The sequence below is a fragment of the Acartia tonsa genome, chromosome 2 (genome assembly GCF_053477335.1).
Source record: "Acartia tonsa isolate MP-2025a chromosome 2, ASM5347733v1, whole genome shotgun sequence".
NCBI classification, from domain to species: domain Eukaryota; kingdom Metazoa; phylum Arthropoda; class Copepoda; order Calanoida; family Acartiidae; genus Acartia; species Acartia tonsa.
In genome coordinates this window covers 61,375,671-61,519,849 of record NC_137261.1, presented here as the reverse complement: position 1 = coordinate 61,519,849, position 144,179 = coordinate 61,375,671, and the positions used below count along the sequence as shown (strand labels likewise).

Below are 144,179 nucleotides of genomic sequence, written 5' to 3'. Positions count from 1 at the left end.
CCATAAGTAGCGAATCACAAAAATAATGGATAAATGTTTATCAGGTTTAAATCTATTTTTTGTAGGGTACACACACTCCAAAAAAAATTTCTTAATCTTCTGGATGCTAAATTAAAAAAAAAATGGGGAGGGTCGATTCAACCCCCACCACCTCAAGTGCCTTTGAGAGGCCTTTAGGACATAGCCACTGGAAAATATAAAGTCTCGTTTTATTTTGACCTGCAGATCAAAAACCACGTAAGTTATACACAGGATTCTCATTGCAAAAAAAATTCCGCTGTCTATACTCCATATCAAATAGGAGCTAACAAAATCAATTTTTGAAGATGATTAAAGTCCCTCAACAGATTATGACATCAAACGATAAAATAACCAATGAGAGGCCAGCATAAATTTTACCATATTGGTCAATTACAGTGTATACTGGCCTCTCATTGGCTATTCTATCGTATGACGTCATAATCTGCAAGGGGACTTTAATCATCTTCTCAATTTGCTCACCAGACAGACACTCAGACAGTGTAAATCATAGAAAAGCTTTGCTACTTCCAAAAAATAAGTAGATATCAACTGACTGTGCATGACTTTAAAGTTTTTGCAATATTGCAAATAATTGTTATTTGCACTTTTCCTGATGGTGGTTTGCATGTAGGGATTAGGTGTGCAAACATCCCACAATTTGCGCGGTGTCCATACAGTCACACTAGAATTAGGGTTGGGCCGGGTACCGGATTCCGAAAATCTGGCTGATTTATAATTCTGGATATCCGGTTCCGGCCGGATAGAACACTGTAATAGTGTCTGACTGATTATGACGTAACAAAAAAAAATTAGCCAATGAGAGGCCGTTATTGACCAATGGTAAAATTTATAGTGGCCTCTCATTGGCTAATTTTTTTTGTTACGTCATAATCAGTCAGACACTATTACTGTGTTCGGCCGGATATCTGTCAAACGTTCGAAATCCGGCAAATGACCGAATATCTGGCTTTAAAAATCAGCCGGATATCTGGTATCCGGCCGTATGTTGAAAATGGCCGGATATCCGGCCCAACCCTAACTAGAAGATTATGTTTTTCAAGTACGAACTAACTTTATAATTCTCTTTGTCTGTCCGCCAATCCGTTCAGTGGGGGAGACATCTGAAATTTTGAATGAAGATTCCTATGATATTTGTGCATCTTATCTTTGCATTGTTTTGTCCATCTGTCTGTCGGTCGTGATTCAAAAGATATAGACGTTACTTTATAACACTCAGAGCAATAGGACAAGTAACATCTGGCAGACAACCAACTCTTTGATTGTACGAACATTTTCTGGAAGGCATAACTGTGCATTTTAATGATTTTTGTCTATTTGGGACCAAGTCATTTTCCCCAATCTAACAAATGAAGTCGCTCTTCTAACAAAGCATTGATAGGATTAATTATCAACAATTAGAACAATTGTGGTGACTGGTATTAAACACAGATCAATGTTCCCTTTCTCCCAGAAAAAAAAAAATAATCAGGAGTTCCATTCTGGCTACATTACACGAACAATGTTTAAACTGTTTAGGTTTGTGGTTAAGTGTGTAATAGTTTACATTTAGAACATGCATAAAACTATGTCATAGATTGCATACAATTCATTATACTAAAACAATATGACGTATCATTTTCCTAGATTTTTTATAAGCCTGTTAGATTTTTGGTAATGTAACGACTCTATAACTGTTTCAACTGTTTATTAGGCTTGTAGTTAAGTGTGTAATAGTTTACATTTAGAACATGCATAAAACTAATACAATGCAACTTTGGCATACAATTCATTATACTAAAACAAAATGACGTATCATTTTCCTAGATTTTTATAATCCTGTTAGAATTTTTTGCTTTTTTTTTGTAGAAATTTTTAAGGAATAAAATGTTTTGGTTGTGTAGCAGCTCTATAACTGTTTCACTATTTATTAGGTTTGTAGTTAAATGTGTAAACATTTACATTTAGAACATATGCAACTATGATATAGATTGCATACAATTCATTATACTAAAACAATTTGACGTATCATTTTCCTAGATTTTTTATAAGCCTGTTAGATTTTTGGTAATGTAACGACTCTATAACTGTTTTACTATTTATTAGGTTTGTAGTTAAATGAGTAATAGTTTACATTTAGAACATGAATAAAACTATGCCATAGATTGTTAATAGATACAAGTATGCCTACAATTCATTAAAGAAGGTGTCTTAACTTTTATTTTTATAACTAGCCGGTGCTTTTAGTAAGTAGTAGATGTAAAATTTTCTAGAGAATTCAGATATGCAATCGTTTTTTTTGTAGACCTCTTATTTTTGAAGTAATTTAAGTTTTTTAAAAAAATAATTAAGTCGGTTTTAAGGTACTAAAACGCAACAAAATAAAAAAAAAATACGAGTATGAACAAAAGTAGTAAGATCTTTAATTTGACACCTTACTTTTTAAATTCTGTTGAGTAATTTTTTTAAAAATCGATTTTTTAAATCTCGGTTTAATCAAAACTTTAAACATAAATATATTCTACCACAGGCATAAAAATATGGGTTCATATATACTTTTAGAATCAGAAAAATATTACAAATCGATTCTAAGCAAAATTGAAATAAAAAGTTTACAAAATAGTAAATAAACTACAATAAAAGAAATTATATGAAACTATTATATTATATTATACAGGCAACCATCTTAAACCTTGTTTTGGGGGTAAAAATGGTAAGGGGGTAAAGAGCAGGTAAATATAGTGTTGCCTGTACAAAATAATATGCTAGGCCATTTTTATTTTAAATTTTTTTTTACATTTTTTCAATTTTGCTTACAATGGATTTGTAACATTTTTCTGATTCTAAAAGTATACACGAACCCATATTTTTTATGCCTGTGGTAGAGTATATATTTTTTAAAAGTTTTGATTAAACCAAGATTTAAAAAATCTATTTTTTTCAATAATTTCTCAACAGAATTTAAAAAGTAAGGTGTCAAACTAAAGATCTTACTATTTTTATTTTTATTTTGGTGCGTTTTAGTACCTTAACAACGACTTAATTTTGTTTTTAAAAAAACTTAAATTACTTTAAAAATAAGAGAACTACAAAAAAAACGATTGCATATCTGAATTCTATGGAAATTTTACATCTACTACTTACTAAAAGCACCGGCTAGCTATAAAAATAAAAGTTAATACACCTTCTTTTGAAATTTGTTGAATTATTACCTATGTTTTTTGTTTGTTGGTATAATGATCAAACGCTTTAATAAGTTCAAATTAACATTAATTGATAAGTTATACCTAAGCTTATTTTCATAAGTGTACTTTTTATACTTAGTTGTGATATATTATTATTATTATTTGGATGTTGCACCAGATTGTCATGTTCTCTAATAAAATGAAACTCGAAGTTGGCTAAGATAATGAGGTGAATATTAGCAACCTACATTGATGACAATTTATCTGTCATAATATCCAAGCATATTCTACATTCATGTATATGTATATATAAAATTGATTTTCATAAATGTACTTTTTGTACTTATTTGTGCTACTCTGGATGGGTTTTACGGCCCTGGCACTGTGAAGGTTGCCGCACTGCAGAGGTCTGGGGCTGTAAAATTCTCACAGGTAACGTAATACTTTATTTTTAGAGCAGAGGTACTCTACAAAAATTTTTGGTATATTTCAAAGTAGAACGTTGTCTGTTCGTCCGTAGGTCTGTCTTAGACTTGATGTAGATAATCTTTCAGCAGTATTTTTCTTAGGTTTGAGACAGCCCCCACAATTAACTATGTTACATTTCCCTTATTTCTCCACTAAAGGCAAGGATCAAAAATAGAAAGCAAAAATATTTAACCTCTTTAAAAAAACATTCATATGTATATACGTTTACAAATGTATAAACAAATGTACGTATTCAATTCTGATTTTTAGTAAATAAGTCTAATGAATAAATTGATGTTCTATTGTTAAGAAATGTCCAAACTTAAAACGTCCTAAAATGAAGAAAAATATCTAAGAATGAATCTATCTATGGATGTTGTCATCCTTGTTAGTATGTAAAACTGTATTTAGTGTATAGACACAATCAGGAAAGGAAGGGACATATAGACTGTAAACTAAACTGGTACCCAAAGTTTTATAATATCGTTCTTTTTTGTTGGCTTAAACACTTAGGTTATTTTTATAGAATTCTAATTGTTTGGTTTCAAACAGCAATAATTTTTATCAACAGGAGGGGGGAATCTATCTATCATCATTAGGGAATTATATAGATTAATAATCCATTGTGTTATCCATTGAGATCCCTGCAAGCATACATAAACTATGTCTAAATTGTAATTGTAATTCTATAAGCAATCCATTAGTAGCATTCCAATAAATATCTAGAGGTGGGTTCTTAATAATCTAGCTATTTCCAGAAGTGATGATAGCTGGCGAGCTATCGAAGAAAAGGCTAGGAGAGGGAGGGATGAGTCAATGACTCCCTCATCTAAATAAATGAAATAATCATCAACCTATTAAAAGCTTCATTGTAAAGGAAAATCATATCAGTCTATGTGTTAGTTAGATCCTGTTACTTTTTTATAAGGATATACGTAAGAAACTGGCCTTAACTCACTAAACAGGGACATACCAAGTAATAGAGTTGCTGTGCTAAAATAGTTAAATCTTATTATAGGCACCATTCTGCGGATAATACAATGAAAAATTATAATAGTTAAACCAGTTTTGTTTTATTTTGATTTTAATATTAGTAGAAAATTGTCTGTTATTTAGCATAGCTGTAACCGGTTCTGATCTAGATTTTAATCGGTTTTGAAGCCATACATGAAAAAATATTCCCTGCTACTTGTATGTAATGCATTTAATGTGCGTTTGAAAGATTTATAATTTTCTGTGAGTAATGTAATGTTAGGTTTTGGTTAATCAAATTTAGTACCACGGTAATAATTGTAAAACTTTAGTCAGGTATAAAGAGATCATACATCTTTAATAAAATTCTTTGCTGGTTTTTTTTTCTTCCAGTAATAAGACTAGTTGGGTTGACTTTTTTAAAAGCAAGTTTTTCTATAATTAGGGTCTCTCCGTCCGTCCGGAACGGATAGCTTTTCGTTAATTTAGTCATGTTAGAATTCTCCTATCGATTTCAAACTTTGCATGGTGATTCCTGTAGTGGTTAGAAAGCGAAGCAACTCTACATATAATTATTACCAGAATGTCCGTACGTCTATTTTAAAATGTTGTTTTTTTTTCATTTTTTTTAACAACAAATTTTTATGTGATCTAATTATCCGATTGATCTGATTTTTGGTTTACTGATTCCTGGGACAACAAATACAATATTATAAGCAAAACAACTCTATATTCAAGTCCTAAAAATGGAATCATGTCCATAAACATTATTCTGTATCAAGCAGTCTTTAAACAAATTTACTTACAATTTTGCTTCTACTTTTATACATTTATTTTCTGATTATTGAGTTCTGACACTATACAAGTGTTGATGTCCGTTTGTCCTACCGTTTCAGAGATTTGCTTTTATGGATGTTGTCATACTTGTATTGTCGTGCTTAAGTATTGTGTTGTAGGTCAGGTTAGGTTTTATTGGGTACAGGGTTGCGCAGTTTTAGGCATTTTCTTTTTTTAGAATTAGGATTACTATAAAGATTAGGTATAATATTAGACTAGTCATAATTCGTGTATCTGTTTTGCTAATATGTTAAATTATTAAGCAATTCATTTGCGTATAATCAAAAGGCCTATCGAGCAACCCTCCCCCTCTTATTTTTAAAATTCATTGAAAATAATGAGGGTTCAGAGTATTTCCATATTTCCAGCTTTCCGGGGATATTAAAATTAAAACCAATTTTGTCATTCCTAGGGGCCGGAGGCCCTGTTAACGAAACTGGTATTAATTTTATAATTTTTATTTAGATATTTGTGAAAAATTGTCTAAAATACGATGCTATACATTTTTTCAGTATGGCCGAGAACCGTTTCCAATCCAGTGGCTATCAATCGATTTGGAAACCATACTGTTATTGTTATCTCTCTCATCGTATTTTAAACAGCTTTCCGCGGATATTCGTAGAAAATACAATGCTACACATAGTTTTTCGTATGGATGTGAATGAACCGGTTCCAATACAGCGGATATTAATCGGTTTCAAAGCCACACTGGAAAAAAAAGGTTCTTACGTCCAGTTTAGATTGGTCAAAATATTTTTTTTGCAACATTGAACACTTAATGCTAGAAGAAAAATCATGCTTATTATACAGCTGTAGTTGGGTATATTATTCAATTAAATTTGTAATTGAAGGACATGCAATCAACAAATGCAAAACCAAGAACCGGCAGCCGCGCGTCAGCCGCAACTAAACCTCTAATTCAAGCCCGTTAGGATGTTTGATTTTTTTTGAAAGAGAGATTGCCATATCTAGGTCAGGTTTAGACTTTCAGGTGATTTTTAAAATTATGAAAGGTTTACAAGCGGTGGTCGAGTCATGTGCAAAACCAACCTTCAAACTAGTATTTTTTTGGTGGTAAAACTCCAAGACAAGGATAATGTATATAAAAAAGAATATTTCTTGTAAAAATGCCCGAAAAGGTGCTTTAGAATATATTTAGGAAGAAAGGGAACATAGAAATGCAAATTATATTGTTACATAAAGTTGCTTTATTGTCATTCAATCATTTGCTTTAAAACTGAATAATTTTATTAAATTTTGATTTGTTGGTTTTACTTTGAACCAATACATTTTTTTACGGAAGGAACAACTTTTTACAAATAGGGGTTCTACAACAGATCTATAGTATAGATGTATATACCTTCAACTGCCTCCCTTCATTTTCAAAGACCTCTTTCGTCTGCTTCTAAATAATTTTCTGCTTCTTAGCTGTGTTAATATAAGCGATACCATTGGTTGATTTTCAATGACCCAATAGGAAAGTTGCACAAGATGCAATGGGGAGATACAGTTATTTAACCCTTTCTCCCTCTAGTGTTTTACTCTAATGGTTCTACATTGTACAATGAATTTTAAGTTTTTCGTATTTTCCCTTAAAATTTTTAATTAAGAAAAATGTACTAGAAAATAAAAAAATGAAGAAACTTCATTTATTTTTTTGTTTGAGTGGCTCTATGTCTGTTACTAGGTAACACTGCGTTTTTGTAATAAACATGCATTTAATTAATTAGATTTATAGGCATAATAAAAACTAATCAAAATTATAATAGTTGTTTATTGCATCATATTTCTTTAATAAGGGTCGTTCCGTCCGTCCGTAACAGTTGATTTAGACAAATTATAATTATTATATAAATTTTAAAATTTGCATGATAATAATTATGACAGTTAGGCACAGTTTATAAATGTTTATCCTATTCATCTGATTTATCAAATTCTAAAAATGAAAGTACGTCCTTTTGTTGTATCCTGTATTTAAGTATTTTGCAATAAATCTGTGTACCGTTTTGTTTAGACTTGCAAATTAATGTCCTGCTTATTAAGTTCTGACATAAAATGATATTCGTTTGTTCTTTCTTCTGATTTTTGAGCTTCGCTTTCATGGAAGTTGTTATCCTTGTTAACACTTATAGAGTAGTTTTGATGTTTTTCATTCCGTTTTTTTCTGATATAGAATTTATTTATTTCTGTCTTAAAATAGGTACACTAAAAATTATCTTAAAATAAATTTTTACAAAAAAATATCAGATTATTGTAATATTGGATTTTTAAATTTAAAAATGTTCTTAAAATTTAAATGAAATAATAATTTAATATTATAATAAATGAAAAATCACAGATAAAATCTTTTAATTAAAATGAATTTTTAGAAGGTATGCATATAAATCATCCCTTCTAAAACAAATTTCTTAAGATTTCGGCCTCCACCCAAAATGTGTTGCAGTTAGGTTAAAAAATAACATTTATAATATTTTTGAGAAGTAAAAAAATAAGACGATGTAAGCGATGGGGTAAAAGGGGTGGCTGAGGTATATTGCTATTTTATCCAGCTTCGAGCCTCCCTTTATTAGAGTGCATAAAATCTGGTATAAGATCAAAGTTATAAATAATCTATTTCTATAGAAATTATTTTGCAAGGCTCTTTTTTAAAAGCGAAGTTTTTCCATAATTAGAGCCGGTCCGTCCTTCAGTCTGTCCGTAACGATATGGGGGAATCTAAATTTTCTTGGCTCCTATACAAGATACACAGATGAAATTTTTAGTGAAAATTCCTATGACATATGCTCATCTAATCTATACATTGTATTGTCCATTTGTATGTTATTTGGGGTGCTAGATCGATTTCTAGATTTTCAAGGTTTGTGATTTTCTCAATTCCTTTTTTATATCTCATTTTGGGTGGTTGCCATCATTTGTAAGAATTTTTTTTTCTGAAGCATATTTAAGTAAAATAATAAAAAAAACTTACAGAATATTACAATATTTATAAAATGTACTTGATCAAACTGATGAAATCAGAAATATGAAAATTGTGCTTGATAAAGAGAAAGTGTTTCTACACAATTTTAATACAAAATAGGTTAATCAATATGATTTTATATTATAGTTTCTATTTTATTTTTAATCTCATAAAATTTTCTTTATTTTACTAACTGAGAGTTTTCCAAATGTTATTACAGAGGTGCTTTGCTCTTAAGCAAAATTGAAGCTATAATTTGTTACAAATAAATAATAAATAAGCCCTAAATTATACTTTCAAATATTTTTTTCCCAACTAATTTATTTTTGCTTCACCATTGATAATATAATTTTGTAAAAAAAATGCTTCAAATGTTTAAATTACAAAGCAATAATTTTTTTCTTCAAAATATTAAATTCGCACCATAAAAATGTACCAAACATTTTTAAACTTAATAATTAATATGTATATAATTAGGTGTAAGCAATTTAATAATATCCTAAAATATTCATATTGTAATTATGTAATTCTAAAAATTATAGTATTTACTTTTGTATAATAATTGCTTATTAATCAAAAAGAAATTGATGAAAACTTTACTTTTGTAATTTAAATTGTCATACAGAATATATAAGAAAATAAACTTTTGAAAGAAAGTACTTTAAAATCTTAAAAAGAAAATAAAGATCAGACTTTTGCAGTACTATCAACTGTTATAACTAGCAATAGAAACATTATTATTTTGTCGAGAAGAAATGTATGCAGATTTTTTACAGTGTAAATGAAAAAAAATGTGTGGTTAATTAATAATATTATAAGTAATAAGATTGTAGATCACAGGATTTATATCAGTATGATTAGCAAATTCTCCAGTCTAGAAAAATTGTCCTTCAAAATTTTGAATCCCAACCAGAATTTGGCCAATTAATTGATATACATTATACATCCCCAATGATGATTCACAATATTACCCCTTCTATTGGATACAATTAGTGGTTGAGACAGTCGAATACGCAAGTAAATGAACAAGCCAATAAAAATTCAAATATAATTATAAAACTTTGGGGTCTCGTGTGATAGGCAGCCCAATGTTCCCTTCCTCCTTTCTGAATTTGCCTAAAGGAGTAGAATCAGGATACGAACACACACACTAATTTTTTAAAATCTTTAAAATGATCCTAAATCTCATGAACTGAGTCCAAAAAGGCTTTTTCCTAATTCTAAATTAATTGTTCCATATTTAAGATAGGATCCAAATTTTCAGGACATTATCACAAGACGGGACAATTTAATGATTAGTACAATATGTTTAGTTGTAAGTTTTAGAGATTTTAATGTTCAAAAACCAGCTTTTTATAATCTTAAGATCTTGTCTCCATATAAAGTATAGGCAGGAAGGTGTTACTCTATATTGGAGACTATACTTATAAATATGCAAAACTGGCTTTAAATTTATCACTTTTTTGCTTTTTAAGGATGATTTTTTTATCAGTAGAAATTCTATACTTATTTTTAACTGAGGATAGAAGAACTTTTTAACTGATTTTTTTAATATTTTTTAATCAAGAGTCATAGTGGTCATCATTGAGAATTGTTAGTTTCTGTTGATCATTATCACTGTTGTGTTGAATGAGTTGAGAAGTTTGTTTATGGTTGTTATGATCATCATGATGATTATGATCATCACCCTCAGAATCACTGTCACCATCTGCACAGCAAGTACTCCAACCTAGGCAAAACAAATATTATTAAACAAGAATGACAATATACATAAGAAGCAACGCTCTTAGATCAGAATGAGAGACTCTTGTAGATTGTTATAATTTAATAAGCAAAATATTAATGTTTAATCATATAGAATTGTTCATAAATTTGTTTCAAATTGCTTAAATATAGTATACAGTAAAAGACCATACTTTCAATTTTAGGATTTTGTTATATAGATGCCGCACTTAAAAAGTTGTATCTTGTCCTAGGAATCATTATTAAAATAATCGGATGAATAAAATAATTCTATCATACAAAAAGTTGTTTTAAAAAAGTTAAAAATCTGAATGTTTTAATGGACGTACGGCCTTTCTGGTAACGTTTATAGAGTTTTCACGCTTCCCACATCGTACCTTTTAACAATTAGTAGCGAAGCTACTATATGAATAGAGTAAGTCCGTTAGTCTGTCCGTGTGACACTCCTTTTTTTACTATTAAATACATAAACTCAAATTAAAACAACGTGCCTTCAGACTACTTTTTTTATGTTTCATAATCTCTGATCATAAATTTAGGTATGTTAAAATTGTCTTATAGATGTCAAACTCTGTGGGTTGAGTTTTGTTACAGTTTGGTGCATTTTAGAAATTTTAATCTATAATCATTTCCAAATAGTTCATTGTCCATTTTATAACATGTTAATTTTAATATGATATAATTATCCTATTACTATTTTTTATGAAAAAATGATTTCTAGAACGATCAGGCCCTGTGTTATCACATACCTAATGGAGATAATCTTGATTTGAGGTGTAGTAGATCCTCAATAGCTGTGCAGATTTATAGTCTAAAGTCTCTCTCCCTACCTGCTATATATCCATCTATACATACATACCTAATGGAGATTATCTTGACTGGAGGTGTACTAGATCCACAATAGCTGTCAGATTTATAGTCTAAAGTCTCCCTCTCTCCATGCTATCTATCCATCTATACATACATACCTAATGGAGATTATCTTGACTGGAGGTGTACTAGATCCACAATAGCTGTCAGATTTATAGTCTAAAGTCTCCCTCTCTCCATGCTATCTATCCATCTATACATACATACCTAATGGAGATAATCTTGACTTGAGGTGTAGTAGATCAACAATAGCTGAGCAGATTTTTAGTCTAATGTTCCCTCCCTCCCTCCCTGCTATCTATCCATCTATACATACATACCTAATGGAGATAATCTTGACTTGAGGTGAAGTAGATCCATAATAGCTGTCAGATTTATAGTCTAATGTCCCCTCCCTCCCTCCCTGCTATCTATCCATCTATACATACATACCCAATGGAGATAATCTTGACTTGAGGTGTAGTAGATCCATAATAGCTGTGGAGATTTATAGTCTAATGTACCATCCCTCCCTCCCTGCTATCTATCCATCTGTACATGCATACCTAATAAAGATAATCTTGACTTGAGGTGTAGTAGATCCACAATAGCTGTACAGATTTATAGTCTAATGTCCCCTCCCTCTCTCCCTGCTATCTATCCATCTATACATGCATACCTAATAAAGATAATCTTGACTTGAGGTGTAGTAGATTCACAATAGCTGTCAGATTCATAGTCTAATGTCCCCTCCCTCCCTGCTATCTATCCATCTATACATACATACCTAATGAAGATAATCTTGACTTGAGGTGTAGTAGATCCACAATAGCTGTGCAGATTTATAGTCTAATGTCCCCTCCCTCCCTCCCTGCTATCTATCTATCTATACATACATACCTAATGGAGATAATCTTGACTTGAGGTGTAGTAGATCCACAATGGCTGTACAGATTGTTATGAAGGCAATGTCGGTATTAGGCCCTGAGAAAAACAATGGATACGTAAATATTAGGGTTGAACCGGATATCCGGTTTGGCCGGATACCGGATATTGAAACTATCAGGATAATAGAAAACTTCACCTTGAATAGATACACAAATAGAAATGTAATTCCTAATAACGACCACGCAAATTGAGAATCATAAAAATCTAACCTTGAATTAATTTTTAAAATTCTATTTTTTTGTTCGTTAGATATAAATAGGATTGGACGAAACATAATGAAACATAATACTTTGCTTTCCCTTAAAATGCCAATCGATCATTGAACCACAACCCCCCTTATTTAAAGACAAATTATTTTCCTATGCTAAACTCCTGCGAGGACTCCTAACCCAGCGGGACCTATGAACAGTTAGGACTTCTTCTAGATAAAGGTTATGCAATCAAAGGGTTATTTGAACATATAATCATACACATTAAGAAAAGTTTAGTTCAGAAATACTCTAAAATTAAGATATCTCTATGTATCCCGTCATCAAAGGCTGCACGAGACTAACCCATCGGGGGCTTATACCTACTGTTACCTAACCCTGCGGGACTACCTAACAACTAATTGAAGACTTATTTAACCTAGCCTAAAATAACAATAAACACTAAAAAATTGCAAAATACTTATGGGGAGTGCGTGAAAGGGGGGTTTGTGAGCTCGACTTGACACTTTAAGTGACACTACCGAATGATATTCTGCGAGATAATACATTAAATAAATTAAGTTTGATACCTATTTCTAAAGTAAACATAGTGGGCTCCGGATTTCGTTCAACCTAAAATAGGAAATTAAATAAACTTAGTGTTAAAAGCGTAGCGTTTCTAGAAGGGTGGTTGGTCCGTCCGTAAGTCTGTTTGTAACATTATTACTTTTGAAAAAGGCATGATGATTACTATAACAATTAGGTACAGTTTAGAAATTTTAGCAACCCTATAATCAATACCAGAATGTCTGTTTGTCCATTTTACACTTGATTTTTATAAATTGATTCATAGGACGATTAGTCACAAGTGTATACGTATTCAAGAAATTATGATTTGATGAATTTCACCTTTATGGATATTGTCATCCTTGTTTAATAGTTATTGTTATAGTAATACGACTGAGGCTATTTTTAGGCTCTGTATATATATAATTTAATTGTATTATATTTTTAGAGCGCAGGTTATTTTGTTTAATTTTATGTGTAAAGGGCAAGGAAAAGACAATGGACGATAAATTGATGCTCTTACAATTCATTGATATGTGAAAAGAATGTGTCAGCTATTTATTTAATAAAAGACCCCAAAGATTTTAAGTTAAATGAAAGTAAAAGTGTTTCTAAAACTTTGAGAACCAGTAAAATATTTATTTCATTGTCCCCACCTTCCCTGGTTAGTTCTAAATTTAGACAGAACAATTGAAAATGTACAATCATTTAAAGGGCAAACAAAAAACAAATGTAGGGCAACGAAATAAGAAAAATCTGTAAAATTTTCTAGAAGTATAGTACAAAATTTTTCGATCAAATAGTAACTAAATCAGAGTGGAGGTTGGGGGGTGGTGACATAAAGCCCTCAATCATATCATAGACAACTGTCTGCATTCGGCCCCTCGGGGCTAACAAAACTGATGTTCATGTTCTTAATTTTATTTTAATATTTGAAAATGTCTGTAATACGATTCTATACATGCTTTTTAGTATGGCTAAGAACCGGTTTTAATCCTTTTGATATTCATCGGTTTCGAAGCCATAGTGTAAAATCCTTTACCTCAGCTACTTTAAAATCCTTTTTTTTCTATAATTCAATGCTATGTATAATTTTTCAGTATGGCTGAGAACCGGTTTTAATCCAGCGGATATTAATCGGTTTCGAAGCCGCCATACTAGAAAATCCTTTACCTGAGCTACTATAGAATCCTTTATTCTGAATGAATATTCGTGACGGCTCAAATTTCCTTCAACCTAAATAAAAATGGAATTAATGCCTTTAGGGGCAAATTGCAATTAAGATATATTGTCCCATTTTTGAGTCGAGCACCTTCCGATTTTTTATTTTTATTCTAGTTTTAAAGAATAAATATAAAATAAAACGTATGGTTTCTCTTGGTACCCTCCCTCAAAATAGTTATAAACCTTCCCATGACCTCTAGGAAGAAACATTGAAAAGGAGAACCATATCAGTTCAGTGGTTATTAAGATTCTCTGTAAGTGTACAGACATAGATCCTTTTACTTTTATACAAGAATACCTCTATTGTAGGTTTCCTCCTATGATTGTTCACATCACTGATTTGTATAGGGGTCTGAAAAAAGTTAAAAGAATATATTTGTAAAGTAATTTAATGATATGATAGCCAATAGGATATTTAGAATTGGAGGGGACATTGGACTGGTAGTTACACTGGTCCTCATAGTTTTATTATCAAAGTCTTTCCTTCCATTAAATCTTGATTTGGTGGCACTAACTAGTAACGAGTCGAACAAACGAATGGCTGCACATGTATAAAATGAAAAAATAACCTGCCTATTCGTACTAAAATATGTACATTTTCTAACCAATAATAAGGTCCTTACACTGTTATAATATTATTATCTTACCTGATAAGTATAAATGGATGCTTTACTCTTAGCCCCTCTAAAAATAAAAAAATCTATTAGTTATGTACATATATTGTATGGACAAATTGGTAAAATAAATAGCTCCAATCTTTAATCTTAACATATCGCTCCTTCCAAGTATGTGGAATACAGCAAGCCCTACAAGGTTGTTGACGAGAAAGGGTTAACCCAGCTTTTTCTTCTTTAATTGAAGGAATTTCCATTATGCCTTCAAAACCGATTAATATCCACTTATAAAAGGATTAGAATCAGTTCTCAGCCATACTGAAAAATTATGTATAACATCGTACAACAGACAAATTTCGACGAATATTAAATTAAGAATAATAAAATTAATACCAGTTTTGTAAGACCAGGCCTTCGGTCTCTTGGGACTAGAAACTCTGGCGATAATCTTATATATTTTTTAATTTATTATCCGCGGAAAGCTGTCTATAATACTCTGCGAAGAATAATGCCCATTAATTATATTTATGACTAATAATAGTAAGTTTATGTCTATAAATAACTAAAAAGTTACTCATTAATCTTTATAAATGTATTTAGATTTTTAGAGGCGTTGCAACTCAATAACTTAATTTGGTAAATTTGGACGTAACTACATTTAAAAAATTCTAAAGAATTATAATTTTTTAAATAATTTTCAATGTTTTAATTACTGTATAAAATTTTAAATCGATAGAATGATTTTAACATGCCTAATATTTATGATTTATGTGGTCTTTTATAGTACGTGTATATTCATAAATTAGTTAGTTCTATATATATATCTTTTTTCTTATTAATTAATCATTATTTTTTCCCGGGCAAAATGTTTTTTTATTAGCCATACAATTCAGGGATATAAAGGGATAAGACAATGGACGATAAATTGATATGCATCTCCAATAATTGTAAACAAAATTAGTTTTCAAACAACCAATCAAAGTTTATAAGCCAAATAATAAGAAAACGCTGTAATTTACAGTCCAATGCAATGTCCCCTCCATTCCTGATACAATTATACTATAATTATATTGTACATGAAGTCTATTTTGAATGGCAGGCGAATTTAGGTTTTGTTTTTGTACTTCTTGTATTCTGTACAACATAAAACAAAAATACACGAAAATTAAAAAAATAAACTTTTTGAAGTAGATTTTTTATGTGGTTATTTTACCCTGCAAGTGATATAGAATTTACGTGGAGTAATTTATGACAGTGAAAAAATTTCGTAAATTTAAGTTGCTACCATTGACATCATTTTTTGGTCAGTTCGTTCATCCAGTAAGAAGGGAGGGGATGGGGAAAACAGGGTGTATGTGGGATGTCTTTATTATAGCCAGCTACAATTTTTAAAATTTATTAGAGTAAACGATAATATGTTATAAGATCCAAGTAACAATAAATCCATGTTTTTGTACTTTTTAAAACTTGAGTACATTCTCTGACTACTGGGTAGCTATCACCCTATATTGTGACACAGTTGTATAATAAATATATTTATTTACCTAATTGGAATTTATAGTTAGCCTTGATGATTAATAAAACATGAATAAATCTCTTTATTTATTACCTAGGGAGGGACAATAAATGTATAAGCTTAGAAGTATATTACAGATAGCTTCTTCCCCCGAAATAGCATGGACCCTGTAGTTAGCAGACAAAATAAAACTGTTGGTAGCTCCGGTGTATGATTTTTATATTTTGGTATGATTTTCAATGAAGGTTTAATATGTTGGCAAATTATATTTATTATATTTTGTTTTGTCAGTTTTAAAGGATCAGTAGATAATTTTCAAATGATTAAAACAATGAAAAAACGAATTTAAGAAAAAGAAGAGAGCATTGTACCTCATGTACTATGTAATTAAGATTTATTTCAATAGACTTTCTTATCTTGTGTAGAGACCTGGAAATTATCAGCTGAAAATGACTAATACAAAATCGGGACAGGTTCTTCCCCATCTGCTTGCTGTTGCCCCCTCTATTCTTATACTTTAATGGGGGGACCATTAATTATGTATAAAGAAAATAATTATACCAGAAACTGTCACTTATACACACTTATTAACAACTATTGGTTGCGCCCCTAGCATTCAGAGCCTCTGTATTTGAAAATTTAAAAAAGTCTAAAACCATCCTTAAATCCATAAGGAAAAAGGATAAGAGGATGAATACTCACCCCAATTTCATTGTAAAATATTACTTCCCCCCTACTAAAATAATTTGTCTGCTATTTATCTAAACCGTCCGCGGCTTTTTGCATCTTAATCATAACCTATTCTATATATGTAAAAAAAAATAAAAAAAATTTTATCTTATTAATTATTATTATTTTTCTGTAATTTATTATGTTTTAAAAAAATTAAAGAAAATATTTAAAATACAATTTGATTTAGAATCTTAAAAAAACAAACAGCCGTGGGCGGTCTTAGTGCAGCAGAAAAGTATGTTTCACCTAGTTTAAAAATAGGAGGGTTCACCTTTTATGATCAAAAATTTATTTTTTTTCAAATTATCCTAAATGTAATATTTAAATCTAATTAACATGATAAAACTTTTAAATGTTTACTAATAAAAAATTAATAGTTTAGCTCTCAGCCACCAGGTTCGCTAGTTGTCTACTTCAAAGACATACATTAAAACTAAGGCTAAATATTAAATAAAAAATTTCATAACTGAATAATCTAAATAAGTGAATAATCTGTAATGCTATCTATGTTCTTTCTCAGACAATACTCGTTTTTACAATATTTTTAACATTTTCAAGTGATGTTATTTACCCCTCAGGGTTTGGCCCTTTAGTGACAAAAATCCAAAACAAGAAAAATACAGGCAAAATAAAAATTTATGAATGCTTTGATATTCTAGTTCTATATCCAAAGCTAGATGGCACTGAAAAACTGATTATTATAATTTACAATCAAATGTTCATATTAAATTTGTAAAAACGTTTATTTATTAAAAAATATAAGTTAGATAGACTGCAATATAAATCTTATAAGCTAATAATGAGTGTTATGATTAAAGTCAGTAGCAAAGTCATGAAAAATTAATAATGATAATTTTATATTCTTTCATTAGGTTTCATCAGAATGGATGATAATTCAAAATATTTCTATATCATCCTATGAAAATTAGATTTATGCTTCAAACAGCAACTATAATTGTCTTGAAATTATATATAATTTTAAGATATTCCCATTTTGAAAAGTGGTGGAATAACATTAAAAATTCAGCGCGGCAATTGCTCAATATAGGCCTCTAGGCCCACTGCCTATTTTAGTCCTTCAAATACCTCGATTTCTCTCTTTTATTATTTTCTCTATGCTTAAATCTTACAATGAAATAGCAAATTTAAGTCTTTTTGACTTTTGAATAATGTTTGATTTAAAAAAAAATGTACATAAAATTTTAGCTTTTTGCCAAAGAAGGTTCGTTAAAAGTTCCAGTTTCTAAATTTTTCCACCAATAATATTAATCTACATAGGGGTAATTCTTTTAAAACTTAGGAGGGGTAAATATTTATCATCCATTGTCTTATCCCTCAAGAATATTATAGAATATCACGAATTAAAATAATGTACTTCTAATCAGGGTGGAGGGGGACATTGGGCTGTTTATTACACTAGTCTTCAAATTTTATACAACGTTTTCTTTTTCGTTGGCTTAACAACTTTGGGGACTTTTATTGAATTTTAATTGGTTAGTTCATTAAGCTGAGTGTCCAAACGTTTCAACCGTTAATTGTAATTTACAGGGGTGTATGTATTTTGTGTATTATCATTGGGGATGTAAATCAATTTTTCGGTCATTGTCTTATCTTTTAGAGCTCTGATTTCTAGTATATATTTGAAATATTTTCAGATATCAATTAGATTTCAATAAATTTTAATGAGCACATGAATTTGGAAGATTAATTTTAAATTCCATGAGATATGTTCTTCATGTTACAAGTATTTAGAAAAAGGATATAAGCTGAACGGGGATATTATGACAGGGAAAAATTTATCGTCAATTTACCTTGTTAATATGGACCTCATTTAATGGTCAAATCGTTCATCCAATAGGAGTGGAGAGGATGGGATGGAAGGGGGGGGGTATCGTTGTTTAAGCCAGTTGCGAGAATCACTTTTATCAGAGTACATGAAAATCTGGTACAACATCCAATATCATCAAAATCGATTATCATATTACAAGTATTTAGAAAGTATATAATGTTTGTAATATTTATATATTTTCCAACCACCAGGGAGTAAGGGGACATTGATTTGAAATTATGCTGGTCCCCATATTCTATTATTAGATAGCTTAAATACTTTGGGGACTTTTACCAAATCTTTGTTTTGGGATGTACCAACCTAAAGTGTCAAAACTTTATCTCAAATCAAATTATTCTACATAATTATGTTCTACATATTATCGCAAATTCAGCTGGAAATTCATGTATATTCATAGTGTTACAGAAAATTTTCCACAAATTTAAATCAATAAAAGTCTAACAAAACTGGTTTAAATCAGATGATTTTTCATTTTAATATCCGCAGAAAGCTGTCTAAAACAATCTTTATTCTTACCTGTAAACATACACCAGAGTGGCAACCACTAATTCACTTGAGTCCCCTTGCTTTATCTAAAATAAAAATAAAATTAGTTATAATTCATATTAAAGGGCATAGGATATACTTTCTAATATAGACCAGATTTATTGGTCAGTTCGGGTCTACAGTAGGAGGGAATGTGGTTAAAGACGTTGATGGGGGTAAGGGGGTATTGTTATTTTAGATACTTTATCAGAGGACCTGAAAATCTGGTGCAACATCCAAGTAAAAATAAATCGATTATGACACATCCATAAAGTTCTTAAAAATTCATGATCATTTCTAAATATAGAGTAGTTTCGCTTTTATATCTTGAAACTAATATTTAGTCGTTATTATGGATGTAGAATATATGTGGATATTAAAATTTTTTGGCCATTTCGTTCATTCATTAGAAGGGAAGAGTATTGGATAAAGGGGGTGGGGGATAGTTATTTTAGCCCACTACAAGTTTTACTTTATTCGAGGTCATGTTTAACTGGTGTAAGATCCAATTAATAATAAATCCATTGTTGTTAAATAACTCAACTATTGCCGCAAAGTTAATTTGAAATAACAATTAATATGTATATGTAACTGCTGGCAGATATAAACAGCATATACATCATTAATCATGAACATTATTTCTGTCTCTCATGCATTATTACATAAAGAGAGAATTACATTAAACAGGGTGTCCAATAAAATCTTAAGTATTGGTTTTCCTCCTAACCATAGAGAAGAAGAAAAACTTGTTTTTTTAACCCTTTTCATTCGGACCCACTTCCTGACTTAATTTGGTCTCATTTGTCATAAAATATGTTTGCTCTTTACCTGGATTAAGTTCAACTCTCACCTAAAGTAGATAGAAAAAACTGAAGGGGGACATTTCAACACCCCCCTCCCCCCCAACCGTTAAGAGTTAAATAATATTCATTAATATAAAATACATAGCGTTTACAAATATGTTTTGTTAAGCCATGACTTTCAGTTTAATTCAAAACTTTTGTCATTATAAGTATTCTAAAGAAAAATTGTGAATGTATGTATATCAGGGAGGCAGGGGACTGTAAATTATCCTGGTACCCAAAGTATTAGAGATATGTTCTTTCATACCTTTGCTTGGGGACTTTATTAAGTGTTCATATTTATCTCTATTTACATTGTAGGGGTAATTTTGTTTATTACAATTTGTGTATATTAAATTTTTGTTCCAAGGTCTCCTACTCCATGATATACACACAATCTTATTCATAATTATACCAACAAATACCAAACTTTGTTCACACTATAACATAATTTATAGAATAGAGATAAGTTTATAAAAATCCCATCAACAATTCTCTTTCCTAGTATGTCTATTTAGAGTTTGGTGTGTATTATAGCAACATGATTAGTTGGGACAATAATACTCTATTATTGTATTTCTATTTTATAGGGTGACATTTTTCGGACGGATACCGGATATCCGGCATTTGAAATCAGCCGGATGTTTGGTATCCGATATCCGGCCAACAAATTATCCGGCCCAATCCTACTTTTAATACCCTTGTCAACACTTAAGATAGTTCATTATCAATAAAAAATAAGATGCTAATTAGTATTGGGCTAATTTTCAGAGTATTAGTATCTCAAGTCTTAAACATTCCTTTATTATTATTTCTATGTAAGGCTATGCAACTCTAATAAATAAGAAAGATTTGGCATGTTTATAGTATATCAACAGTATAAGCAGTTGCAATAGTTATGATATAGAAAATTTTTGAGATTTTACCTTAAAAATAGATGCTTTAAAAAATATAAAAAAATCACTTTTGTCAAAAAATTGTTCTGTTTACTAAAGATTTTGAATGTTTTTATCACATTTACATTACATTTACAATGTTTCTCTTGAGTCTGTGGATTGCAAACTTTTTAGCCGCTGGGTGGCTTAATAGCCAGAGAAAAGGGCTATTGAAAATGATAATTCTGAAATTTGCCATTGCTATTCTGTCCACTACATTGTTTCCATCAAATTTAGTGTTGATATATTTCAGCACTATGTTGAGACCAAGTACTATTGCCATCATCAGTACAAAACCATAAGAAACTGGTGTCTTCAACTTTAATTTTGTTGGAATTCTTTTTACTTTGATTTTGCTAAATAAAGTGTTAGATTTTGACAAGTTTATAGCATTAACCTGGTTATTTGGTTCAGTTTGTTTGATAGAAACATCCTGTTTATCAGGATTTATATCTGTATTATCAACCTTTTCAAAAATTGCAGAAGCCCCATCTTCAGTAAAAGATGTATTTTCAATAGTGTTATCATCAATCTTTTCAGTAGCTTCACTAGTATCATTTTCCGGCTTATTATCAAAATCAAATGAACATTCATTACAGATTGATGAAGTTGATGGCTGATCTCTTTTGATTTTAGAAGCAACAATCCTCTCTCTATTGTTTTCAAATGAACCTTCTATGTCTTTCTTATAATTGTCCTCTTCTGATGCATGTGCAACACTTACTAAATGTAAATCATGTTGATCACAATGTTCAATATCTTTATCAGCTTCCTCTTTATCTCTTTCAGTATTTGTCACTGTAACTACTGGATTGACTGGACTTACTTTAGACTTCTTTGAAACTGATGAATCCTTGCTACACAGAAAAGTATTTATCAACTCTAGGATTAATAACAGAACAGCAAGACCAATAACTAGAGGAAAAGATTGTACCATCTTCATGGAAATAATATTCTTAGTTTTTTCTGATATTGGTACTGAATAGTCAATTAACTCAACTAAAATATTCATATTGCAGGATTGGCTAAGTATTCCTACAAAAGAAAATATCATCATGGGGATTATAGCACAAACAAGTTTAATTTTCAATACGTTCATGCCCAGAAAGACAACAGGAGCCATCTTCAAAACAGTTCTGCACACCATTATCTCAATGATGATTATCAGCCATGGAATTCCCAGATTAAATGTTTGCCTCAGATAACAAACCATTTCTAAGTTGTCATCAACAAAAGAAGCCAGTTTGGTTATAAAGCAATGTATCAAAGTTTCAAGTAGAAACCTGTTTATCAGCACTAATCCATGCGCAATAATAAGTAATTGCGTAAGAAAAGTTAAGATACTTTGTTTGTTTTCTGGTATCGTATAAAAGTACATGAATAGGTAGTAAAGGCTCAACAAGCTGATGAAGAAGAATATACTAAGAACAATCATGCTGAAATAGCTACTACTGACTGGCAGTGAGAAAGTCAAGATCACTGAAATCACTGAAAGTAATTTTATAACCATTTTAAGTTTGGAAAATTGAACTAATTTAATATAACATTACTGCAAAAAAATCACATTCCAATTAAAAAATTTCAAATTTGAAGCTATAAAAGAACTTTTAATTTATTGTACTGTTTTAATGACCGTAAGATATGAATTTATAATTGAGTTCCTCTTTGAATAGAATTACCACAACTAATGATACCAACTATATATAAAATACGTTGTTTAATTCTCTCTTTATAATGCTCTTACAGTAGATTAAAAACTATAAACCTTTTAATGTGATATTAAGTCCAAGTTCTAAGACTTAGTATTTTATTCTCATTATTATTTCTTTTTTTGGAAAATTTTTTATAAAAAAAAATATTTAGCACTGAATATTGTTTGTTTGTGTAGCCATTGTTTCTTAGTGTTTGGACCTAAGTAGTCATGGATATTAATACAGGTTAATTCTATAAAAGATCAATATCCAGAAACAGGAATTTGTATTTATATTTATATATGGTAACAGAAACACCAACCTTTTAATTGCACAACCTTTTATTATGCTTGTTTATATTTTATCTACTCTTTTTATTATTGTTTTATTCAACATACTAGCAAATGAACCATCTTAATGTTATACATGTGATTAAACATTTTGTAGACTAAAATCTTTTCTGAAAAAATTAGATACAGCTAGTTGAAACCAACCAATTAAGCTTTAATAATAGTACCAAAAGTTTAAAACCCGCGAAAATGTCTAATATTTATCCCTTTCTCTAAATTTTCTTCTGAAAAAATTGATTTTTCTTTAACAAAAAGACTAGAATTGTCATATCTTTAGAAAGTAGGAGTTTTAAGAATTATATTATTAAGATAAAATAAATATTAAAATCAATAGATTTATAATCAAAATACAGAGGGGGAATTATTTCAAGGGGTAAGTTTAGTAACACAAAGTGATACACCTAACTACGTTAAAAGTATGTTTATCACTTAAACCTTTTTATATACAAAGGTAGAGGGTGCGTTGGACTGAAAATTATACTGGTACTCAAAGTTTAATAAACACATAATCTGATTAGTTTGTCTGAAAACTTTGGTGACTTTTATTAAATCTTTATTAGTTTGTACAAACAAGCAGTGTACAAACTTTTCTACCAATTAGTTGTTCATTGTCTTATCCCTAAAGATCCCTGATGATATAAATATAAATATTTTCCTCTCCTAATTATCCTTTAATCCCTGGAATCTTGGTGCTCTGTATTCTGTGTAGTCAGCCTTTCATGATACAGTAACACACAGGGGTATTAAGGGATAAGACAATAGCCAATAAATTAATGTACATCACCAATGATGATAAACAAAATTAACCCATCTAAAGATTAAAATAATTTATTAAAAAGTAATGATACTTTCAGTTTTGAAGCAATCAATCAAAATTCAATAAAATTACCCATAAAACGTGTTTATAAAACTTTGGGTACCAGTGTAATTTACCGTCTAATGCCCCCTTCCTTCCTGTACAGTAACACAAGTACTGCAGTACCAGGTGCCCTGTCGTCACAGAATGTACTCAAATTTGAAAAGTACAAAGTAAAACAATTCACAGTTTAGAAGATGATTAAAGTCCCTCCACAGATTATGGCGTCAGATAGAATAGCCAATAAGAGGCCAGTATACACTGTAATTCATCAATGGTAAAATTTATGCTGGCCTCTCATTGGTTTTCTATTGCATGACGTCATAATATGTGGTGGGACTTTAATCATCTTCCCTAATTTACATATTCTAAGAAAATGATAAATAGTTTGTTTTAAAATCTCGTTGATTTTGACACTTTGATCAATAGATATATACAGATTATTTATCCTAAGAATAAATAACTAATGTTATACTTATTACTCCCTATATATAATTATAGAGAAGCTACGCTTTCAAAACAAACACAAAATTGGATAGATAATCCAAACCATCTTTATTGTACTGTACATAATATTACTGCACAAGATCAGATTCTGAATTAGCCTGTCACCCAGTGATGCAGTATCCTCATTTATGCATGGAGAAGAACAGAGAAATGGATATATTATTACTTGGATCTTACACCAGATAATCATGTTCACTAATAAAGTGAAATTGATAGCTGGCTAAAATAACGATCCCCCCATCTACCCCTTTTACCCAATCCCTTACCCAACTGAACTGACCAATACATGAAGTCCATATAAGCAACCTAAATTGACGAAATTTTTTCCCCTGTCATAATATCTACGCATAATTGCATGCTATGTCCAAACACAATTTTTTTAGTCATCTATATAGAAACAGCGTAAAGTGCCTCCAAAACATGACGTCATACAACATAAGTGATTAATAAGACGACAGTGTAAATATTTTACCATTGGACAATTACAATTTAAACTGGCTTATCATTGGTACTTTGTATTGTATGACGTCATTTTTTGGGGCACTTTACGCCGTTTCAAGTTTATAATTCATTTCAACATTTTGTTATTGTAAAAATGTCAATTATGAAAAATTTTCTCAAATTGAAGAAGAGGTTTATTACTTAATAGGAACTTTTGAGGGAAAGTTTAAATTTATATAACAAATAGAGGCTACGTCCCATGAGGCCGTAAGCGGTATTTTAGTATTTCTCTTCGTACCCTCCAAATAAATAGGGATAAACCTTCCAAGGACCTATGAGAAGCTACACTGTAATGGAAAATCATATCGGTGCAGGGGTTTGCTTATAATTATATCCTGTTCATTTTATGTATGGATTTTAAAATTCCGAATGTTTTTCCCCTGTTTTATTGAAAAGGGGTCAAGTGGGAAAATTTTATGTTTTGGTGCAGCAATATCAGGGACGGAGGGGACTTGGGATGTTTATTACACTAGTCCCCAAAATTTTACAGTAATCTTCTATTCGTTGGCTTCAAAACTTTGAGGGCATTATTTTTGATTTGTTGTTTCATTACAATGACTGTACAAACATTTAATTAAACCACTAATTGTAATCTACAGAATGGGAATTTTGTGTATCATCATTGGGAATGTATATTAATTTACCGGACATTGTCTCATCCCTATAGATTCCTGGGCAATATGCTTTGGTAATATTTACTTTTTAGAGTTTTTACTATTGAATCCACTCAAATAATTATTTTGTCCGTCCGTCAGTCTTACAAGTCCATATTATGTTTTAATAATGTAAACTTATCGAAACAACGAAATTACTATATATTTTACCATATATGTCTGTTCCTCTGTCAGTCCGTAACGCTATGAATGACTATTATTGATAGAATGATTTTTACACATTACCCATCCAGTATACAACTAACTTGGTCTGTGGTGCTTCAAAAGACATGTTTATATATATTATATATAAAGGTTTCAAGATTTTTTATCAAGTAATTTTTGAGCCTTTCAACTTATGAATATTAGTATCCTTATTTGTGTTAATTCATCTGAAACTTTACAAAATTTTGCGCAAAATGGTTCAATCCCTTTGAAATTTACATTTACAACCCCTCCCAGCAACTATAAGTTTTAATATTTAACCAAGATAGACATTTTGGGAAAGTAATTTTTTGCCCATTTTACCTTCCAAAAATTTTATATTTAAATTTTTAGTAATATCCTATTAGAAATATTTTTTTAAAATTTTTAAATTTTGCCTGTCTAGCCGCAGCGCTCGGCCCCTTAGCCTAAAACCTAACCTAAAATAGTTGTTTTGTTGTTGGGGGGGGGGGGGGGGGGGACTCTAATTTTCAAATTTGAAATAAATATTTCTAAGAGGAGAATGCCAGATTTTTATGTAACCCCCCCCCCCCCTCCTCCCAAACAATAAAAAAATAACTTACCCAGGCAGTTGTTTTGGAACATCTAGAATTCTTTTCAACAGAGGCAAGAATATTTCCAGCGTCATCCCTGCAATTTATATTATTATTGAATTACTTATCTAAAAACAAGGATGACAACATCCATATAAGCGAAGCACTGAAACGGTAGGACAAACGGACATTAACACTTGTATAGTGTCAGAACTGAATAATCATAATATATATATGTATAAGAGTCAAAGCAAAATTGTAAGTAAATTTGTTCAAAAACTGCTTGATTCAGGATAATGATTATGGACAAGACATACTTACATTTTTAAGACTTGATTACACATTTGCTTCGCTTATAATATTGTACTTTGTTGTCCCAGGAATCAGTATCCAAAAATCAGACCAATCGGATAATTAGGTCACATACAAATTTGTTGTTAAAAAATGTAAAAAAAATCAACATGTTTAAAATGGACGTACGGACATTCTGGTAATGATTATAGAGTTGCTACGCTTTCTAACTCGTACCTAACTATTTCAGGAATCACCATGCAAAATTTGAAATCGATAGCATAATTATAACATGCCTAAATTAACGAAAAAAGCTATTTAAAAAAGTAAAAAAATCATCATGTTTAAAATGAACGTACGGACATTTTGGTAATGATTATAGAGTTGCTACGCTTTCTAAATCGTACCTAACTACTAAAGGAATCACCATGCAAAATTTGAAATCGATAGGACATTTATAACATGTCTAAATTCACGAAAAAAGCTATCCGTGACGCTTTTAAAAACTTAGAACCATAGAAGCACAAGGGGGGGGGGGAGTAAATGGGTGCTTACCGGCCCTGTAATTGAAACCACCCATTTTGTACCCCAAAGAATTTTTAAAAAATACATTAAATTACCCCTTTCAAACTTTTATTAAAACCCAGTATTTCAAGGCCCCCTCAAAATAAAAAGCTTGGACGTCACTGCATTCAATATTTCTATTCAATTCCTATAAAAAATTAGAATTAATATTATTTTAAAAAATAAATGTCCTACCTAAATTCCAAGGCACAAGTTACTAAACTCCCTGAAAAATAAATTGTTATTAAATTTTTTAAACAAAATTTATACAAATCTGTTTAACATAAAAACCAAACATATTCTATTCATAAAATATTTTTATCTTCAGACAAAAGCAGGTATCTTAAGGGATAGGCAAATAAGTTCTTGTTTATCACCTATGATGATAAACAAAATTACCTTTCAATAAAATTTTTAGTTGAATATTTAGTGCGCTGCTAACTTTAACCAATCAATCATGAAATAATAAGGTTTTTGAACGACTAACCCCAATCTGTCCTACTTTGAGAAAGACGATCCCAGTGACGTCATATACGTTTAGGGAAGGGGGGAAGAAAATCTCTTCCCTTTTCTCCCATCTCTTTTGAAGAGATTTTCTTCCCCCCTTCCCTTTTTCTTTCCCGAAACGTATATGACGTCACTGGAATCGTCTTTCTCAAAGTAGGACAGATTGGGGTTCGTCTTTTGAACTAGTAAATAAGAGAACATGATGATAAAATTATATGGTAAAATATATTATAATATTATATATAATTATTCTAGCGGCTACGCCCCTAGAAGCCTCTAGGAGCACTTAAGGTAGGAGAGAAAAAGTCGACCTCATCCCATTTTAAATTTGAGTTTTAAAAGAGTAAAAAAAATATTTTTTTTGTGGGGGGGTCAAGACTCTCTCCCCAAAAATAGTTTAAAACCTTACCAGGACCTATAAAAAGATTCACTGTAAAGGAGAACAATATCGGTTCAGCGGTTAGCGAGATCCTTCGGGACAGACAAAAAACGATTACTACTTTATATAATAGGATATTATTATTATACCATTATAATTTACAGTCCAGTATCATCGCTCCATCCCTGACAAATTCGGTTTGAAAAATGTGACCTGATTTTCTGAAGACATAGAAGCCTCTTGAGTCCAAGATATCACTTTCCACAGAGACGAGGGAGGTTTTTCTTAGCTTCAACATGGTCACCTTGTTCAATACGTAGCTCTTCTAGACAAAATAAGCGTTCAGGCAAGTGTATAGAAATGGATGTAGAATATACGCGGATATTTTTACAGGAGAAAAATGTCGTCAATTTAGGTTGTTAACATGGACATTATTTATTTATCAGTTTGTTCATCCAGTAGGATGTGAGGGGATTGGGTAATATGAGTTGATGTGGAAGAGGGGGAGGGGTGGTTGATTGCTATTTTAGCTATCTACATGATTCACTTTTAGAGTACATAATAATCTGTTGTACAATCCAAGTAGTAAAAAATCCATTTGTATATATGTAATTATTCTAATGAACTTGTGGTTTCCCTCAATATGCCTAACTGAGCTCTAAATCCGCATAGAAAAAAACTTTTATTTCAAGAATAGAAAGAAAGGATGGGGAGATGGGTTTCTTTGTTTGCTAGGCAATTTATTTTATCTTATATAGAAAAGTAACAAGATGCTTGTCTGTATTTTGTGTTTGAAACCAAAGATTCTATATACAGAAAAGTTCCTTTCCCATAATTTCTTTATCTATTTCAGTTGGTTGGTAAAATTCTCCTTTCCTACTTGAGGCCGAAAGCCCGGGCAAATTTATTATTTAAAAAAATGGTCTACAATACAATACTATACATTATTTTTCAGCTTAGAACTAGATTTACCAAGGGGATACTAATCAGTTGTAAAACCATACTTAAAACAGGTTTCCAGGGGCCTATTGAAAAGTTGATAGCTCAAAAATAGTAATTACCCGAAGGCTGGTTCGGTAGATAGGAATGACAGAGAGAGCCTTATCTGGTGGCAGCCCAACCAAGGGGTCATCTTCTTCAACAATGTGCTGAAACAATATTAAACAAATAAACTTTAAAAGTTTTGTTAAATCTAATTCTTGCTCAAACAGTGCCAGTAAAAAAACAATATAGAACTGTGAATCACCTCACCTCTCCAGAGCACCACATCTCAAGACCTAGCCCTGGTGGAGAGTGCATGTTTTATTAAAAATTAAGACGGGTTTGTCTTTTTCAAATAAGATCAAACCATCCTTAAGTACTTAAAATCTTGTTGTCGACAGACCCTTTAATGTTAGTTCATTGAGAACTTTAACCCTTAACGGTCGGGGGGGGGGGGGGGCCCGGGGGCCCCCCCATCCGGTTTTTTCTATCTCATTTTCTGTGTGTGAAAGATAAAGAGCCCAAACTGCTTGACTTTTTAAGTATGGGTATGACACATAACTGAGAGTTGGAATTTTTGAATATCTCCATCCTGGCGGGCACAGGATACCAGCAAACCTGGCAGGGTCATCCAGGTAAAGAACAAAAATTTGTTTTTGACTTAAACAAAGCATGTTATCTTATTAAAATACTAAAATATCCTCTAGTAGTACATCCTCATATTAAATACAGGTGTTCAAGTCAATTTCAGGTTCCAGGTATGATCCTGCAGGTCCTGATCCTCCAGGTCTCCAGAAATCTTTAAAATGCTCCTGTGGCCGCAAATTTTGACTTAGAGACTTCAAATTTTAAACTTAAGCTTTTCTTACATGTCTACATAATGTATTAAAATTTCATAAAGATCCGCCGCCGTTTTCTCGCCGACCGCCGACTGCCGCGGCTGGCAGCTGACAAGTACAGCTGCGGCCGCTGAAACTTATGTTTTGATATTTCAATTATAAAATTTAAATAAAAATAAACATTTTCTGCAAAAAAAAAATTCTTCTAGCTTTAAAAATAAAAAAATTACAGCCGTTTGACATTTTTAAGTAAAAAAGGACCTAAAAACAAAGGTTGTTAAATAAAAGGGTGAAGGAAGCGGAAATTGACCTTGACTTACAAAAGGTCGGAAATTCACCATAACACAGGGGACTTGCACAAAAACTTTTAGCCCTCTAGCTCTAATAGGAACTGAGAAAATGAGGCCCCCCCCCCCCCCCCGACTGATTAAGGTGCGGCAAGGGGCCCGACTGTTAAGGGTTAAAAAATCGACAGAGCTGTCTTATCTCAATGTTTGATGGGTCTGTCATTGTGATTTCAAATTGGCAAGGACTGGGCCAGAAACCTGGCTGTCTCATCCCTTTAAACTCTAACTTTAGCAACAGGAATTTTGTTTAAACCTATAAATTACAAATCTAAATGATGGCTCTCAAAAAAATTTATTGTTAGTTTATACTATCTTCAGAATCTATAGCTCAACTGTAATAGATGCGTCATACTGAACCTAGTAATAGTGTCTAACTTTTTATCTTTGTGACGTAACAAAAATCCATCTCTTTTTTAGGGGTTTCCTTTCCCACCTCCCCTCTCATCCTTTGATTTTTGTTACGTCACAAAGATAAAAAGTCAGACACTATTACTAGGTTCGTCATACTTCTTCAAGCTTTAGATTAACAAATAAAAGTGTTACCTCACTAGCTGGTTTAGCAAAGAATGCTCCCATTTTGTTTTAGTTGTCTGGCTTGTTGAGTTCAGCTTGTGTCTGATAGTCATGTATAGTCCAGTAAGTTTCTTCATATTTTTTCTCCTGTTTGAATTTTACTTTACTTTTGTTTTGACATGATAGAACTTTCTCTTTAACTTGATTTTACAAAGATTCATAGAAAGATAAGGTACAATGTTTTAGGCCTTATGTCCAGCATCCTTTTTCCTAATATGACCTGCTTCCAATTTGTGTACAGCCTTATTGACAACTTTGTGCTTGATGTATATCCCCAATGGTGATAGACAAAATTACGGGTACATGGCAGATTTACCACTAGCAAAAATACCGTGATAGTACTGTCATAAACACAGTGATTTGCTGTCATAAACACAGTTTTAATGTCAAATTCTCTCCTGCACTTTTAGGAGGTATGACAAAAATACAGTTATTGCACTGTCATATTCACAGTTTTGCTGTCAATTATACACCTTCATTTTTACAAAAATACATCTATTAAGGGAGAGGTAGGTTTCGGGTAAAATCCGTAAAGGCGTGTGTTTTTGAGAACAACAGTTGGGTTGCTAACATGAAACTCATTTATTGGTCAGCCAGGGTAAAGAGAAATGGGTGGTATCTATAATTTTTCCCGGTGCAAGTTACATTTCATTGGAGAGCATGAAAATCTGCTGTAAGATCCAAATAATAAAAAAATCAATTTTACAGTTCCTTCTCTTCTTGGTTTTACTAGACTATTCCTGTTAGTATGCCAGGTGTGTGTGGAGTGTGTGTGTGGTGGGTTGTGGCAGCAGCTGCGGTGACGGAACAGCGGTGGCGGGATAGCAAGGCAGTAGCGGGGTGGCGGTGGCGGGATGGCGAGGGGATCAGCTGATGCAGACCGCCAGTGATCAGCCTGATGCATGTCCGCCAGCACCTACAATACAGTCAGGGATATAAGGGATAAGACAATGAACGATAAATTATGATAAACAAACTTTACCCCCTATGTGGATTTTAAGTATGAGTTGTAAACTTTTAACATGGTTTAATAAATCTTAAGTGATAAGACAATGAACAATAAATAGTTGTTCACCCCCACAAATGATACGACAAACCTAACCACTATGTGAATTTAAGTATTGGCTATACAGTTCTAACTAAGTATAGGACAATGAAAGATAAATTTATGTACATTATAGACAAATTTACAATTTCTATTGGTTTCAAAGTTTAGATACTACTTTTTTGTAAAGTCCCATCAAGATTAGAGTCTCCAAACTTTTGAGACTAGTAAAATTTACCAGGAAGGGAGGAGATATTGGGTTGTTTATGACACGAGTCCCCAAAGTTTTATAAAAACGCTTTCTTATTTGTTGGCTTTGGGGTCTTTGAATTTACCTTGGTGGGAATGCCAAAACACACACACAAACAGATCACCAGGAATTCCAAATCCTAGTCCAGCATTCCCTCAACAGATACAGGACACAGGAAATGACATTTTTTAGCTGCAATATATACCGGTAGCTGGTTGACAAATCACTAAAATTTTGCTGTTTTTTTTCTTTATTTCACTACATTGTTTTGATTAATAATCTTTTATTAAACTTTCACTGTGATTAAATGAATTATGAGTTGAACAAAAATGCGGGTAAGATCTATTTGTTTTGTTGTTATGTAATTCTAATTATTTTTCCGACACTACATTTTATTTCAGGTATTGCACTGCTGGCCTGCGTGCAGCACCTCTGGCAGGACGGTACAACTGCAGAAAAATCAGAGTCAACATAAAATAAACTTTTTCCTAATTCACGCCCTACTTCTCTTACTCTGAAAAAAAAACACAAGAATAATTATCTACAAAATTAAACATAATTTACAACAGCACAATAAACATATGTATAAAGTGATAATGTATTAATGTATTAAATAGATGCTTCTTAGTAAGAGGAATATTTAGGGATCTTAAGGGACAAAACAATGGACGATAGATTGCAGTATTTTAGCCTTATGTTGATAAATGCAATTACACAATCTGTAGTTTGAATTATTGGCTGAAAAGTTTGGACTCTGCTAGTTTGACCAAACTAATCAAAATTTAAAAGAAAGTAACCAAAGATTACATGACATCAAATGAGATAATGTGTTTGTAAAACTTTGGGTACCAGTATAATTACATGTCTAATATTCCCTCCTCCATAGAAATATATTGTACTGTAAATACAAAAGTTGGCCCAAAACTTTCATTGAATTTTGATTTGTTGCTAAAAAACTTTTAACTAATTATCTACAGAAGTAGTAAATTTAGTTATCATCAATTGGGATGGTTATGAATTTATCGTCCATTGTAAAATCCCTTAAGGTCTGGATAAATCACTATACAAACACTTTACGACGTTTATTTCAAATAGCAGCCTAGACAGTATTTTTTTAAAATCATTACTTTTTTGTAACCTACAATTTAAAGGTATAGAGGAGCTTTGCAACAAAAAAGTATTGTGATAAAATTAATTTAAAAGTTTTACAGGGCAAGCAGCACAATCACATCGTTGCAAAAACTAACCTGATAATAACCCCCCCCCCCCCACATTTCCGAATATAGAAAATATGAGAAAGTTTTTTTATTTTTTGTCAAGTTAGGATAGGTTAGGTTGGATACTGTGGATTACATCCCCATCATGGGTTGGGGGTAAAAAACAACAACCCAACCCATTTTTTTTAAAGAAAGAAAGGGGTGTTAAAAGTGCTCAACTAGCACTTTGTGGGATTGAAACGGTGTTGCCAAAAATAATTAAGAGAGACTTTGTAATCAACAGTTATATAAATTCCAGAATGAAGGTGTTTACTATTGTATGACTCTATCAGGGATTTAGGGGATAAGAGAATTGTAAAATTTTGTAATCAACAATTATATAAATTCCAGAATGAAGGTGTTTACTATTGTAGGACTCCATCAGGAATTTAGGGGACAAGACAATGGTATCTACAGATATTAGCGTTAAATAATTTCTTTGATAGCTGAACAGATCTATAGTATAGATGTATATACAGACAACTACCTCCCTTCATTTTTTAAAGACCTCTTTCGTCTGCATCTAAATAATTTTCTGCTATTTAGCTGTGTTAATATAAGCGATACCATTGGTTGATTTTCAATGACCCAATAGGAAGGTTGCACAAGACGATTGCGATGGTGAGATCTAGTTATTTAAACCCTTCTCCCTCTAGTGTTTTACTCTAATGATAGCTGGTAAATTTAATTACAATATAGTAGAGGATTTCTTTCAAGTTAATTAAACTCCCATCCCATTGTCTCTTCCCTCCTTATATATCTGCATAAACTTACAACCTTTGCAAATGTAAACCATTTTATTTTTGTTTTATTTTAGGGATCTTAATGGATGATATAATAATTTATAATACATCCCCCTGTTATAATAAACAAAATTGGCAATTACTAGAATCATCATCAACAAATTAAAATACGATGCTAGAAGCAACGAATAAAATAACATGGTTTATTTAAATAAAAGTAAAGGGGGGGGGGGTCGAATCAAACCCTAACCAACTCAAGTGTCCCTAGAGTACTCTGGGGGCGTAGCCGCTAGTAATGTATAATATAAACATAATATCAGGTCATAAATTTCAAAACCTAACCTAATCAATTCGTGGTTATTTGCACTTAAAATGTAAAATGTTTGTTAATTTAGCTAGAGATCTCAATGGATAAGACAATGAACGAGAAATTTTACGTTCCTTTTTACAATAAACAAAATGTCTAGCTCTTTTGCGGTTAGCGATACACTCGATACACACACACACACAAACACACACACACACATCCTGTTAGTTTTAGTTTGTAGGTCAAGGCATTTCCCTTTTTCTTTTAACAGAAAGCTAAGATAATTAAATTTAGAACAATTGCATGATTGAGATTTTTTTTGTTTTAAATATAACACTTTAGACATTTTAACGTAAAATTGCATTTAAGTTTTTATTCTTTTCCACATGTGGAAATGATATTTCATCAAAGGAATTAAAGGGATAAAAAATGTTTGGACATTTCCGGTTGGAAACAACTAATTAAGATTAATTAAAGTACCCAAAGTTTATATTAAAACCTGTGGGTACCAGAATAATCTATAGCCCAATGTCCCCTCAATCCCTGATAAAAAGCATATTGGATGCATAGTATACGTGTTTGGTTTAGGCTTCTGCTAAATATCAATAACAAATATATGGGTAGCTTTGTTTTCAAGAGGTTAATGGTTTTTGCATTTTCTTAAATATGTAATGACAGACAACCAGTCGACCATGAATGTACGCAAGTTTAAAAAGTACAAGGGCAAGTAAGCAATGAAACACTGCTTTTAAACGGGGATATAAAGAGATAAGACAAATTGATGTACATCCACAATGATGATACACTAAATTACCTTTTCTGTACATAAAAATCATTGGTTGAAACGTATGGACAATCAACTCAATAAGAAAATAAGAAAAAGTTTGGGGAATAGTGTAATAAACAGCCCAATGTCCCCTTCCACCTTGGCTTTTAAAGGTTTAATTAATGTAAGGTTTTTAAAGTTGTATAAGCCCAAAGAATGTACAAAATATTGTACAAAATGATCCCCTCAATAAGCTGGTCATCTTGTGCATAACTTTATTCTTTATGTGAATGCACAGAGATAACCTTTTCTAGGTGCATTGCATTGTGTCTGTTTTGGATGTTATTATCACTTAAAATTTAATATAACATTACATTAATGGATATGGAAAATACGGAACACAGTAATAGTGTCTGACTGATTATGACGTAACAAAAAAAATTAGCCAATGAGAGGCCGTTATTGACCAATGGTAAAATTTATAGTGGCCTCTCATTGGCTATTTTTTTTTGTTACGTCATAATCAGTCAGACACTATTACTGTGTTCGAAAATACGTGGATATTATGACAGTAAAAAATTTTCGTCAATTTCAGGTGCTAACATAGAACTCATATATTAGTCAGTTTGTTCATTCAGTAGGAAGGTAGGGAAGGAAAAAAATGTTTAGATGTATTGTAATTTTAGCATGCTGGCGTGACATCTTTATTAGCGTACATGAAAATCTGGTGAAACATCAAAGACTATCTATAATACATATAACATTCTATAAAATAAAGTAGTAATAGATGTTATTTATTAATAGTTAATATTTATTTATCGCATCGTATTATAGACAGCATTCCGCGGACATTAAAAAGAAAAATTGTAAGATTAAACCAGTTTTGTTAGTCTCCATGGACCGAAGGCCCAGACTAGTTATTATCTTTATGGCTGATTTATTTTAATATTCTTATAAAATTTTCTATTATACAATAATACACATGATTTTTCAGTATGGCTGAGAATGGGTTCTAATCCAGCAGATTTTATTCGGTTTCGAAGCCATACTGTGAATTTATTGAACCAGCAATATGAATTAACCTGGCTATACAGGAAATAGAAATTAAAAATCTAAATTGTATATTTGTATCTAAAAATAGAATTAAGTATTTTGTAGTGTTTAACATGCAACATGTTTTATTCCAGTATTATCTGGTAATGTAATATGTATTATACACACTCAATGGAGGTCAGCTGAATTTGAGTTGCCGAATGTGTACACAGTTTCCTCGGTGTTTCCTCATCCTATCTCAATATTTACTACTAGCTAAAAAAGCTTCAAACTTCCAAAAAAATCAAAATTAAAAAAAAAATTATTTTGACTGTATAATGTATAAATCGTTTATACATTCAAATTTAGATTTTTTTTGAAAGTTAGAAGTTTTTTTGGCTAGTAGTAAATATTGAGATATGATGAGGAAACACCGAGGAAATTGTGTGCACAATCGGTAAATTAAAATTCAACTGACCTCAATGGATGTGGATATTATGACAAGGTAAAATTGTTATCAATTTGGATTCTTAACATAGACATTGTTTATTGGTCAGTTCGTTCATTCAAAGGAGGACAGGAGATGGGATAAAGGGGGTGGATGGGGGTAATTTTTATATTAGCCAGCAATACGTTTTACTTAATTAGAGTACATGATAATTAAGTATATTATCCAAGTTATAATAAATCCATTGCACATTCCTTATATCAGTATTTAGACAAAACAAAGAATCAAGAATGGTTCAATAGCCTTATTTACAGATTACATTTAAAAAATGTTTTGATGATTTAAAATGGATAATTATTTATCACAAAACCAATTGTATGATAGCAATATTTCCTATTTTTAAAGTATAAAACATTTTACTTTCATATAAAATTGATCCAACACAGCGCGGCATTTCATACAATGCTGTGCTCTCATTGGTGGAAAGTTGGATCGCCCCGATCTGGCGCATCACTAAAATGATTTAAAGATCCAGCTCTTTTAAAGATTCGAGTATACAGATTTTAATTATATTTTGATTAGCCATTAGTACATTTGAAAATCTCCAAATAAAGTCGCTTTACTTCGATCTATAACAATTAGTTTTTTTTTTTGTATATCCTTAGTAATCTTCCAATAAGACTTGTATTGTGCTGATAATGGATGTATTATTACCTGGATCTTACACCATATTATCAAGTATTCTAGTGAAGTTTAACTTGTAGATTTACAAATAGACAAAAGATCAATCCTCCAATCCACCCACTTTACACAATCTCCTCTACTCCTTCTGGATGAAAGAGCTGACCAATAAGTGTTTTTTTATGTTAGTAAACCTAATTTCTTCCCCTGTCATAATATCCATATATATTCTATATCCATTTGTATACCAATAATTTAACCCAATACATATGATTTAATACGTCATCATTTCCATCAATATTAATAGACACAATCATAATTTACATCCTAAATTACAATAAACAAAATTATCCGTTTACAAATTAATGAGATTTTTTTACTCAATTAGTTTGTAGAAACAAATAAAGATTAATTTGAAGTGTAAAATCCCTCCATATGATATATTTAGTTTGATAAACTTACTATTAGGGTTGGGCCGGATATCCGGTGTGGCCGGATATCCGACCATTTCCAATATCCGGCAGGATACCGGATATTGAAACTATCCAGCCGGATATCCGGCAATATAATCTTTTATATTTTACAACAAAAATCTCTGTTTTATTTTTAGTCTTCAATGGCTTTAATTTTCTTATTATTGAAGCTAGAAGAACAATTTTTTCTGAATATGTTTATGTTTATGTAAATTTTATATTAGAAATCTCAAAACATAAATTTTGGCGGTGGCAGCAGTACTTGGCAGCTGCCAGCCGCAAACCGATGGTTGGCAGGTAAACGGCAACAGATTTTATGAAAGTGTAATATGTCATGAAGATATATAAAAAAGCTTAAGTTTAAAATTTGAAATCTTCAAGTAAAAATTTGTGGTCACAGGAACCGTTTAAAGATATCTGGAGACCTGGAGGTTCAGGACTTGCAGGATTATACCTGGAACCTGAAATCGACTTAAACACCTATATTACATATGAGGATGTACGACTATAGGATAGTTTAGTATTAAATAACATGAAATGCTTTGTTTAGGTAAAAAAATATTTTTACTTTTTACCTAAATGACCTTACCAGATTTGCTGTGCCCGCAATGAAGGAGGTATTAAAAAAATTTCAACTCTCAGTTATGTGTCATACCCATATTTCAAAAGTCACACAGTTATAGCCCTCTACCTTTTATACACAGAAAAATGGATAGGATAAAAATCAGAGGGGGGGGGGGGGAGTCATTCAACGCCACCTCCCCGCCAATCCTCCAACCGTTAGAGAATGATATTACAGATTAGAGTAATAATAGTTAATTAGATTTATTTACTAAGCTTTTTTTGTCTGTAGCAAAGGATCTTGCTAATTGCTGAACTGATATGGTTCTCCTTTAGAGTGAAGCTTCTTATAAGTCCCAGGGTGGTTTTAGGCTGTTTAATTTTTATAAAAAAAGTTGTTGTACGGTTTTAAGTTATTTTTCTGCACTTTCATGTCCCTTCTAATATATATACCTAGATACTAGGGACGCAGACGCTAGTATAATATAAAACACCAGTTGATGAAGAAATTTTTTTTGAGGGAATAGTCCCTTTCGTGGCAACGCCCCTTAAGGAGCAATTATTCGTATTTTCACAGTAGCGTATCTCCTATTTCTAGCCCCTCGCGGGGGACTCTAACCTTGTGGGGCCAATTGCCTTACTGACGTATGAGGGGATGTACAGACAGACCGGAATACGAGTATAGAGTAGCTTCGATACAATTAAATATCAATAATATAACAAAGGTATTTCTAAAAAATACAATATTTATTAAGCAATTAAACTGGTTAGAATAGGCAGATTAATGGGATTATTATTATAGGATATATTTAATATGATATCAATTAAAGGCTTGGACGTCTCGTTTTCTGTACAGGACAGAAAACCACGTGCACAGGAATATGGGACTAAGACTGTCGACAACCTAGCATATAGGTATACAGTCTACCAAGTGCAAGCTGATGGAGAGATGTTCTCACAAGGCCTGCATAAAATCAACTAGCCCCTCAACACAGCAGGATGGAGTATAGTGGCGGTTACAAGTGGAGGTCTGACTCAGCCAGAGAAGTATAGGAATGTGGACAGGGATGGAGATGCATAAACTTGAATGGTGAATACCACACTCGCCTCCTTCTGAGGGAATATGAAATATTCCCTCACAGTTGACCTGCACGCCTGCTTCTGCGGGTTGCTGTTGTACTCGCAGGTTCTTCGATTGCGGCCATAGCCCTCTTTACGATATCAACAGGATTGGGTTCTGAGGAAGTAGGATCTTCTGGAGCTGCTGGAAGCTCTGGAGCAACAGCATTCTGGAGGGCCAACACGCCCTCGCAGGGAGCCGTGGCCACTGGATCTTCAGAGACAGCGCCAGCCTGTGGATTAACAGGCAGATCAATTCCAGATGGAAAGAGCTCACTGATTTGAGCATCGAGCTCTGTGTCACTGTTTTCCTCTGCAGGATCCAGGACCTCGGGATTGCCTTCTCTATCGGTGGGCCTGTACTCATCAGAGCACTCAGAACCGCCATAGTGGGAAACCAGCTCAACTCCATCATCATCTGGCCGGGATACGTCCTCAGCGGGAAGGGATGCCTCTATGGTCGCCACATTCTGCCCAGGTACATTCATAATATTACAACGAGTATTAATATATTTAATTACCCTGTCAGAGTTTTGGTCCAACAATCGACTAGTGGCCTCAATAACAGTGGTCATTCGTGATTTTAACTCAACGGTCGAGTCCTCAGAGACAGTGCGAATTTTTTCGCGCAAAGTTTTGCGGTTCCGCAGTAATTCTGCGGAAATTTCAATAAGGCGCTTGCCATGTTGTATATATGCTTTCTCAACGAATGAAGCATTGCTAGCAATTTTAGATTCCAGGCTTCTCTGGAAGGGGAGAAGAGCTTCCTCCATTGCTTCTTTTACGGTGGAGGATAGGACTTTTTTCCATTCCTCAGCACTCACCCAAAAAGCTTTAGGCTCAATTTTGCTTTCTGCTAATGTCTCTTTCTTTTTAGGGGGTAATGGAGGCGGTTGAGTTTCCACCTTAGCCTTCTTGGCTGCTGGGCCGCCGCTGCCTGTTGGTGTTGGCGGACGTTTTTCTACCACTTTTGGGGCTGATTTTACGGCGACTACCTCTAGTTCAGGTGAGGCACTACGTTTTGGTGGCGATTCCACCCGATTTTTTTGCGGTTCCCCTCCCCTAGGTATCATATTTTGTTCCATTAGAGGCCTGGCCCTAGGCCTGGCTTTATCGGGATATTCGTTGGCCTCTAAATTTTTAGCCTGCCGCAATTTTTCTTGCAATTCAAGGAGTTCCTTTGGAACATCTTTTCCCGCGGTGCGGTAAACGTGGATCGATTTTGAGACACATTGAAGTTCACTGAGGTTTTCAGGGTTGCGTGGCGGTTTTACTCGAGGCTGATACCTGTTCTCGTCAGGTTCATAGTAGGCTTCCTCAGGGCCGCCCTGGGGATAGCCATGATTGCTGTCGTAATAATAGTCCTCTTCATTGTAGAAGGGTGCCTCTTCATATCCTCGACGGTATGAAGAGTGACCGGCCCCATGGGAGTGGTGGAAACCCCTTGAAAAATTCCGCCTGGGATATCCTAAAATAAAAATAATAAACTTAAAATTAAGGGTCATTAATTCCTTATACCGAATAAGGAAATATTTTTACAAAGACGACCTTTAGGGACGACAATCTTATAGGTATATATGTCTGTTTACAGGTCGTCCGTTTTTTTGGAGATTAGTTTTCCCCATTATTTGTAAAATCCCGTAATTCATGTGTTTCACTCGTACCTCCTGCTTTGTACGCGTGAATTTTGGTGCAGGCTAATATATAGATGATAAAAACGACGCATAATAACGACCCTATTCCTGTAAGGATGGCTGCTACTACAAGCACTATATGATACCAAGTACTAGATAGAAAATCAACCACCTTATGATACGTTTGAATAAACCAGGAGTCGGTTATTTTTACTTCAAAATTATTGGAGTCCGCGGCAAGTTGGCTGAGGTATAATTCCTCGGCACTTTCTGAGAAATTAGTTTTTTCTAGGCTTTGCCAAGAATGATAAAGAAATAGGCTAATCAGTTTATCCATAAGATATTGGTTTACATTTAATATTTGCATACCCTGCCCTTGATTCCCAAGGAATTTTCCTTGGTACAAATGTAAGAAAATTGGATTTTCGGAACATTTAGTCGGAGTTAAATGGGTGGTGTTAACCAATCTGCGTTAAAATGGTGATATCCCCATAGTCTTATTATTGATTGAAACCGAGAAATGATCCACAAAATAGGGTAAATTTTCTCCCAAAGAAACATTGATTTTAAGGTTATCGCACTGTATTACCAGATCCAGTTCACCGAGCGCCCTAACTAGTTTTTTACGATGGGTCTGAATACTACTTTTAGACAGAAAGTGGTTCTGTAAACAGCGAGTTTCGGGGACAATTAATTTACTATATTGTTGGTAGGAATAGAAAATCTCTAGTGGTAGCATGTCATCTTTTTCCTTAGCGTTGAAAAGTGGGAAATATGGTTTTACAGAGTTTCTGAACCATACCATTAAGTTATCAATATTAGTTCTGTAATAAGATAATTCGGGAATTAGATTTTCAAAATGTTTTTTATCTTTAAGTTCCAACGCTAGCGTAATTTGGGGATCGATCACTAGATATTTTTGGTCACCTTGTTCTCCTTCAAATGTAAACAATGAAAAATTAAAGATGTCTACCGTTCGCCAAGGAGAAGTGAATTTTTGTGCGTTATCAGATTTATCATCCGAGATAATTCTATCGTAGCCTATTCTAAGATTGTGATCTAGACAATTGTTTCCCACCCAGTGACTGCCCAGGTAACAGCCCGCTTTTGTTTGTAATAATTCAACAGGCTCAGCCTGGACCCCTATTTGTTTTTCCTCAAATGTCCCAGGGATAAAAATGCCGTTAATGGTTACGCCGTGTCCCTCGCAGGCGGGGTCGATGCCGTTAAGGAGGTCGTTAGGGTAAGTAAGCGTCCCGTTTACCAGGAAACGCGTGTATGACATCTGGTGTTCATACACTGAGACTGATTTTCCTTCAAAGTTAAATATTTTAGTTTTGGACATGGTGTAACAGTCTTCATAAGTTACGAGGCTCGGTATCTCCACGAGTGCTGGAGCAGCGAGGTGGATGTGACTATATCTGCCACAATACCAGTAATGAGTACTGGTTCGGAGGTGGCAACGAATTCCAGGTATAATTTTTCTTTCAACCTTTTGAAGTAGGTGAAATTGTTTTTGTTCAATATTGGTAATATTAAGAAACGCAGCGCATTCAGAGATTTTCAAACGCGGGTTTTCGTTTGCTACACATTGAGTCGCATCTATTTGTATTATTTCGGACGCATTTGATTTTGCCAAAATAATAAAAAGCCCCAAGAATCCCAAAATAAATTTACCTCGAGCTCCTGGTGCCTTTGCCAAATGATGCTGCATTTTATTTTTATGCTTCTTGTTTTTCTCTGAAATATGTTAATTAGTTAGTTTTAACATATATATTTTTTTGTTTATTTTCGTTATTATACATACGTAGATTAAGCTATATACATTTGCCACCTTGGTTTTATATAATTATACATTTTATATACATTTTATTTCTTCCTTTTAATTGGGTTATGCAGTCCGATTTGGACATGTATGCGGTTATCCCCCCCTTGTGACCTAGTTTTTCTTTCTTCTTCTAATATATATTTGGGTACTATGCTTTGTTTGTTAACATTAATAACCTTTTCAGGGCTGGATTGTTTGGGTCGTTGTGCGAAGAAAGAAGCCTCGGACGGGACGGTTTCTTCTAAGAAACTATTTTCGACGTGGATGTTAGGACCGGATGACCGATCTGCGCCAGGGGGTTCTTGGTCTTTGGGCTGTGACTCAAATGGTGAGTTTTTTTCCATTATATCCCCTCCCCCATCACAATCCACCTCCCCTTGGGGTAAGTCCTGACTAATTTCAGGGTTTTCTTCTATAAAATCGTCACTATCGTTATCTAGGTAGGTAAAATCGTCGTTTTCCATACCTTTATTATCGTTTATTTCGGTTTGTCCGGTATTATCTATGGTCAGTGTTATTTCCTCAGACGGGACAATTTCCTCAATTGGAAAGACGTTAAAGGAAAGTGTTTCCCCCAATAAATCTACTTTAGAATCTATTTTTCGTATTTTATCTCTACTAACAACTTGGTTAGTTTTTATTGGGTTTGATCCAAAGGGACTGAGTTCAAAAAGGGCCTCTGAGAATTTTTTTGTTACAATAAAAGGACCCCCATAGAAAGATTGCAATTTTTTACTGACCCCTATCTTGACTAGGTTAAAAAAAGCAAAGCATACGTCGTTAACGAAAAGGGGAGATGAAGCCTTTCTAGATTTATTTTGAAACTCTAGATAGATTTTAGATTTTTTGGAAACCTGTGCAATAATTTCTTCCAAATTTTTTAGGTAGTTTAAGTAAGACCTGCAATCAATGTCTTGCCTGTTCTGCAGGATTGGAGAAAAGAAATCGAGATTAAGAGTTGGTTGTCTGCCGAACATAAGGTAATATGGCGTATACCCCGTTCTTCTAGACGTACTAGAGTTAATTACAAAAGTGGTCAAAGCTAATTTTCTTGCCCAGTCTTTACTTTCGAATCGGTCATCAGATCTTAGACCTGCATAAATGCTTTGATTATGCCTTTCACATGGGTTACTATTAGGGTTTCTTGGGGGAATAAGTTTAGTTTCGATACCTAATTCATCCATAACTTTTTTGAAAACTTCCCCAGTAAAATTTGTTCCCCTGTCACTCCTCAATGACCGAAATAAGCCGTAGGTGGGTACCACCTGTTCAAGGATAACTTTCACCGTGCTTTCCACGGTGGCGTCCTTGATGGGGTGGGCGATTATGTACCTAGAGAATAGGTCAACTAGGATAAATATGTAGCGGACATGTTGTCCTTGAAAGTAGTTAGGGGTTAAAGGACCGATAAGGTCTACTGATACCTGGCCAAAAATCTCGTGACTAATGGCTGAATGGGTGATGGGTTGTTTATGTTTAGGTACCTGTCCTATTTTTCTTAGGCAGGTGATACAATTTTTAATGCGTGATTCAACAAACTTATTAATTCCTATAAGGAAGAATCTTTCATTTATCTTGCGTATTGTTTCGTTAACCCCCTTGTGACCTATAATATTATTATGTGCTAATTCAAAAACTTTATTATATAATCCAATGGGTACGACGGGTCTTTCAATGAATGTTCCATTGCTAAGAGGTTGTCTGAATATTAGAAGTCCTTCCATAACGTATAAATGTTCTATTAATTTAAAAAGGACCTCTTTCCGGCCGGTTAGTTCTGCTCTTTCAAAACTCGACAACTTCTTTTTTTCGAATATCCACCTACGAATGTCAGATAATATTTGATCTTTTTGTGTTTCAGATTGCCAGGCATTGTGCACACCGACTTCCGACGCCGCATGTAACTCAAAAATCTGGTCTTGGTAGGGGCAATCCTGTTCATAAGGATCCAAGGTAAATGAGCTAGTACATTTTTCACAATCTGTTTTGCCATTTTTTGTAATGAACTAAGGAAATCGAATCTGTACGCACAATAAAGTTTCTAAATCTTAAATAATGAAGAAAGGTTTTAAGAACAAATACTAGGCATGCTAATTCGCCTTTATAACTTGGATAATTTTTCTCTGCCCCGTTACATTTTTTGGAACATATTCCAATAATTCTTTCTTCCCCCCCCTGTTTTTGGCTGAGAATTCCAGCGAAATAACTTGTAGAAAAATCTACATCTACTATAAAGGGGTTTGGGTTATCCCACTGGGGATAGCCTTTACTTATAGAATTTGAGAACATATTTATGAAATTTTCCCAATCTTTTGATAGGGAATCGGTCCATTCGATAACTTTATCGTTTCTGTGTTCATCTAGGGTACAAGAGTTTTTTGCATAGGATGGGAAATAGGCCCTATAATAATTGGAGAAGCCCAGGAAACGCTGGAGTTCCTTGCCTGTCCTGGGCCTGCTCCAATTTTTAATCTGTTCTAAATATGCGGGGTTCATTTTAAGTCCTTGGGAACTGACTATATGACCTAAATATGTGCATTCGGATGTGAAAAATTTACATTTGGCTAGATTTAACTTAAGTTTTGCTATTTTTAGGACTCCGAAGAGTTTTCTGAGATGCTTCAGATGTTCCTCAACATTCTTTGAGAATATAATAAGATCATCAAGGTAAGAAATTATAAATTCGTACAAGCCAGGGATAAGGGTTAGGACTCTGTCCATCAAATGGCAGAAAACACTTGGCGCGTTACACAGTCCGAACGGCAGTTTCTTGAAAAGATACTGCCGGTTAAGGGCTGTGAACGCTGTCAAGTGTTTACTTTCCTCCGAAATGGCTAGCGCATGGAAGGCGCTAGTCAAGTCGAGGGTGGTAAATACATTGCCAGTGCCTAATTTTTCTAAATTACTAGAAATCAAGGGAAGGGGCCAGTTAATTTTTCGTGTTACACTATTAAGCGCACGAAAATCGATTACGAACCTAAGTTTACCTTCCCCCCCAGCCGTTGGTTTTTTCTTTACCGCAAAGATTGGGGAGGACCACTCGCTGTAGCCCTCCTCAATGACGCCCCCCCTTAACCAATTTTCAATTTGTTCTTTTAATTTGGCTTCGTACAATGGGTTTAATTGAATGTTTCTAGCCTTAGTGGGTTTAGCCCCGGGGATCAAGTCTATTTTATACTGTAAGAGATCGCAGTTACCGATATCGGCATCGTCAACCGAAAATATATCGAAATGATCAAGGCATAATTTTACTACCTTTTCCTTCATCCCTGGGTTATTTTTGATAAGATCACTATTTTCTAAGTTTAATTTTTCTTTAATGAATTTAATTCTTTTAAGAAGTGTAGTTCCTGACAATTCATTTATTTGATTAATATTTTTATTGCAGGAATTTGGGGAATCCGATTCGAATTCAAAGCAATATCCAACTTTAACGTTATTCAATAAGGTAATATTTTCCTGCTAAATTAACAAAATTTACCCAACATTCTCCCTTCTCATTTACATTATAAATACCCTCCATAAGCATCAACCCGTTATGGCTTGTCATTTTAGAATTGTTTGGGGATATATACAGCTTCCTATTTTTTTGGTGGATAGGTATTGTTATTACCGTTGTATTCCCCCCCGGCAAGAATGTTGTTTTCCTTGCTAATTTTACGCATGTTTTATTTTGTTTTAATGTCCCAGTCCCCCCCTGGTTACTCCAATTTATACCTGGGATAAGGGAGTTTTGTTCTGTATGAACATTGTTTGTAGGAATTAAGGGTATGTTTTTACTCTCTTCAACTATGTTAATTGTTGAATTTTCTATTGGAATTTGCTCGCCAGTGGGGAGCTCAAATGAAAACTTATCTAGTAACAAATTAATTCGATTAACTTTAAGAAATTCATATCCTAGATTTATAATTTTAGAGGTCGTTTCAGGGATGTAAAATGTTTCTTCGAATATTTTATCTGATCCATTAAAGCTGAATTTTAAGTTTACGTGTCCTATGATATTTACTGGTTTTAAATCTACAGACAGAGCGCTAAGATTGGCAGGGGTGAATGTGATTTTATTATCATCTAAGATTTCTTTAGAAATAAGGGACCTAAAGTTGTTTCCTGTATCCACTAAAGCGTGTTGCAGGAATTCCCCCCCCACGGGATTAAGAACTTTTAGTTTTGCACAGATAGGCATTATAAAATAAATTATATTTTTAGTCGAAGCCTAAGATGCATATTTTCCAAGATCCCAACCCCAGAGGTTAGACGATGGTAATCCTCACACAGAGATTTCCTGTGTTCCAGGTATAGTTGTCTGTTGAATCTTTTTAAATAATGAAATGTTTTAACAATATGGTTAATTGTTAAAATAATTTTATATAACTTTCTGGGTTTCATTAAGTTTTATTAAGCGCTTTTTAGCTCTAGAAATTTCTTAATAAGCATAAGAATGTTAATAGTTCTAAAGAAACTACTAAATTTTAATACGGGTCCTTATTTATATACTTGGATATATGATAAAAACCTATCGGAGTAAAATTGAACTAAAAAGTTTTCGAAAGTTTGAAAGGCTACAAAGTAGCTTAAAAATAAGTGTTCAGCTTGTAACTAACAAGACATTAAAAACAGACTGAATTATTTTTTTGACTTCTATCTGTATTTATACAAAATATAGTTGTACTAGTTAGTACTTGATTCACAATATTAAATAATATAAAGTTAGCGCTGAATTACAGCTCAAAAAATATTAGATATGACTAATATAATAAAGAGGATCAACCATGACTGATTTATTATTCTGATATTGTTAGTATTTATACTTAATTTTTCCACCTATGGGGTAGAACAAGTTTATGTATTTACTAAAGTATAATTAATGCTGAAGTCAGCCTCAAAAAATAAGAAGTGGTTTGTGGTAACTGCTTTGTTCGTAACTGGCCTTGATTAATAATATACATTCACTTTTATATAGTGGCCTTTTATTCCGCTGGTAATCCTAGCGGAAACTAATAGAACTAGGTTAATTTTATTCTGCTAGTAATCCTAGCGGAAAATAATTTAATCAAAATGTTTAAGATTTTATTAATCACGTTTTAAGTGACTTAAGTTTTTAATTTTTAACTGCTGCTTGATTGCAGCTCAAAAAATCAGAGAGGAAAAGATAATTAAAAATCTTCCTGAACAACTGAATTAGATTTGGATATTCGCTCGTATTTATACAGATTTTCCAGTAGACCCCCCCCCTTTTTATATGGATTCCTATTTATATGGACCGCGGTAGCACTCGAGGCGACATCTTTCGGATACATAATAAATTAAATATAGTTCTATTATTGTCACTGTACAAAATACAATAATATTTACCCATATGAATCCGTTATTATACATAATTGCTGAAGTATTTCAGCTACAAAAATCAGAGGCTAAAAGTGTGCAACTTTCAGATAAAATTGATACTGAGGATTTAGCTCAAAAATCATTGTTTATATACAGATAATTCGCTTAAGGTCCCCTAACGGTTAAAAATTGAACTAGAATGTTTTAGATTCTTATATATATACACTCAAGATATACGATATTTACATTTTAGATAGATCATGCGATATTAAAAATAAATACTACTAAATAGAAAATAGGTATTCACTTGTTGGCTTCTTTATAAAGACTATTGAATTTAAAAAAAAATGGAAATATTAAGTGCATGTGAAATGCTCCTCAGGTTACCTCCCTATTTCCCCCCAACTTCCTGTATCAGCTACATTTGGATAGGGAAAGGAGGGGAAGGAGTTTTTTTTGTGTTGCTTAGTCATACTTAATAATAACAATTTGTTTTATTTTTTCGCGCCAAAGCATTGCCTGGCAAGGGATATTTGATATTAAGGAATTTGCAAGTTTAGCTTGACATGGGATATTTTGTTTATCTTTCATATCAAAATATGAAATTCATTCAGCAAATTTTTATTTTCTGGGATAGGGACAATTAATATCGCATATATCCATTTATTTTTTACATATAATGGACGTGATTTTTAACAATCGCTTGTACATGTTTATCTATTTCAGATTCATCGCTGGCTTCCTGATCCATTTGGTTGATAGTTTTACGCGCATACTGCTCAGGTATTTTATTACTATTACCTGGAGCTTTTCTAGGTGGGGTGAATTTACTCCGTGTTTTACCAAAGCGGGACTCAGGATGTGGGGGCTCCCCAGCCTTCTTTTTGTTGCAATTCTGCACTACATGGCCAGGGATATTACAATGCCAGCATTTAATATTTTTACTCCTCCCATTAAAGGCTCCTATAACGCCCTCGATTTGATCCCAAGCAATAGGATCATCCTCATGATCTACCCAAGAGGGAACCTCGTCAGGTTCTTCGATTAAGTTTTCCTTATACACTGCCGTGTTAGTGGGGGTATTATCTTCGATAATGCTGATTATGGGTTGTTTTTTCGTTTCCGCAGAATTTTTAGGTAGGAACATTTCCATGGCTTGGGAATAGCAAGCCGAAAGGTTTTCCTTGCTAATATGGCCAGACCCATCCCAATTAACGTATCTTTGTCCGAGGTTAATAAGTTTATTTAAGTAAGCGTTGTAATCGTCTAAAAAATGCATACTCTCAACGTAATTGGCCATGTCCATGGCAAGGTTGGTATACAGCAGATTTTTGTTAACGTTAAGATAGAATTCTTTCCACTTCTTTTTAGGTATGAGGCCAGGATTCATGAGTTTAAACACCCTAAGTTTGTTTTCAAAATAGGTGTCAAGGGGTTGATTAGTCTCCTGTTTTAGGTTGTAGAAGTACTGCGAGGCTACTTCTGGATCCGAGAAAGGAGTGACCAGCCTCCTAATCATCAGGTAATAACTTAAGGCAGATAAGGCCTGATTTCTTTCAGGCGTAATTAGGTCTCCTAATCGTTCCCCTCTAGAGTCATAAATTCGCTGGTATAAAATATCCTTAAAAAGGATTGGGTCACAGATTCTGTATGTCTTTGCAACCCTCCACAAATTAGAAAAGAAATTATCAAAGTCGGCCCTGCCGTCCCACCTAGGGGCATCCCTCGCAAAATCGGAATCCCATTTTTGTCCCTTAATAAAGCATTCTTTAATAAAATCATCGTCGGCGGCGCTAGTTGTTGCCGTCGCGGGTGTGCCTGTGCCTGGTGTGTTTCTTGTAGAGGGTCTTGTTGCTACATTGGGTGCAGACCGTGTAGGTCTACGGAGGGGCTCTAACGACTTAATCCTATCAGGGATAAAGGGAAACCTTTCTAATAAGGTTTTTTCGTATTCCGTTAGAGAAGTTTCTCTTACATTCATCCAATTGTCATTATCCGCCGGACCTACAAAGCCTACAATTGAATAGGCCATACAGCCTGGGGCTGTAATTCTATCCTTGGCGACCCATTCGGTCACGTTTATCCTTTGTTGGACCGATAGCCGGTCATAAAAAGTGGCATTAATCGAATCATCACCTATGGTGTTAAAATGAGTCGTGTTAAGACTTTCGTTTAACGTTTTTTCCGCAAACAATGGGCCAAGATTTCCGTCCGCTGGGAGTTTTGATACTCTACGTTTTAGGTCTAAGATGTCGGTATCGGCTAATAATCTGCGATGTGATTCCGTGTCCTTAAACCCTGCCCATTTTGTTTCTATTTCGAGCTTCATAATCTCGGATTCTTGTTTTATTATATCTCTATAATGTGACGAGTATTCGTTTAACTTAACATTTAACGCTTCCGTTATGAGTTCTTTGATTTTTTCAGGGGAAAGCGGGTCTGACTGCGGCTGCGAGGTACCAGGGACGGCCGAAGCCGGCGGAGCCGGCGGAGTTTTGGTTTTATCATCCCCCTTCTTGGCATTATCGGTCATGGTGCTGGAGTGTAGTGTTCGTTAACACTGCTTTGTCTACCACGAACTTTTTTAAGAACTTGGGAATATCCCTTTCTTCCTGTTTTAAGGAGAAAATATGGAAATGTGTGAAATTAAATACTAGTGTGAAAATAAAAGGCGGGTTCCTTTTTATCTTTATTTGGCAGTTTGCCACGAAATAATTATTAGAAATATTCTGTAACAAATTGTTACTATAAACTGTTTCCGTGAATAAACTTAGTTATCAGGAAAATATTAATTTCACTTTGCAATCGAAGCTACTTTACAGTTTAATTTTGTCTGTACGTTAATAATTATCTATACCTTCCCCCCTCAAAAATTGAGTGGTAGACAAGACTGCGCCAAAATGACGTATGAGGGGATGTACAGACAGACCGGAATACGAGTATAGAGTAGCTTCGATACAATTAAATATCAATAATATAACAAAGGTATTTCTAAAAAATACAATATTTATTAAGCAATTAAACTGGTTAGAATAGGCAGATTAATGGGATTATTATTATAGGATATATTTAATATGATATCAATTAAAGGCTTGGACGTCTCGTTTTCTGTACAGGACAGAAAACCACGTGCACAGGAATATGGGACTAAGACTGTCGACAACCTAGCATATAGGTATACAGTCTACCAAGTGCAAGCTGATGGAGAGATGTTCTCACAAGGCCTGCATAAAATCAACTAGCCCCTCAACACAGCAGGATGGAGTATAGTGGCGGTTACAAGTGGAGGTCTGACTCAGCCAGAGAAGTATAGGAATGTGGACAGGGATGGAGATGCATAAACTTGAATGGTGAATACCACATTACCCTGCGGGGAAATCACCTTACCAAATATAACCTAACCTAACCTAAATAAATAGCCACGAAAGGGACTATATCCTTTTTTGATACTTTAATATGTAGTAATTTGGCCGGTTATCCGGCCGGATATCCGGTAATTTGGCCGGATAACCGGATATTTGCCGGATATCCGGCGTTGGCCGGATATCCGGCATTTGAAATTAGCCGGATATCCGGTATCCGGAATCCGACCAAAAAAATATCCGGCCCAACCCTACGTACTATTATTTATTGCATTAACTTATCTTTTACCCTGAATTTGAAATGCAATAAAAACTCTAGATAAACAACCCCTTAGTTAGACTTATAGTTACTCAGTCTAAGAATAATTCAACAAAATATTAAAAAAAGAAGATTTTCTATATTTTGGGTCGGTTCGTCCGTACGTCCGTGAGGGATAGCTCTTTTTTAATTAATTTAGACATGCTGATTTTTTGTATTTATTAATTATCCTAGTCATCTAGTTTTAAAACAATGATTCCTAGGACAACAACGAAGCATCTTTATAATAAAATCCTAAAAAAAGGAAAGTATTTCCCTTTACAATATTGTGACTGATTGAGCATCTAGGTTAATACTCCTGTTGTTGATGCACAACTGAGGTGGCTATTTTTACCACAACATAGAGACGTGATGACAACATCTTTTCCAACTAAACAACAACAAATTACCTATTTACAAGTTGTTGCTATTACCTAGCATAGATTAATATAGAAGTTTAGCAGGTAGATTGACAACAGCTTTCAAACTAAACAACAACAAGTTACCTACTTACAAGTTGTTGTTGTTTTTGCCCAGCATAGATTAATAGAGAAGCTTAGCAGGTAGATTGACAACATCTTTCCAACTAAACAACAACAAATTACCTACTTACAAGTTGTTGTTGTTGTATAGCATAGATTAATATAGAAGTTTAGCAGGTAGATTGACAACAGCTTTCCAACTAAACAACAACAAATCGCCTACTTACAAGTTGTTGTTGTATAGCATAGATTAATATAGTAGATTAGCGGGTAGCTTGACAACATCTTACCAACTAAACAACAACAAATTATCTACTTACAAGTTGTTGCTATTACCTAGCATAGAATAATATAGAAGTTTAGCAGGTATATTGACAACAGCTTTCCAACTAAACAACAACAAATTACCTACTTACAAGTTGTTGTTTTTTAGCACAGATTAATATAGAAGTTTCCAACTAAACAACAACAAATTATCTACTTACAAGTTGTTGTTGTAAAGCATAGATTAATATAGAAGTTTAGCGGGTAGCTTGACAACATTTTACCAACTAAAAACAACAAATCACCTACCTACTAGTTGCTGTTATTGCCTAGCATAGAATAATATAGAAGTTTAGCAGGTAGATTGACAACAGCTTTCCAACTAAACAACAACAAATTACCTATTTACAAGTTGTTGTTGCAAAGCATAGATTAATATAGAAGTTTAGTTTGTTTAATTTCAAGCAATTATTATTATACCAATAAATTTGTAAAATAAGTCATAATTACAAATCGATAAATAGTTTTCAATTTTCAGAAAAAGAATTATAAATATTTGACACAAAGAAACGTTGGAATTACTTAATTCAATCGAATTTTATTTTCTAAAAGTTTGCAGTCAAATTTTGTTTACAAACTTTTCCCTGTATTTATCTCGGAAGCAAACCTAAAAGGTATGCCGTAAAAAACCCACGGATCCTAAAGGATAAGATAATGGATTATGAATAACGTACACACCCAATTATGATAAATAAAATTGCCCCATCTTCAGATAAAAGTGACGAAGACAAAACTGCATAACTTTTGCACCACTTTTGACGTCATATTCTCCATCTCTTTTTTAGAGGTTTTCTTTCTATCATCTTCCTCATTATATGACGTCACAGGAATCAAACGTGATACAAAATATATGCAGTTTGGTCTTCGTCATTAAAGTTATTTGTTTAAAAGTTTGGAAAATGCTAGTTTAGGCCAACTAGTCATGATTCAATAAAAGTATCTAACTTTTTTGGCCAACAGATACGAGAACTTGATATTAAAACTTTGGGTACGAGTATAATTTACAGTCACCTGGGAAAATATCAGCTTATACCAATAACGAAATTAATTCGGTAAAAAATCATGAAACCTATACATGTTTTTCAGCTTTCGTTGGGGGGGCAACACATCGTAAAATTGACGACCTCTCCATTCGCACCCCCCCCCCCTAAATACTATTTTATATTTAATTCGCTTGTTGGTTATACCTTATTCCTGGGAAAATATGCCTGTATTTAAAATCCTGTTGTTTGGCAAGGTTCCTCTATATTGACAGAAATAAACAAAAATACATAAAACGCAGATTTTTTCTTTTTATTTTCAAATTCTAAACAACAATTTTTTTCTATTTTTAGATGCAAAGCTACTCTATATTTTACTGTGTCTCTACGACTTAAGTCTGTTACGCTATTGAGAAATTGGATTTTCTGGACTGCTATCTAAGATAACATATCTATAGTATATTTTCCTTCCTTTTTCAAAGACCTCTTTCGTCTGCTTTCAAATTAATATCTGCTACTTGGCTGTGTAATATAAGCGACACCATTGGTTGATTTTCAATGATCCAATAAAAAGGTTGCACAAGGCCGTTGCGATGGGGAGATACAGATATTCTCCCTCTAGTGTTTTACTCTAATTCTAAGATAGATTGTTGATTTTTCTTGTTAAAATGCCCCTATATATCTAGATGTCACCAGTTTACAGCGTCTGTCGGTTATGTAACAAAAACTATTTTAATTTTTATTCTTACGTTCTTCTTTCACTTTCTTCTCTCTCTGCATTTGAAACCATTGACTATTTGTTCTTTAATTCAATTTATCTTTTTGTAAATCCCATGATTTTTTATGCTTCGTTGTCATCCTTTTTGTTAGAATAAGAGTAATAATACACAAATATACTCACAGCAAAGACATAAAATGGTAAATTAAACAATATCACACATTAATAATAATCAAATCATGCAAGGACAAGAACTTTTGTCTATACAAGCTTGGAAGTTACAAATAAAAAATAATCTGCTAATCTAAAAAAAGTGATGGTCATGAATGGTTTATTTAATGAGATTTTACTGATATAATTTTTCAGACTGTCTTTTGATAAGTATTTTGAGATAAATTATGTCCCATTCCCCTTTCTTTAAAACAAGGTCTAGATGGTTGGGATAATACCACTGTAATACATATATTTTCCTATATGGCTTCGGAACCGATTTATATCCGCTGGATAAGAACCGGTTCTCAGCCATACTGAAAAATCATGTAACGCAATATAAATGTTAGTAGCACTATCCTTCGGACACTCGGGACTAAAAAAACTTGTTTTAATCTTATAATTTTTCATTTTAATATCCGCGGAAAGCTGTCTATATTACGATGCGATAAATAACTAATATTATTCAAATAGTGATGTTTTCTATTAAACATCTATTACAGATGGACAAACGACCAGTGCTTAACTCTATATAAGCTACCACTAGCGGCTACGCCCCTAGCAGCCTCTAGGGGCAGTTAAGTTAGGAGGGGGAAAAGTCGACCTACTCCCAGATTAAATTTGAGTTTCAAAAGAATAAAAAAAAAAATCGGGGGGGGGGAGGGGCGTGAAGACACCCTAACCAAAAATAGGACCTATAAGAAGCTTCACTGTAAAAGAGAACAATATCGGTTCAGCGGTTAGCGAGATCCTTCGGGACAGACAAAAAAAACGCATACTACTTTTTATAATAGGATAGGAAAAATAGTGAAAAGAAATGAGATGGAGTGAAAATGTATTTGTATGTGTCTGCACAGGGATCTAAAGGGATAAAACAATGGCCGATACATTAATGTACATCCGCAATGATGATATACAAAATAATTATTCTGTAGATTTCAATTAGTATTTGAAACGATCCCGACCAATCTAAATTCTATAAAAGTCCCCAAAGTTAATAAGCCAACGAATAAGAATATGTTATCATAAACTTTTAGGGACTAGTAAAATTATTAGATACATGACCCCTCCCTCCCTAACACATAGGTCTATATCCTAACCAATAAATTATTCACAAAGAAGGGGTGATTTTGTTTATCATTTGGGATGTACATCTATTTATCATCCATTGTCTCTTCCCTGGGGTCTATACACAGTCCATTGACAGAATAATGAGCCCCGTAATAAATATGGGCACAATTTCCTTCACTTGCACGGATAACAAAGGGATATGACAATGGACGAGAAACTTATGATATACCCCCATTTATTTATAAACAAAATTACCCCCCGGTATGAAGATGATTAAAGTCCCTCAACCGATTATGACCTCATATGATAAAACAACCATTGAGAAGCCAGAGCTGGATCTTTAAATCATTTCAATAGTGCGCTAAATCGGGGTGCGCACCATTGAAATAATTTAAAGATCCAGCTCAGTATAAATTTTATAATTGGTCAATTACAGTGTATACTGGCCTCTCATTTGGCAATTCTATCGTATGACGTCAAAGTCTGTTGAGGGACTTTAATCATCTTCCCTAGGTATTTCAAATTATTACCCAATGTCCTCTCCCTCCGTGTTCCCTAGAAATAATCTCAAGGCCTATTGTAGATGAACTGAAAATAGTTGCCGAATGTGTACGCAGTTTCCTGGGTGTTTCCTCATCCTAGCTCAATATTTACTACTAGCTAAAAATCTTCAAACTTCCCTTAAAAAAATCAAAATTTGAATGTATAAACGATTTATACATTATACATTATAAATTTGAATTTTTTAAATTTTGATTTTTTTTTGAAGTTTGAAGCTTTTTAGCTAGTAGTAAATATTGAGCTAGGATGAGGAAACACTCAGGAAACTGCGTACACATTCGGCAACTATTTTCAGTTCATCCTATTGTATTATCTTGTAGCACATCTACCATATAAAGTTGGCTTTATATCCGTTGATTTGCTCCAAAATGAAAATTGTTTGCAGTATTTTTTATATTTAAACAAAGTTAAAACAGCTAAGTTCAACGTCTTTATTGTTGGTTACATCTTATTTATCGAGTAAATAACTTAAAGTAAATTTACCAATGAGGGAAGGAGACAATGGGCTGTTTATATTTACACTAGTCCCCAATGTTGTTAATATCTTTGGGAACTTTTGATTTGTTGTCTCACTAAGTTGAATGACCTAACGTTTCAACCACTAATTGTAATCTACAAAAGGAGTAATTTTGTGTATTACCATTGGAGATGTACAATGTACATCAATTTAATAGGCCACTTTCCTGGGTTTATATTCTTAACAATACCAATTTGTTTAATTTGAAAATGCATTGCTACGCCGCTATTAATGGATATAAGTGTCCTTCAATTACATTTACATAAAAACTGTCTAGAAGAGAAAAAGATTTTCGATATATATTTTATTATTGCTATACTGAAAAGAGATCATAGCTACAAGAAGGGAGGGGACAATAGCCTGTAAATTATAATGGTCACAAAAGCTTATAATCGTTTTTTCATGCTTTGGCTTAAAATGGCGGATTTTCATTATATATTCATTTGGTTTTACAAACCCTTAATAAAATAGCTTTTCATAACAATTTAAAATATAGAGGTACAATTATATATATGGTAATTGGGGGTGTAACTTTCCCTTAGGATCCTTGTTTGTATTTGACGTTGTTGCTATTATATATATGATGTAGTAGCTGGATGTTTGATTGTGTGTTTGTGCCGAAAAATCTCGATAACTGCTGGATCGTTTGACTCTCCTTTACAATGAAGCGTATTATATGTCTTTATTTTATGTATTTTGTTGTAATTCAAAAAAAAATTTCTAGAAATTATAGGGCGTAAAATAAATTTTCTCCTTAAACAAGGATGACAACATCCATAAAAGCGAAGCTTTGAAACGGTAAGACAAACGAACATTAATACTTGAAGAGTTTTAGAACTGAATAATTAGAATATAAATGTATAAAAGTAGAAACAAAATTGTAAGTAAATTTGTTGAAAGTAAATACAGGATACTGTAAACTTTATTAAAGCGATGCTTCGCTTTAAACATTGTACTTTGTTGTCCTAGGAATCAGTATTCTAAAAGTCAGATCAATCGGATAATTTTATCACATAATTATTTGTTGTAAAACAGTTTAAAATCAACATGTTTAAAATGGACGTACGGACATTCTTGTAGCGGTTATAGAGTTGCTATGCTTTCTAAATCGTACCTAACTACTACAGGAATCACCATGCAAAGTTTGGCATCGATAAGACAATTCTGACCTATTTAAATTAACGAAAAGAGCTATCTGTCTGTGACGTACGGACTAACGGACCAACCCTAATTATAGAAAAGCTTCGCTTTTAAAAAGACAGTAGGAGTTGAAATCCCGCGCTTCCTTCTCCGGAATAAAAAGTCCCTGTAGGCTAGGGGTGGTGGAAGTACAATTATAATATAAAAATAAATCATCAACATGCAATTTAATGATTTAAGCAGTAAATTCCTTTTATAATAAATTTAGATTATTAGATTTTCAGAGACAATTAATGATTTTTTTTTGTTTTAGTCAATACAAATAACCATCTTTTGTAGGTATAATTTTATGTATGTATAAAGTGTGTTACCTTTTTTTATGTTTTATTATTATTTGGCCACAACTTGGTAAAAAATGCTCGCAAATCAGATCTTTTTTGACTAAAGATACTCAAATGGTTCCTTTACAAGCCCAATCAATCAGTTTTAAGATATCTTTATATTTCAAGAAAAAATTATGAAAATACTAAAAAACAGCAAATTTGGGTGTTACCTTTTATATGCACAGATACCATAAAATCAACAGAAAAAATACTTTTTTTTACTTTTCTGTCATTTTTAAAGTTTGATTCTGTTAAATTGGCTATTCTAGAAGGGATTTATGCATTGAAATATACTGAAACATAATATTGGGCAGAAATTAATGTATTTCAAAGAAAAAAAAATCTGAAAATAAGAAATACGACCTCTACCACTTCAGAGGACAGCTTCCAACCTCCAGTTGACAGGATATAGTTAAATACTTGTTAGCAATAATAATTAGCTCAAAAAGTAAAACAAAAAGTTTTTTTAATATGGCAAAAAAATGATAATCTAAATCTTAATTTTGGGGATGATGATCTAAAGGACGCTCTTGCTGTTGGTGATGATGACCCAGATGGTATCTAAGTACATGAGCGTTATCACAACTCATCTATTGAACTATGGTCCAATTTTTGTAATTGTAGCAGCCTCCAATTAAAAGTTGTAACAAGAAATATAACCAACTTTTAAAAACTACTATATTTACCTTATGAATTGGAGAATTTAAAAACCATGATTGTATGTTTTGGGATTTCTCTTGATTGGAGAATGCTACAAATACAAAAATCAGACCATAGTTTAATAGATAAGTTGTCATAATGCTCATGTATTTGGATACCATCTGGGTCATCATCACCAACAGCAAGAGCGTCTTTAAGATCATCATCCCCAAAATTAAGATTTAGATTATAATTTTTTTGCCATATTAAAAAACTTTTTGTTTTACTTTTTGGGCTAATTATTATTGCTAACAAGTATTTAACTATATCCTGTCAACTGGAGGTTGGCAGCTGTCCTCTAAAGTGATAGAGGTTGAATTTCTTATTTTCAAAATTTCCTTTCTTTGAAATACATTAATTTCTGCCCAATATTATGTTTCAGTATATTTCAATGCATAAATCCCTTCAAGAATAGACAATTTAATAGAACCATACTTTAAAAATGACAGAAAAGTAAAAATAAGTATTTTTTCTGTTGATTTTATGGTATCTGTGCATATAAAAGGTAACACCCGAATTTGCCATTTTTTAGTATTTTCATCAATTTTCCTTGAAATATAAAGATATCTTAAAACTGATTGATTGGGCTTGTAAAGGAACCATTTGAGTATCTTCGGTCAAAAAAGGTCTGATTTGTGAGCATTTTTGACCAAGTTGTGGCCAAATAATAATAAAACATAAAAAAAGGTAACACACTTTAGTTTTAATAAAAGATATTGGAAAAAATCATTTTAAAATCTCTTTTCATAACAGTCATAAAGTCATAACAAATCATAAAAACTTAAGAAATGCTGGTTAACAAGAAAATATAGTGTTGTATTGTGCCTTTGCAATAATGATTCCTAGGATCATTCGGCATAATGTTATTAGCATAAGTTCTCTATAATGATATTTTTAAATGTAAGTATGTCCTTATAAATATAGATATAAGTAATTAGGAATTAGGTGATTTATGAGAATCTTTGTTCAAACTTTTAAATAAAGTTAAAAATTTTATCGTTTTTTAAAATATATCAGTGAATGTTCGTTTATCTCAATTCCTGATTTGACAAGCTACGCTTTTATGTATGTTGTCATCATTTATTAGCAAAGAACTGGAAAATTTTTCGCGAATACTAAAATAAAAATAAAAAATAAAAAAATGATTTGTTTGCCAGAGAATAAGACCCCTCATAATTTTCATTTTTATAACCGCGAAAAACAATCTATATAATACGATGCGATAAATAACTATTTTACGATTAAATTTCATTCTTAGTTACACTTTCAAACTTCAAACCTTTCATTTTAATCATACAAAATATTTTTCCTGATTCTAAACTTTTGGCTATAAAAATCAATAGTATTTGTTTGCTTGTAAATAAAACACTGATGCCCTTTTTTTTGAAGCGAAGCTTTTCTGTAATTAGGGTCGAGACGTTCCTACGTTTATCCGTAACGGTTAGCTCTTTTCGTCAAATAATGATTGTCTTTTCGATTTCAAACTTTGCATGATGATTCCTAATACAGTTAGGTACGAATTATGAAGTGTAGCAATATGTAATAGTTACTTTTACATGATACAGCTATCCAATTCATTAATGTTGTCATTCTTGTTTAAAATTGCGTACATTTTCGGCCAGCAGGGTATATGTCATCCAAATTTTATGAATGCTTATTTATTGTGTTGTAATATACGTCAATCCTTACTGAATTCACAGGGGGGCAGGGAGGGGACATTTAAAAAAAAATTTACTAGTACCACAAAGTTTTGTAATTTTATTTTATTATTTGTTTTGTAAAAAAAACTTAATAACAGTGTTCAAAAATTTTAACAAATTATATTATTCTATAAAAGGGGTAATTTTGTTTGTCAATTGTCTTATCCCTGTAGATCCCTGCTAAAATTCAACTCTATTATTACATCATTCTACTTTTTTTCTGGCTTTGCAATAATTTGACAGCAGGGCGCCACACTTTCCAATCGATATACATTATTACTTGGATGTTGCACCAGATTTTTATGTTTTCTGATAAAGTAATTCTCGCAGCTAGCTAAAATAATAATACACCCATCCAACACTTATGTACCCTATCCCCTTCCCTTCTTCTTGATGATCAAAGTAATTAACAAATGAGGTCCATATAAACTAGCTAATTTGACGACAAATTTTCCCCTGTTAATGTATCCTTTATCCATTCACTTCCACTTAGTAAATCAGAGTGGGAGGGGAGGGATAATGGACTAGAAATTGTAATTTCCCGTAAAGGTATATATACATAATCTCTCATTTGTTAGTCTAAAAACTTTTTTTAAATCTTGGATTTTACAACTTTTCTTTTGGGTTTGTCTTTGTATCTCTAATAGTTGAATTAGGATGGTAGGGCAGGTGCATTTTACGCCCACCGCCCCAAGGACTTTGTTTTCTACTTTTATAGTATTCACATATTTATTGGCTCTGATATAAATTTTTTAAATGACAGGAATACTACATCATCAAGTCCAAAACGGTATATGCGTATATCACATTTAATTTCGATTATGTACAATCTTAATAAACAAAATTACCTTTTTTGTCGATTTAAACACTGTTTGTTAACCCCAATATAAATTTTAAAATCCCCACTATTTTTTAGACAGCAAATTTGAAAACGTATTTTTAAAACTTTGAGGGCCTGTATAACGCATACAAACTCTGACTATTTGGTAACTGTCACCAATTTAAAAAGTAATAAATGTAGCTTATTTCATATTTCATAATTTTAAACGTTTGATTGAACATTTTGATTTGCATGTCGAATATGAAACGATTATAGTCAGGAATTGAGGGGACAGTCGACTGTTTATTATACTAGTCTCCAAAGTTTTATACCAACGCTTTCTTATTCATTGGCTCCAAAACTTTGGGGGCTTTTATTGACTTTTGATTAGTTGGTTCATCAAGTTAAGTATCCAAACGTTTTAACCACATATTGTAAACTTTAGAAGGGATAACTTTGTTTATCATCATTGGATATGAACATCCATTTATCGGCCATTGTCTTATCCCTGTAGATCTCTAATTATATTAAAAGTAGAAACATTATGCATATTTTAAGTTGGATATTATTACAACTTCAAAAATGATCAAGAACATAGTTTTATGACTACTTACAATAGTTTTTAAATTGAAAAATTAAATTATCCTATTTGGCAGTACTCAAAACCTGAGTTGATTTTGGATACTTTTGTTGAATTTTGATTGGTTTGTTTCTAAATAGAAGTTTTATTATACAGAGGGGGTAAATTTGTTTAAAATCATTGAGGAAGTATACTAACATTGTCTTATCCTCTAAGATCCCTGACACAGATATAGTTCTAGCTTAATCATGAATACATTAATAATTGACAGCTGAGACATGTTTCATGACATCTATATAGAACTAAAGTTACAACTTTATCTTTCAATTCCACATCCAGTATTTTACATACTCATTAGGGTGGGAGGGAGGGGACATTGGACTGTAAATTTTACTTGTCCCCAAAGTTCTCTTTCATTACATTAAAATGTTTGAGACTTTCATAAAAATCTTTTAAGACGTTCAAACTTTTTCAATAATAATTTTATTTTCAATAAGTAAATTTGTTTATCACAATTAAGTATGTACATGCAATTTATCATCCATTGTCGTAACCCTTAAGATCTCGGAAATCGATTCATTAGCAACCCTGTAAAATGAGAATTCATGTAAGAGCATTGTTCATGGTTGAAATTTCATTAAGATGCAACAATTAAGTTACTATTTCATGTTACTTGCGGCTACGACTTTAGAGGCCTATTAGATTTTTTGCTATTGGGCGATTTCTCTTGGGAGGGTGGTGTTTACCCTTCCCCGAACTATTTATAAACCTTCCAAGGACAAATTAGAAGCTGAGAGACATATCGGTTGTTGCTTCGCTTCAGAAAAAATGTATTAAAAACACAAAAAAAACTGACATAGGATTATTTACATCAATCCAATATTTATTCGTGTAAGTATTTATTATTAAGGAAAATAAGTAAATAAAATAAAGCATTTTATTTACTTTTTTGCTTGCTTTACCAGTCAATAATTGTACATTATGGAGTCGCCACTTGAGTATTCTTCTCTATGCCAACCTTTGTTTTAGGGTTGGGCCGGATACTTTTTTTGCCGGATATCCGGATGATTTATAATGCCGGATATCTGATTTCGGCCGGATATCTGGCCAACGTCCGATATCCGACAAATTACTGGATATCCGGCAGGATAACCGAATATCCGGAATCCGGATAGTTTCAATATCCGGTATCTGGCCAGATATTGAAAATGGCCGAATATCCGGCCAGACCCTATTGCCAACCTTTATTTACTATTTCTATTTATAGATTATAGTTAATACCAGGGAGGAAGGGGACGTTGGGTTGTTTATTACTACACTAGTTCCCAAAGTTTTATAACAACGGTTTTTTTATTCCTTGTCTTAACAACTTTTGGGGACTTTCATTGAATCTTGATTAGTTGTTTAGTTAAGTTAATTGTCCAAACGTTTATAATCTACAGAAGGCGTAATTTTGTGCATCACCATTGGCTATGTACGTTAATTTATCGGTCATTGTCTTATCCATTTAGATCCCTGAATAAGTACACAATCACAAACAGTTTTCCTTAAACATTAAAATAGGAATTTGGCTTTTAAACACTTGACTCAATAGACCATTACTTTGGTATGTATAACAATTATTTAATGCCATTATAAGTATGGCTTCGAAACCGTTTCATATCCGCTGGATTAGAACCGGTTCTCCGCCATACTAAAAGATCATGTATAGCGTCACAGAAAAAAAATAAGAATCATAAGATTAATTCCAGTTTTGTTATTCCGGGCTTTGGTTCATCGGTTTTAACAAAACTGGTTTAATTATATATCTTTAAGTTTAATATCCGCGGAAAGCTGTTTATAATACGATGTGACAAATTACTTATAACCCACTAAAATACTTTTCCGGGTTTTCCAGGGAAGGATGGGAACTGGAGTGTAGATTATACTGTGTCCAAAGTTTTATAAAACGTTTCTTTATTCGTTGGCTTAAAATTTGTGAACTTCTAAATAATTTTGAAAATATCTACATCAATTAGCCTCAACTGTCTTATCCCTAAGATCCCCTGTTTTTCTGATAATATTATCCAATATCAATTCATTGTTGTTTAGAAAGTTAGACAATACTTATGAATGATTTTTTATGAATGGAAATACAATAAAGTACATAGATAGATTATTTATGCTTTTCACTGCAAGCAAACCCGTAATAATTTAAGAAGCCTGCGACCATTCTAACATTAATACAAAGTATTAAATATGTAATAAATTGTCCAGTTTTATATGGATATAGGTGGATATATTGACAGGGGAAAATTTGTCGTCAATTTAGTTTTTATTGGTCACTTCGTTCATCCAGTAGGATGGGATTGCAAGTTGCAAGTATTACTTTTTCAGAGTACATGGAAATCTGGGGTAACATCCAATTAATACTAAATCGATTAGTTTTATGTTTCTGGGGGATTTAAGTTGTCAAATGCATTGTTAAGTTCAAAGCTACATAAAATGGTTATTTCAATTTAAATTTATGTATGAAATATTTCAGACTTAGATAACTTAAAAGCACATAAAAACTATATAATATTTGAAAATCAAATTAAAAGAAAGCCCCTACAAACGAAATTCTAAAGTAGGTTAAAGTAAAAATAAATCATTTAATTTATTGTTAATTTGTTTTAAAGTCACGTAAAGTGAAAATAAAACCTAGCAACATTTTATAAATAAATAGTTACGTCCAGGGCTCAGCCGCCGCATATAAACTTAAAATTTCAACCCGCTTGTGTTAAAAAAAAGGTTCGAAAAAATTGATTTTCTTTTTAGAAACAGGTTTCGGCATCCAGCTGAATTTTAAAGTTATAATATGACGATTTCACTGAGGCTTATACGCGGTTGACAAGCGGCTGCCGAGCCCTGAGATTTATCACTGGCAAAAGTTAACTTTATTTATGACTTATTTTGTCCAGACTTCAACAAAAAAGTAAAATTTAACAAAATTTATATTTCACTAGACTTTTTTATCATCATACACTTTTTTTGTTTTCAAGACAATAAAAATAGTGTATTTTTTTCTCTCATTCAATGCAGATTTGTTGAATGGGAGGGTGGTTGTATTTTATGGGGGGGGGGGGGAATTGTAATGCATATTAATAGTTGTGTTAGTTGTATAGTAGACACTTGAATGTTGCAACTAATCACAATAGTAAATGTATATTTGGTTGTGTGTGAATGGAATTATCAACTCAAACTGTTCCTTACTTCAGCCTCTGTTCACTATACCAAAATATAAAATAAAGCAATGTAGAAAGGATGGGGGATGGAGGGACCAAAAGGTTGAGACATACTTACTCCCAAACAACCATGGAGAAGGGGTGGGTTGGGGGTAGTATAATAAGTAGGAAGCTTAACAGAGAAAGAGAAGCGGGGGCGGGTAGAGTGCGGATATTATGGTATTAACCCTTTCGGCCGAAAGTTGATTATGGGACGTCGACGGGTCGGGTAAACCCGCGATGGACGGACGGACGGATGGACGGGTGTAAAGGTTGTGGGACAATTACCCCCCCCCCCTCACTTACTTCACCCCGCTTGCCTCACCTCACTACATAATTTTGAAAAGGCATACAAAATTTAATGTATGTTAGTTTGATTATACGATGTTTGTGTGTGTGTTTGTGTTTTTTTAAATAATACTATTGCTTACATTTCGACACACACAAACACAAACACACACAGACACACACAATCATAAACATGAGTTTATTTCTAACAACATATCCCCCCCCCCTCAACCATTAACCCCATGCCCTGTTTCTCAGGGATCTTAAGGGATAAGACAATGGACGATAAATTGATGTACAGTACATACATTCCTAATAAAATAAATTTTTCTAAAGATTAAAATTATTGTTGGAATTTTTTTTAAAAAAAGTACCCAAAGTCTTTACTCCAAATAATGAAAAAGTATGCTTTTAAAACTTTGAGTACCAGTGTAATTTAGAGTCCAATGTCCCCTGCCTCCCTCCCCTCCGTGGAATCTTGTTTTATTAGCACAACTTTTACTACTTTATATTCCCTTGGGAATAATTAGAAAAAGCCGGTATTTATGCTTCCAGTAGTATATATAGGATAATAAATGTATAAGAATAGATGTATAATCCAGACAACAACCTGGCCTTTTTGTAAGCTAACAAATAATCAAATTGTAGGAAATCGGCTGTGCTTATATTCCCTACGCTTGATTTCAAAGATCCAATACAAAATCGGGACAGGGTCCCCGCCCGTTAGGCAGAATTACATATGGCTCATACCCCCTTTATTATTTTAATCTAATTCCAGGATGACCATAAATAATGTGTTTCCCGGTTTTAAAAAAACTACCAGAAAAAGTAAAATAATGCAATAAATCTACGACAGGAGTTTTTTAATATCTTTTTGTACGACAGCGCATTTTGAAGCTCTAAGAATTCAAGAAGTTATATTTTGCTGTAGGGTTAAATGTAAACACTTTTACCTCTTGAAAACAGATATATTGTAAATCTTTTTTATAACTAGAGTCCGTCCGTCCGTAACGGAAAGCTGTTTTGTCAATTTAAACATGTTAGAATTGTGCTATTGCTTTCAAACTTTACATGATGAGTCCTATAACAGTTAGGAAGCGTTTCAAAAACTCAATGTCAATGTCAATTTAAAACATACTGATTCTTAACTTTTTTGGAAAATAATTTTTTATATAATATAATTGTCTTATTCATGACATTTTTGGATTAATGATTCCTAGGATAACATGGTATAATCAAATCATAACAATGAAAGTAAGTTATTTTACTGTATTCTGTATTTAAGCATTTTGCAACAAAAATCTTTTCACAATTTAGTTTAGACTTATCAAGTTCTGACACTCTACAAGAGTTTTCTTTCTTTTATTTTTGTTCTTTTTTCCTACCTTCTGATTGTACTGCTTTGCTTTCATGGATGTTTTCATCCATGTTTGATGTATATTTTGTTGCAAGACAAACAAAACCTTTAATCAAAGCTAATTTGAACTGAAGTGGATTACAGCATTAAAACAAAGTGAGAATATTACAATTTTGTACAGAGTGGGATGGGATATTGAACTGTAAATTATATTAGATCATAATCTTGATTGGGTGATATAAACTAGCAGTGCAGACTTTTGTAAACCAATAAGTGTACCCTAAAGAAGGATAATTATGTTGATCATTATTGGGGGTGTACCAATATTTATTGTACATTTGTCTTAATGTTCCCAGTATTGCTTAGTAAACGATTAATTTCCGCTGGATTAGGAATGGTTCTTAGACATACTGAAAGCTCATGTATAACATCGTATAACAAAAGTTTTTAACAAATATTAAATAAAAATCATAAAAATGATACTAGTTTAATTTTGATCTCCGCGCTAGGCTGTCTATAATAGGATACAAAAAAAACAACTTTTACTTTAACAGACAGGCGAATATTAAGTTGTACAGTAGTACCAAATTTGTCAGGACTATCATCTCACCCCAAAATAGATGTCTATCTAAAATAGCAGCCTGGAAATCATGTTTCGCAGAGACAAACATGATGTTAGATATTTTGAATTATAGAGTAGCCTAACTATTCAAAATGAGTCATAAACGGGAAATGTTTTCAAAGATTATATAAACTTGTACAAGTTTTGTTTAAATGCTGTTATTTTTCACAAAGTTACTAAAAATGTTGATGGATTGATCTTACAAAATAAGCTTTGTTCAGGGAGGAAGGGGACAATAAATGTTAACCCTTTACAGTCGGGCCCCTTGCCGCACCTTAATCAGTCGGGGGGGGGGGGCGTTCAACGCCCCCCCTTATTATCTCAGTTCCTATTAGAGCTAGAGGGCTAAATTTTTTTGTGCAAGTCCCCTGTTCGATAATGAATTTCCGACCTTTTATAAGTCTAAGTCAATTTTCGCTTCCTTCACCCTTTTATTTAACAACCTTTGTTTTTAGGTCCTTTTTTACTTGAAAATTTCAAACGGCTGTAATTTTTTTATTTTTGAAGCTAGAAGAAAATTTTTTTTCCTGAAAATGATTATTTTTATGTAAATTTCACATTAGAAATATCAAAATATAAATTTCAGCGGCCGCAGCTGTACTTGGCAGCTGCCAGCCGCCGCAGTCGGCGGTCGGCGGGAAAACGGCGGCGGATCTTCATGAAATTTTAATACGTTATGTAGACATGTAAGAAAAGCTTAAGTTTAAAATTTGAAGTCTCTAAGTCAAAAATTGCGGCCACAGGAGCCTTTTAAAGATTTCTGGAGACCTGGAGGATCAGGACCTGCAGGATCATACCTGGAACCTGAAAGTGACTTGAACACCTGTATTTCATATAAGGATGTACTACTAGAGGATTTTTTAGTATTTTGGTATGATAAAATGCTTTGTTTTAGTCAAAAAAATATTTTTGCTCTTTACCTGGATGACCCTGCCAGGTTTGCTGGCATCCTGTGCCCGCCAGGATGGAGATATTCAAAAAATTCCAACTCTCAGTTATGTGTCATACCCATACTTAAAAAGTCAAGCAGTTTGGGCTCTTCATCTTTCACACACAGAAAATGAGATAGAAAAAACCGGATGGGGGGGCGTTCAACGCCCCCCCCCCGACCGTTAAGGGTTAATTGTAAGGGATCATTAGAATATAAATTTAATTTGACCCTTTCGGATATATATCCCTTTCATGGCAACGCCTCTAAAGGGGCGTTTCTTCGAATTCTCACAGTAGCCTTTCTTCTATTTCTAGCACCTGCTGGGGGCTCTAACCCTGCGGGGCTAATTGCCTAACCCTGTTGGGCAATCACCTAACCCAATATAACCTAAAATAACCTATCAAGAGCCATTTTGAAAATATGAAGAATCGCCCCTTGAGAGGCGTTGCCACGAAAGGGACTATACCTGACCCTTTCATCAAGAAAATCAATTTATCTTTCGTTGTCTTTTCCCTCAAGATTCTTGTTTTATCTTCTCCACTTATTGATAAAATGATATAATAGCTTAAAATATAATAATAAATCAATTTTTAAAAAAGATAGGAAAATGATGAAGCCTATATCACGTAATCCTGTACTAAGACTGGCTACATTTTGCTGCATTACAAGTACAATCAGGGCTTAGCAGCCGCGACTTGACCGTGCATAAGCCTCAAATTTAAACCCTCTTGTGTTAAAAAAAAGACCCAGAAAAATTTGTTGTCTGTTTAGGAAGCTAGTAAAAGTGGCTGACTCAGATTATGACGTCAAAAAAATCAACCAATGAGAGGCAACTATAAAGTTTACCATTGCTCAATTACAGTGTATACTGGCCTCTCATTGGTGATTTTTTTACGTCATAATCTGAGTCAGCCACTTTTACTAGCATCTGTGTTTAGGAAAAAATTAAGACATCCAGCTGAATTTTAAGGTTATAGAGTTTCTGAGGCTTACAAGCGGCTGAAGCGCAGCTGCCGGGACCTGATTTGTTGTTTGTTTAGCCCATTTCTACTCATCCATTATCGTCGTTGTCACGTGTGGCCAGGTTCAGAAATCTGGCAGCTTCCATTGGTCGGTTCCATAGATCATAGACAGTGAGGTCGGTCCTGTTATTTGGGCAATCAAACAGGTGTGTCGTTGTGTGTGAAGGGTTTAAACAAAGTGGGCATTTGTCCTGTATAGTTGGATTGATCCGGGCCTTGTAACTGTACAGGTAGTTGCTGTATCCAGAGCGCAGCTGGGCTAATGTGGCTCTGGTGCATCTGGGGAGCTCCTTTTCAGATGCATGGATGGGTGGGGGTATGCTGTTTAGGACTTTATTAGGCAGCATTTCATTTATTGATTGTTGGACAGACTTAGTGTGAATTAATTTGAGCTTCCCTTTATACTCTTCCTCATGGATATCAGGTCGGGACATCTGCCTGATTTCAGGTCCAAATCTCGAGGACAGAGTCTGCTTCATCTGACGGGGAGGGGGGGGGAGCAGAGAGGTCGACTTTGTTAGGGTGGCTCGGTTTCTGTGTCGCCAGCAGAAATTGCTTACTAAGCATCTCACAATGTGCTTGGACCTTCATGACCTTTGTTTCAGAATGTAGATGGTCAATATCGGTCATTTTATGGCAGCCAGTGGCAGCTCTAAGAGCGGCATTTTGAGCTGTTTGAAGGCCTTGCCAGGATGTCTTGCTTAGTGAGGGTGTCCAGATATGGCAGCAGTAGTTAAGTTGGGATACACCGATAGCTTTATATGTATTAACTATCACTTCCTTTTCTTTGCCCCAGTCTGAGCCAGTCAGGGCTTTAAGGATGTTCGTCTTGGACTGGACTTTGGTTTTAAGGTCAGAGGCATGCTGCTTGAAAGAAAGTAGGTTATCAAATGTGATCCCTAGAAACTTAGGTTTCTTGACTGTTGGTACCTGTTCTCCGTTAATCTGAACATCTAGATCTAAGTTACACTCATTTGAAGATGTTGTGAAAAGTGTGGCTGAAGATTTTGACGGGGAAATTTCAAGGTTCCTGTTTTTAAACCAGATGTTCAGGGTTGCCAAGTATTGATTTATTTCCTCGACAATCGGTTCTATCTTGGGGCCGGAATTCAGGATGTTGGAATCGTCTGCATATGTTTCTAGTCTGATGTTTCCAGGGGGGGAGGGCATAGATGACATATATAAATTAAACAACATGGGGGAGAGAACTCCACCCTGGGGTACCCCTTGTTTAACTTTCCTGTATGAAGAAGTTGAATTTCTAAATACAACGTAGGTTTGTCTGCCTCTCAGGTATGCACATAAAAACCGTTTTATGTAGTCATTTAGGTTCAGATGTTTAATGTCGTCTAGTAGGATGTTGTGGTCCACCGTGTCAAATGCACGTGACAGGTCAATGGCAACACTTACGGTTCTGTGGACAGGTTTTTTCCTGTTTAGGCCTCTGTTAATGTGGTCCAGAATACTCTGGAGGGCTGTACCAGTAGAGCGACCTTTGCGGAAACCATGCTGGTGATCTGCTAATTCTACTGCCTCAGTGACAGCAGGGAGAATGAGGGCTTCCAGGATTTTAATTGCTGGAGACAGTAAGGATACTGGCCGGTAGCTGGAGCCTTTGTCAGCAGGTTTACCTGGTTTAAGCAAAGGGATGATCTTACCCGTCTTCCAGATGTTGGGAATGACGGATGTTTCCATGCATATGTTAAAGATGTTGGTTAGGTAATTGATGGCGTTTGGACCAATGTTCTTTAACATAATTGGGGACAGGCCATCAGGTCCTATGGCTCTGGAACTCTTGGACTTTTTGATGGCTTCTAACGTCTGGGCAGGTGTAAATGTAACCTTAGAGTCTTTAGGTTTACATTTTAGCTTTCGGAGGGTGCCTCTGAGAGCTTTGACCGGTTTCTTGTCTGAGGAGGGGGTGTATTGAGCATTAAATTTGTTTGCAATAGATTTAGCATCAGTTGTACATTTATCGTTAAAACAAATACCTTGGTTGTCAGGCTGGACTGGATTGTTATTTAAGCTCTTTATTGTCTTCCAGAGCTTCTTGGATCCTGCTTGACAGCTGTCGATGTGTTCCTTCCATTTCTGTTTCCGATGTTCACGGATTGTTTTTGTGATGTTGTTGTTGATTTCAGGAAGTCTTGGGTCATCAGGATTGTTTTTTCTGATGTTGTCTCTATCATCCATGAGTTTATCGGTTGGGAGGGCGTTGAAGATTTTGGGGATCCTGCCTGCAGGTATGTACTTTTTGGCAGCATTTTGTAGGGTATGACGGAAAAAGACCTCAGCTTTGTGTACACTTTTGATTTTTCTTGATTTTTTAAATTTATCTTCAACATATTTTTGAAATTTTGGCCAGTTTGCTTTGGAAAAGTTGATAAAAGTGCCGTTTTTGGAATTAAATTTCTTGAGTTCTGCTTTTAAACTGATGATAATAGGTAGGTGGTCCGAGCTCATTTTGTTTGCTATTCTCCAGTTGGTATATGGTATCAGGTTGGCTGATACAATACTGATGTCAGGTGCTGTGGATGCTAGGTTGGTCACTCTGGTGGGCAGGTCATCATTTATTATGCCGCATGTTTGCCCAGTGATGATGTCGGCAAGAGAGTTGCCTCTGGTGTCATTAGTGGCCTCTGAATGCCAGAGTTGACTGTGAGCGTTGAAGTCACCTAAAACTAGGTAGGATTCACCTAGGCCGTCAAGGAGGTGGTTTAGTGGAGGCTCATAGGGGTGACCGTTCACATTAGCACAGCTGCTTTGTGGGGGAATATAAACATTTCTTATGTACAGAGTATTATTATTCACTCCAGGTATGCTGATGGTTATTGATTCCAGGAACGGGTCCTGTTCCAGGTGAATGGGTGTTGGTTCAACGGAGAATTTTACATCTTTGTGTACTAAAAATGCAAGTCCTCCACCTTTGTTTATACCTCTGTCTTTTCTTACCAGGGTGTGATTTGGTGTTTTGAAAGGTTTAGAGTCTTTCGTGAGCTTAGTTTCCTGAATAGCTGCGATGGGGATGTTGTCCTTTTCCATTTCGTGGAGAAGTTCATCAATTTTGCTGAGTATACCATTGATGTTGTATTGTAGGAAGTTCAGGTTTAAGCTTCGGTTGATAAATGGTTGATGAGTTGGGGGGTTGTTGGGGGGAGGGGGAGGGGGCGGGGGGGTAGATACACGGGGGGGGTTGTGATCTTGAGGGGGGGTTGTCCGTTGGTGTTAGGTGTTTACAGCATGGTCCAAACCAGGTTTTAAATTTGCGTCGTTCTTTAGATGTTTTCAGTTGGGAACATTTAATGTGGATCCATTGTAAACAGTTGGTACATTGAACAGAAGTTGTAGATAGAATTTTTGAACAGATAACACAGTGCCAGATTTTGGGGCCTGGATTTTGTTCAATGCCAGCTCTAAGCAGAAGAAGCCGAATAAGGCCAGCTGGAGTTGCCTTATTCTTTGTCAAACATGTTAAAAACTCGATTCAGCTGAGGGATATTCCTCTTTGTCATAGATGTTAAAAAACCGATGGAAGCATTTGTGACGTAGATGGTGATGGTGACGATGTAGGTAAGGTAGATGGGAGATTGTAAGCGTTTGCTCTTGGCTTCTTCTGCTGCTGCTGATGGTGGTGCTGCTGCTGTTGAAGGTAGATCCGCGGCGTAGACGCGGCAAACATAGGATCCCCGGGACCTGATAAAAATGCTTTACGTCGACTATAAACATAGCTTTAATATAATCAGGTAGTAGAAATCTGATTTTTTAATTATGTACCCCTTACAATTTTTAATATTTTTAATCTATAATACAAAGTAGCTTGATGTCTGTCCGTCTGTCCGTCTGTCTGTCCCTTAAGATCTCGGTAACCACTGAACCGATTGGATTCTACTCTTCAGGGTATATACCTATTGGTCCTGCGGTGGTTTTAAGCTATTTTCTTGGGGGGTGGGACACCCCCAACCCCCCCAAAAACAAAAAAATCCCCCCCCCCATTTTTTTTTTTTTTTTTTTTTACAAATTTACGAATGTTATGAATTTTATGAATTTTACGAATTTTACGAATTTTACGATATTTACGAATTTTACGAATTTTGCGAATTTAATCGCAAAATATTTTCCTGCTGGGTAGGTGCGAAAATTTGTGATCCGTTCTGCTGGGTAAGTAATAGAAGATGTAATTATACCTCTTGGGGCAAAGCCCCTAGAGGCTAGGGGCGAAGCCACTAGTATTGTAAAAAAGAAATTAAAATTCAGGTATTTAACAAATATTTGATGATGTTTTCCAGTATGGCCTCGAAACATCAGCTGGATTAGAACCGGTTCTTAGCCATGGCTGGATCATAATTTTATCCAGCTACAAGGTTCACTTTATTAGAGTACATGATAATTTGGTGTAAGATCCAATGAATGATAAATCCATTGTTAAGTAACAGGAACACCAAACGTTTTGCTGAGTAAAAATATGTTTAGCCTAGAAAAATCCTGTAGTAACCAAAGTCCAGTGTTGATGGTGGTGCAACAACATTAGTATAAACAAGGATGACAACATCCATAAAAGCGAATCTCTGAAACGGAATGACAATCAAACATTAACACTTGTCAGAGTGTCAGAACTGAATAAGCAGAATATATATTTAAGGACTTTATTAGTTTATATATAGGATTTGCTGATAACATTAAACATTTTTGTAGCAGGAATCGGTATTTCAAAAATCAGATGAATAGAAGAATTATATCACATGCAAAATTGTAGTCAAAAAGGTTAAAGATAAAAATGTTTTATATGGACGTATTGACGGTAAACAAAGTCTGTAAAATGTTGTTGGTGCATTATCATAAGTAGAAACATTTATACCAAGTCTTCTTTATTAATAATGAATCCATAAAAACAGACAGTCATGAATGTACGAAAATCGAGCGTATCAGTATAATTTTGTGTCCAATGTCACCATACTCCACAATTTGCTTAAGATGAAGAATGAATGCAGAGATAAGGGACCAGGATTCTTACAAACAATTCTAAATGAAAATTCCCTACAACACACTTCCTTATTCCCCCCTCTTCTTATCCACATATACAACCTAAGTGTAAAAAAATTTGCTTTGAACAAGAAGAAACACAAAATTAAGTTTGCAAAACACCAAGTCAAGTAAGTTTTATAACAGGCAGTGAGGGAACATACATTAGGCTATTAATCACACTAGTACCCAAAGTACTACCATAAAAACCCAAAGTTTTATAACCACTATAAAGTTTTTTTTCTTCGGCTTGAAAACTTTGAGTATTTTTAATAAATATTTATTAGCTCGTTCATTAATTTGAGTGTCCAAAAGTTTTAATGATTGATTTTAATCTACATCAGGTATAATTTTGTTGATCATCATTGAGGAGTAGCATCAATTTATCGTCGATTGTCTTATCCTTTAAGATCCCTGATACCTTTATTGCACTTACACTAATGTAATTAATTCTTTTACTATGCTATCATCAGATCATTCTAAAGGGAGGGAGTAGACAGAGGAATCTAAATTATCATGGTAACCAAAGTTTTATAAACACGCTCACTTATTTTCATGGGGTGCTGCCACTTTTACCACTAGCAAAAATACAACCACTGTGTTTTTGACAATAAGTGGATGTGTTTTTGTCAATTTCCTTTTTACCTGTATTTTTGGTAATATTTTTTATCCACTGTCAAAATTACACCTTTACTACTGTCATAAACACAGTTTTACTGTCATTTTAACACCTATAAAATTCAATAAAGCTGTCAAATTCGCAGTTTTGATGACAAAAATACACCAATTTTTGTCGATATGTAGGTGAATAATTGACAGCAAAACTGTGGATATGACAGTGCAATAACTGTATTTTTGTCATACCCCCCTAAAAATGCAGATGTGAATTTGAAAGTAAAACTGTGTTTATGACATCAAATCACTGTGTTTATGACATCAAATCACTGTGTTTATGACAGTATTATCACTGTATTTTTGCTAGTGGTAAATCTACCATGTACCCATTTTCATGCTTAATACTTTGGGTATTTTCATTATAGTTGGTTCAAATATCAGTGTTTAAACTAACTAATAATTATACTGTACAATAAGGTTAAATTTGTTTAAAATCATTGGTGATAAATTTATAATTCGTTGTCTTATCCCTGCTTTATTATTACTTACTTAAGAATTGGCCTTATGCAGTGTTTTCTTTTATACTGGATTTATTATTGCTTGGATTTTACACCAGATTATCATGTACTCTAATAAAGTGAAACTTGTTGCTGGCTAACTTCTCGCCCTCTCCAAACCCTTTACCCCATCCTTCCCTTCCTACTGGATGAACAAACCGACTTAAAAATGACAGGAAAAATAGCAACCTAAATTGATTACAATTTATCCAAGTATATTCTACATCCATATCTTTTATTTACAACCTCCTATCGTTACCGACATGACAGTCAAACAGAAGGACAGACAAACAATCTTATTAAGTAGCATCGATACTTAAGAGTTAAGATTATTACTCAAGATTGACAAGTAATGAAACAAGGCCAAAAATTATCCCTACTCCTCCTTTTAAAAAATTAATGTTTTAATCTTTTTTTTCAAACTTTTCCAGTTGTCATTTGTATTTTCTGGTGATACCTAAGATTCAAAATGATTTGGGACATTGTTCTATATAAATGTATGTTAAAAATCTTTGATCATATTTGCTGTTATCTAATGTCTCATACCTATATTTTTTTAGACAAAATTAATTGAAAATGATTGCTAAAATCGAAATATATCTTGATATCTTAGAAAAGTGTATTTTTTAAAAAAATAGGTTGAAAAACATACTAACTTTAAAATAGAAACAAAATATAACATAGATTAATGTATTTCCCAAATGATAATAAACATTACAAAATTACTCCTTCTGTAGATTGAAATTGTTGGTTAAAAAGTTTGAATACTTTGAGCCAAAAATCAACCAATCAAGTAAAAGTTTATAATGTTATAAAACGTTGAGTGCCAGTGTAAATTACAGTCCAATGTGCCTTCCCTGTCTGATTAAATGGATTTCCCCAGTGCTTTAACCTTTTGACTTAACCAGTATTACAATGTTCCAATATTCTGTTCAATCCATTTCCCTTAAAAATTAACAAAATTGTTAGGAAAATAAAACATGTATTACAGACAATTTTCCACAAATAACGAAACAAAAATCATAATATCAATGCCAGTTTTGTTAGCCCGGGCCTTTGATGCCAAAAGTTTTATTACCAAGTTATTTTATAATTGTCTAAAAACTTAAACTTAAACTTAAATTTTTGCATTTTATATTTAGGCGGTAATCATTGAACACTTTGTAGTAATATAATTGTTTACAGATTAGTCATAATGCAATAAACCCCAGGTGTTAGTAATACATCCAAAAGGATCTAGAGATGGTACAATGTAAATAAATAAACCCCAGGTGTTAGTAATTAATACACCCACAGGGATCTAGGGATGGTACATTATAAATAAATCCCAAGTGTTAGTTTTACACTCACAGGGATATAGGGATAGGACAATGTAAATAAATAAACCCCTGGTGTTAGTAATACATCTACAGATATCTAGGGATGTGACAATGTAAATAAATAAACCCCAGGTGTTAGTAATACACCCACAGGGATCTAGGGTTGTTACAATGTAAATAAAAAAATCCCAGGTGTTAGTAATACACCCAAAGAGATCTAGGGATTTGACAATATACATAAATAAACCCCAGGTGTTAGTAATACACCCAGAGGGATTTAGGGATGGTACAATGTATATAAATAAGTCCCAAGTGTTAGTTTTACACCCACAGGGATCTAGGGATGGGACAATGTAAATAAATAAACCCCAGTTGTAAGTAATACACCCAGAGGGATTTAGGGATGTGACAATGTAGATAAATAAACCCCAGGTGTTAGTAATACACCCACAGGGATCTAGGGATGGTACAATGTAGATAAACAAACCCCAGGTGTTAGTAATACACCCACAGGGATCTAGGGATGGTACAATATAAATAAATAAACCCCAGGTGTTAGTAATACACCCACAGGGATCTAGGAATGGGACAATATAAATAAATAAACCCCAGGTGTTAGTAATACACCCACAGGGATCTAGGGATGTTACAATGTAGATAAATAAAGCCCTGGAGTTAGTAATACACCCACAGGGATCTAGGAATTGTACAATGTAAATAAATAAACCCCAGGTGTTAGTAATACACCCACAGGGATCTAGGAATGGTACAATGTAAATAAATAAACCCCAGGTGTTAGTAATACACCCACAGGGATCTAGGGATGGTACAATATCAATAAATAAACTCCAGGTGTTAGTAATACACCCACAGGGATCTAGGAATGGTACAATATCAATAAATAAACTCCAGGTGTTAGTAATACACCCACAGGGATCTAGGAATGGTACAATGTAAATAAATAAACCCCAGGTGTTAGTAATACACCCACAGGGATCAAGTAATTGTACAATGTAAATAAATAAACCCCAGGTGTTAGTAATACACCCACAGGGATCTAAGTATTGTACAATATAAATAAATAAACTCCAGGTGTTAGTAATAAACACACAGGGAACTAGGGATGGTACAATATAAATAAATAAACCCCAGGTGTTAGTAATACACCCACAGGGATCTAGGTATGGTACAATATAAATAAATAAACCCCAGGTGTTAGTAATACACCCACAGGGATCTAGGTATGGTACAATATAAATAAATAAACTCCAGGTGTTAGTAATACACCCACAGGGAAATAGGGATGGTACAATATCAATAAATAAACCCCAGGTGTTAGTAATACACCCACAGGGATCTAGGGATGGTACAATGTAGATAAATAAACCCAAGGTGTTAGTAATACACCCACAGGGACCTAGGAATGATACAATTTTAATAAATAAACCCCAGGTGTTCAACTAGTAGGAAAGGAGGGGAAGAGGTAAAGGGGGTGGATGGGAATTATTTTAGCCAGCAGCGAACATCACTTTTTAAGAGTTCATGAAAATCTGATGCAACATTCAAGTAGTAATATATCCATTGTAAGTAATAAATAATACCAAGTAAAAACACAACTAAATACACAGGGAGGCAGGGGTCATTACATTGGTATCTTTTATATCCCTATTATCCTATTCATTACCTCAAAAACATTGAGTCCTTTTATTGAATATTGGTTAGGTCCATACTATTAATGTCTAAACTTGTTTACCAATAACTTTAATCTACAGAAGGGTTAATTTGTTTATCATTATTGGGTATTTAAATAAATTTATCGTTCATTGTCTTATCCCTTTAAATCTCTGCAAATACTATATTTCATGATGATTTCTTTAGTTTAATTGTGCCATTTCATAACACAATTGAGTTACTATAATTAGAGGTACGCATCTCAGAACATATCTCCATTTTACTTTTTTAAAAGAATGATTATAGAATATATTTTTTTAATTACAACCCCCTTTGATATGCTACTAAATTTTGTTTTGGTTTATCGAACAAGATCTTGTGACCGATTAAATGACATTGTTTAGAGAGGATGGTTTTAGCCGATTTTATTTTTATTGTTAAGTCTTTGAAAGGTTTTAGGCTTCTACTTCTGGATGCAACCTCTAATCTTTAACAGGAAAAATGTATATTCAATTAAGCTTGCTAATATGGACCTCATGTATTGTTCAGTTCGTTCATCAAGTTGGATTGGAGAGGATGGGGTAAAGAGTGTGGATGGAGGGTATCGATATTTTAGCCAGCTGTGAGATTCACTTTATTAGAGTAATAGAAAATCTAGTGCAACATCCAAGTAATAATATATCGATTTTGTTATTATCTGTATTTATAAATAAAAGAAAAAATCAAGGATGACGACATTTTGTAAAATAAATATATTTATTTTAGAATAAATTACAATAAATACATAAATATTAAATCAAATAAATTTACATTTAGTTTGAATAGATGAAAATGCCCTTTTTAATAATAAATCAGGTATTTAGATATATATTTGTTAAATCTACAATTTTTAGATAAAATTAATTTTAGATATATTTATATTACAATTTCAATGGAAGATCTTTTTTTTATTTATACAATTGCTTTACCTCTATAAACACTTACAAATATTTTAAATATAATAAAGTAACAGGATGTCTGTTTGTCTGTGTGTTTGCATCGAAGGATCTCGATATCCGCTGAACCGATCAGGTTCTCCTTCACAGGGTAGCTTCTCATAGGTCCCGGAAAGGTTTATAACTATTTTGGGGGAGGGTACCACCACCCTCCAAAGAGTAATCACCCCTAGAAAACATTCCCACCCCATTTTCTTTTTTAAATTAAATTAAAAAACTAAAATACAAAATGAGCAGGGAGGGCACCCTCCCCTCCCCCCAGCAATTTTTTTTCCTTTTTCTTTTAAAATCTAAAATAATAAAATTGGGTTATCAAATTCAACACCCCCTTCTAAAGTGCCCCTAGAGGCCTCTAGGGACGTAGCCGCTAGTTTTAAATAATGTAACTGTAATTTTTTTTTATAATAATATGATATCTTAACCGTTGGATCTAAAACTTTGGGTACTTGTATTTTATTTTTAATTGTTTGGTTCAAATAGTAGTGTCCAAACTTTATTGGGAAGTATATCAATTTATCCCCAATTGCCTTATCCCTTAATATCCCTGATATAAATACTAAATATAAAAGGGGTAGTTTCACGAAGTGCATTTGAACATAATTTAGTGAACCGCATATTTTTTGCTAGTTAACGGGTTAAACTACATTTATATAGCATATATTTGAAAGAAATTCAATTTTCTACCACGTAGTTTTTAAAATATCGAGACTTGAAAATCGTCTTTTTTGATATATGCAATTTAAAAAGACGATTTTCAAGTCTTGATATTTTAAAAACTACATGGTAGAAAATTAAAATTCTTTCAAATATATGCCATACTAGAGTTGGCTCGATATAATTATCTCCCTATTGGCTAGTTTTCTATATGCATTTCTATTTCTCAATAAATCTATTTTCCTCACCCGGCATTACTATCTAAAAGAAAGTAAATATTTAATAATCTAAATGATTTTAAAAAGATTTTTTAAATTATATTTTTTTCTTTACATTACCATCACCAAAGGGTTAATGATGATGATTACAATTTTAGTTTAATATTTGAACACACAAAGTGTCGCCACAATCGAATTCTTTTAAAATAGAGTTTTCTTAAATTTATTATATTATAAATCTAAATTTTCTTTTTTATGATTAGAAATTAAATACATTGATATAAGGTAAATAGCAACATGAAATTGAAAAAAGGAATTTATTTTTAATAAAGTAAAATAATGGGTCTTATCGTTCTGGGCAATGAGAGTTTATTATGGATTATTGGAGCACTATGAGTTTTAAACAAGTATTCCTTGGAAAACTTGAGCTCGTTTATAGACATTTATTTCCAATATAGATCTGACATGGATCTTGAAGCAATTAAGCAGGCCGTTTTGTACATGTTAAAAATTAGAAGATTTCATTAAATAAAAGTTATAAATAAAAGTAAATAAATGTAGTTCAACCAATTAACCAGGAAAAAACATGCGGTTCACTAAATTATGTTAAAATGCACTTCGTGAAACTACCCCTTTGATAAACATACATAGAATGGACGAATACTTTTTGGCAAAAGTCTCGTAGTTCTAAATTAATACACTAACCACGCTATGCTATTGAACTAAAAAAATCGGAGGTTGTCGCTAGAGCAACAAAAAAAACTACAGTCCAATACAGGGATTTAAGAAATATGACAAAAGACGATGCATTAAAGTATAAAATAAACCCTAAAATATTTGCATAACTAAAAAAAATAGTACATGAAATTCAGCATAAAAAATTAGACTCTCTATAAATTGAAATCTATTTAAATGTTTGTAATATCTTGAAAAAAAAGACTGTTTAGCAACCTTCAACTTTTTTCCCTAATGAGCACACGGTATAGCATTAAAGATTGATTCAGACATTTGTTCACAAATCACACATTAAAGTCAAATCCTTTTCTACTTTTGTTTATTTGGATATGCAAAGATAATGCTTTCATTGGTGGATTACTACGTCAATTTTACCTCCTTAGGGCGGGAATTAAAGTAAAAGAGGGAATAAAGGATATGACAGCACGTAACTCTGTCCACAGGGCGACGACCTTATCCTGATTTTGTATTTGGTCTTTGAAATCAGCTACAAAATTACAGAAAGCAATTTGCTAGCAGACTAGACGTAAAGAGTCTTATCCACTTGGGGCAGGTTGACATACTTATACATTTATTGGGCGGGATAAATCTTTAATTGTAAGATATTATCTAGAGAACCAAAAGACATCATCCGCTAGTAATTAAATATGATACTATAACTATAGTTTAAGTAATATCCACCAACACACACTAACTTTGTAAGGAAAGTCTAACTGTTTAATTGGCATGGTGATAAGTTTGGCCTGTTTACTGACCCTCTATTCTTACTAGTATTGTCTCATATTAGACCTAGCAGCAGTAGGTAACATTTTAAGACCCTTACTCGAAGATTTTTTTATCTTTACAATTTTTCTTTGGTTTTATTTTTCACTTTCACTGTAATTATTTAAAATTTTAATCTATGTTTATTATTACTAGTCACAATTAGTTGAAATCTTGATCTTTGAAAATATTTTCAACCTCAAGGGTACTATCAACTCCATCTCCAGGTATGAGTCCTCCATCCTCCCCCTGTTTCTCCATCTCCTGGCGGGCCACGAGCATAGTGAGGACAACAATGACGGCCACCAGGGCCAGGATGGCCAGGATGACGCCGGCCAGGTAGCACACCACCCGACCCTCTTTGCGCTTGGAGGGCACCGCAGCAGGATACTGCTGGCCAGCGAATGGAAGGTGGTGTGGGATGAATCCAGGCTTGGGTCCCCCCGGCTCCATGGTTCCCATCCACCACGGGGCATGGTGGTGGGGGAGAGTAGAGTTGTACAGACCTAGCTCAGGGTCTCCCTAAAATTATTGTATAGTTCATTGACGTGTACAGGGTTTTGTCAGGGGGGAAGGTAACAATAGACGATAAATTGATGTACATCCCCAATTACAATTAACAAAAATAACATTGCAAATTTTAATTAAGATGAAAAGTTTGGATAATTTGTAGTTTGAATAACACAATCAAGATTCATTAATATTATTATATTAAGTTTTTTTAAAGTCAACCAATGAGAAGCTATGTTCATAAAATGTAAAAACTAATTCTAAATTTGACAAAATCAAAAAAATAAATTGGCAGACAAAATTCGTTGTATCCCAAATTTGGCTGGAACATAAAATGCATGGAGGTTGGGGATATCTTCAGATTACTAGTCCCCAAAGTCTTATAATAACGTTTTCTTATTGGTTGGCCTAATAACTTTGGGGACCTATTTTAAATTTTGATTGGTTGGTTCATTACGTTGAGTGTCCAAAGGTTTCAACCACTAATTGTAAACTACATTAAGAAATTTTGTGTATAGCCATTAGGTATGTACATCAATTTATCGGCCATTGTCTTATCCCTTTAGATCCCTGGTATATCTTATTGTAAATTATATTACCACACTTAGTCATCTCATCTGTATGCTTATAAACTTTAAGGACTTGATTGGTTGGTTCAATCTGGTGGTGCACAAACTTTCCAACCAGTATCATTTTATTCAAGAGGTAATTTTGATGTTTGTAATTGGAGCTGTACATAAACTTATTGTCTTATCCCTAAACATTTGTGACAAAATATCATTTAAAAGTTTAGTTGGCAAGGCGCTACCGTAAAATAAATATAGACTCAACTTTGCATTTTATTTAAACATTTCAAAACTTTTCTCCCCACCCAGCCAGTTTGACATAAATAACAAAATATATAAACCTATTCATTTTTATTATTAAATGCTTCATGATAAACTAATGGCTAGAGGGGAAAGTCGACATTCATTTTTTATTTAGTTTTAAAAAAGAAAGGGTAAAAAGGATATTTTTTGAGGCGGGGGTTATTCTATTCTTGGACCAATTACTCTTCGGAGGATGGTGGTACCCTCCCAAAAATATTAATTAGCCTTCCCAGGACCTTTGAGAAGCTACACTGTAAATGAGAACCATATTGGTTAAGCGGTTAGAAGATCTTTGGGTACAGACAGACATCCTGTTAAGTGCGTTTTTAAACCTTTTTACGGTTAAGTTTAGTTTACAGTCCTATGTACCCTTCTTCCTCAAATATTCCTTACTTTTATTTTAATAAAGTGAGGGGTGAAGTATTGTTGCGTTCATATCCCAAGAAAATGATATTAACTTACATAGGAATGTACATTACATCCTGGAGGAGGTGGGGGGTGGGGCAGGGTTGCGTTCATGTCTCCAGAATAATTGTTCAGGGTCCTGTAGGGCATGTAGGCAGCTTGGTGCATACCATCCTAGAATACACAACAAATATTTGATTAAAATTAATGCATTTTCTTTATTATTTTCTGTGTGTGAATAATAGAGTGCTAAAACTGAGTGACTATTTATATATGGGTATGTGGCAAGGTTGTATGCAAGGTTCAGCTATATATACTCAATATACTACATACATATATAAGTTAATAAATATATAACCTGTTTAGATAGTTGTGGCAAGGTCGTATGCAAGGTTGAGCTATACTCCAGACAATCCTTACAGCCGGACATAGCGTGACATTGGGTCTCGGCCTTGAAAAATATAAAAAGGTTTTATTAGTCAAATGCTTGCTATTATAAAATATAGACAGACAAGTATACAGACAGAATAATGGACAGACAGATAGTCAGACAGCTACAAACATGCATATATACAGAAAAACAGATAGACAGGAAAACAAACACAACAACAGACAGACCATCTGATACTTTTATATAAATAATCATGTTCAAACCTGACTTGGACAGAGCAGTGATAAGAACAGGACAACAATGCTGTTCAGATTTCTTTACACATAGACAGACATCTTGTCTTTCTTTACACATAGACAGACATCCTGTGTTTCTTCACACATAGACAGAAATCCTGACTTTCTTTACACATAGACAGACATCCTGTCTTTCTTTACACATAGACAGGCATCCTGTCTTTCTTTACACATAGACAGACATCCTGTGTTTCTTTACACATAGACAGAAATCCTGACTTTCTTTACACATAGACAGACATCCTGTCTTTCTTTACACATAGACAGACATCCTGTCTTTCTTTACACATAGACAGGCATCATGTCTTTCTTTACACATAGACAGACATCCTGTCTTTCTTTACACATAGACAGACATCCTGACTTTCTTTACACATAGACAGGCATCATGTCTTTCTTTACACATAGACAGACATCCTGTCTTTCTTTACACATAGACAGACATCCTGACTTTCTTTACACATAGACAGACATCCTGTCTTTCTTTACACATAGACAGACATCCTGACTTTCTTTACACATAGACAGACATCCTGTCTTTCTTTACACATAGACAGACATCCTGTCTTTCTTTACACATAGACAGACATCCTGTCTTTCTTTACACATAGACAGGCATCATGTCTTTCTTTACACATAGACAGACATCCTGTCTTTCTTTACACATAGACAGACATCCTGACTTTCTTTACACATAGACAGGCATCATGTCTTTCTTTACACATAGACAGACATCCTGTCTTTCTTTACACATAGACAGACATCCTGACTTTCTTTACACATAGACAGACATCCTGTCTTTCTTTACACATAGACAGACATCCTGACTTTCTTTACACATAGACAGACATCCTGTCTTTCTTTACACATAGACAGACATCCTGTCTTTCTTTACACATAGACATACATCCTGTCTTTCTTTACACATAGACAGACATCCTGTCTTTCTTTACACATAGACAGACATCATGTCTTTCTTTACATATAGATAGACATCATGTCTTTCTTTACACATAGATAGACATCCTGTCTTTCTTTACACATAGACAGACATCCTGTCTTTCTTTACACATAGACAGACAGAAATACATACGCATAACCATCATCAGACATCCTGTTACTGATATAAATGATTATGATATAACCTGACTGATGGACAGAGCAGTGATAAGAACAGGACAACAAGGCTGTTCAGATTTCTTCATCTTTTTCTTCTTGGCTTTCTTGCTCATGGTTTCAATACCTCCTGCAAAATTTGGAAAGTCAAAGCTTTAATGGCCTGCACAAGATTTTAAAGAGGTTGGGGGGTTAATTTTGGTTACAATTCTTTGTACAAATAAGTATCCAGAATAAAATCTACTTGGTCCCTATTAATTTATTTTAGATAAGAGTTTCAGGGTTTTGGTATTTTTGATTGATTTGATTGATTTATAGCATAATCTCCCGTTCTTTTATTATGACAACTGAACATCTGCTTCATAACTCACTTTGTCCGTATGCTACCTATGGATGTTGTTATCCTTTTGAATCATTACCTTTAGCGTTGATAGTATTATTATTATTATTATCCTCTTCATTGTTATTATTATTATTATTGTTGAATGTCTCATCTTTTCTGGTCAAACTTGTATACACGTTGTCTGATACACTGAAATATTAATGGATATATGATATTCGTGGATATATTGACAGGTAAAAATATGTCGTCAATTTAGCTTGCTAATATGGATCTTATTTATTGGTCCATTCGTTCGTCCAGTAGTAGGGGAGGGGATGATGGGGGAAATTGGTTTGGATGGTTGGTATCGTTATTTTAGCCTTGATTAAGCCTAGATGTTCAATCAGACGTTTAATTCGATTTAAATTACCTGGTATATGTATTATCATTGGCAGAGGCCACCGGAACGCCATGCATCCTGGCCAGAATCCTAGCCAGTGGCCTGGCACCTGTGCTGGTCTTGTGCCTGCTGCCACCACCATCTGTGCTGTCCTGGCTGGTCTTTCTGCTGCTGCCAGCCTGCACCTGCCCAACACTGCCGCTGTCTCCCTTGGCGCAGCTGCGACAATGAATTGCCTGTCATAAGGGTTGATATCAAGTATCTAATATTATTAAAATTAATAATAAATAGATTAAAAAAATATTCATTTATTCAAAATAAATGCCTTTTTTAATGATTTACTAAAACCTAGAACAAATGATAAAATTGTATATTTTGGTGAAACTACACATGGATCTCGGAATGGCAAATCAGAGTCTGTTGGTTTTATACTATTTTCCCCACAGATAGACACACAAGATTACGACAATTTATAGCCCAATTTAAGAAAATATTTAATAGCCCTTCAAAAACTAAAAAAAATACTGTAAATAGTTGACCCTTCCTGCTGTGTTTGTGGAGAATATCTGTTGTGATGATGTTGATGTTGTTGTTGGCAACAACTGCTGTGCTGATCAACTCCCGTAGATGCTCTGTGGTCTGCTGAGAGAGGAAATAGTTTACAGGTTTAATTAATTCAGTGACGAGGAGGTTATTATGGACCAAAAATTAATCTTTATTGAACTAAAAACTAATTGGTTGGTATAAATATTATTTAAAATTTTCCACCAATAATTTCAAATTTTTATGTACATCACTTTATCGTCCTCACGTCGTCTACTTATCTGGAAATGTTTTTAATACTTAAGCTTAAGTCTGTTGAACAATCCCCCCCCCTCCCCCAAACTCTTTAAAATTAACAGTACCTGTATAATATAGTGCCCTAGCAAAATGGGGATAGATGTCACTGCTTTTGGCCTATCTATTCTATTGACGTTAGGAAATACCTCATACCCCATCTCTTTTCTAGGGTGTTTCTTTCCCCATTCCCTTTCTCTTTCCCTCTACTATGACGTCTAGAATAGTAAGGCCAAAAGCGGTGACATCTATCCCAATTTTTCTAAGGCACTAAATACAGCTACAAATTAACATAATGTAAACAATCCTGGGATTCTATGAGTTGACAGATGATCTGCGGCTACATAATCAGCTGAACAGTCATAACATAACACCTATAGAAATATATTTCTATTAGTGGAAAGATTATCTGCAGCTACATAATCAGCTGAACAGTCATAACATAACACCTATAAAAATATATTTATATTAGTGGAAAGATTATCTGCAGCTACATAATCAGCTGAACAGTCATAACATAACACCTATAGAAATATATTTCTATTAGTGGAAAGATTATCTGCAGCTACATAATCAGCTGAACAGTCATAACATAACACCTATAAAAATATATTTATATTAGTGGAAAGATTATCTGCGGCTACATAATCAGCTGAACAGTCATAACATAACACCTATAAAAATATATTTATATTAGTGGAAAGATTATCTGCAGCTACATAATCAGCTGAACAGTCATAACATAACACCTATAAAAATATATTTATATTAGTGGAAAGATTATCTGCAGCTACATAATCAGCTGAACAGTCATAACATAACACCTATAAAAATATATTTATATTAGTGGAAAGATTATCTGCAGCTACATAATCAGCTGAACAGTCATAACATAACACCTATAAAAATATATTTATATTAGTGGAAAGATTATCTGCAGCTACATAATCAGCTGAACAGTCATAACATAACACCTATAAAAATATATTTATATTAGTGGAAAGATTATCTGCAGCTACATAATCAGCTGAACAGTCATAACATAACACCTATAAAAATATATTTATATTAGTGGAAAGATTATCTGCAGCTACATAATCAGCTGAACAGTCATAACATAACACCTATAAAAATATATTTATATTAGTGGAAAGATTATCTGCAGCTACATAATCAGCTGAACAGTCATAACATAACACCTATAAAAATATATTTCTATTAGTGGAAAGATTATCTGCAGCTACATAATCAGCTGAACAGTCATAACATAACACCTATAAAAATATATTTATATTAGTGGAAAGATTATCTGCAGCTACATAATCAGCTGAACAGTCATAACATAACACCTATAAAAATATATTTATATTAGTGGAAAGATTATCTGCAGCTACATAATCAGCTGAACAGTCATAACATAACACCTATAAAAATATATTTATATTAGTGGAAAGATTATCTGCAGCTACATAATCAGCTGAACAGTCATAACATAACACCTATAAAAATATATTTATATTAGTGGAAAGATTATCTGCGGCTACATAATCTGCTGAAAAACAATAACATAACACATTTAAAAAGTTTATTATATACACTGTTTCACTCCTGTTGGTAAGATTCTAAAGTTATGCCCTAAACATGTGCAATGGGATGATGTTTACTTTGCTACGTGAAATTGAAAGAGTCATAACAATAGAACTTTGAAAAGGTTTAGAATAGATGATCATTGTCTTAGAAAAATCTTCACCCATAAAGGAGACTGGAATCATGTATATACGACAATATTCTATGAACAGCATAGGACCGAAACACAGCCTCCAGTGCAGTGAGGAAAGGTGATAGTTAAAACTGTGGATCAAAATCTTTACCTGGTTATTATTAGCACTCAGCCTCCAGAGCCTCCAGTGGAGGCAGGTGATAGTTGGAACAATGGGACAATATCCTTACCTGGTTATTATGAACAGCACAAGACCGGCACTCAGCCATGAGTGGTGGCAGATGATTATTGGAGCAATGGGGGCAGGTGATAGTTAGAAATGTGGGACAATATCCTTACCTGGTTATTATGAACAGCACAGGACCGGCACTCAGCCTCCAGTGGTGGCAGATGATAGTTGGAACAGTGGGACAATATCCTTACCTGGTTATTATGAACAGCACAGGACCGGCACTCAGCCTCCAGTGGTGGCAGGTGATAGTTGGAACACAATCCTTACCTGAGCTTGATCTTTAAATAATTTCAATGGTGATCTAAACAACCCCGCGCGAAATTTAAGCCAATCACAGCGGCGCATTTAAAAAAATTTAAAAAATGCGCCGCTGTGATTGGCTGAAATTTCGCGCGGGGTGGTTTAGATCACCATTGAAATGATTTAAAGATCAAGCTCTGGTTATTATGAACAGCACAGGACCGGCACTCAGCATCCAGTGGTGGCAGGTGATAGTTGGAACAATGGGACACAATCTTTACCTGGTTATTATGGACAGCACAGGACCTGCACTCAGCCTCCAGTGGTTGCATGTGATAGTTGGAACAATGGGACACAATCTTTACCTGGTTATTATGGACAGCACAGGACCTGCACTCAGCCTCCAGTGGTTGCATGTGATAGTTGGAACAATGGGACACAATCTTTACCTGGTTATTATGGACAGCACAGGACCTGCACTCAGTCTCCAGTGGTGGCAGATGATAGTTGGAGCAGTGGGACAAAATTCTCTTCCTGGAAATAGTTCTGTAGAGCGGGTTCTGTTCATCCTCCAGGCCTCGTCCATGGTCACTGCCGACTATAACATCTATATACAAAATTAAGCAATAATAAAAATTAATCATTTATATACCAAAAGTTGTTCCAAATGAAATTTTAAATAATGCCCTTTAACATATGTGACAAAAGTACATATGAAACATTATAACACAAATATCTTACAAGAAGGAGCAGATAGGATTTTTTTTCAGAACAACCTGTGATTCTAGAACCCGGTATTAGTGTCGGACTGATTATGACGTAACAAAAAAAATTAGCCAATAAGAGGCCACTATGAATTTTACCATTGGTCAATAATGTCCTCTCATTGGCTAATTTTTTTTGTTACGTCATAATCAGTCCGACACTAATACCGGGTTCGTGATTCTACCCTCAAAATGTTATAGTATTAAGGTACCACTCCCCCAACTTCCCCTGGCATAACCCTGAGCACACCACTGTTTCTAAAAGACTAATTTACCTTTAGTCTCCACCTTGATAAGCCCATTATGCTCCTGTTGCAGTGAGGCCTCCTTGGGTTTGGTTAGGTCGAGTAGGGAGCTGGTCACCAGGGAGTCCCACTGGGGCAGCGACGGTCGCCCTCTCTCCTTGGACACCCATTTCAAACTGCCAAACTGTATGTTGGATACGAAATCCATGTTCTTGGATATTTGAGGTAGGGAGCCCTGAAAAACAAGAAGAGTTATTTCTCGCATCGTATTATAAACGGCTTTCTGCGGATATAGAATGTACAATTATAAGATTAAAACTAGTTTATAATTCAGTGCTATACATAGTTTTTTTCGTATGGATGAGAACCGGTTCCTATCCACCGGATTCGAATGAATACGAGAATAGTTATTTCTCGTATCGAATTATAAACGGCTTTCCGCGGATATAGAATGTACAATTATAAGATTAAAACTAGTTTTTTTAGCCCCGAGGTGCCAGAGGCACCGGCTAAAAAAACTGGTTTTAATCTTATGATTGTACATTTCTATATTCGTAGAAAACTGGATATAATACGATGCTATACATAGTATTTTCGTATGGATGAGAACCGGTTCCTATCCACCGGATTCGAATGAATACGAGAAACTAAATTAAAAGTAAAATAATTATTAAAGGATGAGGAAATGGACGAAAAAAGAAAAAAATTGCCCCTATTATAGATTAAAATCATTATTGGAGAAGTTAGACATTGCATTTGTTGTTTATTTGGAAAATAGGCAACTATATCAAAAATAAAATAATTTAAGTTATAAAAGAAAAAAGCTACAATTAACTGCATATTTATATTATGCCAAAATAAAGTCTTGGCTTTACTAAAAAGATGCAAAAGCTGTTTTTTTAAGGAAACAACAGCTTGTTTTTCTCTATTATAAATAAGATAATGTTAAGGTTATATAATCAGATCAGATTTTTTTTGTTTCTCAGTATCTTTAAGTAATCATCATGCAGTATTTGACAGTAAAATTTACCCATACGTGATTCAGCAAATTAATTTCATTTGAAATTGCTGAAAATTTGGATATTAATGTGGCGTAAAACTTGCTTTGTGCTCTAACCGAAGGGAAGTGGATAAGATAAGATAAGTATTATAGCCCCCTCTACTCCTATTCTTTAATTACCTGATGATAGTTTGATTCTCTAGGCTTTTCAGCAGCATTAAATCCCAGGTTATGAAGATTAGGATAGTAGGGTTCATTATGAGCACCACCCAATTCTAATCCTCCAAGTTTTGAGGGCCAGGTTGATAATCCGGACTTGGAGTAGTCATCTCTGAAACATTCAATATATTATTACTTGGATGTTGCACCAGATTTCTATGTACTCTGATAAAGTGATGCTTTTAGCTGGCTAATATAATATATCCCTTTAATCTAACCCCTCCCCTTCTACTGGATAAAAGAACTAACCTATAAATGAGGGTTTTATTAGCAAACTAAGTTGTTGACACAATTCCCTTGTGGATATATCCACATAATTGATTGGTAATTAAATTTTATTAGCAACGTTACTTTATATTCTAATTTGTCCGTCTGTCTGGCTTACCGTAACTCTTTTTAGGAAACGTGATTTACTCCAGAGCGTTTGAAGAAAGAAGTCTTACATTTAGTTTGAAGATTCTCCTTACCCGTGTTCAGTATCCGAGGCTAATATCTACTACTGACCTTAGCTGGGAAGTATGTGTAGATACCGAGACAAGACTGCCTGTTGTACTGACCACTGAGATGCTAGTCACATAGCTGGCATCTAGGGAGATCAGGCCACGCACCGTCATACTAAGGATAGTAATTGATTATCATTTTCATATTTTTCAACACCGCTCCCAGGCGTTTTTCAGTCCTTGGATACTTGAATTATATTGTGTTAAACCTATAGTATTCATTGTTGACTAAAAATAGTTTATTAATAACTTTTAATAAATGTAATTATCATTTATCAATGTTGATATTAAATGTATATGCTGTTTTGTTCCCAAAAAATATTTGAATTTGATATTGTTTAAGTTAGACTAAATTCTTTAAATATGTTATAAATTGAATTTGTAAAATAAGGTAAAACAGATTAAGGCCAAATTCCGTAATAATATAACGTCAATCATATTTGTCCACTATTTTGGAGAAACTACAAGCTGCTACATTAGAGTAAAATACTAGAGGGAGAAAGGGTTAAATAACTGTATCTCCCCATTGCAACCGCCTTGTGCAACCTTTCTATTGGGTCATTAAAAATCAACCAAAGATGTCGCTTATATTAACACAGCTAAGTTGCAGAAAATAGTTTAGAAGCAGACGAACGAGGTCTTTGAAAAAGGAAGGGAGGTAGTTGTCTGTGTATACATCTATACTTTAGATCTGTTGCTGCTTCCAACTATACCTGGGAAGAGATTCGTAATTGCTGGAGAAGCTGCTTGTATTCACATAACAAGTCACAGATGATAAATCCTGCAGGGACAGCTGCGCATGCTCTACCACAGATTCAAAATGGCGGATTTTATCAATGGGAGAAGAGCTGACAATTCTGATTGGAGGATTTATCGGAAGATTCTGGATGCTGATTGGTTGATGTTGCAGGGATGGACTGCTGCTATTGGTTGTATTCGGCTCTCGAATAGGCGTACTCTCCTTTGATTGGTTCAGAGGAGTTGATCGAGTGCTTACTTCAGTAATAAAACCTTAATAAGTTATTTTCTATTAAAATCATGAATACAGATAATTTTACCCACTTACTCTAAACAGAAATTAATCATTTATACATCTAAAAATTATTTTACCAAGCTCTGATATCTTTATATAAAAGTAACAGGATGTCTATCTTTGTGTTTGTGCCAAAAGATCTTGATAGCTGCTTGACTGTTATGGTTCTCCTTTACAGTGAAGCTCATAATAGGTCCAGAAAAGGTTTATAACTATATTGTGGGAGGGTACCTCCTACTTCCAACACCTCACCCCCCCCCCACACACACACATAGCTTATCTCTAGTTTCTTAGTAGGAATTATATTGTATTGACAGACTGACAGGCCCAATATATAGAGTAGCTATGCTGTTTGTAATAAAAATAACCTGAAGTAGGAGAATAATGTGTTGTTCTTGTTATCTTACCAGTTACACCTCCTTTACTCTCCCAACTAGAGGGTTCTAAACATAATATTATATATATAGTAGCTATGCTAGATATAGGAGAATTATAATGTGTTGTTCTTGTTATCTTACCAGTTACACCTCCTTTACTCTCCCAACTAGAGGGTTCTAAACATAATATTATATATAGAGTAGCTATGCAATATGTAGGAGAATTATAATGTGTTGTTCTTGTTATTTTACCAGTTACACCTCCTTTACTCTCCCAACTAGAGGGTTCTAAACATAATATTATATATAGAGTAGCTACGCTAGATATAGGAGAATTATAATGTGTTGTTCTTGTTATCTTACCAGTTACACCTCCTTTACTCTCCCAACTAGAGGGTTCTAAACATAATCCTTATACTAAAGTAACAGGATGTTTGTCTGTGTGTTTGTACCGATCGGGTTCTCCTTAACAGGGTAGCTTCTCATAGGTCACGGGAAGGTTTATAACTATTTTGGGGGAGGGTACCACCACCCTCCTAAGGGAAATCGCCCCTAGAAAAAAATTACCCTCCCTTAAAATTTTTTTTTTTACTTTTTCTTTTAAAATCTAAAATAATAAATTGGGTTATCAAATTCGACTCTCCCCTCCTCAAGTGCCCCTAGAATCCTCTAGGGGCGTAGCTCTAGTAGTATATATAGAGTAGCTAAGCTAGATGAAGGAGAATAACGTGTATTTCTTGTTGAACATGGGATTTTTAATTGTGTTTTCCCAAAATATTTTACATATTTGCAATATTTTAAGAAGTAGGAGAATAATATGTTGTTTTTGTTATCTTATCATTTACATAACCTTTACATTGGACTGAAAACTTTATAGGTCCTGAAAACTTTGAGCTCTTTAAAAACTGTTAGTACGTTATAATTTACCTATTGGGGGTGGAGGGGGCGGAGAATCTGGAGGAGGTGTGGCCTGTTTAGTCTCTGTCTCTACAGATGGCAGGACAACACTGCTACTGCTGCTGATATTTGACAGGTATGGTTTCGGGGACTGCCAGTTCCAGGACAGACCACTCTCAGTGCCTTCCCCATAGCTGAAAATAATTAAATGGTTAGTTACAATTTTATTATTTTTTTTTTTAAATAGCTGCAAAAAAACATCATCCGAAAAAAACGCATTTCAAAGTTCGAAAGCTACATACATAAAAACTAGTGGCAGTGTCCGTAGAGTCGAGGGGCACAAAATAAGCCTAAGTCTAGCATAACAGACAAAAAATACCTTACTACTTTATAAATTAGGACATTACATTTTATTTGGATGTTATAAAAAAGTTTATATATACTTGTGTGTGTTTGTGTGTGCGTGCTAAATAAATAATGAGAAAAAGTTGAGAATAATTTACTTTTCAATGTTCCCTTCCTCTCTGAAAATTCCTAGCTTGCAAGTTGTTATTAGCTAAACGAATGAGGAAATATTCTGATAAAAAAAGTGAATGATAAATAAGTAATTTAATAAGCTGTTTGAATAAGACTTTAGTAGGTAGTATATAGATAATTATACCAAATCTAGTTTCTAATGAAAATTTTAAAAGTAATAAAAAGGTGTTTAATTATTAATGCAATGCAATTATATCAAAAAAATTTTAGTTTTAAACTAACTTATTAATATTCAATAAAATTTGCAAAACTTTTAGGCCAACAAATAAGATTAATCATTAAACAAAACTTTGGATACCAATATGATTCTAAAAATGTAAATGTAAAATATTCCATGGAAATGTGAATAGCTAATTAATTTCAAGTATGGTTTCGAAACCAGATTTGAACCGGTCCTTAGCCATACTGAAAAATTATGTGTAGCATCGTATTATAGACAATTTATCGCGAATAATAAAATATAAAAAAACCATACGATGCATTATATAACTTTAAGAAGTTTGATTTAATCTTTAAAATTACAGTTGCAATTTTGCAATATTTTAAAGTTAAAAAGTTAGTAAGAATGTAAGAAAATTTAACATTAATTACAGAAAATATAACATTTTTAATCCATTGTGCTTTTCCTTTGATCCCTTTGGCAAATTGTGCAAATTATTGCAGTTTACATCCTTCTCAATCTTTGTCAACACCTATCCTTATTTTATGTGTCAGTTAAATCAGGGATCTAAAGGGATAAGACAATGGCCGATAAATTGATGTACATCCTTAATGATGATACACAAAATTACCCATTCTCTAAATTACAATTCGTTGTTGACGCTCAACTAAATAAACCAACCAATCAAAATACAATAAAAGTTCCCAAAGTTGTTGAGCCAACGAATTAGAAAACGTCATTATAAAATTTTTCGGGACTAGTATAATAAACATCTAAATATCTCCTACCACCCTGGTTTTATGTGCCAGTATAATATTGCGATATGATGAGGAAACACCGAGGAAACTGTGTACACATTCGGAAATTTAAATTCAGCCCTCTTAAAATGTTCATAGGCAAGTGGCTACTAAAATATCTATACAAAATTGTAATCTAAATTATTAAGCTTGAGATAAAGTATTTTCCAGTTTGGATTCGAAACAATTGATATCCGCTGAATTAAAACTATTTTTCAGCCATACTGAAAAAAAACATGTATAGCATTGTATTACTGTAATTTTCCACGAATTTTGAAATAAAATTAACCCATTAGTGCCGAACCGGGTTTTAAAACCCGGTGCCAGAAAATGGAAAAAAACCGGTTTCCGGCTTCATAATTGCATCATTCTCAGTATGAATCCCCCCTCTACTACCCTGGCTTTCATTTCCCCCTGGAGCAGGCAGTTTAGCTTACTTCCGTTTGCTGGTATAGATCAACAAAGTTTGAAAATCATGACAATTCAAAATACCCCATCTAACTTTTTTGTTTTTATAGTAAAGTCGCTGATTTTTTTCGTGAAATCTAATGTTTATTGACAAGTACATCTATTTGTGAATTCGTTTTATTTAAATTATTATTTTTTATATGATTTTTTTATCGTTTTTTTACGCCCTATATAGGCCCGGTTCGGCATTTCCATTTTGAGTCTGAAATTTTTATTACCCGGTTTCACTAATAGATCTTTTTTGACAACAACAACAAAACAGGGTTTTTTTACCCGAAATCGCCGGCTAAACACGAAATTTGAAATAAATCGCTTCGTATTATACTTGTAGCTCTTTAGATTACATGAGGTTGTGTAGTTTTCAATTACGGATCGTATCAAAGTTCTAAAAAGTGTTCATCTCACTTTTGGCGTTCAAAAATTACATTTTTCGATTTTTGGTCAAAATAACCGGGTTTATACAGGTCAACCGGGTTTTAAAACTGGGGGAAAGCACCAAAAACGGGTGTTAATGCCTGGTTGGTATTTATGGCCAAGCCGAACCGGGTTTTTTTTGCAACTTTCCTGTGCACGCCACTAGAGCAAAACAAAAAAATACGAATTCCGTTTTGACCATTATAAAGCTTCCCTGAAACTTACAGCTCGATCGGCCCATAAAAGTGGCGCTCGGCACTAATGGGTTAATACAAGTTTTTACGCCCACGTCTACGTTCACTCGAGGCTAACGAAGCTGGTTTTTAATTTTAATTTTCTCGAAAAGCTGTCTATAATACGATGCAATAAATAACCTTTATAACAATGATGAAATTTATTTAGAAAAGCAACAGAGATGTCATCAACAATGCAAGCTCTGAGTCTATAAATGTATAAACCTAATTGTAGAAAACCATATCCTTTAAAAATTAGGATTAACAAAGTTTAGCGCTAAAATTGGAGATTAAAGTTTGAAATCTAATTTTTGTCACACAACAAATTTCATAAATAAATGATAAATAATCTTACATAGATCCTAGTGAATTGGCATGGATCTCAATCTGAAGATTACCAGGGGTAGCTATTCTAACAATCAATTCTACAAAAAATCACGAAACCTCTTAAAGTAAGGTGGAAGTATATTTTGTTTTTTCATATAATTGAAGAGGGGTGGGTAAGAAAGGGAGGCAAAGGGGAAGGGGTTTTGGGGATATTTTCCTTTAGAATTGTTTGTCAGAATCACATTCCCTTTTTCCTGGTAGTTAAAAATTTTGGACAATCAACTTAAAGAACCCAAAATTAAATTTTAAAAAAGTCATCAATGTTGGTAGTTAACGAATAAAAAATGTTATTATGAATTTTTGAAGACTAGTATAATAAACGAAGATGATTAGAGTCCCTCCACAGATTATGACGTCATACGATAGAATAACCAATGAGAGGCCAGCATAATTTTACCATTGGTCAATTACAGTGTATACTGGCCTCTCATTGGCTATTCTTTCGTATGACGTTATTATCTGTGGAGGGACTTTAATCATCTTCGTAATAAACTGTCCAATCCCCTCGCCCTCGCTTCCTGGGATTTACATAATCAGGTTAGATTTTTTAATGGGAAAGTTTAATATAATCCTTAAACAGGTAAACTATATTTGAGATGCCGATTGTGTACATAGTTTCCTCATCCTGTCTCAATATTTACTACTAACTAAAAAAGCTTTAGACTTCCAAAAAAAAAAATCAAATTTGAAGATTACAATTTTGAATTTGAATCGTATCGTGTTCGTTAGCTTAAAAACTTTTAATTATTAATAGGCAATTTCAAACTAGCAGTTTTCAAACTTTACGACCAGTAATTTCATCTACAGAAGTGTTAATTTTGTTTATAATAATTCGTAAATGAACATGAAAATATTTTCTAATGTCTGATCCATCAAGATCCCTGATAGGACAATGATATGAAACTAAATATACACTTTGCTTGCCAATTCTAATCAAAATTTGTTCAAACTTTATTAATCTAATACTTTTATAAACAATTTATCTAAAATTAGCCTGAGAATGTAGATTTTAAGTTGATTTGTTTATTATTTTAGGTAGGTTAGGTTATACTAGATAATGGGTAGCCCATCTGGGTTAGGGACCTTGAGGAAAAGCACCACTTAACCTTAGACAGAAATATTTAAAAAAAAGATAAAAAAAACCTACAGAAGATTTAAAAATGGGGAAGAAAAATTAAATAATAAATCGACGGACGGCTGAAAGGAAAGAGATAGAATGCAGGGAGGGCAGTATATCATTCTGGTACCCAAAGTTTTATAAACATAATTTCTCAATCGTTGGCTTAAAAAGTTAAATTTTTTAACCAATAATCTTATCCTGTAGATCTTTGTATAAAGTAAGAAAGTAAAAGAGAGAGAGAGAGAGAGAGAGAGAGAGAGAGAGAGAGGGCGCAATGATGCTTGTGAACCAAAACAAAAGAAGATCTAATTAAAAACAGTGAAAATATAAATTTTTTCAGACTTGCACTGCCAAAATATTTGGAGCAAAGCCTAAATCTAATCAAAATAAACTTTAAAATCAAATCAAACTTTATTAAAAATTAACTAAAGACGATAATCATAGCAAAAATATTTGTGTATCTGATGGATTTTATCCGATATGGTTCTCCTTTACATTAAATGTTCTGGAAAGGTTTATAACTATTTTTAGAGCGGGTACCATCATCCACCTATTATAAATCGCCCCAAGAAAAAAAGACCATCATCACCCCATTTAAATTTTTTTTAAACTGAAATAAAAATGGGGGTTGAATTTAACTCACCAAGAATTTCAAGAGCCCATAGAAGCTTCTAGGGGGCAAAACTGCATAGTAGTAAAATATGGAGAAGAGGATTTTTAAAAACTAAGTCTATCCTATTCAAAAGGACTAAAATTACTAATAAAATTTGTCACAAATTTTATATTTGCATTCTCCAAAAGAGATTTTTAAGATCTTAAGGGGTAAGACTATTGACGATAAATTGATGTACATCTCCAATGATGAGGAAAAATATTCCATATTTACAAATTATTGGTTAAAATGTTTGGACACTGCTAAAATGACCATCCTTGTTAGAACTGTTGCTTTGTTTAATTAATCATGATTATACTTGAACACTTTTTTATGGCAAATAATTTTGTAAAAATCATTATTTATGATACAAAAAGAAATTAATAATTATTTTTGCAGGGTATTTTTTTCACGACTTTTCTGAAATATTTATTATGGATAAATTTCTAGGGATATCAAAATGAAAAATTATAAGATTGAAAACTGAGAAAATGGCCCCATAAAATATAGTTTTATAGATTTTAGGACACTTTTAGGGTAAAAAAAATATCTCATAATTAAATCCTTATACTAAAGTAACAGGATGTTTGTCTGTTTGTTTGTGTGTCTGTGTATCTGTGTGTCTGTACCGAAGGATCTCGATAACCGCTGAACCGATCGGGTTCTCCTTAACAGGGTAGATTCTCATAGGTCCCGGGAAGGTTTTTTAACTATTTTGGGGGAGGGTACCACCACCCTCCCAAAAGAAATCGCCCCTAGAAATTTTTGGCTTTACGTTCTCGATTTTAGAAAGAGAGTTCAACGCAAAAATAAACGTCAAACGCAATATAGACATACTTTAAATATAAAACAAATTTTTAAAGTGCCACTAGAGGCCTCTGGGGGCGTAGCCGCTAGTAATTTATATAGTAGGGGATATTTCCATCTTAAAGTTAGGGGCAAAACCACTATCTATAATACAAAGTAGCTTGATGTCTGTCTGTTCGTCCGTCCCTTAAGATCTCGGTAACCACTGAACCAATCGGATTCTACTTTACAGGGTATATACCTATTAGTCCTGTGGTGTTTTTAAGCTATTTCTTTGAGAAGGTGGGACAACCCACACCCCACCAAAAAAATAGTTTTCTGGGGAACCAACTTCAAAATAAATGGCAGCACCAGAAATACTTAATTTTTTAAAAATTACCTCTTAAGCAATGCTCTAGAGGCTAGGGGCGAAGCCGCTAGTAAAATATAATGCAACAAGGATGATAAAATCCATAGGAATCAGATTGGCCGAAGGATCAAGAAAAGTTTAAATTCAGCAGCCTTTCTGAAATAGCAGCAAAATAAATAACGTTTGTCCCATATTGACAGACTGACGGACGCAAGGACAAAGTAAAGTATAGAGTAGCCTCGTTTCTACAAAGATAATTTTAAAAGCAAAAGCAAAGACCGGATGACCTTTGAACAAAAAGGTTCCTTTAGTAAATATTTCATGGTTGCTTACATACAGTAATTTGATGGGGGGTAAATTCAGGGTCCCACTTTGTACTGTATATATTTTGTACATACTTTACCTCGAATTTTGCAACCGTTTTAAGAAGGGCTTAATTAATAAAATAATCAATATAGTATAGACGTGGAATGTGGATATATTGACAGGGAAAATCTGGGATGAACGAACTGACCAATAAATGAGTTCCATGCTAACAAGCTAAATTGACGACAATTTTTACCCTGTAATCCATTTTTTCCTAGGTTTTATAAACATTTTCTCCTAAATCTTTAATTAAATCTTGTTCGAGTTATACAATCTATTTGTGTCAAAACTTTGCCACCATTAATTTTAACTTACATAACGGATAATTTTGTTTATCATAAAAATTTTCATTCATTTATCATCCATTGTCTTATCCATCAAAATCCCTGCTATATAACAAGCATTAACGTAAACAATAAAAAATATACTTAATTATTAGTTCATTAAGTCACTTAATTGATTTCACTAATTATTATTAATTTTCTTCACTGTATATGGGAAGTATTTTTTTGGCTTTAAGGAGCACACACACACACATACGAGCATATAATAACTTTTTAAAATCTTTTTTTGTTTAAATAAATATTAATTAATGAAGTTACCACGAATAAGACTATAGAATAACTGATATTTTATTGTTATGGTTGCTTGAACCCCCTTTAGAAGTCCCCCCCCCCCCCTCCCCTAAATTACTGCCTTTCTTTCATGCTTTTTTGCGCTTGGTTTTACACTCCCCTCTCCCTTTAAATTAGTCCTGGAGGGCCTTTCATTTCTTAAATATAAATGTGACACTTGATTTGTTTAATGTCCAACTCCTACCCCTCCCCCAACCTTACAGTGAATTTTAAGAGTAATTTTAAAGTTTATTAATAAAATTTTATATCTTGATTTATTAAAAATATTTTAGGGATCTTAAGGGTTAAGACATAAAACTATAAATTGATTGCAAACCCCCCAATATACGATAAACAAAATCACCATATTTGTAGAGTTTTAATGTTTTTAGAAAAAATTATACCTCACTAGTTTTTCCCCAAAGTGTTTATTTAAGGTTAAATGCTACTTTTCAGGCTCAAGTTTTTAATAGATCTAAACATGTTAAACATTTTTATTTCCGAAATCAATGAAAATTTTCCCCTATGCTCTTCTTACAAATTCACTGTGCTTAACTATGTATGTATGTATAACGATAATTACTTGAAATATTCCTAATAACTCAGGGATTTAAAGGGATATAGAATGAACAATAAATATATAACATCTGCAATGATGATGGACTAAATTAACCCTTCTGTAAATTAAATTATTGGTTTAAAAGTTCGGTTACTTCAGTTTGGAACCAACCAATCATAATTCAATCAAAGTACTTAAAGTTTTAAAGCAATCTAATAGGATACCATGTCTGTAAAACGTTGAGTGCATGAGTAATTTTCAGTCTAATGTCCCCTCCTTCCCTGAAAAAATTACAAAGAGATTAAAGTCTTGTTAAATGAAGCAAGAAAGAGACAACAGTTTATTGGATGGTGGCTGGGTGGGGGGAATGCCCTCCCTTCTTGGATATTCATAAAAAGAAATAATTATTGCGCGCACATATATTCAAGATTCTTCTAGTTTGTAAAAATAATTTTTAAGATATTTGGAAAACTAATAATCAATGATTTTCAAAAGCAAAGCTTTTCTATAATTAGGGTCGGTCCGTCCGTACGTCCGTCCGTCAGTATAATTGTCCTATCGATTTCAAATTTTGCATGGTGATTCCTTTAGTAATTAGGTACGATTTAGAAAGCGTAGCAACTCTATATTCATTCACAAAATGTCCGTACGTCCATTTTAAAAATGTTAATTTTTTTACTTTTTAAAAACAAATTTTTATGTGATCTAATCATCCGATTGATCTGATTTTTGGTATATTGATTCCTGGGACAACAAAGTATGTTATAAGCGAAGCAACTCTATAATCAAGTCCTAAAACATAATCCTGTATAAAGCAGTTTTTCAACAAATTTACTTAACACTTTGCTTCGACTCTTATACATTTATATTCTGATTATTCAGTTCTGACACAATATAAGTGTTAATGTCCGTTTGTCCTACTGTTTCATTGCTTCGCTTTTATGGATGTTGTCATCCTTGTTATATATAATCTTTTTGAATAAATATAGAATGCACGTGATATTATGACAGGGGAAAAATTATTGTCAATTTAGGTTGCTAACAAGGATGTTACTTATTGGTCAGTTCGTTCATCCAGTAGAAGGGGAGGGGATGGGGTTAATAGGTGGAAGGTAGGTCGTTTTTGTAGCCAGCTGCAACGTTATTTTTTTTAGTGTATATGATATGATCTGGTGTACGATCCTAATAATAACATATCCATTTCATGAATACGATGCTATACATGATTTTTCAAGATTGCCGAGAACCGGATATTAAGCGGTTTAGAAGCCATACAGTAAACTATATTTCTTAGCTTCATTACTTATGGATGGGGTGTGTCTTTATTTTAGACAGCAACACTTCATCAGAGTACATGAAAATCTGGTGCAACATCAAAGTAATATTATACATATCAATTCAATATACACATGGAAATAGGTATGGAACAATAGACAAATAAGTTAATTTTAGAGTTCTTGCTGAATGGCTATGCCAAAGATGAATTATCAGGAATATTTGAAGAAAATAGTAACTGCAATTCTTATTAGATAATCCTGCCAAAAAAAAATAAGAAAACCTGAAATTGAAATATATGGATTTATATATAATAGGTGTGAAGGGATACCTTCCATTACAGTTCGATGTGGCGAAGCCCCTAGAGGCTTAGGTTGAAGCCGCTTATCACATTTAATTGTCTTAATTTCTAGTATACATTGTTTTATGGAGATATACCGTTAAAATTAAAGAAATATAAAGGTCTTAAACATATTAAACTTGCTGCTAAATGACCTCATAAAATTATATTATTTGGGAACTTTTTCTGAATAGGTCCCGTGGTATTTAATTATTATTATATGTTTCAAAGCTTTTCCTCAATTATGATTGTTAAAACAATTATTAAAATCAGAATATCTCTATAAAAAGTCAACAGATCTATAGTATAGATGTATATAAAGACAACTACCTCCCTTCCTTTTTCAAGGACCTCTTTGTCTGCTTCTAAATTATTTTCTGCTACTTGGCTGTGTTAATATAAGCGACACAATTGGTTGATTTTTAATGACCCAATAGAAAGGTTGCACAAGGCTGTTGCGATTGGAAGATACAGTTATTTCTCCCTTTCTCCCTCTACGTTTTACTCTAATAAAAAGCCATTTTTTTTTCTGGGGGGGGGGGTGTTATATATTAGAAGGGAATGATAACATTCCCAAAATAAAAACTTGTGAAGTTTTAATGTAAAGTAGAGATGGTTAGATCCAGTGGTTTGTTTGATATTTCATTTTCAAAATAAACATAAACACGCACAGGGCCAGACAAACTGTCAGAAATCTAGACATCATGCTACTTTTATAGAAGTATATATATTTACGTATTTAACTATCTTGTAAAATACTAGCGGCTTCGCCCCTAGCCTCTAGGGACTTTGCCCCAAGAGGTGATAAAAAAAAATTAAGGCGAAATTCGTTAAAGGACCAAGGAAATCTTCTACAAAACATAAAGGACCAAGGGAAAAAAATGGGGGGATTTTTTTGTTTTTGGGGGGGTTGGGGGTGTCCCACCCCCCAAAAAAATAGCTTAAAACCACCAGAGGACCAAAAGGTATATACCCTGAAGAGTAGAATCCGATCGGTTCACTGGTTACCGAGATCTTAAGGGACAGACGGACGGACAGACATCAAGCTACTTTGTATTGTAGATAGATGTATATTTATTTTGCCTCATACAAAATTGCAGGCGAGTTGACGTTAAAAGTAAGTTAACATGCAAAGAAGAGTTTAATGGTTGAGGAAATCTTTGCACAAAAAAAAAGCAGACATTTATCTTTCATAGCAGCCAGAAATTTTAGTATTCAAACACATCAATCTTTAGGGATAAAACAATGGACGATAAAGTTTAAACGAACCTATCAAACTTTAGGGACCAGTATAATTTCCAGTTCAATGTCCACTCCCTGTCCCATAGTACGTGGAAATTTTATAACAAGGATGACAACTGTACTATAAGAGCGGAGCTTTATAATTGGAATGACGAACAAAGGAACTATAATTCTTTTAAAGTTTTAAAAGCAGAACTTTGATTTGTTAGTCTAAACAAAATTGTACATAAATTTGTTGCAAAATTACGCAAATACAGGATACAATAAAAGAACAGACCTGCATCTTTAGGATTAAATTGTAGATTAAATATTGTACCTTGTTGTGATCGTAGGAATCCTCATTCCAAAAATCAGATGAATAGAATAATTGTATCATACAAAAAATTTGTGTAAAAAAAATAAAATTCAGCATGCTCTATATGGACGTACAAACTTTGTGGTAACGATTAAAGAGTTTCTACGCTTCCTAACTCCTTAAGAAAATCTTGCAAAGTTTGAAATCGATAGGACAATTCTGACATATCTAAATTGAATAAAATATCTGAGCGTTACAGACAGTAGTATGAAAGGACCTACCCTAATTATAGAAAAGCTTTGCTCTTAATAAAGCACAATGTAAACCAAACCATTAACATTAACTAACAAAAAACAAATAAATATTTTGATAGTAATCATGCCCTCGTCATTAATTTCTCCTATAATCTCCACAAAGCCAGGGAGGAAGGGAGGGGACATGAGACAGGAAATTATATCGGTACCCAACGTTCTTTCAATGACATTGGGGTGATTTTTACTCGAGCCCCAAAAGTTTTATAATAACGCTTTCTTATCCGCTAGCATAACAACTTTGGGAACTTTTATTGAATTTTGATTGGTTGGTTCATTTAGTTGAGTGTTCAAACGTTTCGACCACTTATTTTAATCTACAGAAGAGTTTATTAATCATTGGAGATATACTCTAATTTAACGGCCTTGGTCCTATCCATATACATGCATTATCTCATATTTTTTATAAAATCTTGATTTGGGTTGTCGGAACTAACTAAACATTTACACCATTATTTTTAATAATTTATCATCCATTGGTTTATCCCTTAAGATCCCTGCTACCAAGTTATGAGGTGGATTCTTAAAAAACTTTTTGGCTCACTGCCCCACTAAAATTAGTAAGGCTCGCTAAAACTTTTTGAGAAAAATCCTCCAAAATCGCATGAAAAATCTACAAAAAATAAACAAACTCTTATGTTAATAACCCTTTTATGATTTTATTTTTTTAAATTTTTCATGCTATTTTGAAGGATTTTTTACAAAAAATTAGCAAGCCTCTTTAATGAGGCAGTGAGCCAAAAAGTTTTTTAAGAATCCACCTCTGTTTTGTTGGTTTTTATACAAATTATTTTGTTGTCACAAATTAGATTTGCTTTTTGTTAGAACTCAATTTAAATCAAATCTAATGGTTTCATTCGTGGTTTTTACATTTTTTTAAACTTAACAAAAAAAAGTTATTAAATAAATAGGTGGACATCCATCTAGGTAGGGAAAGGGGGGGAAAGGGCAATAGACTGTAAATTATACTGTTTTATAAACACAACTCAGTCTAGGATCTATTCAGGTATAAGGTATAATAACCAACAAGCGAAAAAATCTAAAATAATATTTAGGGGGCATGGAGAGGTCGTCAATTTTACTATGTGTTTCCCCCCAACGACAGCTGAAAATATGAATAGGTTTCGTGGTCTTTTTCGAATTGATTTTGCTGTTGTTATGATCTGGGATATATTGTTAAATTTTATTGAGTGTCCAAACACACTGTTAATCTTTCGAAGAGGTAATGTATATCATAATTGGGAGTGTATATCAATTGATCGTACAAGATCTTTAGATCAATCATTTAATGGCAATTTTCATTTTAGTACTTAAAACAGACACACAAAGTCAATTGTATAGTTACGAAAATGATGATTTGTTTATTTTCTCAATTAATAAAAAAACAACGATTAAAAGGATAAGACAATGGATCATACAATGATATACATCCCCGATGATGATAAATAAAATTACCCTTGTACATTAAAAAGAAAGGATTCATAAGTTTGGACTTCACTAGTTTGAAAACCAACCAATCAAAATTCAATAAAAGTACCCAAAGTCTAAAGAAAACGTGTTTTTAAAACTTTGGGTTAAAGTGTAATTTACAGTCTAATGTCCCCTCCCACCCTGATATAAATCATTATTTCCATACATAAATGAATAATTATAAATCCTTTATTATGCATTGTTTTAGTTCATCAAATTCCATTAAAAACAAGGATGAAAACATAAATAAAAGAGAAGCTCAACAAATAATACAGAGCAGGATGCATGATGATGCTTCGCAAAGAACACATAGTGAAGAGGTACAAAATGACTCAAAATTCAGCCATGTGACGTCATAAAAGTAAGGGAGATGAGAGGAGAAGTGGGAAAGAAAACCCCTAAAAAATGGATATTCACTTATTTTTATGACGTCACATGACAGATTTTGAGTCCTTTTGTCCCTCTACACACATAATACCTAATACCTCTAATTCAACGATACGAGCAATTCATTACGGGCGAATAGACAGACAGACCGACTCTAAATGTGGAAAAGCATCGTTTTTTTAAAATATCAATTAAAAAGAAAGACAGAACAGTCTAATGAACAACAACAAAATCAATTAGGGAGGAGAAATATTAAAAATTTCTCAGTGAAAAATCATTGATTGCGACGGTTTCCAATCTATTTAATAGCAGGTAGGGAGAGGGCATTGGACTGTAAACCATTCTGGTCCACAAAATGTCTTATAAACAGTTGGCTTACAAACTTTGGAGACTTTAATTTCATATATTTAAATACAATGACTATGTTCTGTGCCTCTAGCATCTAGGTGCTTTATATTCGAAAGGAAAGGAAAAGAATAAAAATAGCCTAAAACCATACCCATCCATGGGGGTATGCTAAGTGTCCCATTAGCATATCCCTAAAGACGCCAGAATTTAGAGTTTATTTTTCCTATGTATTTTGCTAGAGTCGCGGGACAAATTTAATTTACTCACATGAATGTAAAAATAAATAATGTTAGCAATTAGAATGACAAATAATTCTAACTTCAACTTAAGCACATTGTGCCAGAATACACAAAAGTTAAACATAGAAATAATAGAATACATTCTATTAAAGTTCATAGTGTTGACACAATTTTTTAGAGTAATTTTGATATAAAAGTATTAGGATGTTTGCTTTTCTGTAGCGAAAGATATTCCTAACTGCAGGAAATTTTTTAAAAGTGAATCATCTTAAAAAAAGACTTTATGCTAATCTATAAAAATATTGAACTTCTATTGGACTCTATTACATCGTATTATTATCCTTATAATAAAGTAACATGATGTCAGTTTGTCTGTTTGCGTGTACCGAAGGATCTCGCTAAACACTGAACCAATCGATCTCTTCTTAACAGGGTAGCTTCTATAACTATTTTGGGAGAGGGTTCCACCACCCTCTCAAGAGAAATCACAATAAATCGATTTTTTTTTTCGAATAGAGACTCCTACGTAACATTGCAAGGTATCGTAGAAGCTTGAAAGCAACACAGATAGGTAGCATATTAATTAAAAAACATTCAAAGTGTCATTAGAGGCCTCTAGGGGCGTAACCGCAAGTATATTTAGAACATAACTAGTCTAATCAGGAAAGAAAAGGGACGGCATTAGACTGCAAAACATACTGGTACCCAAAGTTTTCTTAAACACGTTTCTCATTCGTTAAAACTAAATCAATAATGAAAATCTCTATGTTTATGTAATATAATTGGAGTTATACATCAATTTATCGCCAATTGTCTTATCCCCTCAGATCCCTGGGTACAATGCTACTAATAGTGGTAATTACTGTATACGAGGATTTATTTGTCAACTTTATAATGTGCAGTTGCAACTTGCAAGGGCTCGGCAGCCGCGCGTCACTCACGAATATGGCTAACATTTGAAACCGTTTGGATGCTTTGAACGTTTTTTTTAAGAAAGGATTGCCATATTTGGTTCAGGTTTAGACTACTAACTGATTATCAAAATTGTAAAAAGTCGATTACAAGCGGCTGACGTGCGATTGCCGAGCCCTGCGACTTGCAAGTAACGATGCTATTATCGTTTATTTTCAATGGGAACAAAAATGAAACAGTTTTAGTTTTCATTTCATGAGAAAAAAACTTGTCAACGAAATTTATTAACCTTTCTTTAAATAGCTTAAAACCTGACCGAGGCCTTTACCTTGCAAATTTTAGTTTATATTTCACAACTTTGACTAGGAAACACGATTGCATATTTAAAAATCGCCAGTGAGGGAGGGGACATTAGAGAGTAAATTACACTGGTACCCAAAGTTTTATAACCAAGTTATCTTATTACTTGGCTAAAAATAATTTTGTGCCTTTGCTAAATTTTTATTTTAAATGAGTAGTTATTAGCTTTCAATTTACAGGAGGGTTAATTGTGTGTATCATCATTGGAAATGTTAATCAATTCATTACACAATATCTTGGTCCTTAAGAACCCTGGCACTTTTATGATCATAACTTTATGATAGCTCTGCTACTAAAAATATAAAAAATTCTATTATCCTTATTTATTTAGAGCAATAAATATGTTTGTTAAGCTTGAGGGAATGGATATAAAATGTGTGGATATATTTTTCGGCAATTTATATGGACTTCATTTATTGATCAGTTCGTTTATCCAGTAGATCGGGAGGGTAAGCTAATTTTACCCAGCTGTGAGTATCATTTGTTAGAGTACATGAAAATCTGGCGCACCATCCAAGTAATGATATATCGATTCTTTAGGATGGCTGATGCACTTTAAAATGCATTAAAATAAACAAACATTAGTAAACATTACATATTATTCTATAAATGTATTTAGTGTAAAACATATTTTATTACCTTTTATTATGCAGAAAAAAACTGTAATTATAAAAAAAAACATCAATAAAAAAACATGCTTATACGGTTTAAGTAGTTTTCGTTTTGTATCATCAGACTTACTGAAATCGATATAATTTAGGATGTTGCACCAGGTTTTCATGTACTTTAATAATGTGATACTTGCAGCTGTATAAAAAAACGATATACCTATCCACCCCCTTTACCCTACCTGGATGAACGAACTGTCCAATAAATGAGGTCCACATTAAAGATGTACTTTAACGTGTTCTATATCCATTCCTACATTAAAATCTACAAATCAGAAGCATACAAATTCAATCTTTACCTATTTGGATAAAATTATACAGTAGATTTGCTGCATATAAACTAAAAAATGAAAATGTCAAAATAAAGTATCGTTTATTGTTAACTTTTTATATAATTACGGATTACTCTAAATTGAATATCTCTATAATTATATTTGTTTTGCAAGATAATTCTTGCCAAGTTCTAGGTTAACCAAATTGACAAAATACTCTAGATTGCCAATGTGCATGAGACAATAATTATTCCAATTTAAATAGGAATTTCGAGCAAACATAATTTTTTTTATATTATATTGCATATGATTTAATTCTAAGAATGGATTTAGGATAAATGTGTATTTATTGACAGGGGAAAATTTGTCGTCAATTTAGCTTGCTAAAATGTACCTAATTTATTGATCAGTTCGTTCATCCTGTAGGAGTGAAGAGTGATGGAGTAAAGAGGTTGGATTGGGGGGTATTCTAGTTTAGCCAGCTAGGAGTATCATTTTATCAGAGGACATAAAAATCCGGTGCAACATCTAAGTATTAATATATCGATTATGCTAAGAAACTTATTATAGTTAACTTATAATGGATAAAATTATTATCAATATAGGATCAGACTATTCCTACGCTGTCTTACTAATTGTCCAATCAATAGATTATCCATCTAAACATCTTGTATTTATTGCTAATTTTTATTGGCTAATATATATAAGGTGTTATAATGGTTGCAATATTAAATTTGGTCTCAAGCTCTCTGATCAAACGGTTTTCTGGTTTTCAAAGAATGTTAAAGGAAAATTCGTCTCGGTGGTTTCCTTCAAATTGACTAGTCAAGCAACTCCCCCCTACCCCTCTCCACGGCTTAAATTAAATTAAAATGAAAATAAGGGAGGGTAGTTTTTACTTTTTAAAGTTAGGGATGGGTCCTGTGCCAGCCAGGCTCTCTGAATGGAAGCTAAAAATTAAGTGTTCACCAAAAATTCAAATTTATCAATTTATCATCCATTTTCGTATCTCTTATCATAACTTTAAATTTAAATAAGACATTTAATTTTCAAGTACAAAAAAACTGTATCATACAATAATTAATTAATCAAATATTACAATATTTGGTGATAAAATATTACTTTTTTCTCACGTCTGAAAACATCAATCAATCTAAAAGAACATTTTAATAAATTCTTAGCAAAAAAGTGTTATTATTTAAGGGATCTTAAGGGATAAGACAATGAAAGATACTGTAACATGTAGTATTTATACGTCTATAGCATCTTAAGCTCTGTATTAGAATGATTAGAGAGAGAGAGAGAGTAGAGACAATAGCCTAAAACTTTCCCCGGACCATTTAGAAACATAACAGCCTATCGAGAGCATTGGAGAAATCAATCGGTTCAATGATTAACAAGACCTTAAATTTTATGTAGTGCAAATAAAATATCTTTATAATTAATGAAACTTACGTCTATAAATTATTCTTTAAACTTCCTTAAACTTTAAATTACAAAATTAACATAACAAATGTTGTTTTTAATTACTATGCAGCTTCTTTTTAATGAAGTTCAGCTTTTCTATGATTACAGTTTGTCAGTCTGTTTTACTGTAAATCTAAGTGGTTTTTAATTTGTTTGGAACTTTCCTTCAAAGTGCCATGTCGAGGACAGAAGCTCCTTATTTTCATGTAATTCTTGGTTGTTAGAAGCGAAGCTTTTTTTATAATTATGGCAAGTCCATCCGGGCGTCAGTACACCTGTAACGGTTAGCTCTTTTCCTAATTTGTGAATCCTATAGAAGGTACGATATAATCAAATCTATAATCTATAATCAAATAAGTATGTCCTTTTACTTATATTTACGCAATTCTGCAACAAAATTATGTGCAATTTTGTTTAGACTTACAACTTAATTTTCTGCTTGTTAAGTTCTGATACACTTAAAAGAGTTTTTTTTCGTTTACCCTTCCGTCTAATTGTAGAGTTTCGCTTTTATGCATTTTGTCATCCTTGGTTGTTTGTAAATATAAATAAGCAACTAAATTACTGTGTTAAAAATCAGGGAGGGAGGAGACATTGTAATGTAAGTTATACTGGTACCCAAAATTATATAAACATTCTATCACATTTTCCCTGCTTAAAACTTCAGGTATTTTTTTAAAGCTTCTTTGGTGTGTTCAAACTTTCAGTGCTCAAACTTTAGAAGAAAGTATCTTGAGTACTTTTATTAAAGCTTGATTGGTTGGTCCTACCTATTCACAAATTATTTGGATCTACAGAAGAGGCAATTTTGATCACAATTTTTAAGATGTCAATTTATTCTTCAATTTCTCATCCCTAAAGAACCCCAATAATGATACATAAAATTACCCCTTGTGTAGATTACAACTAGTGGTTGATACGTTTGGACCTTAACTTAAAGTCCAACTAATCAAAATTCAAGAACAGTCCTCAAAGTTGTCAAGCCAACAAATAAGAAAAGTCTAATGAACAGCCCAATGTCCCCTTCATCCCTGAAAATTGCCATGATGATAAAAATACTTACATAGTACTTGTAATGTTTAATTGCTATTCTCATGGCTAAGTAATTTTGATGCACGAGATAATCAATGTATTATTACTTGGATGTTGCACCAGATTTTCATGTACTCTGAAAAAGTGCTGCTTGGAGCTGGCTAAAATAAAGATACAACCTATCCACCCCCTTTTAACCCATACCATTCCCTACTACTAGATGAGCGAACTGACCAATAAACACGGTTCATATTACACAAATTGCCAATTTTATTGTCAATATATCCACGAATATTTTATTCATAGATCCAGCAGATATCCAGGGAGGAAGAGGGCAATGAGAAATTCTACTCATTTACCCTTTCATTCCGTAGCTTAAAGAAATCTGGGGTAAACTTGAACCTTTTGTGGGTTGTTCAAATTTTTCCACTAATTAATTTACTCTGCTAAAAGGGATAATTTTTTATTTCATTGTCATATCCCTTGGAATTCCTGGGATTCACACACTTATCTTGTTAAATGGCATAAAATGCACCTTTAAAATAAAAGTTGTCACATACTGTATATGTCTATCAGTAGTGCCTTTGTAAAAGCGAAGCTTTTCTTTGTTTAGGTTCGGTCTGTTCGTTTGTGTAGCTTTTTAAATTTAACTAGCGGCTACGCCCCTAGTAGCCTCTAGGGGCACTTAAGGTAGGAGGGGGAAGTTGGCCTCATCTCATTTTAAATTTGAGTTTCAAAATAGTAGAAAAAAAATTTGGGGGGGGAGGGGGTTAAGACACCCTCCCCAAAATAGTTTAAAACCTTCCCGGGACCTATAAGAAGCTACACTGTAAAGGAGAACAATATCGGTTCAGTGGTTAGCGAGATCCTTCGTGACAGACAAAAAACTCTCACTACTTTATATAATAGGATTAGACATGTTAGAATTATCCTATTGATTTCCAACTTTGCATGATGGTTATTATAACAGCTACGATTAAGGAATCTTAGAAACTCTATTATTGTTACCAAAAAGTCTGTCCGTCCATTTTAAACATGGTGATTATTACTTTTTGACATAATATGATGTGCCCGCTTTTATGTACATTGTTATCCTTGTTTTTTTTTATGTAGACATTTATTCTGAATACAAAAATAAATATTTTGATCATACTTCAAATATACTAATTTCAAATAAGTTTATTGGCATGACTTTATTGGTGCAAACAATTAACAGTTCACTCCTTCTATTTTATTTTTTACTTTGCTTAAAGGCCTGTTGGCATCAGAAGTAAGGGTTAGCCATGCATAAAATGATAAGTAAACCCCTTGATATTACACTACTAGAATATTTCAATTTTTAATATTTTCCTAAATCTATTTACCTTTTTAGTAGCGAAGCTACTCTATAATTCACTTTGTCTGTCAGTAAAGACAGCTGAAATTTTAAGTGAAGATTACTATGACATATGTCCATTAAGTGCAGTCAATAATTTTTTTTGAGTGGAAAATGGTTGCAGCTACTTTAAAAAAGGTAGTTAAATAATAATTAGTTTATGAAAAAGTAATTTTATGGTAAAAGGTCCATCTAAATCACATTTGTAGTTCAAAAATTTTCTTAGAGTAAAATTTTCATTTCGAAGACGACATTATTATATTTATAATATACGCAGCATTTATAACAACTTTAAAATCATCGTTACGTGACAACCAGTGGACGGATTTTAGATTGGTCAACGGATTTGAATTTATTACGACCAGGACTATTTTTTTGCCACCTTGGCCGACTAAATCGGCCAAGGAATAACCGGCTACGGTATTTTTAAATTTTACTTCTATTTTATGCAATTATTATCATGTCTACAACTTTAAAAACATTGTTACGCGACAACCAGTGGACGGATTTTAGATTGGTCAACCGATTTGAATTTATTACGACCAGGACTATTTTTTTGCCACCTTAGACAACTAAATCGGCTGAGGAATAGCCGAATACGATATTTTTAAACTTAACATGAAGAAAATTTGGGCCGATTATGTTAATCGGCCGAATCCGGCCGAAGTCGGCCGATTTCCGGCCGGCCGATAACGAAAACAGCTTGCTAATACTGTTCCAATTTGGTTACACTTTTAAGGGAAGGTTTATAAATGTCTTAGGGTTGGTTTTAGGCTTTGTTCCTGACCTCCATCAGACTCCCCAATAGGATAAGGATCAAACAACTAATATTCTAATATTATAGCTTCTAAAATCCTTATTTCTGAACCGATTTTAAAAAAATAAAGGTCTAGCAGCACAGTTATGGGACCTGGAAAACGATTAAAGCAATCGTTATATGCGTGGATTGAATCAAAACAAAGATATTAAAAACCGCATGAAGATTTAGGGTTGGCAGAGTTATAAAATTTTTAAAAAATTTTAGCTCAAGGATATAAACTTTTCAGATAATTGGCAATTAAAATCCTTATTTGTATCATAAAAGGTAATACCTGCACTATCATTCCAAATGTTATAGCCATTTTAGAGAATATTGACTGCACTTAATGTCCATCTAATCTATACATTGTTTTTTTCCTAGATTTTCAAGTTTTCCTGTTTTACCTATTTTATAATGTTTAATGTCTATTGTATGACACTGCTCTACAGTAAATTTTTCCCCGATTTCCATTAATAATTTTTAAGCGTCGCTACTTATGGATGTTGACATCCTTGTTTAATCTTTGGAATAAGGATAAAATTAATGAAATTAATGTAGTGAAAATTATACTGTAAAATTGATACAATCTAGATACATACTCCCTAAATCAGCCAATAGGAAAACGGTGGAGACAAATCAGGCCTTATTATTGGTTAAAAATTCAACTATTGATAAATTAATTTCATAGGATATAGGTAGCTTTCAAAAAAACATATTGTCAAAAAGTTTCTTTACATGTAGAATTGAAATGAATCGTATTTAAATTTTAAATATTTATTAACAAAAGGGTTTGTCTGCTTGTAATTCCATTCTAAGTTTGATGGATCATGTAGCCAGATAGATCTGCTATATCATGCAATCCAAAGTTTTAAAAACATGGCCCTTTCAAATTGTTATTATTTGAATTGAATTTTAACATACAAAGAGCACATATCTCTATATCCCTGGTAAAACCATAACTCTATATTATTATTAAACATTATTGTCAACACTCACAACATACAAAGAGTACATATCTCTATATCTCTGGTGTAACCATAACTCCATATTATTATTAAACATTATTGTCAACACTCACAACATACAAAGAGTTCATATCTCTATATCCCTAGTGTAACCATAACTCCATATTATTATTAAACATTATTGTCAACACTCACAACATACAAAGAGTTCATATCTCTATATCCCTGGTGTAACCAAAACTCCACATTATTATTAAACATTATTGTCAACAACACTCACAACAAAACACAAAGTAAACCAAATAACAAGGACTAATTTGTCTATTAGTAGAGCAGCAATAACAACAATACCTGAATATGCATTTCTCTCAACAGAAGATTTCATAAAGATAGACATCAAGATAATGTCCAATGACCATTTTCTCCAAGGAAGGAGGTGACTTTGGACGGTTTATTGCATTAGTCCCCAAAGTTTTATAAAACTTTTTCTTATTTGTTGCCTTATCACCTTGGAGACTTTTATCAAAATTTTTATTGGTTGGTTAATGAAGTTAAGTGTTCAAACATTTCAATCATAATTACAGAATAGGTAATTTATCGGCCATTGTCTTATCCATTTAGATTTTCCAAATCTACTAACGAACAAGCAAATAAATTATGTTTAAAATTTCTAAATTAGCTAAGATGGGCTAACGAACGTACGTCTAAAATATACTCCTATATAGTAGCTACGCTCCTAAAACTAATAATTGTGCAGATAAATTTCTTCGCATCGAAGAGTTCACCGTTACATCACAATAAGTGATGGCTGAGAATCTTAATTTCTGTGTAAATATTTGTGTGTGGGTGTGTGTGTGTGTGTGTGTGCGTATGTGTATGTATGTGTGTGGTTGATTTTACTAGAATTGAATTATTTAACTGTGAAACTTTTGGTCTATCTTGACAATACATATTGGATGTATAATATGAAACGTAATCTCTATTAAACAAGGATGACAACATACAAAAGACCTAATTACAAATGAATTGAATTATATTTGACGTAATCTTTCAAAAGATTTAGTCTTACAAAAGACATATATTGAAAAAAAGCCTAGCATTACAAAAGACCTAATTCTACTAAAGGCATAAATAAAACATGATGAAAACATCCATCAATCCTATTTTTTAGTAATTAGTTCTTTTGTAATTTAAGCCTTTTATAATGAGGCCTTTTGTAGCAACGCCATAATTAACAAAAAGTAACAACGCATTTAGACATAAATAAATAGTCTGGACTAAAATTACATAGAAATAGATCCTCAAATTTATTTTAAAAAGTACGGTTAATATGGACATAAGGGCTTTATGTGGTATTAATTATAAAGTTCCTATGCTTTCCTTTTTATTTCTGTTAAAAGATTCATCATCATACCAAATTTAAAACGAATAGTAGGACAATTCACACATAACGAACGATAAGAGTTATGGACGAGCAGATCAGAATGCACAAAAGCTTCGCGTTTAACAAAACTATTCTGAATGTATAATTAATGTAAAATAATTAAGCATAACTATATATAGCATAGTTAATAGCATAGCATTTGCTTATAGTGAAAATATTTCAATAACAAAAAAATCATTACATAACATATAAATTTGCATATATAACTTTTTGGAACCAATAATAAGCTTCGATAATAAGGAAAGTCATATATGGTCAGCGTTTATTTCTATCGATATAGATAGACAGAGAGATATCCTCTTACTTTAAATAAGAAAATAAAATTAGTATTTGTATTTGTGAAACAGACAGACAAACAGACAGACAAACAGACAGACAAACAGACAGACAAACAGACAGACAAACAAACAGACAAACAGACAGACATACAGACAGACAGACAAACAGACAGACAAATAACATAAATTTATATGTATATAACATCTTTATCAACCATAAATCACTGTGTGAGGGGGATATTGGTCTATAAATTAAACTGGTCCCCAAAGTTTTGTAAACTCCTCCCATTTATTTGCTTCCAAACATTTAATATTAAATGATTGGGTTGTACAAACATTGAAATAAAGTGTCTAAACTTTTCCACCAATAATTTGTAATTTTAATAATCTTAATCAAGGGTGTATGTATATCAATTTATCGTCTATTGTCTTATCCTCTGAGATCCCCGCCATAAATATATATTAATCGTAGAACTATAATTTGAATTGAGACGTGAAAATCATGAAATATCAATATTTAAATTAATAAATATAGAACATCTAGATACTTTGTAAAATAACCAATAGCAAAACATATTAATTAATAGAAAATCTAGATTTTGGTACTATAAAAAATATGATTTTTTTCCAGTATGGCTTCAAAACCTATTAATATACGCTGGATTAGAACCGGTTCTAAGCCATACTGAATAAGAGATATAAGTTTTCCGGAATTTTAATGTAGGGAGGAGATTTGAAATCTGCATCAAATTTTAAGGATTTTTTATAAAATTCGTTTTTTATATAATTCTTTATTTAAAGGCGCAAATACGATTTAAGTTAATAAATTTTGACCAATAGGATAGCTGGATTGGAAACTACCTACGCTCTAATTGGTTGAATGATGTACGTCACTTAAGCTTCTCCAATCAGAGCGCAGATAGTTTTCAATCCACCAATCACAGATCTCAAAATTATTTAACTTAATTTGTATTTGCGCCTTTAAATAAAGAATTATATAAAAAACTAATTTTATAAAAAATCCTTAAAATTTTATGCAGATTTCAAATCTATTATATTGATTAAAAATCTGTAAAACTTTTATAGTCTAATGTTTATATTAGTTGTAGAACTATAATTTGAATTGAGACGTGAAAATCATGAAATATCAATATATCAATAATAAATATACAACACCTAGATACATACTCAGTAAAGCAGCTGAGGAACAATCTTACCATATTATTGATTATAAATTATAAATTTTGTTATTGTTAATTTTTTTCTTATCCGCTAAAAAAAGGTCGCTTTTCTGAGGATAAAGCTAGCTATCTGAAAATTATATCGACAAAAATTGTCCCCGTTTGTATTATTAGCATAAATCGTTTGTAAATAGGGTTAGTCTGCAATAAATACCTTTTATAGTAAGGCAATGAAACATATTTCTAGCCGATGGATTAGAACCAATTCTCAGCCATTTTGAAAAATCATGTATAAATCGTATTGCAAACAATATTCCGCGAAAGGTAAAAAAAAAAATTATAAAATCAATACCAGTTTTGTTAACCTGAACATTCGGCCTTTCGGGGCTAACAAAACTAGTTTTAACTTTGATTTTTCATTTAAATATTCGCGGAAAGCTGTCAATAATACGATGTTATAAAAGAATTTAGGTTTGACTGATTGTGTCAGATTGGCCATCTAGGGTTTTAACCCTATTATTAATCCAGTCTTTGTTCATAGCTATCTGGGCATGAAGTTTAAATTATCAATTTGACTACACACAAATTTCTTTATTAGCATAGCAAAGACAAAGAGGGAAATTTCAGGGATCTAAAGGGATAAGACAATGGCCGTTAAATTTCCAAATGTTGAAACACAAAATTTTTTATTTATAAATTAATTTATTTCAATATAATTACAAAGAACATGAAATAAACTATAATATTTTTGGATTTTTTTTTATAATAAAAATACAGTAAAATATTTCGCATTAATGAAACAATATGTTTAATATTTTGTTTGTATTAACAGTTAAAATTTTACTTCATTGGAAAAAAAACATTTTTAGGTTTGAAAGTAAGTAATATTATCTTTATATTGTAAAAGAAAATTCAAAAATTCAGATGCAATGTTAATATATGAAGAAGTTTTTTCTAAAATTTTTATGGCAAATTGGGCAACAAAAAGAGTTTGAGAGTAGCAATTATTAACAGTCCATTTTTTTATAGCTTCGTCCTTGCTAGATTTCAATGCTCTGTCTTTGGCTACTAAAATGATTGTTGAAATTTGAAGAAAATCTTTATCATTGAATTGAGGATAAATGATGTTAAAAAGGAAAAAGTTTTCTTTTAAAAAAATGAATTCTGGATTCCCATCATTATATTTTTGATCTAGAAATAGTGCCAATGCATGAATAAAGTACTTAGCAAAATAGCAATAAAAAATCCCATGTTCGGTAATTGATTCTGCATTGCATTTTGGACAAATAGCATTGTCAAGTAAGCCAAAATGCATTAACTTTTTTCTGCTTACAAGGGTTCTATTAAGCTGTTCTACTAAGAAAGATTTATAATGCAAAATTAAAGGTAATGACATTACTTTTTTAAAACTGTTTTCAAAACTTTCAATATCTGGAAAATAAAGACCATCTCTTTTCCTTGTTTTAATACTTGGGGCATGTTGATCGTATTTTTCTCTCTGCAACCATTTAAAATGCAATGATAAAATGGAAGGCTTAAAATCATTAACATTTATAAGAGGTAATCTTATCTTACTTAATTTCTTTTGGTCAATTGTATCTAGGCATAATATATTTTGTTTACTACTTATTACTTCTACATAAGATTGAAGTTTTTTAACTAGTCTACTATCTTGTATTAAAGTATGAATGTCAGAACGAATAGTCGGTAAAAGCATAATTCTATCTCCTATTATTCTGTGTTCAAGTAAATCGAACAAAGTTACAAGTGAGCTATCTGCTAAAATTTGTATCTGATTTTTTGTAAACCTCTTTGCCCAAAAAGAAGAAGCAATTAATGTTTTAAGCATTGTGTTTTTGTTTAATTCTAGATTTTTCAAAAATTGTACTGTTTTGTCAAAGTATATTTTGGTTGATCCTGGGTAGAGGAGTTTTAAAAATTTGCGATTTTTTTGTAGTGTCTTTACACCAAAATTGTTAAGTAAAAAATTGATGTCAACTTTGTAAAATTTTAGTAGTATACCCAGGGAAGAAGAGGGATATAGACGGGCATGGTTTAGGAGATGTAGCAGGCTTGGCATAAAAATTGAGATGCTTTGACTTTCGGGTTTTAAGATCTTTAAACCCCCCTGCCAAAGATTAAGCTCAATTTGTTTAGATGCAACCTTGTATCTGTAGCTTATACCTTCATTCGATTTAGATGACCACAAGAATTTAGACATAACTTTCCATAGTTTTTTAGTTTGAGTACTATTAGGTGAATATACACGAAAAATATGAAAACACATGGAATTTAAAAGTGACATGCAAAGGTTTCTACGTTTTATTATACTATAGTTACTAAATAGTGGATACTGTTTTGCCTTCCTATCTAGTTTTTGGATTAGTTCATCATAAGTTAGTTTTGCTCCTTGTGCCATATCAAAAGAAATAATTATACCAAGGTGTTTAAAATAAGGTTGAACTTTTCCAATTATATCTAGGTTAGCAGGTTCAATACCATTAGTTAATATCTTAGTTTTGGTGAAGTTTACTTTTAATCCAGTTGTTTCTTCTAATTTTGAAAGCAAGGTAAAAACTTTTTCAACATCTGTGTTATTTTTGAAGCAATAAAATTTCCAAGAATCATCTGCAAAAGCCGCTGCAGGTATAATTTTTGAATTTACATGCAAAGAAATGGCTTTAAATAATTTACTGTCAAGGCATGACAAAAAAATATGATGAACAATATCATACAAAGTTGCAGCTGAAGGACCACCTTGAGGCGTCCCTAAAATGATATCAATAAACTCAGACACACAGTTGTTAGCAATTGCTCTAAATCTACCCTTAGAAATCAAATTAATCCATGAATCAGCAAAGTTTCCACTAGGAAAGATATGCTTAAGTATTCTATGAAGCACTTCCGGTAAAACACGATCAAAAGCACGTTGAATGTCAAATGAAACTAATTGTGCATTTATTTCGTGTTTTTTGATGTAGTTCATAGTAGCAGTCATTGAAACGCTTGCTGTGTGCATATGTCTTCCTGGTATAAAACCATGTTGATCAGGATGTACTATTTGGTCTAAATAAGGTTTAACTTTACAATTTAATGATTTAGAAGAAATCTTATACATAGTTTCCATCATGCAAATACCTCTCAGATTTTTTGCCAGTTTTGGATCAGATCCTTTTTTGTTGATAAAAACTATGTTGCGATCTTTTATACTTGAGAAAGGTGATTTATCAATGTCAATACAATGAATGTGGTTAAAGGCTCTAGTTGAGAAGTTAGGGACGAAATTAAAAAGAAATTCATAAAGAATTTTCGGTTCAGTGGAGATTCCTGGACAGCTATTGTTTGACATTGATTTTATCACATCTCTATACTCTTTAGTTGTACATAGAGGAGAAGAAAGTGTTGTTATTTTTGGGTACATTTCATCTAAGCTAATGTCAAATTCTGTTAATAATGTATCTAAAGAAGAGATAGGAACATTAGAAGGTGCAACTATGTCTGCATGCATTTTACTTAAATGTTTTACAATGGTTAATGGATCATTTGTTAGTACATTATCAATAATTAAGTTATGCTCATTTTTAGTTTTTCTACGACAATGACTGAAGGTGTAAGAGTTATTATTGCCATCTAATATCAAACCTCTTAAAAAAGCAGTTTCTGCTCTTATAAAGGATAAGTTTCTAAAAAATTCTTGCTGTTGGCTAATCAAAATTTTGATTTCATCAATTTTTTTAAGGTTTTTATATTTATCTAGATCTGCATAGAGCTTTGAAATTTCTTTGTCAAAATCTTGTGTTTTGTTAAAAGAATTAAACTTCAGTTTTGAGAAAAATTTATCATGATGAATTTTTAGGTGTTTAAGTAAAGCAAAAAGTACTGATAAATCTTTATATTCTGGTTTGTTAAATGAGAAATCTATGTCTACATTTTCCTTATTTTCAGAGTAAAATTCGAATTCTTTTCTTGTACTTTCGTCTGCATTGTCAAATAGAAAAGTAGCTGTTTCTTTTTTCATAAGCTCTATGAAATCAGGGATTTTAAAAAGATGTTTTTGCCAGCTGGGGGGGTTATAGACATACTTTTTTTGTACACCAACAGTAAGGGTTTTATGATCAGAGAAGGAGTTATATTTAAAGCTTAAATGATTGAGGTTAGTATTGTTAGAAAAGCAGTAATCAATAACAGACATGCTTGTAGATCTTTCCCCCCTCCCCCTCCACGTGCAATCAGTTTGCATGTTCAGTTTTTTAGCAACATCAAATAAATTGTATTTATCTACAAAGTTTAGTAAGGCACGTGCTTTAGTTCTATGCTCTGGTCTAGTAAAACTAATATTCATATCACCTATAAGTGTAAAATTGGTAATATTTCTTTTTAAAAGAAAATTGTCTATTTTTCTTAGGATTTGAATTGTAGATTCTGTATCACAAGGCAAATAAACAGTAATAATTTCAAATTCAGATCCTTTAGAAATAACTTTAGCATACATAGCATGAGCAGAGGAGATGACATGAATATTTGTTTTATCAAAAGATATACTTTTGTCACAAAACATGAAAATCCCTGCCTTTGGTTTAGGTGAACATGTTTCACCCACATAATCCATATTTGGAGGAAGTTTTAATTGTTTGTGATCAGCATCTAATTTAGTCTCTAAACATATGTATAAAGATGGAATATATTTAGCACTAGATACTAGTTCTCTAATTTTGGTGGGAACGCCTTTCATTTTATTTTTGCTCCTTGAATGAATGCCTAACCCCATAACATTAGCACAAACAATGTTAAATTTTGCCATAATTTCTTATTGAGAGATATGGCGCCCTCAAAATCTATCGTATATAGACCCTTAGTTCAATTTACTATAAAGAATAGAGAAGCCTTGAACTGTGGCAAGTAGTGTGAATATGATAATACCAAGGCCCAAATATCGGACTATAATACACAAGTTTAGTATAATGTAAATAAAAGAAACAATATTGTGTTCATACAAAACAGGAACAGTGCGATATTAAACATTACAATATTAATTTGAGATTTTTATGTTAATATTTACTTCTTAGTAGATAATACATTATTTACCTTTTGTGTTTTGTATGAACACTTTCATAACGCATTTATAGGATTAAATAATCAAATGAAACAAGGATGACAACATCCATAAAAGCGAAGCTCTGAAATGAAAGAACAAACAAACATTAACGCTTGTAGAAAGTCAGAACTGAAGAAATATTAAGTCTATACAAAATTGTAAGTACATTTGTTGCATAGCTGATTAAATACCAATTACTGTTTAAGGACATACTGACGTTTTTAGAACTTGATTATTGAGATGCTTCGCTTATAAAATTGTACCTTGTTGTAATAGGAATCAGTATTAAAAAATAGATGAATGGGTTAATTTTAGCATACAAAAATTTGTTGTCAAAATGTAAAAAAAAGAAAAAGAAAAAAAAACAGCATGTTTTAAATGAATGTATGGACTTTCTTGTAACGATTATAGAGTTGCTACGATTTCTAAGTTGTACCTAACTGTTAAAGGAGTTAGCATGCAATGTTTGGAATAGATATGACAATTCTAACCTGTTTAAATTTTTGAAAGAGCTAACTGTTATGAACGTACGGACGGACGGACAGACCCTAATTATAGAAAAGCTTTGTCTTTAGAAACTAATGGCAGGAAATTAATATGTTGCATAGCAAAGCTTTATCGAGAAATACGTTTAATAGATTTATCTAACATTTTCATAAGAAATGAAAGGTTTTGTTGTGAGAAAAAAGAGAGAAAAACAGGACAGATTAATTTCCATAAGTTGTAATGTTTAATATTATTTTAATTGAACTAATTAAGTAAATTTTAGAGTTGCTTTACTTTTTAAGAGTATATTCTTGTTGGAGGCAATAATTCTGTAAGCTGGGCTGGAGCAGGGGGTGTGCCGATCTGGGATGGAGATACTGCAAAGGGTATGACAGGACATAGCATAGGTGGCACAATAAGGGTTATTTGGTTGTGCATAATTGAGGTCAGATTTGTGGTTGGTGTTACAGGGAGGTTGTCTAGTGCATGATTTGGTGGTATTGAGGTTGGATAATCATGCATATCTGTACCCTCCGACCTGTAACTCTGTTCTGGTGTGCAGGAACCTGAAAAGGAAGGCCTAGTGCCCTTAGCTAAGGGTGTATTAGGCCTAGAATCTTGAAGTGTGTGTGTTGGCGGTGAGGGTTGTCTGTCTGTGTCCGGCTGTTCAGTCTCGTTCTCATCTCTATCATTGGGCGGAGGTGGCAATTTGTCATACTTGTGATATGACAGATTTTGTTTTCTTCTATGCCTCCGTCTACGCCTCCGTCTACGCCGCTTAGATTTGTTAGAAGTACTTAATGTATATTCTGTACTTTCATTAGATGTTGAATGTGCAAGTTCCAACACATGATTTCTAACAATGTTTTCCAGCTGCAAAAAATATTCAGATTTGAATTCTGTGTCATTTAGAGGAATTACAAAGCCTCTCTTGTATAATTCTACGCATTTTGCGTCAGTGAAGCTAGAATAACTGCTATTTGACGCAAGTTGAAGGGAATATAGGGGCCCTAACTTTTCATCAAATGTAGTACAAAGAAAATTGTTTAGACTATATGAGTAGATTTGACCTTCCTGTTTGAGCCTATTCAAAATGACAGAGAGACATTTCACTTGATGTCTCAGAATTGGGTAACTGTTTAGGCAGTATAGTATAGGAGGTGCATTACTGCCTAAGTTGTGCTTTGCTATAGCAACTCCTGCTTTTCGGCATTCAGGATTGTAAAAATAGATGTTAGCAGCATTAGTTTTAGTTTTTATCACTGTTTTCACTAATCTAGGTCCACCAAAGGCGTAGCCAATAGAGGTGATGCTAGTGTTTTTAAAAGATTTTAGGCTAGGTATGTGTGCCGAGCTGCCTACATCATATAAGAATGGAGTTAGAGTGTCACTATCAAGTGTTACAGGCTCTGAGGGAAGATCATATCTTATGTTAAAATATCTGGTTGTCATTGTAAACTCGGCTTCTTGTTCTATAATGATATGTCTTAAGTGTGTGTTATCGAGCTTCAACTGTTCCAGCTCTGCAGACAAACTGCTCGCCATTTTTATGTAGATTTGTTAGGGATCTCTTTTGCAAATAACTGTTAATGTATGGGGGAAGGATATGCGTTGAATGTAGAAAGGGTTGGGTGTGAATGTTGGATGAGGGAATGCGGGAATATTAAGTTGACCGGGTTAGAAAGTATTAAATTACAAGCTAAATGTAACATATAGATGTATTTGAGTTTTTAAATTAACTGTTTTTTGTTGTAAAACAAGCACTTTTTAATTATGTTTTTGAAAAATTATTGTTCACTAATTAGCTTTTGTATATTAATTTTCACGTTTGGTCATTTTCTTGTTACTTTAAGTGTAGTATAGTCCTAAAGTGGGCTCTAGGAGCTAAGATATGTCACAAGAATATTATCATGTCTTTACAGGGGGAAAGACAAATTCACACTGAAACACAAAATTACCCTTTCTGTAGATTACAATTAGTGGTTGAAACGTTTGGACACTCAACTTAAGGAATCAACCAATCAAAATTCAACAAAAGTCTATAGAGTAGTTAAGCTAACGAATAAGAATAAGTTATTAAAAAACTTTGGAAACTGGTGCATAGACGTCCAAGCTTTTTTTTTTTGGGGGGGGGGGGGGTAAATACCCCCTCCTAAATTTACGGGTACCCAAAGTTTTATACAACCGATATATAATTCATTGCAGGGGGAGGAAGGGCACATTGAGCTGTTGATTACACTAGACCTCAAAGTTTTACAATAACGTTTTCTTATTCGTTGTCCTAACAACATATATGACATTTAATTTGTGTATCATGATTGGGAATGTGCATCAATTTATCGGCCTTTGTCTTATCACTTAAGATCCTTGGAATTAAAGCTCGACTAGGCACTTCGAGGGAAAGCGTTTTTTCTGTACCAAACATTCTTACATTGTTAGTTTCAGAATAGTTATTTCTCGCATTTTATTACAGACAGCTTTCCACGGATATTAAAAAATAAGATTAAAACCACTTTTGTTAGACCCGAAGTGCCGAAGAAGCAAGGATTTTATGATTTTTATATTAATATTAATGGAAAATGTCTGTAATACGATGCTATACGTGATTTTTCAGTATGGCTGAGAACTGGTTCTAACCTATCGGAAATTAATCGATTTCCAAGCCATACTGGAAAGTGTTTTAATCAGTGGTAGTACGTTCAATTAAATTATGTCACTTAAAATAATCATTGAAGTATGAAATTCATCGAAATAAACTACCCAGGGGTTAAAAGATTCTCTAAAATATTACTATATTTCTCTTTTTTAGGGTTTAAAAGATGATTTAGGAATAGAAATGCTAATTTAACAATTAATAGACTTTTAAAACATTACAAACTTGACAAACAAAAGAAGAAAAAACACAAAACCTCAAAACGTTTGAATTTTAAATTTAAATATACGTTTTATTCTATAAATTGCATTACCTCTAAAACCACCCAATCTAAAAAAATAATGCTTTCTTGAAAAGTGCAATCCAATTCATACCAGAATTTGTCAACAAAACAACTATATAGAGGCTCTAGGGGCAGGTAAAATGTTTTCTTTTTAATCTATGTATTAAGATCAACTGTAATATAAACGGAGATACCCTACCCAAAATAGTAATAAACCTTTCCTTGAGAAGCTTCACTGTACAGGAGAACCATATCGGTTCAGCGGTTAGCAAGATCTTTCTGTACACACAGACAGACATAATGTTACTTTTTTATAATGAATTGTATTTAATTATTCCATTGTCTCTGTATGATAAAATTGACAGCAATTATAGGAATTAACAAATGTCAACCAAAATGTTTTCAATAACTCGAAGCTATTTTTAATTTGGAATTTGTAAAATACCTCTGAACAAGCATGACAAAATCCAAAAAAAGCAAAGCTTAAGGAATTAAAGGAAAAACGAACATAAACAAAAATAGTGACAGATCTCTCAAATATTAAATAAATGTTTTGTGAAATCAGCATAACCAATGGATGCCAATAAATCACATAAAACAAGGATGACTATATCCACAAGCACAAAAATATTTAAAGATGTGTGACAATTTAACAGAAAAACAGAGAGAATAATGAGTGGATTATTAAAAATCTCTGCTTAGAACTTTTGTTCAAATTTTAAACTAAATATTCTTTACAGAAAAAAGTGCAGCCACTATAAGTCTGTTCGTTCGTAAGCTATGTTTTAATAGATATTATCACCCTTGTTGGAGTAGACCCCTAGAGGCTAGGGGAATATCTAATTTAGCAGAGTGAAATTTCTAAAGAAAGTTTTCTGTCTTAATTTGTAAAAACCATTAGGGCACTAAACAATGGTATAGTTATATTGGTCAATCAAATTAAACTTGAGTAATATTATATTGTGTCAAGAAATTATATATTTCTAACTGTTTCTAGGAAATATTTTTATTAATGGATGTTTTTATCAATCTCTATTGTCCTTGTAATGGATATGATATACGTGGATATTATGACAGGTTTAATTTTGTCGTCAATTTTGTTTCCTACTTTAGTTCTCATTGATTGGTTACTTTGTTCTTACAGTAGAAGGGGAGGGATTAAGGTAAAGGGGGTGGATTGTTATTTTAGCCAGCTGCGAACATCACTTTATTAAAGTGCATGGAAATCTGGTGCAACATCCATGTAATAATATATCCATTCTTTGAGTGAAGTGCATTTATAAAGACAAGAACATGTATTTCAAAAGATTTATAAAATGAAAACCATCTATACATCATATTATTTAAAGAACAGATCTATAATATAGATATATTATATATACAGACAACTACCTCCCTTCATTTTTCAAAGACCTCTTTCGGCTGCTTCCAAATAATTTTCTGCTACTTAGCTATGTTAATATAAGCGATACCATTGGTTGATTTTCAATGACACAATAGGAAGGGTGCGATGGGGAGATACAGTTATTTAACCCTTTCTCCCTCTAGTGTTTTACTCTAATATTTAAAGAAAGAGTCTTATTTTTAAGATCTTGGTAACCACTAAACCAATTAGGTAATCGATTTAATGGAAGCTTCACATGGGTCCTGGGATGGTCTTTGGATATTTTATTTATAAATTTGAAGGGAATATAATAGCTATGCAACACTCTGTGCGTGTTAGGGAAAAAAGTTGACGTGTATATTTCACTGCATTGTTTATACCTCTCTATTCACTAATCAAAGTTAGTTTTTAAAACAACAAAAATTTGAAACATTATTCTTGATATCTGTACAGTGTACACATCCACAATAATGTTTAACAACATTACCCCATACGTAGGTTAAAATTAATTGTGAAAAGCTTCTATTTTTTGTATCACAAAGGTTTGAGCTAACGTATAAGTTTAGAAACATAAAATTGAAATAATAGAGGAGTCATGAAGTATATGTAACTCTGTCCACAGGGCGGAAACCCTATCTCAATTTTGTATTGCATCTTTAAAATCTAAAGCGTCGAAAATACAAACACAGCAAAGTCCTTACAAAAGAACATAAAACAATTTGTTAGCAGACGAAAAGGGTCTTCACTAGACTATATAAGTTTGAAGGAATTTTAATTAATATAATAGATTTGAAATCTGCATAAAATTTTAAGGGTTTTTTATAAAATTCGTTTTTTATATAATTCTTTATTTAAAGGCGCAAATACGATTTAAGTTAATTAATTTTGACATCTGTGATTGGTGGATTGAAAACTATCTCACTGTGGGCTAGAATTGAATCAAGACAAAAGTAAGTGCCGAGCCCTGAGACCTATGTATGGTGAAAATAGACATAAAACCATGATGATTCCAGGTAAAACCAAAATATTTCAGCGGGGGCTTTTTGAGAAAATTAGATTTAAAAATTTCAAGTTCAATTTTCAACCCCTAGGAGTTGCCGCATAATCAAGACAAGAAAAGTAAATATCATTTATTTTCAATTTTAAACAACTTTGCTTTTATAAAGTTCTTCATAAAACCACTCCTGAAGGGAGTTAATAAATGGCCATTTTTATCAATTGCTTTGCAAAGGTCACGAAAATTCAGCCTAAAATAAATCATATATAGAGAGGTTTTATGAAAGACTTCATTAAAGCAAAGTTGTTCAAAATTTTAAATATATAATCTTTGCTTTTCTTGTCATGATTATGCGGCAACTCCTAGGGGGTGAAAATTGAACTAGAAATTTTCAAATCTAATTTTCTCAAAAAGCCCCCGCTGAAATATTTTGGTTTTACCTGGAATCATCATGGTTTTATGTCTATTTTCACCATACATAGGTCTCAGGGCTCGGCACATACTTTTGTCTTGATTCAATTATAGCCCACAGTGATCTGCGCTCTGATTGGAGAAGCTTAAGTGTCGTACATCATTCAACCAATTAGAGCGCGGGTAGGTTTCAATCTAGCTTTCCTATTGGTCAAAATAAATTAACTTAAATCGTATTTGCGCCGTTAAATAAAGAATTAAATAAAAAACGAATTTAATAAAAAACCCTTAAAATTTTATGCAGATTTCAAATCTATTATATTAATTAAAATTCCTTCAAACTTATATAGTCTAGTCTTCACACCTTAGGACAGGTATTTATCTGAATTATACATCTATATTTATACAATTATTTTCAGTATAATTTAGAATACTATCAAAGTTTGAATAATCGCTATTTTCATTGCAATAATTTGTAGGTTGTTTGAAGAGATGAGTCCACTTCACGGAAGTAGGTTCAGAAAGCTTGAGAGATTATGTAAGGCAACTGTTAACTTTTTTAACATCAAACGGAGCGAAGTTGTTATATAATGTACTTGATTTTACGCTTTTAGATGCCTTTAGGGGCATTAAAGGGAAAGGATGGGGTTGAACCGTTGAATCGACCCTCTTCTTTTGATTATAGTAATAAAAGTTATATGAGGGGTCGAGTATTTTTTTCTATTGGCGATTTGCTTAATGACTGCTGGACGGGCCGATATGATTATTATTTGCAGTGAATCTTCTTGTAAGCCAAAGGAGAGCGTTGCTATAAAAGCCTTAAATTACAAAAGACTTAATCCTTCAAATGACCTTTTCTTAGCTTAACATGTCAAAAATCTTAATTAACTCTATATTTCAGTCTATTGGACGATTTTAATGATTGAATATTCATTAAAACATCATCATAATAATAGGGAAATTAATTTAAAGGCCTTTAGTAAATTATATTCCAAGGTTCTTTTTAAAAGAATTCTACTATTAACTAATGAAGGATTGCGACATAGAGTAGTTACATTAATAAAAATAATGTGTAAATCCTAAATTAATGGCCTTTATCCTTTTTAAATGAATTAACAAATCCATCAGATTGTTAAATCACTAAATTGATTATACAGTACATAGACTTAGAATAATGGATATATTATAAGTGGATATTATGACAGGGTAACTTTTGTCGTCGATTTAGGTTGTTTCTTTAGTCTTTATTTATTGGTCAGTTCGTGCCTCCAGAAATAGAAGAGGTAATGGGTTAAAAGGGGTGCAACAACCAAGTAATTATATCCTGAAATTGCATAAAAATATTTAAAAGTACAAGCGTAAATAAACACTAAAATACTACTTCTTAAAGTTTTATAAATAAACTAGCGGCTTCGCCCCTAGCCTCTAGGGGCTTTGCCCCAAGAGGTGATAATTTTTTTTTTCGTAAAAGGACCAAGGAAATCTTCAGAAGAAAAAAAGGGGGGGAGGGGATTTTTTTGTTTTTGGGGGGTTGGGGGTATCCTACTCCCCAAGAAAAAAGCCTAAAATCACCACAAGACCAGTAGGTATATTCCCTGAAGAGTAGAATCCGATCGGTTCAGTGGTTACCGAGATGACAAGGATGACAACATCCATAAAAGCGAAGCGAAACGGTAGGACAAACGAACATTAACATTTGTAGAGTTTCATAATTGAAAATTCAGAACATAAATGTATAAATGTCGAATCAAAATTGTAAGTAATTTTTTTCAAAAACTGCTTAAATACAGGATAATGTTAAGGACATACTTACGTCTTTAAGACTTGATTATAGAGATGATTTGCTTATGTACTTTGTTGTCCTAGGAATCAGTATTCTAAAAATTAGATCAATCGGATGATTTTATCACATAAAATTTAGTTGTTAAAAAAGTTAAAAATCAACATGATTAAAATGGACGTACGGACATCCTAGTAACTATAATAGAGTTGCTACGCTTTCTAAATCGTACCTAACAACTACAGGAATCACATGCACAGTTTAAAATCGATAGGATTATTTTAATATGCATAAATTAACGAAAAAAGTTATCCGTTCCAGACGGACAGACGTATGGACCGACCCTAATTATAGAACAGCATTATTTAAAAAAAAATATGTACTTTATAAATTCGTACCCTAAATCTATAATACAAAGTAGAACGATGTCTGTCCGTCTGTCTGTCTGTCTGTCCGTCTGTCCGTCTGTCTGTCCGTCTGAAGCTTAAGATCTCAGTAACCACTGAACCGATTGGGCTCTACTCTTCAGGGAATATACCAACTGGTCCTGTGATGGTTTTAAGTTATTTTCTTGGGGGGTGGGACACCCCCAACCCCCCCCCCCCAAAAAAAAAATGAAAATACCCCCCCCCAAAAAAAAATTTTTTTTTTTTACTTTTTCTTTTTAAATCTAAAATACGAAAAATTAAGTTGATCAAACCTCTTGGGGCAAAGCCCCTAGAGGCTAGGGGCGAAGCCGCTAGTATTTGATAAACTAACAGACAATGAAAACTTAAATGAAAAAATTAAAGTAATTATGTCTGGTAAAATTACAGAGTGTTGAGTAAATTATTACATGGTTATTAAAGGATAGGACAATACACAATAAAATAATGTGGCTCCCATTATGATAAACAAAGTTACCCCTTATGTTGATTAAAGTCGTCGGTGTTAATTTTTATATTAACCGAGATCCATAAGATATTGATCCAACGGATAATAGAACATTATATTGGGGTCAGTTTATTTAACCCTTACAGATCGGGCCCCTATTCCCACCTTAATAGATCGGGGGGGGGGGGGGTCATATTGCCCCCCCCCCCCTCTATCTCGGCTTCTGTTACAGATAAAGACGTAAAATTTTTTTTTGGTGGTTCATGTGTATTTTTTGAGAAAATTACTTTTTCTAGTCATAGCGATCTGGCCGCTTTTTAGCGGCCAGCCGCTAAATTTTAAAACAGCTGTAGAGCGGCCAATTTTGCAGCTAGGATGACCAAATTTTAGGACGAACTTTTATTTTTCATAACAAAAAAATTACTTTTTCTAATCATCGCCAAAAAACGGCAAATAACGGAAACCGCCATTTTCGGCGGTTACGGCGGTAAAACGGCGGTTGGCGGCGCCAATTAATATTTTTATCTGTTAATTATTGCTTAAGGATTTACCAAAAAAATTTATAGGTCTCTAGCTGTAATAGAAGCCACGATATTCATGATATATGTCTGTAGTAAAAGCCGGACAAAAATCGGTCATAAAGTCGGTCAGGGTGTGGTCAAACAGTCATAACACCACTTTTCTCATTCACCAAAAAAATTTTAGGTTTCTACCTTATATACAAAGTCATAATGTAGAAATTAAGATTTATTTAGAATTTTTTTAAAATTTTGGTGCTACCCAACCGACTTTGACCGGACTCCACGACCGACACAGACCAGATATCCTAATAAAATCAACTCTTGCCGACGTATATTTACTAAACTTAAAAAGTCATGAAGTCACAATTCTCTATCTTACCTACAAAAAAATGACATTGAAAAAATAGAGGGGGGGGTCAATATGACCCCCCCCCCCCCCCGATCTGTAAGGGTTAACAATTCAGTATCCCCTCCCTCTCTAAAGGCTTCTAGAGGCACGTGAGGTTGTTGGGTTTAAATTCGCCACCCCCCCTCATTTAGTTTAGTTTAAAAAAAGGTAAAATATAACTTAAGGGGGGGGGTTGAGATTCTTTCAAAATAGCTATAAACCTTTCAAGAACATATATGAAGCTACACTGTAAAGGAGAATCACATCAGTACAGAGCGGTACAAACAGAAATAGATCTTGTTCAGTTTACATAACGATTATTTTCATCTAAATAACTCATTATATATAAACTATGCTTTTAGCCTAATTATATTAACTGAAACTAAACGGATCAGTATCGAGGTCACAAAAAATACAATTTCAAAACATGTCTAGATCGTATTTTTTGTAGCACCCCCTATTCTCTCACACTTCCAAATAATATAAAATTTTTGCGCTTTACCTTTAAAGTGCCTTGCTGAGCACTAAATACCTCCCCCCCCCCCCCCCACCTTAATGAAAATATAGGGAGGGAGCATTTCGTTTATTTTTATTACATTGAATGAGGGTAGATTAGATTATATCAGATACTAAAGAAACCATGAATGGTTAGGGTCCCCGTAGGATTTCGCCATAGGGAACAAAACTACTAAAATAGGGGGGGGGGGGGATTCAGTGATCGATAGATACATTGTGGTAAAAGACCTAAATTTCAAGTGCAAACATTGTCCATTATTAATCATGATCATTAAAAAGCCATATCCTATATAATGAACCAGGGAGGAAAGGGACATTGGACTGTTAATTTAACTGGTACCCAAAGTTTTATAACCACGCTGTATCATTTGTTGGTTAAAAAATGTTGGGTACTAAACTTTTACGGTATCTTAAAGTAAAACTATGCATTCCATGTTTTTTTTTATCTTTATAATAAGGGTGTTTTTGTATGTCAACATTGAGGTTGTATATAAATTTATCCATTATTGTTTTATCCATTAACATCCCTGGTATGGCTGAGACTATAAAAAGATACACTGTGCAAGGTTAATGATGTCTTACTTGAAGGGGTCCTAAGGGATAAGATAAATGATAAATTTATATACATACATTCAAAACTTTGAAAGTTTGGAAGTTTGAAGCTTTTTAAGCTAGTAGTAAATATTAAGAACACCGAGGAAACTGTACATCTCGAAGGATGACAAACAAAAATACCCCTTATGATGATTAAAAACATTGTTTGCAAAGCTGTATCACAATTCAGTAAAAGTTAAGAACCCATCAAGCAAACAAATGATTGAGCGTGGTTATAAAACTTTGGGTACCAGAATGATTTACAGTCCATTGTTCCCTCCCTCCAAGGATATGGAGGATATGGCTTTTTAATGTTCATGATAAAGTCATTGGTTCAAAAGTTTGGACACCAATGGATATATTTAGAATAGGAGATGGAATGATATTCATCCCCAAATGATGATAAACAAAATAACCATTCTGTACATTAAATGTAATGGTTGGAAACAACAAGTTTTGAACAAACAAAAAATTTTTTTTTAAAGTACCCAAAGTTTTTAAGGCAACGTATTGTATAACATTGTTTAAAACTTTGGGTACCAGTGAAATTTACACTACAATGTCCCCTCATTGTTACATAATAACCTAAGCTACGCTGATATAGTTAAACAAATATCTCGTTCTTGTTATATTTTCTTGGTTTAATTAAGATAAATTGTTAAAGATGTAACATTATATTTGTTTCAGGGACGAAAATGACATTGAATTGATAATAGTTATTTCTCGCATCGTATTATAAACAGCTTTCCGTGGATATAGAATGTACAATTATAAGATTAAAACCAGTTTTTTTAGCTCTAGGTGCCGAAGTCAGGGGCTAAAAAACTGGCTTTAATGCTATGATTGTACATTCTTATATTCGTACGAAGCTAGATATAGTTTTTTCGTATGGATGAGAACCGGTTCTTATCCACCGGATTCGAATGAATACGAGAATAGTCATTTCTCGTATCGTATTATATACGGCTTTCCGCGGATATAGAATGTACAGTTATGAGATTAAAACTAGTTTTTTTTAGCCCCGAGGTGACGAAGTCACCGGCTAAAAAACTAGTCTTAATCTTATGATTGTACATTTCTATATTCGTAGAAAGCTGGATATAATACGATGCTAGACATAGTTTTTTCGTATGGATGAGAACCGGTTCCTATCCACCGGATTCGAATGAATACAAGAAAATGAATTCTTGTACCCAAGGTTTAATGAACATGCTTTCTTTTTCGAACTTTTTGGATACATTTATTAAATCTTGATTGGGTTATAAAAATCAATTAGTGTCCAAACTTTTAAACCAATAATCTTAATCTTTAAAAGTGGTAATTTTGTTTCTCATCATTTGGGATGTATATCAATTTATACTCCATTGTCTTATCCCTTGAGATCCCTGTGAAAGATGTATTAACATTATCTTCTTCTTTTGAGAAGCTTAGAAATTGATTTCACAGACTTATTATAATATTATAGCATAACCAAAATCAATTATTTCACAAACGCTATTTGAGAAGAACACACACACACAGGGAAGGAGGGGACATTGGACTGTAAATTTAACTGGTTCATAAAGTGTTATCAGCATGCTCTCTCATTCGTTGCCATAAAAACTGTGTACTTGATTGGTCGGTTCAAACTGTGAGTGTCTAAAATTTTTAGCTAATAATTATAATTTAGAGAAGGAGTATTATTGTTTAATATCAAGGGGAGGAGACATTGAGCTGTTTATCATAACAGTCCCAAAAGTTTTATAAAAAATGTTTTCTTATACGTTGGTTTACCAACTTTGGAGACTTTTATATAGTGTTGATTGGTTCATTAAGTTGAGTGTGCAAACGTTTCAATCACTAATTATAATGTACAGAAGAGGCGATATTGTGTGTATATCATTGGGGATGTACTTCAATTTATCGGCTATTGTCTTATCTTTAAGATCTTCATTTAAAATGTACATTAATATATCTTGTACGGGGAAAAGTCCCTCAAGAATCAGCATGTGACGTCATAAAAATGAGGGAGATGAGAGGAGTAGTGGGAAAGAAAATCCCTCATTTTTATGACGTCACACGCTGATTTTTGAGTGACTTTCTCCCCGTAAATGTTTTTCGCATTGTCTTATCCCTTAAGATTCCTTGGGAATAAAAAACTGTTTTGATGAACTGCTGAGAAATCGTATCCAAGGGTAAGGTTAATAGCCTTAGTAAATCTTTTTTAAAGAAAATGATTTATGAAACAATATGATATTAAAAAAGACAGCCGTGTTATAAAGTCATCTGGCAGCCAGCTGCGAATTTTACTGCTATGGGATTATTAACAGATAAAGGGCCAGGCCTTCAGCTGCCTGTAAATCCTTATACTAAAGTAACAGGATGTCTATTTGTCTGTGTTTTTGTACCGAAGGATCTCGCTAACGGCTTACCCGATCGGGTCCTCCTTAACAGGGTATCTTCTAAAAGGTCCCGGGAAGGTTTATAACTATTTTGGGGAAAGGTACCACAACCCTCCCAAGAGAAATCAAAATAAATCGAAATTTTTATTTTAAGTTTAGAGACTCCTACGTAACATTGCGAGGTATCGTAGGGTGAGACTACTACGCAACCTTGAACACAACAAAAAAAACTAAACATTTAAAGTGCCACTAGAGGCTTTTAGGGCTTAACCGCTAGTCTTTCTTATAAAGTAGTAAAGTTTCTAAAACTAAAATCTATTTTTTCATTATAAGATTTAAATATATTCCATCCCGGGGTGGTTTTATACATTTTTTTGCCCTTTCCTTAAAAATGAACAATGCCTAGTAGACATATAAATTTAATATACTTATATTCAATATGACCTAAGTTGAACCAAAATTTATGAAGCTTTTCCCTAGATAATCATTACATAAATTATTTTTTAAGAAGTTAATCTAAATTGATCATTCAAAAAAATCTTCATTAAAATACGATCCGCAGTCTATCTCAAATAGTTGCTTTGAAAACTCAATTAGAACTTGGATCACGGATATTTGGAGTAAAACAAAAATGGATTTACTACTACTTAGATCTTACAACAGATTATCATGTACTCTAATAAAGTGAAACTTGTAGCTGGCAAAAATAACTATCACCCCATCCATACCCTTTACCCCATCAACTCCTCTCCTACTGGATGAACGAAATGTTCAATAAAAGATGTCCATATAGGCAATCTAAATTTCTCAAATTTTTCCCCCTATCATAATATCCACGTATTCTATATCCATTGAAACAAACAAATAGTAAACGTGTAATTATAATTATAATGTTATGTGTATTTGTATAGAACATATTTACAAATTTATTGTGTTAATTAGCTAATAGAACACTTAATGATGTTAATTATAAATAATAATTAGTTATTAATAAATAATACAAAGCAACACTTGTTGATACTAATACTTATATGTATGTATAACAAGGATGACAACATCCATAAAAGCGAAGCCCTGAAACGGTATGACAGACGAACATTAACTTTTGTAGAGTGTCAGAACTGAATATACAAAATATAAATATATAAATTTTGACAAAACTATACGTAAATTTGTTGCAAAACTTCTTAAATACAGAATACTGTTTATAGAGATGCTCCGCTTATAATATTGTATCTTATTATATAGGAATCAGCACTACAAAAATCAGACTTAAAAAATTGTTGTAAAAAAGTTAAAAAATAATATGTTTAACATTGACGTACAGACATTCTGGTAGCGATTATAGAGTTGCTACGCTTTCTAAATCGTACCAAACTACTAGAGGAATCATCATACAACGTTTTAAATCGAAAGGATGACTAAATTAACGAAAAAAGATATCCGGACGTACGGACGTTTAGACGGACGGACCGACTATATTTAGTGAAAAGCTTTGCATTGAATACTAGATGCTGCGGACCCTGTATTTAGGCGAGGCCAGAATTTAACAGGTAAATAGCCTAAAACCACCCACAAACATTGAAAAACCTTCCTTGAAAAGTACAACCTATTCGTACCAGTATTTTCCGAGATCTTAAGCATCAAATTCTAAATAGATAAAAAATATAGAAGCTTATTCTCTCAAAGTACCTATTGAGCACTGACACCCCCACCACCCCCATCATATCTTTTAAATAGAATAAAAGTAAAAAAAAGAGGGGGAGGGTGGTATAGTATCAGAGAAAAATATAAATAACATGAAAAAAAAACTTTAATACCAATAATTATTTGGCAGATGCGGCTTAAATAGCCAATTGCAATAAGCATTTTTTTTATTTTTCAGCCGCTATAATCCAACCCCTTCTCCCCATCAACCAGTTGAGCCAGGTATAAGGTTTAACCAACAAGTGAAATAAATCTTTAATAATATTTGGGGGGCAAATGGAGAGATCGTCAATTTTTGTTGTCCCCCCCCAAACCACAGCTGAAAAACACGTATAGATTTCGTGATTTTTTTCTCGAATTAATTTCGTTATTGGTATAAGCTGCATTTGAGCCATTTTATTTGGAACGACAAAATTATAATTAAACTTGTATTATAAAAAAACTTTAGCTTACCATTCATGGATCTTAAGGAATATAACAATGTACAATAGAATAGTTATTTCTCGCATCGTATTATAAACAGCTTTCCGCGGATATAGAATGTACAATTATAAGATTAATACTGTTTTTTTTACCCCAGGTGCCGAAGGCACGGGACCAATAGGTATATACCCTGAAGAGTAGAATCCGATCGGTTCAGTGGTTACCGAGATCTTAAGGGACAGACAGACAGACGGACAGACAGACAACGTTCTACTTTGTATTATAGATGATGATATATTCCAATATCCACTCCCTTCCTGTTATCATTAAATTTGTGTATTATCATGTTTGTTTAAATGCTAAATTAAATCAATAAACCATGTGATCACAGATATCCAGAAGTCCGACAATGTACAAAAGTTTAAAAGTATGGGTGAAATAAATATTAAAATACTTATAAAAGTTGAATTAACGAACACAGTAATAATGTCTGACCGATTATGACATAACAAAAAAAAATAGCCAATGAGAGGCCACTATAAATTTTACCATAAGTCAATAACGGCCTCTCATTGGCTAATTTTTTTTTGTTACGTCATAATCAGTCAGACACTATTACTGTGTTCTGAATTAACATGTCATATTAAAATGTACTTGATGTGCACATTTCAGTAAAAAAAAATATTTATAAAACTTTAGAAAAATCACATGGTACAGAATACAGATTATGTAGAGTACAAAAACTGATCATAAATTCGCTAGTCTTCAAGCAAAATAAATAGAATGAATGACAATAAGCAAAGGCGAAACATACTCACGGATCTAAAGGGATAATACAATAGCCGATAAGTTAGTGTATATCACCAATGATGAAAAACAAAATTACCCCAAAGTAGATTACAGCTGGTGGTTGAAACGTTTGAATAATCAACTAAATGAATCAACCAATCAAAATAAAATAAAAATACTTTAAACTTTAATACTATAGATCTGTTGGGACTAGTGTAATAATAATGTCCCATCTCTCCCTTTGCATAATTGCTTTAAATCAACAGAAATTTACCTTCTGAATGTAAAGAACTTTGGCTTATTAAACGGAGTTGACATTTTTGTATGCTTATTTTTTTATCTCACTTTTTTAGAACATACCTTTTTATCACTTTTTTATTATTGTAACTTTTATGGTCTTTTATGATCTTAGCGGTCTTAGGATTGTTAGATTAATGACACATTGAAACGGACTGATTTGATGGGAACTTAGTTTTAAGATTCTGTGTATGTGTGTGTGTGTGTATGTGTGAGTAAATGATAAACTTCATGTAGTGGTCAAATTTTAAGATCTATGGGATTTTGTTGAATTGACGGGCGGAACTTTTGAAATGTTCTCTGATTTGCTGACTTATTAAAATCTGACCATGAGTAATTTATGATTGGTCTTTACAAAGTAACAGTGTCAGATTTTACCAATGATTTTTATCTTCAGAACAGGTAATTTTGTTTGTAATGATTTCGGATGTACATCAATTTAACGTTCATTGTCTTATCCTTAAAGATCCCTAAATTTCCTTACAATTTTACAAAACGTTGAAATATAAATTAATGTATAATGTATTTCAATTATAGATGTATAGTCCAAACAACTACCTGCCCCAAGTGGTGAAGACCCTTTTCGCTGCTGGTAAATTGCTTTCTGTTATTTTGTAGTGACTTATCTGTGTTTATATTTCCTTCGCTATTAGCTGATTTCAAAGACCCAATACAAAATCGAGACAGGGTCCACGCCCTGTCGACAGGAATACATGTCTCTTCTACTCGTTTACATTAAGATTCTAACAATTAACTGCAGCCTTGCCCTTATCATTTTTAGTGGGGCAAAGGCAGTAACATGGAGCCCTACTCATGAATAAATGCATTAAACAATTAAAAAAAGTTGTCAAATGTATCGCCCATCATGTTAGTAAATCTTCTTGACGATAGTCTCGCGCTAAATATCATCTTAAAAGCGCCACTACCAACTCTACACCTTCGGGGTTTTAACAACGCAGTAAAAAAAACATTAGGAAAAGGCCGGAACATTGGACTTAACTGTTTGATTTGTTGCTTCAAACTGCAATAATTCTTTCTACAGAAGGGGTAATTTTGTTTATCATCATTGGGGACATACGTCAAGATTCCCAGTATAAAAATATGATAAGGTTGGTTTTCCTGACAACAAACTGCGAGTACTTTTTTTTAGGTTGGTGGATTTCTTAATATAAATACTCAATATCTTTATGGATATTTTTTGTCCAGCTAATAACAGAAAGTGTAAATGAAATAAAAAAACTTATCTTATCATTTTATTTCTTTGTCATCAGTACATTTGAATTGATTATTTAAAACTAACGGAGGCGCCCCTAACATATATGTAATGGCACTGTATCAAAAGTAAGAGAAAAAAATAATTTGAAACTAGGTTTAACGTTGCTAATGCAATGGTTGTCGGAGATGTTATAGGTTCAAATCTCAGCCTAAGCTGCATCATAACTAAAGACATTAAATGTTGTTGTATTAAATGTCTTGGCCCAAAGCAGGTGCAACTCATTGCCATAAACAGTTAAGAATTCAAGACATATTGAAAGTTGTACTTTAATCCTCAAACAATTTTATCAAATTTTGTCAAACATACTAAAAACAATGTAATAATGGATATAAATTATAAAATATGACTTTTAATATGCTGAACATGCAAAGCAAAAAAAACTTGCACATTTGGTTGGAGGAAAGGGGTTTTTTATTATTCCTTGACAATTTTAGAGAGTAGGTTGTATGCTTTTTGTTTTTCTTTCCAGCATAAAACCAAAACCCCCAAATAAGAATTGTTTGGGTGGTTAGGGGGAGATACTACACCTCTTCAAATACTTTTTTTTGAGGATAAAAAAATGCCATTTACCCAAGAATCTAAAGTGATTGATATCATTCCCAAGTATTTTACAAAAAACTACAACTAGAGGTTGAATCGTTTGGACACCCAACTTAATGAACCAACCAATTAAAATTTGATAAAAGTCCCGCAAGTTGTTAAGCCAAAAAAATTTGAAAACGTTATTATTTATAAATCTTTGGGGACTTGTGTAATAAACAGTCTATGTCTCCTCCCTACCTATTTTTATTCCATTCTCCCCTCCCCCCTCCGCCCAAACTAAAATTGTGCACGCACGCCCTTGATGCAAAATATGGGACAATGTGCCTAAACAAGTTAAACTATCATAATGATTGTTTCGGTATGTTTTTCTTGTATTCCCTGGCAAGTTCGAACCCATTAATCCCTGTTTCCTTACACCAAATTTCCTAGAGAATGAGTGTGTTACGCGGCATTCCTAACTATCTCCGCGCGGCGCGTGGCTTGTAAACGGACAAAAGAAACGCGCACTTATCCTTTGATTAGTCCCACATGAGGAGCTACGTGATTGAAAATAATGTATTGCTTGAATATACATGCGCTCTGATGTGTGGAATATCTCAAATAAGCCTTCTGCTTAGTTTGACATCATAATGTGGTAAGAATTTATCTTTAATTCTTAATAATAAGTGTAGTATGGTATATTTTTACGAAGAAATTTAAAACATTAATTTTTCAACAAATAGACCATTTAACTGCTAACTTTTGACATACGAATATTTTCCTTAATTTTATTGATCATTTGAATCTAAAATTATCAATTTCTGATGCTATTTAATATGTTTCGTGCCAATTTAAAGTTTTTTAGAAATTTTATATTTTTAATTAAATTGAAATCACGCAACCTCGATCTACAAAAATAATAAACCATTAATATTATGTAATTAATTTTTATATTTTTGTTTTAGATTCACTGTTTTCATGGTAATAAATACACATTCGTAAACATTCACATGTTGGTCATTCAGAGGGCTTGAGATTAAGATTTCGAGAACGGCAAGGCATGCGTTCCGAAACAATGAAAACAAGACAGAACAGATGCAGCTAAGAACATTCTGTGAAGTTTTGTGAATGTGTTGGTTGTGATACCTTACCACACATTATTATTATAGTCATAATCAGTACAGTTAACTTTAGTGACAATTATGGGTCCTAAAAAGAATAAAGGTGAACAATTGAGTAAGCGGCTGCGTCCAGCCGTTGATGCCCTAACCAGTGAGCTAAATAGAGTGATGAAGTTGGTCAGAACTTAATGTTAGACATCTCACTAAGGAATCAATCCTTGTCCATGACAAGTTCGAGACATTTGACAGCATCATGGTCGGTTTTAGCAAGCTTGGTTTGAGAATCCAAGAGCTTGATGAGTTTAGTGACATTTATTCTGATATAGTTACTGTACAAAAAGACTATAGTGCCTTGAAAGACGCTCTTGATGCTATAGAAGAGCTTAGTGACATTCAAAGTGTTGTTGATGTTGTTGGTGATAATTTGCCTAACCATCAGGCTGAACTTTATGATCGATGTTTGAAGATTGTGAAAGTTATTAAAGGGCCATACTTTCCCTTGCCTGATGCAATTATAAACACTTTGTCTGCTTTGATGAAACGTCTGGCTGAGGTTAAGCTTGAACCTGTGAAGCCACCCACGACGACGGCGGGTGCCTCGACAGCATCGCCATTTGTGTCACCGTTTGGCACACCACAGTTCGTCGCCGGTTCTATGTTCACGCCAGGATATATGAATCGTGTCGACGAACGTCTTCTTCCATCTTTCGACGGCCTGGAAGCTTCCTATGTAAGTTTTAAAGACACTTTTAAAAAGCTTACTGTAGGACAAGACCCGTCGTATTTACAGTTATTGTTGAGCAGTGAAAAGGTCTGTAAAAATAAAGAGCTTAGACTCCAGTTAATTCAGATTCAATCGCATGAATCTCAGTGGGCCTACCTTGACGCACGTTTTAAGTCCAAAACACGTCAGATGCTCTGCCTTTTCAACCAATGGGAGAAGAAGTCTAAACCGTCGGACTCCAACCAGATTGTGACTGTGTTAGCAGAGTTTGGCGGAGCAGTTAGCCAGCTGGAGCAGCTGACTAAAGATGATGAAGATGATGAAGTTACCACTAGCCAGTGGTTGACTGTGATACTTCTTGAGATGTTATC

General features: G+C 33.0%; 3 protein-coding genes and 1 long non-coding RNA gene across 5 annotated transcripts; 1 reads left to right on the top strand and 3 right to left on the bottom strand.

Moving 5' to 3' along the window:
* Positions 1-9,124: 9,124 nt before the first annotated feature.
* On the bottom strand, positions 9,125-32,573 carry LOC145312887 (uncharacterized). 2 transcript variants are annotated; one of them, XM_080152113.1, is made up of 14 exons: positions 32,149-32,573; positions 31,512-31,684; positions 30,739-30,813; positions 29,090-29,176; positions 28,242-28,353; positions 27,338-27,368; positions 26,318-26,384; positions 19,186-19,241; positions 14,606-14,642; positions 14,257-14,310; positions 13,908-13,970; positions 12,758-12,800; positions 11,932-12,015; positions 9,125-10,168 (listed from the first exon to the last, which is right to left on the bottom strand). In XM_080152113.1, exons 3-14 carry the CDS (start codon positions 30,769-30,771, stop codon positions 10,002-10,004), a joined length of 834 nt encoding a protein of 277 aa, XP_080008239.1. In that variant the 5' UTR covers positions 30,772-30,813; positions 31,512-31,684; positions 32,149-32,573; the 3' UTR covers positions 9,125-10,001. The 2 variants fall into 2 exon arrangements, with proteins under 2 accessions (XP_080008239.1, XP_080008240.1); XM_080152114.1 differs by having other exon boundaries at positions 9,128-10,168; positions 28,242-28,350.
* Positions 32,574-44,638: 12,065 nt separating this feature from the next.
* LOC145312279 (uncharacterized) lies at positions 44,639-51,594 on the top strand. The gene is made up of 6 exons (XR_013876979.1): positions 44,639-44,864; positions 45,507-45,578; positions 46,300-46,359; positions 47,118-47,204; positions 48,963-49,019; positions 49,693-51,594. It is a non-coding gene; the product is annotated as an uncharacterized LOC145312279 (long non-coding RNA).
* A 30,593-nt stretch (positions 51,595-82,187) lies between these two features.
* On the bottom strand, positions 82,188-87,398 carry LOC145312653 (uncharacterized). Its single transcript, XM_080151914.1, has 8 exons — positions 87,387-87,398; positions 86,926-87,042; positions 86,431-86,636; positions 86,098-86,210; positions 85,708-85,808; positions 84,234-84,326; positions 83,933-84,049; positions 82,188-82,613 (listed from the first exon to the last, which is right to left on the bottom strand). The coding sequence occupies exons 1-8, from the start codon at positions 87,396-87,398 to the stop codon at positions 82,254-82,256; spliced, it is 1,119 nt and encodes a 372-aa protein (XP_080008040.1). The 3' UTR covers positions 82,188-82,253.
* Positions 87,399-87,524: 126 nt separating this feature from the next.
* LOC145312652 (uncharacterized) lies at positions 87,525-140,244 on the bottom strand. The gene is made up of 9 exons (XM_080151913.1): positions 140,143-140,244; positions 94,495-94,658; positions 93,559-93,633; positions 92,871-93,168; positions 92,162-92,272; positions 91,619-91,769; positions 90,469-90,673; positions 89,879-90,036; positions 87,525-87,611 (listed from the first exon to the last, which is right to left on the bottom strand). Exons 1-9 carry the CDS (start codon positions 140,184-140,186, stop codon positions 87,525-87,527), a joined length of 1,293 nt encoding a protein of 430 aa, XP_080008039.1. The 5' UTR covers positions 140,187-140,244.
* Positions 140,245-144,179: the final 3,935 nt, after the last annotated feature.

Bases quoted from the DNA above. Each gene is read 5' to 3' on its own strand.
- LOC145312887 (XM_080152113.1), bottom strand. From the start codon at position 30,771: ATGGGAGCATTCTTTGCTAAACCAGCTAGTGAG. The intron at 28,354-29,089 runs GTAATTACTATT...TATTTTGTCTAG, and splicing joins TCTACCGAACCAGCCTTCGG to AAGAGCTACGTATTGAACAA. The intron at 14,311-14,605 runs GTAAGATAATAA...AACTTTTTTCAG, and splicing joins CATCCATTTATACTTATCAG to ACCCCTATACAAATCAGTGA.
- LOC145312652 (XM_080151913.1), bottom strand. From the start codon at position 140,186: ATGTCAACTCCGTTTAATAAGCCAAAGTTCTTTACATTCAGAAG. The intron at 92,273-92,870 runs GTATAGTTGGAA...TACTATCCTTAG, and splicing joins AATTACGAATCTCTTCCCAG to TATGACGGTGCGTGGCCTGA. The intron at 90,674-91,618 runs GTAATTAAAGAA...CTTGTTTTTCAG, and splicing joins GAGAATCAAACTATCATCAG to GGCTCCCTACCTCAAATATC.
- LOC145312653 (XM_080151914.1), bottom strand. The intron at 85,809-86,097 runs GTAATGATTCAA...CAAATTTTGCAG, and splicing joins TAATACTATCAACGCTAAAG to GAGGTATTGAAACCATGAGC. The intron at 82,614-83,932 runs GTAAGTTAATAT...CAATAATTTTAG, and splicing joins GATGTAATGTACATTCCTAT to GGAGACCCTGAGCTAGGTCT.